At 41.1% G+C, this 144179-nt stretch overlaps 1 protein-coding gene across 10 annotated transcripts; it reads left to right on the forward strand.

Annotated features, from left to right (window-relative positions):
- The first annotated feature begins 4524 nt into the window (after positions 1 to 4524).
- Positions 4525 to 91870, forward strand: EMSY (EMSY transcriptional repressor, BRCA2 interacting). 10 transcript variants are annotated; one of them, XM_040630866.1, is made up of 22 exons: positions 4532 to 4677; positions 6414 to 6522; positions 11753 to 11852; positions 13329 to 13403; positions 14735 to 14776; positions 18242 to 18417; positions 20030 to 20182; positions 22750 to 23009; positions 31290 to 31566; positions 43816 to 44070; positions 56109 to 56258; positions 58972 to 59142; positions 65184 to 65320; positions 67741 to 67914; positions 69594 to 69792; positions 75351 to 75515; positions 77220 to 77375; positions 78413 to 78454; positions 80708 to 80907; positions 82793 to 83356; positions 84340 to 84840; positions 88868 to 91870. In XM_040630866.1, exons 2-22 carry the CDS (start codon positions 6453 to 6455, stop codon positions 89060 to 89062), a joined length of 4062 nt encoding a protein of 1353 aa, XP_040486800.1. In that variant the 5' UTR covers positions 4532 to 4677; positions 6414 to 6452; the 3' UTR covers positions 89063 to 91870. The 10 variants fall into 10 exon arrangements, with proteins under 10 accessions (XP_040486808.1, XP_040486800.1, XP_040486806.1 ...); XM_008707367.2 differs by having other exon boundaries at positions 4533 to 4677; positions 80756 to 80907; XM_040630874.1 differs by lacking the exon at positions 84340 to 84840 and having other exon boundaries at positions 4525 to 4677.
- Positions 91871 to 144179: the final 52309 nt, after the last annotated feature.

Here is a 144179-nt window from a genome sequence, read left to right on the forward strand (position 1 = left end):
ATCACAGGGCCCAGCTTAGAAAGGGAAGAAAGTAAAGCTGGAGGAGGGGAACAAACTTGGAACGGGTAGACTATAAACTACAGATTTCACTGAAGCTGAAGAACAGGTTTGGTGAGGGTAAAGAGTAAAAAAATCTGGAATAAAAGAAGGTCTTGTTTAGAAGGTGGAATCCCTTGGTTACTGATTTCAGAAGTGGAACAGTTCTGGAGAACAAAGTACAGGATATGATCAAAGAAATGGGTGGTTTAAGGGCAGTGCTGGGAAAGCTTGTTTTTTTGTTGTTGTTGTTGTTTTTTTTTTTTTTTTTAAATCTTTCTGGTGAGGACAAGGGCAGAGGGGACAATGGGGCAACATAAACTAATGATAGCAAGCTGTTAAAAAGTTTCTAAGATCCCATCATCCCTAGAGAGATGGAATGAAGATGGAATGGGAGTTTGCATACCTTGATAGTAAACGCCTCAATGCAGGGGTAGCTGGTCTGGAAGTTGTAGTTACAAGGTGAGGAGAATGCCAGCTTTTACTCCTGGTTCAAGATACTAAAGATGGGGACAGAAGAACTCCATTTGAAAGGGCTTTAAGAGAAGCACTTAACTTTAGGACAATATCAGATTTTAGGCAAGATAAAGAAGTGATGGCAGTGTTCTAGGAAAATGTTAGATATGCAAGGAAATTTCTTTGCATTGACATGGGTTTGCCTGTAAAAAAGCTGGAACTTTATTCTGTTGGCAACTGGAAACCACTGGAAAGTTTTATACAGGTGACTGACATGGTGAACTTTGAATTTTAGAAAGCCCACCCTGACAGCAGTGGCAGTATGATAGATGTACTAGGCAAGGAGTGTAGAGAGGTTCTTTTGCAGGAAGACGGTTGGGAAAAAAGGTCCAATCCACACAGGTGATGAGGCCTCATCATCAGCCCACTGAAACAATGGGACCAGCTATTTACGAAGTAGAGACTACAGAATTTAGTGGGCAGTAAGGGAGAGGGGTTAAGGCAGTTGACAGGGCAGGGTTCAGGTCTTTCACCTCGTTTCTGAAGCTGTTTTAGATTGTTCAAAGCATTTGATCTTCCATGAAACCTAGGTATGTAACTGCTGTTCCCCCCCTTTACTTTTCCTTTTTTGTCCCTCAAATCTACTTATCTTGATCTGTATTTTATATTCCACTAATATAATTTATTACTAATTTATTTTTAAATATAATTTATTTTTTTGGTTTTGCTATTCTCATTTTTAGTATACACGTTGGCTATACCATTGTGGTAATAAAGCTTTCCAAAGGTAAGAATCTAAGGGCAGTGTGGTACAGTGGAAAGACAAGCCGCCTGTAAGTCAAAAGGGCTGGTTTCCGGTCCCAGTCCTGCCATGAAGTTCCTGTATGACGCTGGTTAACTCAACTGATGTCTTTGGACCTGTCTTTTCATTTTTGAAAATGAATAAAGTCTTATCCATTGCGACTTGCCTACCTATATAATATAGGGAACACAACAGATATTTTTATGATAATTGTGAATACCTTCTCCAATATAGCACTACAAAATTAGAATAGTGGATGGTAAGCCTCTTGAAGTCTATTTCAAGAAAGCTGCTTAACCTGGTTGGTCAATAGAGAAATAAAGTTTGAGACAAATATTGTACTCCAATACATTTTCCCAGACTAGAGGTAGTTATACTCGTGTCTAGTAGGACAATAAGTCTTGACTTTTCTTTTTTGAAAGTGGAGGACGGCTCTCATTCATCATATACTTCCTAGACCTAAAGTGCCTTAACTTGAAATCATGGCTCTGCTACTTGTACTAGCTTGTCACCTTAGGTAAACTACTTATTCTCTCTGTGCCTCCGTTTCTTCATCCATAAAATGGGAATACTGTATCTCAAAAGGCTATTGTAGAGATTAAACAGGTTAATGTATAAAGCAGCATCTGGAACAGAGAAAACCCTAGATAAACATTAGCTATTATTTTTATGTGCCAGACACTGGAGTGCAAAGACCTTCCCTTGAAGAGCTCATTCTCTAGTCAGGAAGATTTTTTGAACAAACGACCATAACTTAAATGTTCTGAATCCTGTAATAAGATGTGTAGAAACAGAGGAAGGAATGCCGGTCTTATCCTAGAGGCAAAGTCAAGGGCAGGATAAGTTTCTTGAGGGTAAAGTTTGACTTTGACCCGTAAGGAAAAGAATTTAATATTAGGAATATTTAGGAACATGGAGCAATCAGAGGCAGAATGGGGAAGGCAGACTCTAGCCACAAAATACAAATATATATAGTTAGGAGGAAAAGGGAGGATATGTGGTAGATTGAGAGCTTGTTAGAAATATAGAATCTTGGGGCGCCTGGGTGGCACAGCGGTTAAGCGTCTGCCTTCAGCTCAGGGCGTGATCCCGGCGTTCTGGGATCGAGCCCCACATCAGGCTCCTCTGCTATGAGCCTGCTTCTTCCTCTCCCACTCCCCCTGCTTGTGTTCCCTCTCTCGCTGGCTGTCTCGATCTCTGTCGTATAAATAAATAAAATCTTTAAAAAAAAAAAAAAAGAAATATAGAATCTTAGCCCCTACCCAGACATAACTCAATCAAAATTTGCATTTTTAACAAGATCCTCAGGTGGTTCCTACTGAACATGAAAGTTTGAGAACCACTGGTCTTGAGGACACTGGAGTCAAGCTGCTTAGGTTTAAGTCTTGGCTTTACCATTTACTTATAATGCATGACTCTAGGCAAGCTATTTAACCTCCTTCCTTTGCCTAGGTTTTCTCATTTGTAATTAGACATAATAGTTTCTACCTCATAAAATTTTAAGGACTAAATAAATTATATGTGAGATGCTAATAATACTTGGCACCAGGTAAGCACAAGAGTAAGCTACAATTCTTGACTTACATGCTACTTATTATGGTCAGAGTCAGTTTTATAAGCAGCTTGTCTTTCCATTTCTACTCCATTACTGTCACCTTGACATTTGTTGTAGAGGAAGACACTTGGAAGTCAGAAGACCTGGGGTTATAAAGTCCAGCTCCCTTCAATTCCTAGCTTTGTGAAATTGGGTGAGTTCTTCAATTTCTGTGTTTTCCTCATTCATACTGTTTGTGGGGGTGGGGGGAAGATCTAAATTACACCTACCTCACTGAGATGCTGTGCGGCTCAAAGAATAGAGTTAAACTACAAAATCTATTAAGGTTTCTTTTACCATCTTTCCAAAAGTTAAGTAATTGACCTGAAAACAGGTGGGAAATAGATGGAAGAGAATGCACTGTAAGATCAAGGAGGGAGAGAGGGGCCTGGGTATTATCTGTCCCACTTCATGACTTTCTGGAGCAGCAGGCTTGGGTTTCAACAGTAACAATTTTCTGGGCACTCAGAGAGTATTTTTAGCTAATGGGTAAATAGTAATAAGAAACTTAAATGCTGTTTATTTTCTCTTTTTAATCTATAGCTCCATTCAAGAATATGACCAGTCTCACACGTTTGCACAGTGATCCACAACTTACAAATAACTTTTTCTACGTTGTCTATCACAACATCCCCATTGGGTAGGATTAACCCCATTTTACATGAACACTTTGTTAATGTCAGAAAATATATTAAGAACCCCCTTTGACTTGGGCATTTTTACCAGATCCTATGTTTCCAAAAGTACACAATTTAAGAGGAAGGACAATCACAAAACTTGGATTCAATCTTCCACAATACCAAGCACTGGCTTCAATTTCATGGCCGCGAGTAACTACACACTGGACCCCTTTTCTCCTATGTAAAATAGGGGCAACAATACCTTCTTCACACAATTGTTCTGTGATTAAATAAGAACAAAGGCTGAAGGGTGAACCTACCACATCGTAAGGCCTCTAATAAATACCTTCTCCTTCTTCCCTTTGACAGCTAAAGCACGAGATACCACTATCATTCCCACTTCACACGTGGAGGACCCCGAAGTGGAGAACGTTCGGGTCCCCCTTCTCCACTGGCAACTCCGCAACCCCCAGATTGGGTTCGAACAATTGCGACGTCCGTTATGTAGTTTCTTGTAGCGCTGATTCTCTCTCCTTGAATTGCGTCTGGTGGGGGCTGGAGGCCGCTGATAATTGCTCCCATGACTCTGAGGAATCCGATCCCAATGCTCAACGGCGCTTCAGGGACAAAGCTGCTTTCCTACCGTCCCTAACCTCGCCTAGAGTAAAGGTCGCGGCAAAGCCTCAGCTCCAGCTACCGACGCCATTTTGGCCCCTACGTGTGACGCCACACGTAGCAGAGAGCGCAGCCCATTGGTTGGGAGACGGCAGCCAGAGGAGAGGCGCGCGAAGCCGGAGAGGAGGGTATGAAGGAGAAGCCAAGGAAACTACAATCCCGGCCTTCCTTGCGCCTGCGACAGCATACCGAGAGCGAAAGAGAAGGGAGCTTGGGTTCGGACCACAACTCCCGGCACCTCCCGCGATGTCTCCTCTTTCCTTTCAAAACGCGGAGAAAAAGAGGGACTGGGAGAATGGAGGCCTTCTGGAGTCTGTTCTCCGAAAGGCGGGAAAGGCGAACTACACCTCCCGACTGGCAGCGCGCGGCTGCGCCTGCGCCCTGATGCCTGTCGCCATCTTGCCCCTTCTGAGGCACCGCAAACAAACCCAATTCCTGGTGTTCCCTAGTCTTGGCGGAGGAGCCTTTTAGATGAGCCCCGAAAGGCCGGGCAGGTGGGTGACTCTCAGACAGGGTGATGGGAAGAGCTGGCAGGTTAGCCAGGCTGGAGGAGCGCCGGGCCAAGAATTTGGTCCCCGGCTTGGGGCGCCCAGCCCCATCCTCCGTTGTCTCCTAACGGGATCGTGGGGCTCCCCGAGGTGGACTGAGGGGGACTTTGGCAGGCCTGGTGCTGGGATCCTGGGGGTCCAGCTCTGGGAGCCTCCTGGTGAGTCTCGGTCGTCTGCCTGGCTGTCCGCGCGCCTACTCTCTCTCCGTTGTCCTCTCCGCTGAGGAGGGAGCGAGGCGCTGATGCCAGCCGGGGCCCCTGACACCCGCTACTGGTCCTGAAGGGCTTGGCTAGTGGGCTTGACATTGGGGTTGGCGCTGAGCGGCACGGGTGAGGAGGGTGGGCGGGCTGCTCTTGTTGTGGTGCTGCGAGAGAGTGCGTGTTTGGGGAGGGGGCGGGGCGGGCTTGCCTCCTTGACACTTGAGTGGGGGAAGGATTACAGGAGATCCCGGCTCCGGAGCGGGCTCCCGCTACTGCTGCCCAGATTTCCAGTGCGCTGCGGCCCCGCGGTGGGGTGCGCTGGCGGGGACGCGTCGGGATGCCGTGACGTGGTGCTTGATTCGGGCGGTCGCCGGCCGCCTCCAAGATCCTGTCGGGGGGCGGGGACTGGCTTGTGGAGGGAGCGGATTCCTTTGGCTCTGCCCCTTCTTCCTCCTCCCCACCCCTTTTCTTTATGTCATCCTGCCGGCTGGGGCGCGCAGTCCAGTTCTCCTTGCTCTGGGTTGGTTCGTAGCTGAGAGGACTATGGGAAGTCGGAGGAAGGGGGGGATCAACTCCGGGCGCAGAGTTGGAGTTAGCAGCCCCAGTGCCTGGAACGGGATATAGCAGTTATTACAGTTCGGTGCCTGACTCCTCGGCTAGACCTTGAGCTCGCTCATTCACTCACTCACTCACTCACTCACTCACTCATTCATTCATTCATTTTACCCACTCTTCTCTATCTTCATTCATCTACTTAACAAATATTTACAGTGGATCTACCGTGTGCTAAGCAGGTATTGTGCAAGCGCCCAGCGCTGTTGTCTTTTTATCCTCTAGACCAGGCAATTCCCAGTATGAAGTAAGTTCCTGACATCTAAACTTTTGGTAAATGATTGTTTAATGACTACAGGGTGTAAATTCATCCTTCATTGTTAAGACTTGAGAGGAAAGTTTTTTGTTAAGTTCCATTAGCCCATGTAACTTGCTAGGAGGTTTATATATTTTATCTTTTATAACTCAGAAGTGAGAAAGCCGATGCAAATCAGGTAGCCTGCGCAGGGTTACACAGGTAGTAGCCCCTATTGATTGAACAACACGCCAGCCACTATCATAACTTCACATACTGTTCTTTAATCCTTATGACAAATTGGATGATAGTACCTCTGTTTTACAGATGTGGAAAACTTTTGCTCAGATAGTCCGCTTTACCCAGGATCACCCAGTCAGTGAGTTGAAAGCTGGAACTAGAAACTGGAGGTGTCTGACTCTAAAGCCTGTGCTCTTCCCACTGTCCTCTGCGGGAATAATAAGCTGCAGAATGGTTGTTTCGTTCTTCATTTATCAGAAGTTGAAAAGTGTGGTGGTGAAATAGGATTGTGAGATGTTCTTACTGGTTTTACTTCTTAGTGTGTAGATCTCCAGGTAAGTGGCCTTTTGACTTCACTTTGGTGACTTGATTTTTGTTTCATTTTGTTTTGGTAGGGAAGACAAGCTCTTTGGGGCTACCAAAAAGAAGCAGCAATGCCTGTTGTGTGGCCAACCCTTTTGGATCTCAGCAGGGATGAATGCAAAAGGATTCTTAGAAAATTGGGTACGATTTTCATTTTTGATGTTTATGCCTTCTATGATACTTTTCCCTTTCTGTTTTTGTCATGGCTGTTTGCCTGGATGTCATATCTCATGCTGCATTAGAAATTCTTTGGAGGTATACTTTTCATCTTACTCATTGTTATTTCCCCAGTGCCTAGCATAGTGCTTTGTACCTAGTAGGTGCATGGACCATAATAATAAAAATAGTAGCTAAGAGTTCTTGAGGGGTACTGGGCTATTCTGAGTTCTTTACGTTCAATATCTTATTTAATCCTCACTCATTGGGAAAGGTGGGTATTTGTGTGTGTGTGTGTGTGTGTGTGTGTGTGTTTCCATATTACAGATGACAAAACTGAAGCTTAGAACCCAAGGCGGTGCTGATAGTTAAGTCATGGAGTCAGGATTGTAACCCAGGGAATATGATTCCAGTCATGAATGTATGTGTGAATTATAAACTGTTTCTGAATTCTAAGTAAATGTTAGCTATGCTGACTTTCCTAAGTTATGTTTACTATCAGTAATAAAACACGCTTTATGTTTATAATTAATTATTTTGAGCTTCTTTTCCTTTAGAGCAGCCTTTCTCAACTAGCATTTTAGGGAGAGAATTAAGCACTAATGCTAATAAGCCTAATCCATTGTGTGTAATGAACTAACTTCTTTTTATGCATTTGGAATGGTAATAGTTTTGTACTATTCTTGGAAAAATAAGAGACTTACTCAAGTCATTTTTTATATTCTGTGATTCAAATGAGGATCCTTGGTTGAGAACTAATACTTTAGACTCTAAGGTCCAAGAACGACCTTGTTGTTTTCTTTACCACTGCAGTCCCAGACTAGCTCATAGTGGGTGCTCAGTAAATGAAAAAAACATTAAATGTTTTGTAAGTGGATATGAATTAATTGTTTAATCTATGAGTTTGAGGGGGTAAGTGTGGGCCTTGAATTCAGAGGGACCTGGGGTCTTGGTCTTGTCACTAATGACCCACAAGATAAGGACAGTTTATATAATCTCTTTAAATCTGTTGACACTTTTGTAAAAGAAGCATAATAATATCTGCCTCGTAAGTTATGTGGATTAATTGTATATAAAAGGGGCCTACACAGTGCTGACATCTGAGGGTATAGCGTTTTAGAGCAGTTGCTTTCAGACATTAATTTATTTATTTGCAGGTGAATCTTCAAAGGAAATCTTTGTTGGGAATTCTTTTGTGTAAATCTGAATCATAGCTGCCCTGGTCCTGTCTGCTAGTAATATTTACCCTTTCTATTTCCCTTCAGGTCAGGCTACTGGGAGGATTTCTCTTGTTTTATAAACTATTTCTTAGCATTGTATTTTAGCATGTTTAGAGAGCTTTTTTGGGCAGTCATCCCATTATCATTTTTTTCCTTCAACCTTATATCCAAACTTTTAGTACTAATTCAAGGTTGATTTTCTACACACTTGCATGCAATTGCCATAGCTTCTTAGCTACCATTTATAAAATTGGACTGGTGTTTATTTCATAGCTAAAATAATTGCAGATGAACAGATCCCAACTACAGTAGATTGGATTAGAGTTTCTGGGCTTTTGGGGCTTTGAGTCAAGAGATTATGTTTAAATATAAAAATGGTAACCTTTAAGTCTAAATTTATCCTTAACTTTAGCCAGAGCTGTGTGGGTAATGTTGCTGGAGAGCTGTTTCTATACAAAAGAAAACAGCCTTCCTGCAGAGTAATGTCATCTTCAATGACCCTTCACTTTGGGAGGTGAGCCTCGATAGTGATTTGCAGAAAGACTTCCTCCCCACCCGTTGGCTCATTATCATAACAATGAAACTTTTGAATTGCCTTCAAACACTAGCTCTAGGTCCAAAGTTTAGAGAAAGTACTGTATTTAAGAATTAACTTAAAATATTTTAAGAATTAAGTTTGTTCTTTTAAAAATAGTTATAAATAACGTAAAATGCTAAACATTTAAATTTTACTTAAATATAAAAACTCTGGGATCGAGAATTTTTTTAATAATATACTGAACATACCAGTGATAGATAAATGCTTCCCTCCTCTTATCCTGCCTTTCCCTGGCCTTATTTTTAAAAAACCATTCCTGAGTTACAACTCCAACATGGGGCTTCACGGACTATAGTATAATCGAATGGGTGATTTGTTTAAATGGAATGTTGAGGACTTTATCAAGTGGTTTGGCAAATCTTTTTGTTTTCCGTGGTGTTTGCACATATCTCTTACTATATTTATGTGTCATTAGAGTTAGCACTACAGTAGAACGGCACCAAAAATACCAGAAATTCAACTAAGTTTGATATTTGTCAGGATCTGAGGATACCCATCAAAATGGAAATCAAATGTCAAGGAGGTTGGGAAGCTAGTAAAGAGAGGTTCTTTACACTGAGTGAATTTCTGGAGAATGGACGAAGTGCCTCAGATTGTGTGACCCTTAACTGTGGTCTGAGTTCCAGTTTTGTGTGAGGTTACCACCTCGTACATTTGTCCATGACTTTTTAGTTAGACTTGGAATGAGACTTGAAATGTCAAAAACCATTGCCCCATTTCTTTGGTTAATTTCACTCTTTTTGAAGTAGTTTCTTGATCACTATAAATTGCATAGCCAAAAGTGTACTTCTTTTTCTTTTTCCTCATGCCATTTTCTCTCTCTGACCTCTCCATTTCTTTTTATGGTATTGCCCTTCTCCTAAATATCTTGCAAACTACAAAATCTGGTTCCTTTCCTTCTGCTGTTCCTTCCACATTCAATCAACTACTGAGTCCTAGCAAATAAGAACTTTTTAGCCTGGATTAGAGGCTTAGTCTGGCCCCAAACTACTTTTCCATTTTTATCCTTTTCTATTCTTTGTATATGCGTCTCTTCTTGGATTTTAATTACCTTGAGAATAGGGACTTTGTTTTGTTCATATAAATATTCTTCATGGTACCTTGTAGTAGTAATGTGCAATTGCAATTAAGTTTGGTTTGAATTAGTGACTATCCGAGTACAGACATTTTTACTTTCCCTAAAGTAAAACTCTGAAAATAGTCACTGACTGTTACTGGAAGTTCAATATCTATATGAGATATTATTTGCTCTTTTACTGTATTCCTTTTGCATATTTGCATTTTTTTCCCTCCTGCTTGCTTAGAGCACACTTGTCTTTCTGATTAAAACTTACGCTTCTAGGCTGGATGATGTGTTTCTTCTGTATGCTTTTACCACTGTATTATAAACTGTATCATCATTGTCTGATGACTTGTTTCACTGTAGCTTTATTCTAGAGTTAACTACTTGCAGGCAGGATTTAGCATACTATCTGGTATGTATAATAGGACTCAGTACTGATTTATTGAATAAAATATTCCATAAATGAGGCACAAACCTTTAGTATAGTGATTTCTTAGTTGGTTATCCTCAAGGCCTTTCTGAACTCTACTTTGGGTCCTGATAAAAGCTGAAATATATGTTTCTTGGTACTAAGTATTTCCTTTACTATTCAGAGCAGGAAGGCTTTGTCCTTCCAGAGAGACCCATGGAACATCTACATAGTATTCAGCATAGATTGAATATGCAAGATGTTTAAACGTGGGATAATTCAGTTGGGTCAGACCTTTCTTTGGAGCTGGATGGAGGGACAGAGGGAGAGGGGGAAGCAAGACTTCCTTCTGAGCAGGGAGCCTAATGGGATGCAGGGATGCGATGTGGGGCCTCGATCCCAGCACCCTGGGATCACCACCCGAACCAAAGGCAGATGCCCAACTGACTGAGCCACCCGAGCGCCCCTTGGATCAGACATTTCTGTTTAATATATTAGTCAGCTCACTCTTTTTTGACTCTCAGAACTGTGAATAACATGAACTGAATGAGGCTACTAAGTTCAGTATTGGTGTACTACCTAGGATGCAGATATGTATACCTTCATTATTTGTGTGTCAGGCCTTGGGAAATACCAAATTCTAGTAGCAACCTGAATTGACTAAGAAGATAACTGTATCTTGGATACTTATTTCCCATTTTTGCTCAGATATACCTGTCTCATAGTGTTAATGGCTTAAGACAGCTATTTTATTATTTCTTTTGATTCTGTGGTTGCTGGTTTTGCCTGAGCTCTGTCATGTGGCTGTATTCCCCTGGTGGCTTAGCTGCTTTTCTGGGCTCAGCTCAGATGGCTGGGTCTCTCTCCCTGTGGCCTTTGATCTGGGGCTTCTTCACAGCTTGGTTATCTCAAGGTTTCAAGAGAGCAAGGCCCTGCGGGCAAATGGTAGTAAGGTTCTGTTTGCATCATGTATGCTGATGTTCCACTGGCCAAGGCAAGTCACATGCTAAGCCCAAAGTCAGTGTGGGGAGGGACTATATGAAGTAGTACAATTCCCAAGGAGTGCGCTGGGAGGCAGGCATGGTTCATGGGGAGCCAGTGAGGACATTTTGCTTTTATATCTTAAACAGTATTGGAGACTGACAGTTTCATTTCATAATGGTTATTGCTGTGGGATGATAGTGAAATGAAACTGTCTGGTGTTAGGGTTCAATATATTGTATCCTAGTTGCTATAAGAGCAACTCATGCTTCCTAACTGGTCTCAGTCATTTCGATGGTAGATGCAGAGGATCTTAGATCTGGAAGATACCTTTGATGTCTCTTCTAGATAAAGAAATTGAGGTTCAAGGGTGAGAAAGAACTTGCCCATCGTCACACAACTAGTAGTGGGAGTGCTGGAGCCAGAATCTGGTCATTTGACTCTTGTTCTAGGAGTTTTTCTATTGTGCAGTACTCATGCTATTATCAACCCCCGGAGGGAGGTAGAATGTAATTTGAATTCTAGGCAGGGCTAAGGAATTGTATTTCAAGGATTGGTCATTGTAGGTACCTGTCAGTAGAGCTAAAAATTTCTTTTATCAGCCTTGTATCATTTGGAGCCTTTTCCCAATTGTTGGTGGCATCTGAGTTAAATGTTCTTCAGTGATAATGTGTGAGATAAAATATTTACCATAAGATTTTTCTCCCTAAACATTTTGTACACGTGACTTCGGTGAAGCAATAAAAAAAAAAAAAAGATATACAATTATTTAAGCCACATTTTAATCAATGCTCTTCGATAAAATTTTTGAGAGGAACTTTTAAAATTTTGTGTATTGATTTTTTTTATTGATTTCTAGGTTTTTTGCCCTAAGTTTCACTATATGTAGCCACAGTATTAAAATATTGAAGGCCTATCTTGATAAAATAATTTTCTTCTTCTAGAATTGGAGGCATATGCTGGAGTTATCAGTGCACTTCGGGCACAGGGGGATCTCACCAAGGAAAAGAAAGATCTTCTTGGAGAACTCTCAAAAGTTCTTAGGTAAATTATCATAAAAGTTTGTGAGATATGACTCTAGAAATTTCATTTTGAGGGGTTTTAATACTTTTCATTCTCAAGTTGAAGACAGAGGTGTTCAAGTTGTCGGTACTTAGATGTCTCATCCCAGTTGTGTGCTTTGTTACAGTAAGTTATGTAATTTATCATTTATTCTGTAATCAGAAAGGGTATAAGGCAGGTTATTTTAGATTAGGGTCAACTGGGAAGGGGAGGTATTTTTGACATGGATGAAGGAAAGGAGCTGGTAGCAACAAGATCTGAAGACTTGGAGTGGCCCAGTTGCATTTGTTGGGAGGAAAGAAGGAGATACTAGGAAGTTGTTGTCTTAATTTATAGAAATGGGTGGATTTTATATAGTCATAGCCCTGTAGACAGTTTATCCCCTCAGTTTCCTGCTAGAGTGGCACTTGAATCTGTTAAAAAATTCTAATGAATGGAATTCTTTGATACCTTGTCTTGATCCATTCTGACATCTTGAGCTTTCTCAGAAAATGTTGTTTTAACGGAGGTTTCCTTTCAACATTTAAAACCATTTTGTCGTATCCTTTTTTTAAAATGAAAATAGGGAAGAGTCTTTTCCTGTATTTGGTTGACATTAATATTAAGTCAAATCCTTAATCTTATTGTCCTCATATGTAACGACTTATATATTTTTTTTGTTTGCTGTTTCTATTTCCTCGTAAATCTGCTTTCCAGCCCCTTAACTATTTTAGTCTGTGATATAGATTTAGCTTAAGCAGTAAAGATTACAATTTGAAGAGTGGTTATTCATTTTATTGAATATTTACGAATGGAATGGGTGTAGCCTTTTTCCACTTGTTTAGTATTAACTTTACGTATACTTAATCAGGATCAACATAAGCACATTTTTACTGTAAAGGTAACATAGTGTAAGGTAGAAGACATACAGCTGAAGTGTTGAGTAATAAGGGAGTAATGTCCTGGTGTCAAATTTCACAGCATATAGCCACAGGAAACAGATTATCTTGCCACTTTTGTTTCTTTATTATATTCACTGAACATAAAATTATAGACTCTTAAGCTTTAGAAAGGACTTTGGAAGACTTTCTTCTAAGTGCCAAAATCCTCTTAGTAACCACGATTAGGGGTCATACAGTGGCTGCTTGCATATTTAGATAACAGGAACCTCTGCTAATCTTGAACATGGTCTGACATTTCTGAGTTTTGGAAGTAATGACTTGATATGAAGCTGATTTGTCATCCTGTGATTTCTAATTTGCAACTAATTCTTTCTGCAGTTATAGAATCACTATGAACCCTTTTCTGTGATTTTAATTAAAGCATCTGAAGATATATTTTAGGCCCCGTCTATATCTTTTCACAAATCAATCTTGTCCTCCCACTTCCCCAAGCAAAATGTTGACTTAAACATTAATAAAAGTATAGAAAAGAGCTGCCTGCTTGGCAGAGTTCTATAATGGCTATTTTTTTTCATAGCATCTCAACAGAGCGCCACCGTGCTGAAGTTCGGAGAGCAGTAAACGATGAACGGTTAACAACAATTGCACATAAGTAAGCCATTAGTCATACAACCCCTGATTTTTTATGACGTAGTATAACGTAGTTTTGAAACAGTCTTCCTATTGTATAGCAGGTTCCTGAGTCTTTTATCTTAATAGTAATATTTCTATACTCAGGGATCCTGACCATAGAGGTGTTAACTGTTTATTCAGTTGGGTATGTTTTTGCATTTGGTTAGGCAAGCTTTAAGTACTCAGGTCAAATCCCGTTACCGTGTGATCTCTGCATAAAAGGCCACCACAGTTTAGCAGATGATTCACTTACTTAAAGCAAAGTTCAGTAATGAAGTAGTATCTGACAGCCCCTTAGAGGTTCTTTGTAATGGTATTTGGTATATATATTACTTTATAAATAGGCATTATAAATTTTTTTAACTGACTAATATTTCATGTATTTTGAGATTCAGAAAAAAGATAGTAAGAATATATGTTCTGGTTTTAAGAAATATGAATATAACGTATCTTAATTTACTTTAAAAAAGCCAACAAAATAAAATTATAAAGGATTCTTATCAAATTGTTTCCAGATCGTTGTAACTATTTGACAGATGGGGTGGAGGGTGGTGGAGGACTAAGGGCAGGGATCAAACATTAGTAGAGTACTTATGGAGATAGTGCCTCCTAAAGAATAGAAAGGAACAGAAATTATCCTTAAATGTTAATGCAAGATGACAGGCACATTTCATTAAAAATAAGATATACTACAGTATAACTCATTTTTTATTTTTATGTTTTAATGTGAAATAAAACTAAAGGAAAAAATTCAGTGCATTTCCATAATGTGATAGTGTGTTTAAACCAATTGGCAGTATTTGAATTGACCCTGTAGATCCATAGCTTCATGTTGTGCTTCGCTGTTCCTCATTTTACTTAACTTATAAAATGGGGTGCTACCTTTTTCATTGCATAGTTTGAAAGTTGAGGTATCTGGATTTTGAGATTTTTTCAGTGGTGGGTGTGTATGCACTGCAGAAGTTTGGAATTTTTCCACTAGAGATGTTAAGTATATAGTTGTCAGGCCAACATGGTTGAAACATTCAAATATTAATGTGTTCCTTCAATTTGTTTTAAACTTTTGAATTGGGATGCTCTAAAAATAATAACTGAATCTAGATTCTAATTTGAGAAGGTAATAGGAAACTTGTGTGCTAGGTAATAAAGTAGTAAACAATAGCTTACATTCAGAGGCACTTAGAGACAAAGTTAGTGCCTTAAAAGCATTGGAAAAATATTGTGGGGCAATTAGTTGTAAGTTGATGCATCAGTTTCATACTTAAAGGATAACATTTATTTAGTCTCCTTTTCCTTTTTTCCCCTTTAAAGAATGAATTTATCCTTATATTTGGGTGAAAGACCAAGTTACAGGTATGCAAATAGGTTATTATTATTTCAGGCTTTTTCTTGTTATTATTTCAAAATTGAAGCTCTCAATTATTCAGGGGCACGTGTTCCCATTTACGAATTAACAGTGCCCTCTGCTTTTCCTTCTCTTCCCCTCCTCCCCCTCCTAATACTGCCCACCCTTTAGCCATTTTGCTGCTTGGGAGTACCTCTAGTCAGAGGGTGGGAAGGGAGAGGAGGTGAAAATTTTAATTAGTCATTTAACTCCTTGTTAGTTGTCCTGGAAATGGTTTGGTGGATGAATTTACAAGTATTTGCCAAAGTATTTTTGGATATTATGTGGATTTCTTTAATCTGTTTGACCTCTCCCTTTCCCTCCTCTCTCTATTAGCATGGATAATTGAGAGTTGGCTTTTATCTGCCTGTGTTTCCTTTTTTCTCTCCTTTCTGATTTCTTTAATACATGAATTTAATTTTCTGAGAAGTTTACTTCAGCATATAATTTTAAAAGCTTCTTAGGTCTCTCTGTACTCCTGTTTTTAATATTTTATGCTGTGGTTTTAGTTTGAGTAGGTGTCATATTTTACTTGTTGAGCCCAGGGGTTGGTGAGTGTGGAATGGTGAGGAAGGCGTAGATCCCTTATTCTCTACATCTCCTCTGCCCTCTTTTCCTCAGAAGTAGCAACAGAACCTAAGTCCAAAGATTATCTGTAGGATGGCTTCATACTCTGAGCCCGAAAAAAGCAACTGGAGCCAAGGAGGAATGCATCTGAACTGACTACATTCCCTTTCTCCTCTCCCTTCCCTCCCCCACTCAAAATCGCAGCTTAGGCCAGAAGGAATGTGGTTGAAAGGTGAAGAGAAAGCCGGGAAGATTGAGCACAAAGGAGGTGGAGACAAAAGGAGCAGGGTGTCTGGGATCAAAGAAAAGCCTTGCTTATGGCCTGAAGCATAACACGTGTTTATTATTTGGCACCAGACCATTTATTAAGTTTGATACTGGAATTCAGTTTTTTTGAAACATGTCAGAATATTATAATATTAAAGCCTGGAATGTCAAGGGGCTTCGGAGTTTTTAATTGTGCCACTCTTACCAGCATTTTCTCTATCGTTCAAAGAAAGTGGCTATCTGCAATTATTGTTCTCTTGAACTCCTTCCCCATAAGCTAAACATTCATAGGATACTGTGTGAGTTTCTATACGAGGGTAGAGGGTTTTTTTTTGCCAGTGCCTTGCATACCAAAGGATGTGGGGACCCAGGTAGTTTCATTAGTATCCTGTTAGATTTCTCAGGAAAGGGGCTGGAGCAAGGTTTCAACCTCCCTTGCCATCCTTAATTTCAGTAGAGAAGTGATCCTTACATTGAAATTTAGGTACTCCAGGGAAGCCCTGGAGTAAGATGTTTACAAAAATCTGTAAAATTCAGTTTAGATGATTTGTGCAACTAATGCATATTTACACCCTCATTACTAAGCAAATAGGAATTTTTGATCTAATTCTAACATAATTTTTCACTCACTTAAAAAAAGTTTGAGCATGTTTGCATGAGTAGAAATTTGGAAGATTTACAGATCTTTTTTTAAAAGTTGCAGTTGTGTCTTTTGCACTGCAAATTCTCTCTTTTCAATAGCGAATATTCATGTTTCAAATTATTAATCTTCCATAATTTCTGCCACCATTTAAACAATGCACCAGGTAAGTGTAGACAGCACTTTATTTGTGTGTAAACGATCACCTAGCAAATTTACTGGTGATGTTCTAATAAAATGATAGCAAAATAAGAGTAAGCCAAGAAAATTCTAAATAGCTTTTAGAATTTTTTCCTTTGACAATGAGCCATAGCACATTTCTGTTTCTCTTTTCTTGTTTATACCATTCTGTGTTTCAGAACTAGTGTCAATTTGAGATTATATGATAAATTTATGGAATTAATTGGGGTTTTAGGAGCTCTTTTTTCCCTTGTTTTAGGTAGGACTGGTTAAACAGCCTGTTTCTCCTAGTAACCCAACTAGATTCATCAACTCCCAGAAATTCCTTTCTGAAATGAATGTAAATCCTTTTCAAGTTGTAAAGAATTTATTTGTTCCATTCAGGGAAATTTGGTAGTAATTAGACAACAGTGCCCAATTAGTATAAATCAAAGGCAAACGTTAGACATAAAATCCTTTTGAAAAATTTTATGCTTTCTACTTGTGGTGTGGAACAAATGTCAGTAGTATGATGTATGCTTGTTGAAGGAAACATTCAGCGGCTGTGTGACCTTAGGGAAGTTATTTAACCTCTCAGTGACTCAGTTTCTCCATCCACAAAATAGAGATGATAATATTACCAATTTCATAGGATTATTGAGGAAATTCTGACTTAATACATAGAAAATGTTTAGAACAGTGCCTGACATAGAAAAATTGCTTAGTTGCTGTTAACTACCATCATCATCATCATCATTATCATTATTCCATTATCCACTAACAAGGGCTTTTGTGTACGCTATCTAAGTATGAAGAATCAGTGGACATTTTGAGTCTTAAGCCCTAGTTTGGGTTGTAGAATCTTTGGTTTGGAAAAGATGCAGAAATATTTCTGATTTAGTAAAGAGATTGATTAATTGATTCTGGGTAAATTTTAAACCTTGACACTAATCATTAGAAGTGATGAAGCTGCCTTTTGTGGAGCCAGATCAAGAGAAGTGACACAATTGTCTTTTCATATTTCAACCATATTTCAGTTGGATTCCTGGGATAAAATTTACTCAGGTTTAGAGTAGAGAAACAGAATAGTGTCTGCTTAGGAGGGTAGGTCAGTGGCTTCAAATACTTCTTAGAGTGAAGAGTGGTGTATGTAAAATTAACGTAGGGGCAGGTGTCTTCCAGTGACCTCAGGTCCGGTCTGTTTTTTAACAGGAAGGATACTAATATAACACATCATCAGTGACACATGCAGCAGCCCTCTTCTCTCCCTCCATACTTAGTCTCCCTCGTTTACTGCCTCAGTTTCCCTTGTTTGAAAGCCTTAGAACCTCTGGCCATGCAGGCAGTTAGATTATTTTTGCAAAGGTTCAGTGAATTCTGTCCTCAATTATTAAAGAAAATCTAATTTTAAAAATTACAAGTGCTTTTTACCTTTTTAGTTGAATTACAAAATTAAGTTCTAAAAGTTAGTAGGTGTACTAGTTTTCATTAGCAATGCCAGATTAAACTAATGAAAATAATGTCAATATTTAGAAGGCATAGGAGAATTTTTCATAGTTTCAATTGTGTTAATTATAAGATTCGGATTATAGAATAAAATGTGTAAGAACTTAAGTGTGTGTGAAATCCCTTGAATTCTGATAATTACTCATAATTTTGATTTTTGCTTGCTTAAAATAAAGCCTCTCCTATTCACTCAGGATACTTTTTATACTTCAAAAAGTTACATTTGCTTGAGAAAATAGTTGATTCATTTTTAGTGATTGAGAACCCTTGTAGCAGCGTTTTCTTTTTTGTTTAGTATGTCTGGACCTAATAGCTCTTCAGAATGGTCCATTGAGGGTCGTCGCTTGGTTCCACTGATGCCCCGGTTGGTTCCCCAAACCGCCTTCACTGTAACAGCTAACGCTGTTGCCAATGCAGCTGTCCAGCACAATGCGTCTCTTCCAGTGCCTGCAGAAACAGGAAGCAAGGAAGGTGAGTAGAAAACTGTTTCTGTGTGTGGAGATGACTTTTCTCAAATTCTTCAAGAAAAGGTGTCCTGTTTTTCATCTGTTTTTAATCCCAGTGTCTGAAGGTTGCAAAACACAGTGAGCAACTCTTATTCTGAAAGTAGAAACTGTTAAGTTTTTAGTCTCATTCAAAACTAAATCTCCCTTTTGTTAAAAGTGTGAATTCTGTTAATCACAAAATTGCAAAAAGCCTTCTTGAAGTGATTTTTTGGTATCAGTGTATCTTGTTAGAAGTGGATAAAAGGCCTTAATGGGTGACATGGAAAATAAATGGTGGAATGCTGGAGAAAGATGCCTAACTGATTACTTCGACAATAAAACTCTGTTTTTATCTTCTGGAATCAATGGTATATGGTGCTTCTCTGTTCTAGTCAGTGTTCTGAATCCATTAGGGACTGATTACCTGGCAGAGGAGAAAGCTTTCTTATTGTTATTAATCTAGTAATTGACGTGCTTTACAAATTCTTGAATTCTTTTGAGGTCACCAAGAGTAAAATTAAATTTGAGAGCGCATTTTTGGATTGATTCTAGTAGCCGAGTTTGGTGTTGCTTGAAAATAACCCTGAAAATAATGCAGTTGTCAAATTACTTTGGGGAACTGTTGTTTCTTGCTTAGCAGTGGGTTGTGGAGCAGAGCGAGACACTCTTCACGCATGCCAGACTCTGTTTTAGGCTGAAGGAAGTTATATTTGTATTGTAAGAGCCAGGTACCAATGTACAAATTTGGCCTCCACTGAGTTCCTGTTTTCTTTGTTGTAGGAGAGGTATCTTTCTTCTCTTCCCACTTTTACGTTTTCTATCCACCAACTGTCTGGAAGAGTGAAAAGAATACAGGATTTCCAATAGTCAAATCTTGTGTTTGAGTCCTAGTTAGCGATTTCCTAGCTATGTGACCTCCAGCAACCCTTAGCGTCTGTGAACCTTAGGTTCCTCATCTTTAAAATGAGGATGTGGTGTTGTACGAATTAGTGGTAATATATGGAAAGGATTTAGCATAGTGCATGGTACTCAGTAAATGGTACCTTATGAACTATTCTTGCTTCTTGTTGTTATTCAAGAAATTGACATATGATGTCATTACTTTAGTTGAGTTATTGTTGCACTGCTTGGATGGCAAGTGACTAGTAAGTTGTTTTATAATAAAGTAACCTTGCTATGTTGGAAATTGCCATGGTTAGGGAAAAATTATGCATCACTCCATCATTGGTGCTACTATCAGTATTAAAAGGGAATACAAGTACGTGCCTTTTGTCTAACTCCTGCCATGAATGAAAAATTATTTTTATTTTTCTCAGTATAGTTTTAAACTTGATTTCTTTGTAACTTTGCTCTTCTCCATTGGCAGTGTCACCTGCAGACCAGCTATTAAATACTTGAGGAAAACCCAGTGAAGTGATGATTTTCAGGAAGGGTTATTAATACCTTTTAACCTAATGGACCTAATACTTAGTAATGGCCTCTAACTTCTGATCACGTGAAAATGTTAAAATTGGCCTGCAGTAAAAAAATTATTTTTCTGTATATGCGTGGACAGTTTTGGTGAAAGTTAACAGCAAACTTTTTTATCGTTCCTTCAGTAGTGGTTTGCTATTCCTACACAAGTACCACGTCAACCCCAACCTCTACCCCTGTTCCAAGTGGCAGCATAGCAACGGTTAAGTCTCCAAGACCTGCCAGTCCTGCCTCCAATGTAGTTGTCTTGCCAAGTGGAAGTACTGTTTATGTCAAAAGTAAGTGATATTCTCAGTGTTATCAGGGCCATCTTGGCTAAATGCTGCAACATAGGCTCTGATTAGATCTTCCTTCCTGGATTAAATCATCGGTCCACTGGCTATTAGCAGTGGTTAGTTTTTGAAGGTTGTAAATTCCTTTCTTTACACGTGACTGGGTATATATTGCTTTTTAATCAGTTCCGGGGGTTGAAAAATTTACTTCTTTTTTGTTTTCTGTGGGAAATCTGCCTTGAACAGTGCTGTCTTCCAAGTATTCACTTGTTTTGATTGTCATGGAATAGAAATGTGAATGGAAACTGAAGAAATGTGCTTATGTGATTTATTCAGTGTTTACTCCTATAATTGTAATCTTTGTAATTTTTTAAAAAATATTTATTTAGCATATCATCCAACTGTTACATTCAGCGATACATTCTAGAGAGTCCATCTTTTATATTTCTAGTTGACTGTAAGCTTTTGAAATTTATTTGCAGTTTTTAACCCCTTGATTCTATCCTGTGGAACAGTTTAATATCCAGGTCATTTTTTGGTTTTAGTGTCTATATGTCAATACTATTTTGCTTTTGTTATCAGCTGGAGATTATTAATATTTGATTTTCATTTTTCTCAATATAGTTATAAACTTGATTTCTTTGTAAGTTTTAGAGGTAGAGTTTGCTGTTTTAGGAATGATTTTAGGTCATTGTCAGCCTTATTTAAATTAAAGTCTAAAAATTGAAGGTATAAGGAGTTATATTTTATTAACAATTCCATGAGTCATGCTGTATACTTTTTTTTTTGTATGTTGCAAAGTTTTATGTTTCTCACTTGATTTTTAAAAAAAAAAGTCTACAAAAACAGTTGAGGCTTTAGTTCATAAAGAAAAAACTAAGAATCTATAACTATTAAGTTTATATCTGATTTCTGTAGATTTAGCGGAGGGTGATTGTAAGAGATCTATTTTTTTTAATTCTTTTTTTAAAGTTTATTTTTGTTAATCTCTGCACCCAATATGGGGCTTGAACTCACGTACCTGAGATCGAGAGTCATATGCTATTCCGAACCAGTCAGGCATCCCGCAATCTTCTTTTTTTTTTTTTAAACATTTTTTTTTTTAAAGATTTTATTTATATATTCGACAGAGATAGAGACAGCCAGCGAGAGAGGGAACACAAGCAGGGGGAGTGGGAGAGGAAGAAGCAGGCTCCTAGCGGAGGAGCCTGATGTGGGGCTTGATCCCATAATGCCGGGATCACGCCCTGAGCCGAAGGCAGACGCTTAACCTCTGTGCCACCCAGGCGCCCCTTTTTTTTAAACATTTTTTAAAACATTGAAAGTGAATCCCAAACCCGAGGAAACCTTTTCACATAAAATGTAGCTTGAAATAATAGGAAGTTTATTGCTTTATTATTGCAACATTAGTTTGAGATATAATCATTCATTAATCTAGCTTCATATGTGCAAGGCACTGTGCCAGGGAAACAAACCAATAAGTCTTAGTCATGGCCCTCGGGGAGCCCCTTAATAATGGGAGATGTGCAGACCGACAGCCACATTGCCATGGGGTAAGTGATACAGAAGAGAATATACAAAGTGTTTAAGCTCAGAGGAGATGTGGCTTAGTTTTGCTTAGAGGAATAAGGAAGAGCATCACTGAGGAGACGGTTTGCAGGATGATGACGAGTTCACTGTTGGTAGGTAGTATTCCCCAAAGAACAGTAGTGTATAGAGACTCTGGTTGGATAGAATGTGATAAAGTAGCTTTGGGGAATGGTGAGCAGTTCAGTGTACCAGGATTATAGGGGTGCACAGGGTTGGGTGGAATAGGGTATAGTTGACCCTTGAGCAATGTGGGACTTAAGGGTGCTGACTTCCTGTGCAGTCAAAAGTCTGCATATAACTTGACTCCCCAAAAACTTAACTACTAATAGTCTATAGGGACCAGAAGTCTTACTGATAGCATAAACAGTTCAATAACACATATTTCGTATATGTATTATATACTGTATTCTTACCATAAAGTAAGCTAGAGAAAGCGTTACTAAGAAAATCGTAAAGGAGAGGAAAGAAAAACATTTACAGTAATGTACTGTATTTATCGAACAAAATGCACATATTGGTGGACCTGCGCTGTTGGAACCTGTGTTTGATGGTCAGCTGTATTGCGTTCTTGGAAGGCTGTAGAACCTTGAATGATGTAGTAATGATTTAAGTGCCTCGTCTTGTAGGGAGATAAAAACTACTTAAGGATTTAAGGCAAGGCATTGACACAGGTAGATGTGAGATTCTATAACTGGCAGTAGGATGGAGGGTAGAAATGGAGTGATTGAAAGCGTGGACACCTTTTAGGAGGTTGCTAAAATACAGTCAGGAGATAAGAAGGCCTGACATAGCCCCAGGGTTAAAGAAAGGAGGAAAGGCATTCAGAGAAAACTTCTGAGGGAGGATTGATAGGCCTTAGTGTTTGTTTGGGCATGAGGCAAAGGGAGAGGTCAAGGATGACTGATGACACAAAGCTTTAAAATGAAGTATAAAATACAGGGTTAGATAGTGATAAATACAACCAAATTGTCATTGCCTTTTAGGTGTTAGCTGTTCAGATGAAGATGAAAAACCTAGAAAACGAAGGCGAACAAATTCTTCTAGCTCCTCCCCCGTTGTCCTAAAGGAAGTTCCAAAGGCTGTTGTTCCAGTCTCAAAGACGATCACTGTGCCTGTGAGTGGCAGTCCCAAGATGAGCAACATCATGCAGAGCATTGCCAACTCCTTACCGCCCCACATGTCTCCTGTGAAAATAACCTTCACCAAACCATCAACACAGACGACAAACACAACAACACAGAAGGTATGTGCGGGAGGGAGTCTCTGTATGCCAATTGCTGTTTCCATCTCTTTCAGTCAGTATGATTCAGATTTAACGAACATGCACTGAGTGCTTACTATGTGCTTGGCATTATGCTGGGAATGATCAGGTCTCTTACTTTATTTCTGCACAGAAAGCTTTAGGATAGGTATTACTAATTCACTTTTTATAGATGAGGCTCAGAGATGCCAAATGACTTGCCTAATGTCACACAGCCAGCAGATCTCATACTTCTAAGACTTTTGTTCTATTTTATTATTATAATGATATTTGGGAAAAAAATATAAGATTTTTTTTACCTGTATATGGATAACTTTACCTTTAGGAATTCAGTTTTTACTTTGCCAGAGTAACAGAGCTGTCAGAAGTGGGTGTTTTATAGAAGAAAGGAAAGATACGATTAAGTGAATAATTATTGTTGCCTTCTTTTTTTATTCTTTGTATGCTATCTTTAGTTCTTTCCTAAACTCTTCTCAGTATATTCAGATCATCAGTATTCTGTCAGTTGTACGTTATTAGAACCCTCTAACTTTCCATACTAATCTGGATGCTGATGGCATCCTAGGCTTTTTGCACACCTGTATTTCTGGGGTCTCCCTTCACCATCATTCTGATAGTCCTTCTTTGTTTATTACTCATTTGCTGGAACACCCTCTGGTAGCTTCTTGGTGTATGGGTGGATGGAAGGTAAATTTTTTGAGACCTTGTATGGTGGACTGAAAATGTCTTTATTTTACTCTCCCACTTTCTTGATGGTTTAGGTAAAGTATTTTTCAGATTGGAGGTTCTTTTCCCTGTAATTTTGAAGATATTGCTCCATTGGCTGTTGCCTTCAGTATTGCTTTTGAGAAGCCCAATGCCATTTTAATTTCAGCTTTTTCTCTTTGAAAACTCTTGATAACTTTCAGAGTTCTGAAATTTCAAGGTAATTTTTCTTGGTGTGGGTCTTTATTTTATCCATTGGTGCACACTCAGTGGTCCCTTTCACTCTAGACACTCATGTCCTTCAGTTCTGGTGAATTACTTGAATTATTTCCTAGATTTTTCTGTGTTCTCTCTTTTTGGATCAACTATTTAGGATGTCGAACTGCCTGGATTTATCCTTGCTTTCTTTTCTTTTCTCCCATTTTCCATTTGTTTGCTTTTTCTTTCTGCTATAACATAGTGGTTGAAAACCTGGATTTTTGGAACTAGACTTCTGAATTTGAATCTCAGTTTTTGCCACTTACTAGTTTTGTTACTATTGGGAAACTAAATTCTGGAATTAAATTTTCTTATTTGAAAAACAGGGAAAACAATCTATAAGGTTTTGGGGTATAAATAAATGAGATAATGAATATAAAACTGTTAGAATAGAGCCTAGCATATAGTAAATGCTCTGTATTATTTTCTTTATCCTTTAATGTTATCCTTCACTACTTTTCTGTATTTGTCATTTTTGCTATCATACTTTAAATTTCCTTTTTTTTTTTTTTTTTAAAGATTTTATTTATATATTCGACAGAGATAGAGACAGCCAGCGAGAGAGGGAACACAAGCAGGGGGAGTGGGAGAGGAAGAAGCAGGCTCCTAGTGGAGGAGCCTGATGTGGGGCTCGATCCCAGAACGCCGGGATCACGCCCTGAGCCGAAGGCAGACGCTTAACCGCTGTGCCACCCAGGCGCCCCCATACTTTAAATTTCTGATAACTCTTTCTTGATGTCTGAAAATTCCTTTTTTTAAAAAACAGCATCTTGTTCTTTCATAAAATCACTGTATTGTGATAGATACTCATGACTTTTTTTGATATTTTATTCTTTCATGTTTTCTCTCTTACCTGTAAGTTCCTTTTATCTATTTGTTTTGATCTGTTTCATTTTAGAGTTTTCTTAAATGCCAGCTGTCTGTGTGCTTATATATAAATATGGGCAGTAAAAGCTGACAGAAAGCTGTATGTATAGCGTGGGGCATGTTGGCTGGTGACTTTCATTGTAGGTTGACCTAGCTGGGCTGTTTTGTGGAGAAAAACCCACTACCCCTTTACCTCTGTCAGTTATCATTGTCATTAGGGCTTTATCATGGACTGGTCAGATTTCCTCAGAGAAGAATTTTTCAGTCTCCTCCCTAGAATAGTTAGCCAGTCTGCCTGTATTTGGGGAGTAAATGAAGGGAACAGGCTAGATAGTCTCACCGTTCAGTATATAAACTTCACTTAACCCGTCTGTAGCGCAGTACTCAGCCCCCTTGGCCCAGTGTTAGCAAATTCTCTTGGATTCAACCTCTCCCTCAAGAGAATAAATTCCTAGTCTTCCTTTAAGATGGGAGAGGATAGCTGTAGATCTAAATGCTGCTTTACATCGATTTTCAACTAATTTTCCTTTCTCTAGTGCCACTTTTGCTCCCACGTAAGACATATCTCATGCTCGAGTCTTTCTGGGGTTCTCTGGTTTCCACTTTCGAGGTTATGCTTGATTGATTACTACTTATCTGTTTTCTAGTTTACAGAACTTCACAGCTTGGTACCTTCTTTTCATTTTGACTTTAGGGTTTACATGCCTCTTCCCCTTTAAAAAAAATCCCTTCATACCATTTTAGAGGGATTTGGGGGAAGGAATGGAGGTACTTCTTATCTTCAGCAGGTGATCTTTCCCACCTTTGAACCCTCAGATACACAATAACTTTCATTTAAAGAACCTTCTGAGTTTTCTGGAAGATGTCATTATATAATACACGAGAAATTATTTTCTTAGTAAACCATAAGCAATAATGAGCTGATCTGTGGAATATAATTCTATTCTCAGTTTTAGGATGAGGCATTATAGTATAGTGTTAAAATCAAGCAAGAATTTTTGTAGTCAGAGAGGCCTGGGTTGGGTTGGAACCCCTGCTCTTCTAGTATGACCTGAGATAAATTAGTCTTTCTAAATCTGTTTTCTGTGAGATGAGAAAAATGCCAATCTTAAAAAGTTATTGTGAGGATTAAATGAGACTGGGTATTTTAAAGTACAGCAGTAGGTATGTACTCAAAAAAAAATACTGGCTCACTTTCCTTGCTGGTATTTTATGTAAGGCAGTGTTTTATTTATTTGCACTGTTGAGAATGAGCTCTTCCAAAATGAATTCATCAATTAACTGGAGCTTACACTTTTATATGTAGAAATTGACTATTTTTGATGACTTTTTAAATGTTACACTGAACATGATTTTTGCATTTGTATTTGATGACTCCAAGGTAATCCTTCTGAATATCACTTTTTATATAATAATATAATATAGATATTGCTTTCTGGACTAGCCCTATATTAAGGATTATCAGCCTGCTATACTCTATGAGTTTATAAGTCTACTTACTGTAATTTTTTACTTGCCTTTTTTTGCTGGGACTTATGTATCTGTAATTCTTCTATCTTCCTCCTTCTCATCTACTCTTTTAATTTGGTATTTGAGAAATAGTGTCATGAAGTTAGAGCTAAAAGAGCACCCATCTCCCATCCATGTCTTTATGTTCCCTTACTTGTTTTATTTTTATTTATTATACCTATAACCGGTTGACATCATATTATATATTTATTCATTTCCCATTTCTCCCATAGGGTGTATGTTGCTGAGGGTGGATACTTTATCTTATTCATCACTGTATTCCCTAGTATTTAGAATAGTTCATGACACATAGACGGTGTTAATTAATGTTTGTTGAATGAATGAATGAATGAAAAAATGAATAAATAGATCTGACTCTGCCACCTCTCATGAGCCTCAGTTTCCTCATAAAACAAAGATCACAGTATTTACTTCCTAGAGTTATCAGGGTAACTACATGAGATGATTCATGGAGAGTACTTAACATAGTGCATATGATGCATGCTAAGTAAATGTCACCTAACATTATTAACTTTTGAATCTTCTTTGGTAGACATATATAAAAATACTTGTAAAAGAGGGAAGGTTCACCTGTAAGTGAAGTTAACATTTTTTGTTTTGTTTTGATTCAATGACTTTATCTTATTTTTATTTTTGTTTTCTCTTCGGAATTGCCAATTGAGAATGGATAGTCGAGGTTGTCATACATATTGATGCTTATAAGAGGGCATATTTATCTCCAAGGTCATATGAACCATACCAGGAGAGTCCAAGCTCAGAACCTTAGATTTGTCCTACTGTACCTAAAAAATAAACATGTAAAACAAATTAAATTAAAAATAAGACTCATTCATTCCACAAATATTTACTGAGTATCTACTATGTTCCGTAGGCAAAATTATACTTTTTTATTTCATGTGTACCCAGTGCCATTGGTTTTGTTACTTCTTGGACAAGCCGAGTATGGTAGCACTAATAGATATTCTTTGGGATTTTTGTTTGTTTTTTGTTTTCCTTCTGCTGGGTAATTGGACTTCTTTGAAATTTCTGTAAGGCTGTTTTCATTATTGCATTCACCTTGGATTTCTCACAAATCCTGTGTAAGTCAACTTAGGAATTATTTTAGGTAAAATGACTTTTACATTAAGTATAATTCTTTATGAATTTGTGGACTTGATTCAAATTCAAGTAGGTCATATATTTTCAGGGTAGACAAATTTCCACCTATGTTAATGTGGTGCCTTCGTTTTAAGTTTAACATTGGTACAGCACTTATATGAACAAAGCAACAAAATATAGCTTTATGCTTTCACGTGCTTGATTGATATTTTTCATTTTATCCTTAGGGTGCAAGTCCCAGCACTCTTAAGGAGTTTTTGTGAGTGCTAGAAGGTCAGTAATTTGAATTATGGCCTGAATAAACACTGTTTGGTTCACTTGGTTTCAAAATCCCTGTATTTCCCCTGTTGTAATTCGTAACTTTAAAGTACAAGTAAATTTTCTTTAGGGTGGATCTCTAATTTTAGATAACTCCTTTTCAGATCAGAAATCAACATGCAGACTGAAATCTTAAAATATATTTTATCATTTGTATCTGTAGCCTAAAACATGCTCTTAAAGACCTCTAGATTTATTTTGCTGAAATTTTGTCTTAATGTTAGAAGCCTACATGGATACTCTAGTTTTAACATCGGAAATAGTTGACGCAAGTGTGAATGCTTCCCCTTCCCTTGCCCATGACAGACATTGTTAATTGATTGTGGTATACTTTTCTTCCACACCTTGGTGAATCCTTATCTGTGTCGCAGAGTCCTTATAAACGCTGCTCCAGGAAGCTACTACTATGAGTTCAGAATTGGCAAATGTGAAACCTAATTGCCATTACCACTAAAATTGGTTTGACTGTGGTAGTAGCTATGAGTTCTTTAGATTCTCAGGCATATCAGAGTTTGGGAAAAAGATATATAGCATTTTTTAATGAAACAAAAAAAGAATACATAAAATATATTTCCAGATTGACCTATAACACCCTTACTGAATAGTAATAGTAAAATAATAACTACTGTTTGTTGACTGCCAGATATTGACCACCTGCTATGTGCCTAGCACTATGTTAGATGCTTCACATCATTATCTCATTTAATCCTTGTAATGATTTGAAAGGTAGGTATTATTATCCCTATTTTATAGATGAAAATTGGAGTTCAGAGATTTTAACTTGTCCAGGGGCCTGCCATTTGTCAGTGGCTGAAGCACAATTAAGCTCAGGGTATTTGACTCTTAAAATCTGGTCTTTTTACCATATTGGTCTACTACTTCTCGGTTTATATGATGGCTTATGATTGTTTTTGTCGTAATGCTATATAGGTACTTGCTGTTCGAGTCTATCTAGAAGTATGCTGGTCAACTCTATATAGATGTTTGCTGGTCAAGACTCAGATATCTCTCTTGAATCGTCAAATAATTAACAAACTGCTTAAAGTAGTGAATATCTAGTTACATCTTATAATTCTCCATGACACTGCAAATATATGATAATGATGATATAGTCAAAATAATGATGATATAGTCATTTTTGAGATGTTGGCACCGAGTGCAGACATCCTCAGTAAATTTTGACCAACTGATGTAAGATCAGGCCTTCTTTAGGACTAATACGAAAATGAAAGATAATTTCTCCCTTAATTTCTTTGGATTTTTCAAAACAGTTTTCTGCCCTGGATAGTTAGAGGTAATTTCGGTGAAAGAAGAGAAAGAAATTCTGCTCTGTTTTGGGTATCACCATACCACCATTATATAGAATAAAACTGTGATACTATAGGTTTGTAAATGATTTTTGTGTTCTCAACTGTAAAATGGGGATAATAATAGTGTCTGTGTCATAGGATTTTGGGGAGATTTAAATTTAGCCAATGAACATTAGCTCTAGGAGTTCATCTTGATTATGTTATTTTCCTTAGGCCTACCATTTCCCTATATCAACAAGTCCTATTGACTCTACCTCTTCAAAGAATCTGCATGTGATTATGGCTCTTTATTTCTACTACTAACACCCCAGTCCAAGCAGCCGCTGTCATTTCTTGCCTGCTCTACTGCAGTAGTTTCTTTACTAGTCTCACTGCTTCCATTCTTGCCACTCACCACATAGCTAGAATGATCTTTTAAAATATAAATCAAATTTTGTTGTTTCCCCACTTAAAATCCTTCTATGGCTTCCTATTGTACTTAGTATAAAATTTAAATCCTTTACTCTGGCTTATAAATTTGAGCTGGCCTTTCCTTACTTTGCCAACCCCTCCTTGCTCTATATACTTTTTGCTACACCGGGTTTCTTTCTGTTTTAAAATACATCAAGATTCCAGGGGTAGGTTCTTTGCTCCGTCCTGTTCTTTCTCATCTGAAATTCTTTGCCTCCCTATGTCTTCTACACTTTTCTAGCCATACAGGCTGACTTTGAAGTCTCTTTCCTGCTTCTTTTTTCCCTTCCATTCCCTGTATCAAGCTGCGAGCAAATCCTGTTGGTTTACCTTAAAGTATATTCAGAATCTGTTTACTTTTCACCCCTTCTGCTATAAACACTTTAGTCATGATCATCTCTGCTTGCTTTATTCCACGAGCATCCTAATTTGTCTCCCTGTTTCTACTACCTCTGCCCTACTGTACTTTTTAAGTTTACAGAAAAATTGAGATGATAGTACAGAGAATTCTCATATGTCTTACACTCAGTTTCCACTGTTCTTAACATTTTATATTACTATGGTACTTTGTTGTAATTAATGAACTAGTATTGATGCATTAGGATTAACTAAAGTCCGTGGTTATTCAGATTTCTTAACCCATTGTCTTCCTCTGTTCCCAGATACCACATTACAGTTACTTGTCATGCCTTCTTACGTTCCTCTTGGCTGTGAAAGTTTCTCAAGCCTTCTCTTGTGTTTGGCAGTTTTAAAGAACACTGGTCAAATATTTTGTAAGATGCTCCACTATTGGAGTTTGTCTGATGTTTTTCAAATGATTAGACTAGGATTTGCCATTTTTGGAAGGAAGACCACATTGATAAAGTGCCATTTTCATCATATCATATCAAGGGTATATAGCATCAACGTGATCTTCCATCACCTAGTCCCTCATTACTTCCCCGATTCTGTCTCCTAGTACTTCTCTGTGTCCTAAAATCCGATCCCATTCATTAGGTCCTTGAAGTTTAGTGAAGACACCAAGCTTGCTTCTGCCGCAGGTCCTTTTTATTTGCGCTTTCTGTGCCGTTGGATGCAGTTCCTCAAGGTGGCAACATGGTTCACAGCCCCGCTTCTAGTTTCTGCTCAAATGTGACCTTATCAGAGACATTTTCATTGAATACTGTATAAAAAATAGCATGGTACTCCTAATATTCTTTATTTCCTATCCTGCTTTATTGTCTCTTCCATTTATCTCCATATGACATATATTTACTTTTCTAATTTGTTTATTGTTTCCCTCCCCACCTATTAGAATTTAGCTCCATGGAAGTATGAACTTTGTCTGCTTTGTTCATTCCACTGTCCCCAGCATCTAGAACCATGCCTGGCACATAGTAGATGCTCAACAAATATTCATAAATGAATGATTATCCAAATTACTTTCTAGAAAGATTGTGTCCATTATACTCCCTAAGCAGTATATTGAAGTGCTTATTTCACTGTATCTTATACAGCATTGAACATTGTTTTTAAAAATATTTGGTTGGTAAAAATTGTTTCTTTTAAACATATTTTCATGATTACTAGTAAAGGAAAGCTTACACATATTTTTAGTTGCAGATCTCTCTTTGATGAATTGTTTCTTCATATTTCATAAGCTATTTTTGGATTATATATAACTATGAGTCTAGATACATTAGTAGTATAGTGGGTTCATGAAAATAACTTATTTTTCCTTCCTTAGGTTATTATAGTGACCACATCACCAAGTTCAACCTTCGTGCCCAACATTCTCTCCAAATCCCATAACTATGCAGCAGTCACTAAGCTTGTACCAACATCAGTCATTGCTTCCACAACCCAGAAGCCACCAGTGGTTATAACTGCTTCACAGTCCTCCCTGGTCAGTAGTAGCAGCAGTGGCAGCAGCAGTTCTACACCATCACCTATTCCTAATACAGTTGCAGTAACAGCTGTGGTATCTTCCACACCATCTGTGGTCATGTCAACAGTAGCACAAGGTGAGTGGTGATATGCCATGTAATTCTGTACCTGTGATATATGGGAATTTTGAAGAAAACCATCTGGGTGTATTTTTCTGCTTTGGGTATGAAGATCCCTGCTTTTATATCAGAAATTACCACTCCCCTTACCCCAGTCTGAGACTGTCAAGATAGTGGGTTACTCAGTTTTCCTATATTAACATCTTTTCTCCAAGATTTTTTTTCCAAATACATAGTACCTAATCATCTAGGCAATTAATATTTACAAAATGTACATTAATCCTGTCAACAACAAATTTCAAAGGGATATACAAATATCTTGAGTATAAGGATTTATTTATTTATTTATTTTAAAATATTTTTACTATTTTTAAGTAATCTCTACACCCAACATGGGGCTTGAACTTACAGCCCTGAGGTCAGGAGTCACATACTCTACTGACTGAGCCAGCCAGGTCCCCCCCAACGAAATTCTTAAATGAGGAACTTGAAATTACAGTTGACCTTTGAGCAACATAGGGATTAGGAGCACTGACCCCTGGCACAGTTGAAAATCCACATATAACTTTTGACTCCCCCAGAACTTAACTACTAATAGCCTTCTTTGACGGGAAGCCTTACTGGTAACAATCAATAGATTATAACAATCATATTTCATATGTTGTATCCATCATATACTGTATTCTTACAATGAAGTAAGCTAGAGAAGGGAAAATGTTATTAAAATCATAAGGAAGAGAAAATAAATTTCTCATACTGTATTTATTGAAAAAGATCTGTGGATGAGTGGACCCATGCAGTTCAAACCTGTGTTGTTTGAGTCAACCATATTTTACTCAAGGGTCTTCAGGGGAAACATTAAGTATACAGCCTCTTCAGAGTAAGTTACCCAGCGATAAGAAGCAGGAGGAAGAGGATGATTTTAAGGACATGTCATTCACCTTTTCTTCAGTCTCCCTAAGTTTTTCTGTATTGGTGGTGATGGGAGGTATTAAGAAGAACTATGGCTGAACGAAGAACAATTGCTGCTTAGTAATAGCAGAGGAAAGGAAATGTGGAAATCTCAGTTCCATGTTAGCCCAAATAAGTTTAGCTCTCTTCCATGTCCTTGTGTTTCTCCCTATGAAAGGCAGATAGCACCCTGTCAGAAATCTTACTGTTGGTGAGTCTTGAGGTGAGGATGGGAGAGAAGCATGTACTGTACAGAAATCATACCCATGGTTGTAGTCCGTCAAAGGGAGCATAGAGACAATATAGAACACAGCTTAGTTGCCCTTGGATTTTACTTGAACAATACATAGCTAAAGATAGAGTGGAACTTGAAAATATCCTAGTTTATGAACTAGTAGTGAATATAAGCACTAGAATAGGAAAACACAAGTATTTTTCATCCTTGTTTTAGTAATGTTTAGTGTGTTCTGTGGAACCCTCTAGGCAAGGAAGAGGCTACATAGATGCGATGCCGTCAGTATTCCTTTACCCTACAGCCCTAATGCTAGGATGTGAAAGCATCTGTCATTATTTCCTGGCTCTAATACCTATCTAATGTCTCAATCAAGGACAGGAAAATAGGTTAAAAATTTTCTTTTATTTGTTTCTTTAAGTAATTTTTTAAAAAACATTCTAACCTTTCTGTTTGTGCAGCAGTCAACTATAATACAGTATTATTAAAAATAGAAATAATTTTTATACAGAAGGTCTGTTGAAAATGTTGGTTGCAAACATAATCCAAATTCACTCTTAAAATTTGAAAGTAAGAGAAGGAAAGGCCACTTCTCTCCTTACCTGAGTGACCCCTGTGTCAAAATATCATCCACTGATAATTATTTTTCCCTTCTAGTACTCATCACACAGTTTGTTGATGTTTTATTGAACTATTAGAAAGATTTCTGTTCTTCCAAAGGAAGGTGTTATTACTGGAGATAAAAAGGGTCTTTCTCTTGGCTACTAATGAAGTATCTTTCTTTTGTTGTTTTTTAAGATTTTATTTATTTATTTATTTGAGAGAGCATGAGCACTAGCGGGGGAGAGACAGAGGGAGATGCAGACTCTCCGCTGAGCAGGGAGCCTGATGCGGGGCTCCATCCCAGGACCCTGGGATCATGACCTGAGCCAAAGACAGCTGCTTAACGGACTGAGCCACCCATGTGCCCCGCTACTAATGAAATATCTTTAGGCAAAATGAATATTCCATTCTTCTCTTTTTCACACTATTTTTTCCATATCCTCTCAAACTCTTGGGAATTTAGGACTTCCCTTTTTCTCCTTTGCTTCTTAGTATCCTGTATCTTTTTGAGCTTCAGGTAGTTTTAGGAGAACTGAACAAGATATCTCAGATTTCTTGGAAATTCACTGGAATTCAATAGAGCATGGGAGCTGTAAATATAAACTCATGAATGCAGATACTCAGGGAAACTATGATTCTTTTGAGTCTTTGAGATATTTAATTTAGCTATTATTAGTGCTAAAAAAATTAGGGCGATTCCTTCTAAAAAAGATAAATGTTAGTAGAAGTGGTAATATACAGACCAGAGATGTCATTCTGACTGTAGGGCTTCTGTAGCAGCTTTGTGGCTAACTGGGGGACAAGGGCATTCAGTGTCTGCTTCTGTTGGGGACTGGGAGACAGGCTATTTTAGAGCTGATGTATCTGTCTCTGGTTATTCTTGTAGGGGCAGCTGGTAGTAGAGGGGGAAGAGTCTTAATGGCAGTAACCTGGTAGGTGAACCCATGTTTATAAGGGTAGAGATGTTTCTAAAGGTGGCGGGCGGGGGGGTGTAGATATGGTTGGCTCATGCTGTGGGAAGGAAAAGGAATCCCTTAATATTTCGAATATGGGAATTAAAATTCTACCAGTTAGAATGGCTATTCTGAGTTTGTCATCTAAAAGTTTAAAGGATGATTTAGGGGCGCCTGGGTGGCTCAGTCAGTTAAATGGCTGCTTTCGGCTCAGGTTGTGATCTCGGCGTCCTGGATCGAGCCCCATATCAGGCTTCCCGCTCAGTGGGGAATCTGCTTCTCCCTCTCTCTCTGCTGCTCCCCCTGCTTGTGCTCTCACTTGCACTCTGTCTCTCTCAAATGAATAAAATCTTTAAAAAAATAAAAAGTTTACAGGATGATTTAAAACATTTTTTATTATGGAAAATTCCAATCATATGTAAGTAGAGAGACCAGTAAAATGAACCTCCAAGAGCCCATTGCCCAGCTTCAGAGATGGGCAATATAAGGTGAGTCTTGTTTCATCTGTACCTACTATTTCCCTCCACACACTTTTGACCTGGAATGTTTGGAAGCAGATCCCAGATACTATATAATTTCAGCTATAAATACTTCAGTATGTATCCCTAAAAAAAAATTACAACTCACAATGACACTATTACCTAGAATTTTAACAATAATTTCTTGATATAATAAAATATTCAGTTCCTATGCAAGTTTTCTCGATCATGCCATAAAAAATTTTTCTTTAACTGGGATCCAAAGTCCACACATTGATTGATATGGTTATGTCTTTTTTAACTTAATAAGTCTCTCTTCCTTTTCTTTTTTTTTTCCTTTGCAATTTGTTGAAGAAATCCATCATTTTTCATGAGCGTTTCCCATAGTCTAGATTTTACTGATTTTTATCCCCATGTTGTGGTGTACCAAGTTCTCCTGTTTGATGTATTTCCACAAAACTGATAGTTGAATCAAGAAGCTTGATTGGATTTAAGTCTGATTGTTTTTGGAGGTGGGCGATTGAACATTTTTTTAAAGATTTATTTATTTGAGAGAGAGACAGAGCACGAGTGGGGGGAGGGGCAGAGAGAGAGGGATAAACAGACTGCCCCCTGAGTGGGGCTTGATCCCAGGACCCTGAGATCATGACCTGAGCCGAAGTCAGACGCTTAACTGACTGAGCCACCCAGACTCCCCGGGGTTGAACATTTTCTAAGTGGTATTGTGTACTTGCTGTTGTATCTCTTTAGGAGGCACATAGCGTTTGATTTGTCTCTGATGATATTAACATTGATCAGTAGGTACAAGTATTACCAACTGTTTTAATAGCTATTGCTAGTCTTCGCCTACGAGTCATTATTTTATTGATAGTTGCAAAATGAATTTTATCTTATTTTCTTCATTTATTAGATGGAATTCTTAAAGAAGAACTTTCCCTTATTACCACTGGTTACTCTGAGGTGTAGTTCATAAAAGCAATATAAATGCCCAAGTATTTCCCTCTCTTTGTGTTTTTAGATAATGAGTTAGTTCAGTGACCAGTGAAATTTTTATTCTCCATATTATTAAGATTTTTGATGTCTGTTAATCTACTGCAGATCTTCTTTTGGTGCTCACATTTTCCCATACATTCCAGGGGGAGTCTCTTCAAGTTGGCTCATAGATTCTTTTGACACAATGACATTAGCCCTTAATAGTCCTTATTTTGTGATATGACAAGATGTTCTAGGTTCATTTTATATGGTTTCTGCCCCAGATTTGGAGTTAGACATTTTTTCAAGGAGCCCTGGTCTCTTAGTGAGAAATGGCGTTTAGATACCACAGTCTGGGCACTGTGGGAATGGTCATTGCTACTGGATTGGTCATTGTTTCTAAATCTTTTCTGTGGGCAGAACTGGAGTTCCCTTTTTTTCGAGGAGGAAATACATCATCCGTTCATACTAATATTAACAATTCCCATTTAGAATTATGGTTTTTTACTTCTTTGTTTTTCTGTTTGTATAATTGTATCTTTGTTCGCTTTACGCTGAAAATCCTGGTTTCTAACAATTAATAAAGTTATGTATTTGACTTACCCTGTAACATATAATAGTTTCAGAATAACAAAACCAGTGTGATGACTAACAGTATGATTATTGAACAGAATTTAAGATTTTATTATGGTTCTTTTGGTTCTTAGGGTACTTTCACTTTGTGTCATTATGTTTTGTTTTTACTGATTGCAATTTAAACATCTTTTACTTAATTTATAATTGCATAAAAGTTCATTTTCCATAGTCAAATGCACTAAACAAGGTGTGTTCTGAGAAGTCTATCTTTGATTTGCAATTCTTATACCCTTTTTTGTCTTTCCCTGATTGGTAACCTTTTTTGCCTTTAATTAGTTTTTTATTTATCCTTCTGTTTTTTAGATATGTAAGTACATATGTACATATTATATTTTTTCTGTTTGATTAAAGGTAACGTACCCATACACACCGTACACTTTAGTGTTTGGAAGAGATAATTTTTAATTTGGTGGTTGTAAGTCCGGTGCTGGTAATACAAAAAGAAGGTGATAGTTGAAATGTGCTTTATGAGCATAGAAGGAAATAGTTTATTAGGTGACTGCTTCATACTTGATTCCTCCCCTTTTTTCCCATGTAGATTGCATAGCTTTTTTTGTTACCTCTTAAATCTGTGTCACTCTTCTTGTTCTTCGTAAGCCAAATGATAGGCTATTGTTCATTACACAGGTTGATTACTGTGACCTTTCTACTTTTCATTCATCCTATTTCTCGGATAAATCCTGTTGCCATTGTCTTTTCTCATATTTTGGTGAGAGAAATTTTCTTTCATGTCATTCTTCTCCTCATATTCTTTTGTGGACTTCATGAATTATTTACCCAATACTGAGTCTGTTGTCCACTGACCTTTTATTTTCCTTCCTTGACCCCACTTCAACCTGAGTAACATATTGCTTTCAGTTGTATCCACTAAATATTCCTGTTCTCTTCACTATATTGATTTTCTTTAGGCTCTCCCTGAATGCAGTTCCTGTTTTCCGTTTGTTTCATGAAATCCCCCAACCCCGTCAGTTCAAACGTGGTCCTCATTTAGCACCTAAATTTTTTTAAAACCTTAAAATATTAATGGATTAGATAATTTTAGAGAACAAATGCCCATCAGTAATCCTACCACTGTATCACAGTAGCACTTTCCATTTTATGTTTTAATGCCTTTTTACCTGTGTGAATAAATTTTTTTATTTATTTGGAATAAAAACCCATATTCCGTTTAGTATCATACTTTTTTCATAAAACATTCTTCTATTTTTCTGAATTACCCTAATTATTTTCAGTGCTATTTAATATTTCTATTACTATTGCAGTTTATTAAATTATTCTCTCAGTGTTGGATATTTAGAGTATTTCTAGATTTTGATATTGTAGATTTACTTATAGCAGACATCTTTGTGAATTTAATTGAGCCCCCTCTTTTCTTAGAACCAGCTTTCAAGAGCAGGATTACCAAATCAGAGGGTTAGAATTTTTTTATAAGTACTCCCCAAATATATTTTTTTAAGATTTTATTTATTTATTTGACAGAGAAAGAGCACAGAGGAAGAATGAGTGGGAAAAGCAGACTCTCCACTGAGCAGGGAGCCCCATATGGGGCTTGATCCCAGATCTGGGATCATGACCTGAGCCAGAGGCAGACACTTAACCAACTGAGCCACCCAGGCACGAAATTTTTTTGTAGAGGTTGCTAAATATTATATTTTATTTCCCTGAACTATATCATCTTAGAATATTTTACTAGTATGTGTCCACTATTAAGTCTTTGTTCCTTCTGTTTACAAAAATTGGGGGGAGGGAGTATAATTTCCAGGATTAAAAAAATTTTTGAATGGCATGCTGTTTAACCAGCCAGTTGTTTAATACCTGGTTTTTCCCTATAATCTCTATGAGTATAAGATAAAACACAGGTAATATTCTTACAGTTATGTATCTTCTTTGCCCTTCAATTACATGACTGTTTTTTTTTGTGTGTTTTGGGCTTCATTCTTTCCTTGGGGCTCATGTTAAAACTCCAAGTAGTTCATGTTTATTCAGAGTTACTAATGTAGCCTGAACTGTATTTAATTTCTCCAATTATGGCCTGTTATGTTTGCTTCGGTGGTATTCACAGTAGCCTATATTCTTTTGGCATTCATATGTTTGATTGTTATGGAGCCCTGGGTTATTAATGCGTAACTTGAATTGCAAAATTCGATAAGTGATTGAATGACTTTACATAAATCTACTGAGCAATTGGTTTTTAATAAGAAAATTTATTATCTCATAAAACCAAAAGTCCAGAAGCAGAGAAGTTTCAATTAAGTTAAATAGTAGCTCACTGGAGCCATCAAGAAGTTTCTTCTTGGCTTTCCTTGGTGTGTCAGCTTTTTTCTCAGGTAGCTCACATCACGGTCGCAGGATGAGTGCAACAATTTCATGTATCTCATCCAGATATGACAATGGGCACAGGAAGAAGAGACAGTCCCCTTTTGTGAGTCTCTCTGAGGGAAGAGAAAACCTTTCCCAGAAGTTCCCAGGAGAAGGATCTTCTGTCTTGTTGGCCACAACTGTGTCATACGCCCTAGCCTAAATTAGTCCCTGTCAAGAGGAATGGAGCCATCGTAACTGGCTTAGATCAATTAGAAATTTCCCTCTGGGGCTGGCTTGGGGCCCTCCATAAAATAAATGGCAGTACCCAGGAAGGCGGATCCTTTTGAAGGGAGAAAATGGGTTTTTGTTAGAAAGGACAAAAGGCAGAGGAGAAAGAAAATTAACCAGGCAACTAAGAGTATATACTGTATTAGATTATTTAATAGTTTTAGAACAATTGACTTTTTATTTGGTTTTGACATGTCAATGGGTTAAATTGGTTGATAGAATTGTTCAAATACCTTTTTTATTTTTTTATTTTTTATTTTTTTTAAAGATTTTATTTATTTATTTGACAGAGACAGCCAGCGAGAGAGGGAACACAAGCAGGGGGAGTGGGAGAGGAAGAAGCAGGCTCCTAGCGGAGGAGCCCGATGTGGGGCTCGATCCCAGAATGCCGGGATCACGCCCTGAGCCGAAGGCAGACGCTTAACAACTGAGCCACCCACGCGCCCCTCAAATACCTTTTTTAATTTTTTTTTTTGTCTAGTTGTAATATCAGTTACTGAGAGAGGAGTGGAAATATCTCCAGCTATAGTTGTGGCCTTGTGCATAATTTTCAACACTGTCAGTTTTTTTCTCATGTATTTTGATCTCTGTTGTTAGGTGCATGCACATTTAGGATCGTTGTTTTATTTATTTTTTACATTTTTATTAGTGAAGTATAGTTGACTTTTGTTTCTTCTTGATGAAATCACCTCCTTTTTATAAAGCATTGCTTTTTTTTCCTCTGGTAATACTTCTTGTTTTAATGTCTACCTTTTCTGATATTAATGTAGCCATCCAACTTTCTTATATTAGTGTTTGCATGATATATCTTTTTTCATCCTTTTACTTTTAACCCATATCTCCTTTGTGTTTAAAATGCATCTCTTGGGGCGCCTGGCTGGCTAAGTCAGTAGAGCATGTGATTCTTGATCTTGGAGTTGTAAGTTTGAGCCCCACTTTGGGTGTAGAGATTACTTAAAAATAAAATCTTTTAAAAAATTAAATAAATAAAATACATCTCTTAAGAACATTATATAATTAAGGCTTACTTTTTTAAATCCATGACCGTCTCTGCCTTTTAATTGAATTACTGAGTCTGCTTACGTTTAATGTAATTATCAATATGATTGAGTTCAAGTCTGCTATCTTGATAATTGTTTTTTATTCATCTTCTCTATTCTTTGTTTCCTTTTCCCTCTATTCTCATCTTTTGGATTTTTTTTTTTAAAGGGTATCATTTTATCTCTTCCATTGGCTTCGTAGCTGTGTGTGTGTGTGTGTGTAATTTTTTTTTTTTAAATACTTTTTAAATAGTTTTTCTAGAGTTGGGTCTCAGCCTCCACATATGGACATTTTGGGCCAGATAATTCTTTGCTGTGAGGGGCTAACCTGCACATTATAGGATGCTTAATAGCATTTCTTTCTTTTTTTTTTTTTTTTTAAGATTTTATTTATTTATTTGACAGAGAGAGACAGCCAGAGAGAGAGGGAACACAAGCAGGGGGAGTGGGAGAGGAAGAAGCGGGCTCCCAGCAGAGGAGCCTGATGGGCTCGATCCCACAACGCCGGCATCACGCCCTGAGCCGAAGGCAGACGCTTAACCGCTGTGCCACCCAGGCGCCCCCTTAATAGCATTTCTAACCTCTGCCTACTAGATACTGGTAGCCATAGCCCCTGTCATGACAATGAAAAATGTTTCCAGTGATTGCCAACTGTGGAAGTAGGAGGGAGCAAGCTGCCCTTGGTTGAGAACTCAGCCCTAGAATTTACATTATGCATTTTTAATTTATAACATTCTGTCTTGTAATATACCACTTCCCATATTGTGTTAGAATCTTAGAATAGTACACTTCTGTTTTCTCTCTCTCATCCTGTGCTATGGTTGTCCTGCATTTTAGTTCTGTATGTTACAAACCCCATATTGCATTGTTATTATTTTTGGTTCAAACAGTCAATTTTCTGTTAAAGGCATAACAAAAAAGGAGTACAGATCTTTTATATTTACCAAGCTCATCTTGTACTTTTCCTACTCTAGCCCTGGAATCAGCCATTTTTCCAAGGAACCCTGATTCCTTTTAGTGGAAAGTAATAATTAGCTAGAACCTGGATGCTAGATATGCTGCTGGTATGTTATGTGTGCACATTTATACACACACATATTTTTTTTTTAAGATTTTATTTATTTATTTGACAGAGATAGAGACAGCCAGAGAGAGAGGGAACACAAGCAGGGGGAGTGGGAGAGGAAGAAGCAGGCTCATAGCGGAGGAGCCTGATGTGGGGCTCGATCCCATAACGCCGGGATCACGCCCTGAGCCGAAGGCAGACGCTTAACCGCTGTGCCACCCAGGCGCCCCAACACACACATATTTTTATCTGTGTTTATTTCTATATATTGAAAACTGTGGGTTCATACTGATACATCTAATTTCAGTCAAACGACTCTAGTTTTCTCCTTTCCCTTCTTTGATTGTGAAAAACCTGGCTTCCATTATCTTTCGTGTATTTACTTATTTTGTCAGCTCCCCCATATGCAACCAGTCTGTTGTTGTTGCTGTTGCCCCCACCTCCATGCAGATGCTTTCTCACTCCTCTCAGGCTCTGATATCCTGCAGACTCCTGCATCACTGCCCCCCCCCCCCCGTTTCTCCACATCACCCTTTTGCATGGATGCCAGTCTCACCCTTCTCAGCTCTAACACCTATGACAGGCTGCCCTTCCACCCAGAAGGCCTTTTCATTTAGTTTGGATTCTGATACTGCCTTAGCCACCCCTTCCAGTGGACATTCTTCTCAAGCTTTGAGGCTCTGTGTTAGGTGGCTCACACTCATGGAACCCCTCTGTGTCTTACTTGGGCTCTAACTACATGCATGCTGTCCCCTGCATTTCCCCAGCATGGACACCCTCCTCATCTTACTCTGATTCCCATGCTAGCCCAGTTTCTGCAGTGGGCTCTGACATTTCATGCTAAGCCACTCTTCTGTTTAGCTACGTAGTTGTTCATCTTGCTTTGCACCAGCTGACAGCTTTAGTGCTGAATTGTTTGGGAAACAAAGGGCAAAAGGAAGAGGACCTTTCACTTGTTAAAAATTGCCTTCATTACAGTTTGTAGTAATAGATCTGTATAATCATTTGATCGTCTTCTCTTGTAACCTTTCTGAAGGTTAGGACTGTTTCATGGACACAGTATAGTTTTCCAAGGATCTGGCACAAAGTCTGTGCTCAGTAAATTTTTACTGAATGAACAAATACGCAGAGTAAGTACTTCAGTCAGATCACACAGCTGTTAATGTGTTTATGTGTTGAAGGCGCAATTTGGACATAGTTTTCTGATTCTAAAGTTATCCTGACTGCTTTTTACATCACATACTTCTACTATTTAAAAACTATTTGGAGAACAAGAGGGAATTTCCCTTGTGCACACTTTATCTCAATTAATACAAGAGTTCATTATAAATTCAATATAAAGATTAGAGCTTTTAAATAGTTTAAAAATAGTATCTTTAACTTGTATAAAACTTTATACCTATTGAGTCTTAAAATGTTGGTGCTGGATGGGGCTCCAGAGATAATCTAGTTCAGCACAGCTAAACAGTATAACACACACATGTCACCAAAATACTAGTATTTGGGGAGGGATGGGTTTGGATGAGGTGGGAGAATGTGTAGGCCCTCCAGGTGATTCTGATTACACCTCTTGTCTCTCAAAGTAGTCTCAGTCTGATTTTTACCTGATCCACACAGCAACCTTTAGAGACTTGTAGGCCAAGGGAAATTCAAGAGATGGGGGAGCTGAGGCCACGGGAATCAGAATGACTTCTCAAGGTTTCTTTTCCATCTTTATCACTCACCAGAAACATTTTACATAGGAATGTGATATTGTTTAAAATTTTTTCTATAATGCAATATAATTGTCATAATGGGGGGTATGGAAGAAAGTGTGACATAGCCTAAGAATTTGACAATTAAGGTATTAATTTATGAGTTTGATTTCATTTCAGCAGTGCTGAACAAATTGATGAGTTATATTACAGGTTGTTAGGGAAATTAAATCATTTACAGATAATAGTCCTGTTGTGTTGTTGAAGAATTATAAGAAAATTACCGATGGAAAAAAAAAAAAGAAAATTACTGATGATATAGAGAGGGAAGAATCTCTCTCAGACTCATACATCTTTAGTGGAAGTTACTGGTACTCCTTACCTATGCATGCTGCTAATATTAGCATTGCACTGAGAAGCAATGTCTTTAATACCTTATGTCATCAGAATTGTTTCGCTGTGGATGTATTGAGTATGCCCACTTGTCATTTTTCACAGATTACTTAATGACCCACTTAGAGTTCTCAAGAAATGACTTTAATTTATAGATCATCAACAGTGAGGTATAGAAAAACTACTTTGCCATGCTGAATAGGTCAAAAGATGAATGGTTCAGTGTGAAATATTTTCTCTTGCCTTGTTTAAATTGACGTATTGGAACCTGAAAAGAAATATTTTAAAAACGTATTACAAATAAGATTCAGAACTTAGTTTGCTGTGTTGTTGTGTTATTCACATTAAGAACCTGTATATTCCACCAGAAAATTTATTGAGAGACATGTGAGTATCCTTTCTGATATTTTGTCTCTTTCACTCCAAGTGTTCACCAAGGGAAAATCAATATTTTTTGAGTGTGAGAACAATGATACCTTCCTTGAAAAGTTTGAGTACTGTATATCAAATATGTAAACTACCACGTATTATGTATGACATTTAACAGGTGCTTAATCATTATTCCTATTGATTTACCTAGTCTTTATCATCTGCTACAAGATGTAGCTTCAAGTATGCTTTACTATTAAATAAATTCTTTTCCCCCTACTCTTCTACAGGTGTATCTACATCAGCGATCAAAATGGCATCAACCAGACTTCCTTCCCCCAAAAGTTTAGTGGGTGCCCCAACTCAGATTCTTGCACAGTTTCCCAAACAGCATCAGCAGTCTCCTAAGCAGCAGTTGCATCCAGTGCAGCAGCAGACCCAGCAGCAGGTGGCTCAGCCGGCGCCAGTCTCTCATCAGCAACAGCCTCAGCAGTCTCCTTTGCCGCCTGGTATCAAGCCTACCATTCAAATCAAACAGGAGTCAGGTAACTGGAAAATTTTACAAGATGTAAATCTTCCCCAGTCGTGTACATACAGATACATAGTTTCCTCAAGCACCGGAGTTTTAATTCCAAACTATGTTTTGAGAGCCTCCTGTTGGAAATACTTATATAGAAAGAACTGGAGCTTGGGAATAGAAATGAGAAAAAAAGCAGTTTGCTCAGCAGAACAGGTACTTTCAATGAACTCTCCAGGGAGATAAGGAAGCTGAGGAAGCAACCCCAGATTTTAGAATTATACTCTGGATGCATTGGGGATATAGAAAGTAGGCAGTTGAGGGGGCGCCTGGGTGGCACAGCGGTTAGGCGTCTGCCTTCGGCTCAGGGCGTGATCCCGTCTGCCTTCGGCTCAGGGCGTGATCCCGGCGTTATGGGATCGAGCCCCACATCGGGCTCCTCCACTATGAGCCTGCTTCTTCCTCTCCCACTCCCCCTGCTTGTGTTCCCTCTCTCGCTGGCTGTCTCTATCTCTGTTGAATAAATAAATAAAATCTTTAAAAAAAAAAAAAAAAAAAGAAAGAAAGTAGGCAGTTGAAAAATTAGTCTGGAGAGTTTTGTGTTAGAATGCTGTATTATGGGGGCACCTGGGTAGCGCAGTCGTTAGGTGTCTGCCTTCGGCTCAGGGCGTGATCCCGGCGTTCCGGGATCGAGTCCCACATCGGGCTCCTCCGCTGGGAGCCTGCTTCTTCCTCTCCCACTCTCCCTGCTTGTGTTCCCTCTCTCGCTGGCTGTCTATCTCTGTGAAATAAATAAATAAATAATCTTAAAAAAAAAAGATGTATTATGAATTTGGCATAAAATTGTATGAGCAGAGGTGCTAAGATTATAAGACGTTGTGTACAATGAAGAAGTTTGTGGAATAATAATTTAGGAGTTTATTGAAAACATCTCCAGCACAGTGGGAACTAAGAAGTAGGAGTCAGTCAGTGTAAGTTACTGAATCATAAAAGTATTGAATAGAAGAGCAGATAGGATGGGGTTTCAAACACAGGGAAATTAAAAAGACTCTTAATATACTTAATATCTTTAAGAAATGGAAACGGCTTTTTTTCTTCCTCCAGTGAATCTGGACTTTATTTGGTGGTAAAAAAAGCATTTGGAAGATGCTGACATTTTCAGCTTTGTTTTGTTTTTTTGATAGGAACATTTTATTATTAGTTTTTGAGATATGATTGACGTATCTCAAACATTGTGTTATTTATAGGAGTACAACATAATGATTTATGTATATATTTCAAAATGATACAGTAAGTTTAGTTAACATCCATTATCACACATAGTCACATTTTTTTTCTTGTGATGAGAACTTTTAAGATTTATTCTCTAAGCAACTTTCAGATATAGTACAGTCACCATACTGTATGTTACACGCTCAGGATTTACTTATCTTATAACGAAGTTTATACCTTCTGACCACCTTTACCCATTTTGGCTAGCCTTCCACCTCTTGCTTCTGGCAGCCACCAATATTCTTTGTATCTGTGAGTCCTTTGTTTGTTTTTCTAAGATTCTGTATGTAAGTGAGATCATTCAGTATGTGTCTTTCTCTGTCTTATTTCACTGAACATAATGCCCTCAAGGTCCATCCACGTTGTTGCAAATGGCAGGATTTCTTTCTTTCTAGTTTTTATTTTAACTCGTTAGTTAACATAGTGTTAAATTAGTTTCAGATGTACAATATGGTGATTCTACAATTCATATATTACCTGGTGCTCATCACAAGTGCATTCCTTAATCCCTATCACCTATTTAACCCATTCCCCCCCCACCTCCCCTCTGGTAACCATCAGTTTGTTCTCTATAGTTAAAGACCTGTTTCTTAGTTTCTCTCTCTCTTTCCCTTTGATCATTTGTCTTGTTTCTTAAATTCCACATTTCAGTGAAATCTTACAGTATTTGTCTTTCTCCAGCTGACTTACTTTGTTTAGCATATATTCTCTAGCTTGTTGTAAATGGCCAGATTTCATTCTTCTTCTTTATGGCTGAATAATATTCCATTGTGTGTGCGAGCGTGTGCACGTGTGCACACACACACACACACACACATCTTCCTTATCCATTCATCTATCAGTGGACACTTTGGCTGCTTCCATAGTTTAGCTATTGAAAATAATGCTGCAGTAAACATAGAAGGTGCATGTATCCCTTCAAATTAGTGTTTTTATATTCTTTGGGTAAATACCCAGTAGTGCAATTGTTGCATCATAGGGTAGTTCTATTTTTAACTTTTTGAGAAACCTCCATACCGTCTTCCACAGTGGTTGCACCAGTTTGCATTCCCACCAACAATGCAGGAGGGTTCCTTTTTCTTTACATCCTTGCTGACACCTGTTCTTTCTCATGTTTTTGATGTTAGCCATTCTGACAGGTGTGAAGTGATACCTTATTGTTGTTTGGATTTGCATTTCCCTGAGGATAAGTGATGATGAGCATCTTTTCATGTGTCTGTTGGCCATCTGGATGTCTTTTTTGGAGAAGTGTCTGTTCATGTCTTCTGTCCATTTTTTAATTGGATTACTTGTTTTTTGGGTGTTGAGTTTTGTAAGTTCTTTATGTATTTTGGATATTAACCTTTTGTCAGGTATGTCATTTGCAAGTATCTTCTCCCATTCTGGAGGTTTTAGTTTTGTTGATGTTTCCTGTCACTATGCAGAAGCAGCCTATTATTTTGACATAGTTCCCAAGTTTTTTTTTGCTTTCTGTTTGCCTTGCCTCAGGAGACATATCTAGAAAAAAATTGCTACAATCAGTGTCAGAGAAGTTACTACTTGTGTTCTCTTCTAGGATTTTTATGGTTTCAGGTCTCAAATTTAGGTCTGTAATCCATTTGAATTTATTTTTGTGTACGGTGTAAGAAAGTGGTCCAGTTTCTGTTTTTCTTTTCTCTTTTCTTTTCTTTTCTTTTCTTTTCTCTTTTGTTTATTTGAGATAGCGATCGAGAAAGAGAGAGAGTGCACCAGCAGGGAAACAGAGGGAGAAGCAGGCTTCCCACTGAGCAGAGAACTTGATGCAGGGCTCTGTCCCAGGACCCAGGGATCATGACCTGAGCCGAAGTCAGACACTTAACTGACTGAGTTATCCAGGCACCCCAAAAGTGGTCCAGTTTCATTCTTTTGCATGTTACTGCCCAGTTTTCCCAATACCATTTGTTCAAGATACTGTCTTTTTCCCATTGGATATTTTTTCCTGCTTTGTTAGAGATTAATTGATCATATATTTGTGGGTTTATTTCTGGGTTTTCTGTTCTGTTCCATTGATCTGTGTGTCTGATTTTGTGCCAGTACCATACTGTTTTGATAACTACAGCTTTGTAATATAACCTGAAATCTGGAATTGTGATGACTCCAGCTTTGCTTTTCTTTTTCAAGATTGCTTTAGCTATTTAGAGTCTCTTGTGGTTCCATACAAATTTTAGGATTGTTCTAGCTCTGTGAAAAATGCTGGTGGTATTTTGATAGGGATTGCATTAAATGTGTAGATTGTTTTGGGTAGGATAGACATTTTAACAATATTTGGTCTTTCAATCCATGAACGTGGAATGTCTTTCCATTTCTTTGTGTCATCTTCACTTTCTTTCATCAGTGTTTTACGCTTTTCAGAGTACAGCTCTTTTACGTCTTCGGTTAGTTTTATTCCTTAGGTATCTTAATTGTTTTTGGTGTAATTAAAAATGGGATTGTATTCGTAATTTCTTTTTTGCAGCTTCATTATTGGTGTATAGAAATGCAACGTATTCCTGTACATTGATTTTGTGTCCTGTGAATTTACTGACTTCATATATTAGCTCTGGTAGTTTTTTTGGAGTCTTTCATGTTTTCTATGTAGAGTGTTACATCATCTGCCAATAATGAAAGTTTGACTTCTTCCTTACTGATTTAGATGCCTTTTATTTCTTTTTGTTGGCTAACTGCTGTGGCAAGGACTTCCAGTTCTATGTTGAATAAAAGTGGTGAGAGTAGAAAGCTCTCAGTTTTTCCCCATTGAGTATGATGTTTGCTGTGGGTTTTCATATATGGTCTTTATTATGTTGAGGTATGTTCCCTCTACACCTTTTTTTGGCTTTTGCCATGAATGGATGTTATTCTTTGTCAAATGCTTTTTCTGCATCTACTGAAATGATTATATGGTTCTTATCCTTTCTCTTATTGATGTGATGTTGATTGATTTGCAAATACTGAATCACCCTTACAAACCAGGAATATATCCCACTGGATGGTGATGAATGATTTTTTTATGATTTTAATGTATTGTTGGATCCAGTTTGCTAGTATTTTGTTGAGGATTTTTACGTTGTATGTTCATCAGAAATATTGGCCTATAGTTCTCTTTTTTTTTTACCCCCCTGGTGTCTTTATCTGGTTTTGGTATCAGAGTAATGTTTGTCTTATTCCAAGACTGATTTTTTAATCATCTCTTTTGAACAGCAGGGTTAGGAGATACTAAAAAATTTCTAGTGAGCAAGGTATAGTTAATTATACAAAATCTAGTGTGGCTAATAAAAGCTGTATGATATATATTTGTTATGTTGTCTGGATTCTCTTTTACTCCATGTGAAAATGCTTATAAAAGCTTTTCTAGATTGACTCAAAAACCTCAGTCTTCTAACCCTATTTTCCCCATACGTCTTAAGTTCCTCAGTTGTAGTCTTAAGCCATGCCTGCTTTAAGAGTCTAACCATCATAGTTATAGGAGGAATATGTTATTAATAAAATCCCAATAATAGTTCTGGGTTGTTTACTCATACTAGATTTTGATTCAGTCTAGTTTATCAGTTTTTCTTTTATGGATCATGCCTTTGGTATTTTAACATTTTTCTTTTTTTTTCTCTAAAAGTTTTATAGTTGTTTTTTTTTTAATATTTAAGTCATGATCTATTTTGAGTTCATTTTTATTTAAAGTGTGAGGTTTAGGTCAAGGTTAATTTTTTTGCCTGTGGATGTAATTGCTTTTGTGCCCTTTGTTGAAAAGGCTATCAAACTCCATCGAATTGCTTTGGCATCTTTGTCATAAATAAGTTGGGTATATTTGTGTGGGTTTATTGCTAGGTACTCCGTTTGTTCCATTGATCTTTATGTCTATCTCTCTGTTAGTACCGTACTGTCTTGATTACTTACAGCTATATAGTAAGCTCTAATGTAGAGAGAGTGATTTCTTCCACTTTATTTTTATATTTCGGAATTATTTTAGCTATTCTAGTTTTATTGCCTTTCTATATAAATTTAAGATTTTATGTATCTGTGTGTAGTAAAACCTTATTGGGATTTTCCTAGGAATTGCATTAAACTTCTAGATGAGTTTAGGAAGAATTGACATCTTGATGAGTTATCCAGTTCATGAACAGAATGTGGCGCTCCATGTATTTAGGTCTTCATTCACTTCTTTCATCAGTGTTTCACAGTTCTCAGTGTACAAATCCTGTACATGTTTTATTTCATTTATACTTAAGTATTTCATATTCTCTGTGTTGTTTTATTTTCACTTCTTATATTGAGAGTGAGTTTGAACAACTATTTATATGTTTGAGAGCCCTTTGTATTTCATTTTTTGTGTGCAGTCTGTATTCATTCTCCATACTTCTGCTGTGGTATTTTTCTCATCAATTTCTGGGAATTTTATTATATCAGGATAATTAGCAAGCCCTGTGTATGTTTCATGATTTGCAGAGATTTTCCTCCCAGTTTTTTTGTCTGTTGTTGACTTTATTTATGGGGACTTCTGCGTAGATCTTTTTTTGTTTTTATATAGTTGAATTTATCAGTGTAGTGTTTAATGCTTCTAGATTTTTAGTCACAGTTCACATTTTTTACATTTAAATATTTTGCAATTTATCCCAGTGTGAGGAATTATGTATTGTTAGTATTGGGAAATTGTTCTGTAGTTTTCTTTTTGTGTACAGTCTTTGTCAGGCTTTAGTTTAATGTTATGTGTGCTTTCAAGAAAGAATTGTGTAATGTTTTCCTTTTTAAAAATGCTTGGAATTTTTTAAAAAAGCTTTATTGAGATATATTTTATATACCATTCAAATAACCACTCAAAGTATACAGTTCGGTAGTATTTAATATATTCACAGATATGTGTGACCATCACCACAAGTTGATTTTAGAACATTTTCATCACTTCGAAAAGCAACCCTGTAACCTTTAGTTATCATTCTTTACTCCCTATGACAGCCTCTCCAGCCCTAAGCAACCACTAATCTACTTTGTGTCTCTAGATTTTCGTATGAATGGACTCATGTAATACATGGTCTTTCTTGACTGGTTTCTTTCACTTAACAGTGTTTTCAGGGTTCATACATGTATTGGTACTTAATTCTTTTTATGGCCAAATAATATTTCACATTTTGTTTATCCATTTGTCCCTTGATATACATTTGGATTTTTTCCACCTGTTGGCTGTTATGAGTAATTCTGTGGAAAGCATTCATGTGTAAGTTTTTGAGTATTCATTTCTTTTGTGTATATACCTTGGAGTGGAATTGCTCAGTTGTATGGTAACTCTATGTATGTTTGAGAAACTACTAGACTGTTTTCCAAAATGACTGTACGATTTTACATCTCCATTAGTGTATGAGGGTTCCAATTTCTCTACCTCCTTTCCAACACTTGTTATTCTCTAATTTTTTGATTCTAGCCTTCCTAGTTTGTGTGAACTGGTATTTCATTGTGGTTTTGATTTGCATTTCTCTGATGACTAATGATGTCAAACATCTTTTCCTGTGCTTATTTCAGTCCTCCTTGGAGAAATATTTATTTATATCCTTTGTCCACTTTTAAATTGGGTTGTCTTTTTATCACTGAATTGTAAGAAGTTTTTTTTTTAGTTTATATATTTTAGATAATAAACCCTTATTAGGTATATGATTTACAAATATTTCGTGCCATTCTCTTGGTTGTCTTTTCATATTCTTGATGATGTCCTATTACAGAAGTTTTTTATTTTGGTGATGTCCAATTTATTTAATTTTTCCAATGTTGCTTATGCTTTGGTATCATATTTAAGAATCTTTTGCCAAATCCCTGATCATAAAGATTTATGTCTGTCTTTTTCTAAGTGTTTGATACTTTTACCTCTTAAATTTAGGTCTTTGATCAATTTTGAGTTTGAGTTAATTTTGTTATGATGGAAAGTAAGCCTCCCATTTCATTCTTTTGCATATGGCTATCTATTTGTTCCAGTACCATTTACTGAAAAGACTATTCCTCCCCCCGCCCCCACCCACGCTTACTGTTGAATGGTCTTGGCACCTTGTTGAAAATTGACCATATGTGGGTTTGTTTCTGTACTCTCAATTCTATTCCATTAGTTTGGTATATGTATCCATATGCCAGTGCCACATTGTTTTCGTTACCATTGATTTGTAGTACATTTTGAAACCAGGATGTAATTACTATTATCTTGTTCTATTTTTAAGGATTGTTTTGACTATTTGGGTCCATTGCAATTCCATATGAATTTTGGAATCAGCTTATCAATTTCTATAAAGAAGTCAACTGAGATTCCGACAGGGATTGCATTGAATCTATAGGTCAGTTTAGGAGTATTACCATCTTAATAATGTTAAATTTTGTGATCAATGAACACGAGATGTTTTCCCATTTATTTAGATCTTCTTTAATCTATTTCAACAATGTTGTGTGATTTCTAGAGTATAAATTTTACATTTCTTTTGTTAAATTTATTCTTAAGTATTTTTTTGAAGCTACCTTAAATGAAATTGTTAATCTCATTTTTTGGATTGTTCACTGCTAATTTATACAAATGCAACTGATTTTTGTGTTGATTTGATATCCTGTACCTTTGCTGAACTCATTTTTTAGTTCTAATAGTTTTAGGTGAATTTCTCAGGATTTTGTATATAAAAGAGCATGTCATCTACAAATAGAGATGATTTCTGCTGTTACAGTCTGGATACCTTGCATTTCTTTTTCTTGACTAATTTCCCTGATTAGAGTCTCTAGTAAAATGTTGAGTATAACTTTCAAGAGTGGACCTTGTTTCTTCTCTTCATAGAACTTCCTTTAGCGTCTATTGTAAGGCAACACATTGTTACTAGCAACAGATTTTCTCAATTTTTGTTTATCTTGTAAAGTCTTATTTTGCCTGCATTTCTGAATGATAGCTTTGCTGGATATTGGATTCTTGGTTGGCAGTTTTTTTTCTTTGAACACTTGGAATAGTTATCTTAATGCCTGATAAACTCCACAGTTTTGCTGAGAAGTCAGTTATTAACCTTAATGCAGTTCCTTTATAAGTGAAAAGTTGGTTTTTTCTTGTTACGTTCAAGGTTTTTTCTGTTGCTTTTGACTTTTAGCATTTTTAGTATGATGTATCTGTTTGTGGTTCTCTTTGTGTTTATTCTCTTTGGAGTTTGTAGAGCTTCCTGGATGTGTAAGTTATTGCTTTTCAATAAATTTAGGACATTTTCAGCAATTTCTTTAAATATTTTTTCTTCTCTTTTCTTGATGTTCTTTTCTTTTGGTAGTTCTGTTACATGTATGTTTGGGCACTTGTTCTACATTTCTCTGAGGTTCTGTCCATTTCTTTTCATTCTTTTTTCTCTGACATTTTTCAGCTTGCATAATCTCAATTGCTCTATTTTCACATTTGCTTTTTTATTTTTTCCTGCCAGTTCAAATCTACTTTTGAACGCCTCTAGTGAATTTTTTATTTCAGTTATTATACTTTTTAACCCCCAAATTTCCCTTTGGTGTTTTTTTGTAATTTCTATTGCTTTATTAATATTCTCTGTTTGATGCAACTTTGTTGTCATACCCTCTTACTTCTATAATCATGCTTTCCTGTACTTCGTGAACATATTTATAAAGGCTACTTTGAGGTCTTTTGCTGTTCTTAAATCTGACGTGTGTTTGCTCTCATAGGGAATTTCTGTTGCCTGCTTTTTTCCCCCAGTATATGGGTCATATTTTCCTGTTTCTTTGTATGCCTCCTTGTATTTTGTTGGAACTAGACATTTTAGATATTTATATTGATGTTTTACTTAGTTTACGTGATTATTTTTTAAAAAGTAGACTCCATGCCCAACATGGGGCTTGAACTCACAGCCCTGAGATTGACAGTCACATGCTCTACTAACTAAGCCAGCCAGACACTCCTTGATATTTTAGGTATTAGACATTATATATTGTAGCTGGATACTGGTCTTCTTGTACCTTCCCAATCTGTGATTTTTTTGTTGTTGTTATTTACTTGGTTATTTATTGTTTAGTAACTAGATCAATTATTTTAGTGAAGTAAGCTTCTAATGCTGTTGCTCAGGGAGTTATAGCTCTGGGTATGCCCACAGTTGTTCTGAGATGACAGTGGAATCAGTGTGACTCTCTCCCGCTCTTTATCTGACCACACCCAACCATTAAACTACATTTACTGCTCTATTATTTTCAACAGTGTCTTGGACTCTTAAGTTGCTTTACAAACTAGTCTAAATTGTGACTTCTTTGAAGGAATAGTTTCAGAGGTGTATTTATTCTGACCACAGGAGGGTTCCTCTCAGCTTCCTTATACCTAAGTTCTCTCCTGCAAGCTATCTGGCCTATTGTCTTGAATGTTGGGTAGTTTTTTAAGATTTTATTTATTTGAGAGAGAGCAGAACGAGAGAGAGAAGGGAGCATGAGCGGGGTTGAGGGGCAGAGAGAGGGACAAGCAGACTCCCCTCTGAGCAGGGAGCCCGACTCAGGGCTCAGTCCCAGGACCCTGAGATCTGACCTGAGCCAAAGGCAGACGCTTAACCAACTGAGCCTCCCAGGTGCCCCGAATGTTTTTTCTTAAATCCACAAATCTTCCTGTTGCCTTTCATCACATCCTCAACTGTTCTTGAGAACTTGAACTTCTCCATGCTCTATTACAAATGAAGTCAGTTCCTTCGGGAAGAGATTACAAACTATCTGTTATTATCTATTTCTACCCTCAGGCAGCTCTGGAGCTCTGGGGGTAAGGTCAGTGACAGGCTTTCCTCTGAATGACACCCCTGCTCTAGAAGCTGAGCACTCAGTGAAGGCAAGGGTAGGAGTGTGGGCAGCAGCCTGATATCCTCTTGGCTTGCTTCTCTTAGTGGTAGAGCCACCACCTCACTAGCCAGGGCAATGGTGATCAGGACTCTGGTTTCTCAGTAGCGTTGTGCCCAAAGTATAGCCTTTGTTCCATAGTTGAGGGCTTGGCAGAAGAAGGGAATGCCCACTTCTTAATATCACTTGCCTGGGGCTTAGCAATACCTACCTGGGGGCAGGATGGGGTAAACTGAAGTCCTGCTGCTCCTCAGAAGAAAGCCCTGCATCAGGGAGCTGGAATAAGAGGAAACCTTGTGTTCTTGACTACAGCAGTTGGAGAGGAGTCTGCCTCACTCATAGTGGGTAAGGAGGGACAGGTCTTAGTTTAAATACCATAGATCTCTCCTTTCTTACTGAATTTTGCTGCATATTCTTGAATAGATGTTTCTTCATTTGTCCTTGGGACTCTTTCCAGAGCTTTTCATTGGTTATCATTTTACTAGTTCCATTGGGTTACCAGATTAGCAGAGCTCCTCATGCTCTCTTGTCAAAAATTGATCTCTGAACGATTTTTGGTTTTAATTGAGATATAATTGACATATAACATTGTGTTAGTTTTAGGTGTATAACATAATGATTTGATTGATACATGTATATATTATGAAATAATCACCCCAACAGGTTTAGTTAACATTTATCGCCACACAGTTACAATTTTTTTTTTTTCTGATGATGAGAACTTTAAAGAGGAATGGTTTTAAATACATTGTAATTATCTTCTTTTTACAGAACTGTAGAATTGCTCTGTGAAACTATCTGGGCCTGCTATTTATTGATGAAGGGGGAGGAGTTCCTTAAAATTTATTTTAAGGAAATTTGTCTATTTAGATACCTGTCTTTTCTGAAGTCCATTTTGATAACTAATATTTTTCTAGATAATTATCTATTTGATCTGAATTTTCAACTTATTTACAAAGGACTGAACAAAGTAATCTCTTATGATTTCATTAAGTTTTTTCTGTCTAGTTATTGGGAGGGTGTACTTCTTTTTATGTATCTTAAGCATTTATTGTAATTCACTAATGAGATAATGCTAGAAAAAAAGTTTTCCCTTCCACTTCACTGGTTATGATTTCTTATAATCAGTTTCTCTATTATCTCTACAGTAATAATACTTTATTGAATTCTTGCTATGTATGAGGCACTTTACAATTTTGATTTATTTAATCTTTATAACAACCCAAGAATGTATATACTGATAGTATCTTTATTTTATGGATGAGAAAACTGAGTTATAGAGATAATAATTTGCCCAATTATGCCTAGGTGATGATCATAATTTTAACTTCTTGGTTCACCTACAAGACATTTAAGTTTATTTAAGGTTGTTAAATAAATAGATTTATTTGCTTCCTAATGTCTCAACCTAAGTCACTGTCCAAAAGTAATATAATTTTTAGTTGTCTATAACAATATACTCCATCCCATGGATTTTTTTCAGTGAAGTTAGTAGGGGGAAGGTGTTACCAAAAATTTCCTTCCTCAGTTAACAATTATTAGTACTTAAATTTGTAGTTAGCATGAGAAGTTCATTTTATTTTTTTATTTTACTTATTTTTGAGTGATTTCTTTTAAATGGATATTTTATATTTGGAAAGTCAATGTAACAATTACAACATTTAAGTAAAAATTTTGAAAAATGTAAAAAAAAAAAATCCACACCATTACACTAATTTGGTTTGAAAGCTTTTATTTGACATGATCACAGGCAAAAGAAAAAAAAATTTTAAAGAAATTGTTAAGAGTTTCTGTAATATTTTAATTATATTCTTGAATGAGAGAAATTAGAAAAGATAGGAATTTAAGGAATAAAAATTGAGAGTTTCATTATTTTGAAAAAAGCCTCTCTTTAGGCAAGACCTAGGAAATATGTGTAACTACTGCCCTCTTGGGTTGGTATAAGGAACATGTTTTTCAAAATTATCTGTATTGAGATTTCTCTTTCTTCTTTCAAAGGTGTTAAAATCATCACACAACAAGTTCAACCAAGTAAAATCTTACCTAAACCAGTGACAGCAACTCTGCCCACCAGTAGCAATTCCCCTATTATGGTGGTTAGCAGTAATGGTGCAATTATGACAACTAAACTGGTAACCACTCCTACTGGTAAGTTTTCTTGAGCATCAGTCCATTCATTCATCATATATGTTCATTGAGTAATTTCTTTGTCTCAACATAGTGCTTGACACTGGGGATATAGAGATTAATGAGACAATTCTTTAAGAGGCTTTTCCCCCAACTAAAAATAGCTTTCTTTTATTATTGTCATGGTCTTCCGTTCTTTTACTTTATAGCACATACTACAGTTTCTAATTTCTTCTCTACTTGTTTGTTGATTTAATGTAGTTCACCTTATTAGACCATAAACTCCATGATTAGGGACCGTCTTTGTTTTATTCACCATATATATGTAGAGCTGGTCTGGAAGTAGGTGTTTAGTCAGGACTTGTTGAGGGACCGAAAACACCTCTCCCACCCCAGAAGGATTGCACTCTTAGGAGGTCGAAAGTCTGTATTACATTGCAGTGTGGTAAGCATTACTCAGACTGGGAGAGGCACAGAATGCTATTTCCCCAGGTAGGAGAGCAACCAAGCTATGCCCAACGAAGTGACAGTGTAGAACATTTTAGATAGTACCACCCTTTGTGTCCTTGAGCAGATTACCATCGTCTATTTAAGTGGGTTAACAATACCTGTACCATAAGGTTATTGTAAGTATTAGAGGAAATCAGGTATGTAAATTCCCCAGCAGAATGCTCAATAGCTATTACTATTAATTAATGTAAGAAATAGCCATTAGTGTTATTTTAAATTTGTATAAATCTTACCAGATTTTTTGAGAAGAGCCAGTACTTAGATGATGGAATCTAAATAGTATAAAATGATACCCATCTCAAGTTTATAAAGCTCTCATTTATTGGCCAGGATGTAAAGGTCTATACAGACATTATACTTAATCTCCCTTAGGCTTTTTTTTTTTTTTTTTAAGATTTTATTTATTTATCTGACAGAGAGAACACAAGCAGGGACAGCAGCAGACAGAGGGACAAGCAGGTTCCCCACTGAGCAGGTAGTCCGATGTGGGACTCGATCCCAGGACCCCGAGATCATGACCTGAGCGGAAGGCAGATGCTTAACCTTAACCATCTGAGTCACCCAAGCGCCCCTCCCTTTTAGCGGCAAAACAGAGACTGATGTTAAGCAACTTGCTCAAAGTCATGCAGCCAATAAAAGGAAGATCGGGGATTTGAACCCCCATCTATTTGACTCTCTTTTTTTCTTTTTATTTGTGGTAAAATAGAACTTGAAGTTTATCATTTTAAGTGTATAGTTCATTGACATTCAGTGCGTTCATGTTGTTTTATAACCATCATTACCATCAGGCTTCAGAACCTTTTCATCTTCCCAAACTGAAACTCTGCACATTAAACAATAACTGTCCATTACCACCTTCCCCCCACTCTGCCAACCAGCATTCTGCTTGCTGTCTCTGCAAAGCCTGTGCTTTAAAAACACGTTATTCTTGCATTAAATTGATCATACTCCACCCCCCACCCCCCGCCCCGAACTTCTTCCATTTGGTACAAAGATAATAGTGTTATTTATATGATTCTTTACCCTAGGGAAAAGTAGTAAAAAATAATAATGTGTCTGTCTGTGCCTGTGTATCTATGTTAGAAAAGGTGTTTCTATTTTTAAAACAAAAGCTTAAGTGGAAAATTTTTTTAAAAATTCAGCATTATGTCTGTAGCATGTTTACTTTGCACTAGATTTTTTGAGGGGGATTCAGATGTATGTTTGTAACTGATTTAAATTAGTTCTACCTAACGTTCTTCCCCTCTTCCATTTTTTCGGTTGTGATTGTATTTAAAAATAATTTTAAATATCTTGCTAAAAGCATTTTTCAGGGAGGGGGTTGTTGAAAACAGTTATCACAATGACCATTCTAATTATCATAAAAAAATGCTTTCCTGTTAAGGTTTTATCTTAGTCATCTTCATTCTTCCCCAGACTAATAGTTCTTAGTGTGAGAATAGTATTTCTGAGTTACTGGATTTGTAGGAAACTACAACAGACTCATATGGTTAATTTTTAATTCCTGTTTGGGAAAAGAAAAAAGTCCTTGGAATAGTGGGGAAGAGTGCTGCAAAATCCTTTGAGAGATATGAAGAAAAGTCTTCTAACAGGTCAGTTAGAGTTGAGGAAATGTGTAAATAGTGAACTTTTTAGGCTAAAAGAAATATTCCTGGCAACTCTTGGCAGCTTCAACTTCAATCTCTAGTAAAATGATGGAATAATTCTTTAAAAGATGGAAATATATTTAGAGAGTAGCAGAGTACAAAATAGTAAAAGTTTATAAAATTTTAAGCAAACAGTACTGCCTTATTTGCTGAGTGCTGACACTGGGTTTGGCACTGAGACAGCATAAAACAGATGCAGGGACCTTAAAATCTATAACAGAAATTCTAAAATGTTCTGGCAGGAAAGATGATTAAACTTTAGTTTCTTTTGGCATAGAACTAGTAGAAGAAGGGTAGTGGAAGAAAGGAACATAGTTACCCTTTTTCTTGAGGTTAGTAATTTGATGCAACACATCACAAAATTTTATGTGTAAAATTAATTCAAATTGAGTTGGCTATAGTTCTTGCTATGTGTATTGAAAACGGGCTATAAATTGTTACTTAATGTCTTGACACCTTGAAATTCCATTTTCAAGTTAAAGCAATGTAGATTACATTGAATTATAGCTAAACTGTATAAATTATCATTCTTCTGTAAGTAATGACAAGTTTTTCTTTTGGCTTTTCCCTTTTTATAGGCACACAGGCAACCTATACCAGGCCAACAGTGAGCCCGTCCATAGGTCGGATGGCTGCAACCCCTGGAGCTGCAACCTATGTGAAAACTACCAGTGGTAGCATCATTACAGTAGTACCCAAGTCGTTAGCCACCTTGGGGGGCAAGATAATTAGCAGTAATATAGTCTCTGGTAGGTATATCTGAAATATGTTAAAGCTATAAGTAACTAGGAAGAGAAAAAAACATTTCACTGTTGAAGGGTTCTGTTTGATCTGTTTTCTGCTTAGAAATCTGGAGCTTTGTTTTTAGTCCTGATGTTTAGTGATTAAGTCTAGTTTTTTTTTATTTCTAGTATTAAATTTTCACACATTAAGTTTTTGATAGCTTTAAAATAGAACATTTAGTTGTTTTTAATCAGAATGGAAATACTATGATTTACATTTTGTTTTCTTTTTTCCTTCTTTTATGATTTACATTTGTATAGAGATTTTTCATTTACTAAGTATTCTCCCATGTGTCAGTCCTTTCAGGACTGATAAATTTGAATAGTTGGTATCATCCAGTTGACAGGTACAGACAGATTTGAGTTTAGAGAGATGAAATTGACCTATCCAAGACCACACAAGCTAGATAGAGGAAGAAACAATTAGGATTTATTTGTCTAAATATGTTTAGGGACCGTATCTCATAATTTCATTTACTAATGTCACTTTAGCTTATTAAAAATAAAAATATTTGAATATCTTTATTTTCTTTTCACCATTGTATTGATTATTTACTTTTAAGAAATATGTTACTCAGATAGTGAAAGCTAATATTTATTGGTATTTTGGGACTTTACCTGGTTTTTATCAGCTCATTAATTCCTGAAGTATTTGGATTGTGGATTCTGAAGTAGAATGTTAACATAGCATCTGTTTTCATTATTAGTTTTTAATTAAAATTATGTAAATAATCTCTCATCAGGCAAGCCCTATGGACTTTAACTGTCTACCATTTTTGTAGACTAGCCATATTTTGTATGCCCCAGGTGAGTTGTTCTGACATTTTAAAGTGAAGGGATTGAAGTTCCTGGCAATATATGATGTTGCTGATAACTCAGGGAGTGAAAAAACAAACAAACAAACAAAACCAAAAAACAAGGCAGGGCATGGTATTGGCATAAAGCACTATATTTAAAGCTGCTAATACTGGCTCTATTTTTAAGTGTAAGTGAGAAAATCCAGTGTTTGCCAAACTGAGGAGGGTGAAACCAGTAGGGAATCATCATACTCCAGCTTTAAGAGGATTTTTTAAATAGCACAGTGAACACTCAAATTATGATTTATTACCTAACAGTATCTTAATGGTATAGAGCACATTCTCAAACATTTTTCAGAAAGTGATCATTCTTCATTGGTATGTAGCTTTTTATCACCATAATGTTTTTTCTTTACTTACATATGAATTCATAGTAACCTTACAGCTTGAAGGAATGTCTAGATGTCATAAGGCCAGTGTTTTCACACCTTCTTTATGATTTAGCAGCTTTGTACCAGGTTAGAGCAGTACAGTAAGCAAGCATATTTTCCTAGAAGCAGAGATATATACCCTATGCATGTATACGTTTTATTCACCTTTGTATGAAGCAACCATGGTTAGCGGCTATTTCGAGTATAGCGGGTATACGTGAGAAGAGTTCTTCAACTTTTCTAGCACAAGAGGATCTACTTGGCACAAAGTTGAAACAGTGCTATTGGTTGCATGGAGCTTGTTTTGTGTCTACTTCTGCTTCACTGACACTTTTATTTTAAGGAATCTTTCATTTCTGACTGCTCTTTACTGCTCTTCTGACTGATCCTTACGTTACATATCAATACTCTTTATAAAGGCAGTTCTCTTATTTTATAATGTTTTTGTTATTTCGTGATTGTGGGATTATAAGTTAGTTTATGCAGTTTTCAGTCCCTGGTTGTCTATTCACAGTGAACTGGTAAGCCTAGTTGGATGAATTTGGATAACCCATAATTAGATGCTGGATTCTAGAATTTGTGCCTACCCTACCTCCCTACCCCCCGAACAAAAATGAAATGCTTTTCTTAAAAGATACCCAGACATTTAGCTGTAAGAATAGAAGGCTTTAAAAATAAAAATGATACTTTCCCCCTTACTGTGGGTAATTTGGAAAATACAGAAAGATATAAAGAAAATTAAAAACACAATTTTTACCATCCAGAGAAATATGTTAAAATTTAAGTGTATATATTTCTGTTCATTCCTTTTTCTGTTCATTTTTTTGGTTATAAATGTATGTGTGTATGTGTGTGTATTTTAAAAATTACCTTGAGATCTAATACAATCAGCTTTTCCCCTTTTTTCATAGAATAATATTTTCCTATTCTTTTAAATGTATCTCGACACCTCCCCTGCCCCCACTTACTGGTTACACAATGTTTCATTATATAATGCACCATAATTTAGCCATTTTCTCATTGTTGAATGTTCTAGGTTGCTTCCGATTTTTTTGTCATTATAAATAATCCTGTGATAAACATCATTATATATAAATTATTATGTGAAGACTTTACTTCCTTTTCTCTAGAAAGCAAGGTCATGCTTCCAGAGTGCTTTCTAGAAAGGTCAGGTTTTTCTTTTCATTAGAATAAGCAACTAAATGGAAGGCATGACTATTTTTGCAGTTATTTAACTCCTTAGAATCAGATATTTACTTATATGTGTACATATAGAGAGGCCTATCAGATACGTATGTTTTTTTGTGAACTTTGTTGAGGGTTGGTTAAGGAACCATGTCTATTTTATGCAGAAGATTGGATCCTTCAGAGATGAACTCATCATCTTCACTCGAAGGACATTATGAGAACCTGTGACAGTGGCAAGACTTGATTTTGATTTTCTTGATCCTTAGTACGATGTTCAGACAAGGAGATAATGTTAATATATCTTTTCCATTAGTTCATTCATTTGCTCATTCTTTGAGCAAAGCAACATAAAACATTATCCAAGAGACCACATTGTTAGGGTGATGTAAAAAATCTCTGAACAGTAAAATCTGGGCCAATAAATTAGTTTCTTTAAGCCATCCTACCATAATGCTCACATTTTTACAGGAATCTTGTTTTTTAAATAGAAATCCTGGAGTGCATCCAATATCATAGGCCGTGATCCAAACGTGACTTAACAGTTAATTTACACCATTGTGTCTTAACTCTTTATAATTGAAGACCATATATATAGTGGGTTCTCTGATATCCTATGAGCCAGATCTTGGGCTGGGTGCTGTGATACATAGGGATGTACGTGGATGCATTCTCTGCCCTAGAGAATGCTAAACAAATGAACTTTTATACATTCTGTTGTAGCATGTATGTGTGTATGTGTGTATTTTTAAAATCACATTGAGATCTAATATAATCAGCTTTTACACTTTTTTCATAGAATAATATTTTCCTATTCTTTTAAATGTATCTTGACACCTCCTCTGCCCCCACATGCTTTGAGCAAAAAAGACTGACTACTGTGAAAGTGTAGAGGAAGACCTTTATTTTTATTTTTTAAAAGATTCATTTATTTTAGAGAGAGAGAGAATGGGTGTGCACACAAGTGGGCGGAGGGGCAGAAGGAGAGGGAGGGAGAGAGAATCTCTAGCAGCCTCCCCACAGAGTGCAGAGCCCAGTGAGGTGGGGCTCAGCTGGAAGCTTGATCTCACCACCTGAGATCATGATCTAACCAAAACCAATAGTCTGATGCTCAAACAACTGAACCACCTAAGCACCCCTAGAGAAAGATCTTTAAAAAAAATGAGTAACACTTGTTTCATCAATACAACAAAGTTATCAACTGAAAGATAGAAGCATGCTCACTGGAATTTTAGAATTTAATAACTTGATAATTCTAGTCAAAGTCTTCCGTTTTAATATGACACTGTACTTTTCCTTATGTTACACCTTTTTCTGTTTTCTATCTTCTTCCTCTCACCCTTCAATTTGTTGAGCTGGTGAACTTGATCTGCAACTGTTTAATAAGTTGACAGATCCCTGTAATGGAAAGGATTAGACAATGACTTAGATACAAATATAATTCACTTGTTAAGCAAGTGTTTCAAAAAAGTGGTCCTTGTACTTTGGTTAAAGGTTAGTTAACATTTCCTTGAGATAATTTTTAATGCTTACTTTCTAAAAAACACTTTTATTAACCAAATATTTAGTGAGGCTGTATCGTTGAAGGAGTCATTATAATCAATCATGTATGAGGGATTGAAGTAAGAGTTGAAGTTGATACATATGAATAATGGGCAGTGTGGTCTTTGTGGCTCTTAACAGCTTACTATTCAAAAACTACAGATAAAGGGAAAAACATTTGTGAAGCTGGTGTGTGGATAAAAGTGCGTTTTTATGTAACCTGACTGTGTTACCTTGGACTGACAAGACATTAGATGATGGCAAGTATATTATAAAGATATATAAAGTAATAAGTAATAAGATTGCCATAAATTGACTAGAATATTCTTATTCTTAGTGGAACTTTATTTCTAAAACTCTAGTCAGGAATGCTGGTTTTGTAGTAGAAAAGAAGAAAATTTTGTTTAATTTTTCTTCTTGGGAACATATTAATCAATCATGTTTTTAAATGAGTACCTGTTCTGTACTTAGTCATTTGATAAATGATATGCAAGCCTAGAGAAGAAAAGTATGACTTCTCTGTTTTCATGAGAAGAGGAGATCACAGTCATAGAAGTTACATTGAGACTCATACGCTCAAGAACCAGTGTGGAAACCAACAAACTGAAGGAGAGATATGTATTGGCTATTCCTAAAATTAAAGTCTGGCAGAACCTGGAAACCTAAGAGGAATTTGGGCTCTATGTGACAGGTAATAGGAAGCCATAGTGAAGAAATTACTTATTAGACTAGAGTTTGTGGAGTGTTTATGGATTAGGAACAAATAAGATCAAATTGGTAGATTAAGGGTCAGGTCATCTAGGATTGTGAAACCTAAGACAGAAAGTTAGAACTAGATAAAATAGGGATTAGGAAGGGTTTTTTTGTTTTGTTTTGTTTTAGAGTAATCTCTACATCCAGAATAGGGCTCAAATATACAAGCCCAAGAGTCACATGCTCTACCGATTAAGTCAACCAGTTGCCCTGGGAAGGTTTTTGACCAATTTTACGTTCTGTGTTCTAGACATGATCAAACTAGTTTTTTAAGGATGTTTGATATAGTGGGAGCATGACAGCTATTTGTATGATAGAGAAACTTGAAATCAGGAGAAAATATGGGAAGCCAAAAGAGGTGAGGGTCTGTCTGTTGAGTTGACATTTGCTAACATTTTGAAAGAAGACATACATTGGTGACAAATTGAGTTTGTTCACATATTCATCGAACAACGTTTACTGCGTAATTGCCATACAGTATGTGCTAAGCACTCAGGAATTAGGGATGCAAAAAGATGGAGTTTGGAGCTCAAGGGGCTTTCACAAGGCAAGATTTGCACCAGGATCTCTCACTGCAACAATCGGAAGAATATAGGGTACAAGTTTGATAGGTATAAGAGAAGCAGGTTGTGGAAGGATGTGGGGAGGAGAGCACGATAATATGTTTGGATCAGTAGATGTAGATCTCCTGAGTAGATCTTAACTGTTGAAACTAGAAATTGATTTATATAAATATATAAATTAGAGTTTCATCCTCAGTGCTGCAGATTACAAGAGCATGTGTTTAATCTGTGCCTTGGTTTATGAGTTTTTTTTTTTAAACAAATGGCTTATTTTCATAAATTTTCTCATGTCTAATGTTATGTGAATTTTGATAAATATTTACTTCTTTTTAATGTTCTTTTTTGAAGAGTTTTCCCATCACACTAGTCAAATAAATATAATACTGGGTTTGGGGAAACATTTGTTGTGGAATGCAGATTTTTATTTGTTTCAATTAACTAGTCAGGGGAGGAATATTGTTGGGGAAACTGATAGTGATATTTTTAGATTCTGGTTTTGGTGTGCAGTTTTTCATATTCCAAAAAGATGACTGCTGTAAAAGTCAATTCTTAATATTCTCTCATTCTAGGACAACTTCTACTTACTGTTCCAAGCCTTCATTTTCATCCTTATGACAACCTTCATGTCATCTTAGGATGACATTAACCACATGTATTAATTATATACAGCATAAACAGAAATAACCAAATATCACTAGTCCTTAACTCGGGCCTCCTTTTCTCCCCCCTTCTCTAAGGAACGACTACCAAAATCACTACAATCCCAATGACTTCCAAGCCCAATGTGATTGTTGTGCAAAAGACTACAGGAAAAGGAACGACCATTCAAGGCCTCCCGGGCAAAAACGTTGTCACAACATTGCTAAATGCTGGAGTAAGTAAGAGCTTGTCCTGCAGACTCAGCGAATGCCCTGAGGATTTTAAAGACCAGCTATACAAATATTGGCCTAAGGACTTCAGAACCCCACAGTGGCCTGTATGGTTTGATTTACCACTACTGTGATGTCATAACTGTTAAAACACCACCAACTGGTGCCATTTTTCACAGTAATTTCTAAAACATGTTGCTCATAGATAGCTTGCTTAGACCATGATTTAGACGCTTAGTTTAGTCCAGATGGAGGATTCCACCGGCTTAACTACAGGGGGACCTCTGTTAAAGGATGATTTTATTCCTGCCTCTGGCCAGTAGACACGAGCCTAGTATTGGCATAGGCTGGGCAAAGAGAAATATTCGGGATGAAGAAAATTAATTGACAGGGATTTACTTTCATTTTTACCTCTTTCAGCTAGTAAAAAAAAAAAAAAAAGTTAAATAACCACTTCATTTATAGTTGTGAAGGCAGTTGTGCAGAGGTTTGGAGTTAGACAAACCTGGGCTTTGTCTCTTAATATCATAGTTGTTTTACCTTGGCAAATTTACTCAACTTCTGTCATCCTTAATTTCCTCATTTATAGGTTGGGGATGATGATCTTTACCAGTGAGTTTGTTCTGTAACTAGTAGCTATTTTGAAAGTGCTTAGAACAGTGCCTGGCGCATGGGAAGTCCTCAATAGTTTTTCTCTTGCTGTTGTTACTCTTGGTACTTAACTATTTAGGCTTAGTAATGTCCCTACTTTGCTAGAAAAAAATGCTGTACTTCGTTGTAGTAGATCTCTAGTAGCTTCCTAGGCATCGCAGTCTTTATAATGTTGGCATTAGATCTTTTCATCATGTGGGAAAACATAGCCTGAGTTCACATGGTAAGCCAAAATAAAGCCTGGATTAGAATTCCGATTTTCAGAACCCTTTTATAGTCTGGTGTACAGTTTCATAGAATTTGGTATGTAGGAGGGGGTGCCATGTACCCAAAGTCCTGTGGTCACATACATCGAAGAGCTGTATGTGAATCCTAGCTGCTAGGTATATCTAACAGCAGTGGTTTGACACAGGAAATACTAGTAAAACAAACAGATCAGAGCATAAAACTACACATATGTATATGCAACTGTACTCAACAGCTTGCTTACCTGGGCATGTCTACACACATACATCAGAAGAGCTTCTTCAAAAAATAGCTTGCTAGTTGGTTTTGATAGGCTTTGAATGGGCCATTATACTCGGACAGGGCCCATTAAGCTGTTTGATAGATAGGCGTGCCCACTTGCAAACTAGTGGCTCTTGGCAAATGAACTAGAGCTCCTTCCAAAGCTGCTGCTGTGAAGGGTGTGTTTGTATTAAAATAAGTAATAACATGAATGACAGACACTTCATACCTCCCTTAGATAACTATCTCCCTTACAGTAAATAGTTAAACTTGTGATTTTTGTAATCCTATTTAGCTCTAAATTCAGAGTGATTACCTTCTGCCAGCTCACCTGGGTGCTTTGTTTTTACTGGCTGCCGAGTTTAGATGGCCACACATTTAGATGATGATGACTAAAAGTTAAAAACTAATAAGGTGAAAAATTTTCAGTTTTATGGATGTTAACTTTTAAAAATTAATATTTTAGTAAAATCACTGTTTCTGAATTTAAGTAAGCTCAAGTATTGACTCTATGAATGACAGAAGATACTTAAGAATAAAGCAGACGAAAGTATAAAAATGGTGAAAAGTTAATGGGCCCAAGCTATCTAGTTAATAGACTAAAGTGATATTAGTAACATACTAATAGTAAAATGTGGGAAATGCCCTAAGTTTGTTCTTCGTATTTTCCCATATAACCTCAGAACATTTATTAATATCTGCTGATTTCATCTCTTGCCCATGCATTTTCACATAGACGTTGCTGTATGTCCTTATAGTTTTGTATTTGGGGAGTTTCATTTATTTCTATGTATACATTTAGCTATTGGTGTAGTGCAGTTATTTTTTATTACATAAATACCTATTTTGGGTAATTTAGAAAATAAAGGTGATACTGGGGGGAGACCTATAATCCCAACTCTTAGAGATAGTTATTGTTAACATTTTAGTATGTATTCTTTTATAAATTCCAGACTATTTTAATGTATGTATTCTATGAATGTGATGGTGTAGTAAATATTCTTATGTGAGATAATTTTTTAAATTCACTTGTCAGGAAATAATTAATGCTTTCTTGGGGCAGAAAGTTGGGCAGATGACTTTTAGGACTATCTCAACTAAGTCTAGGATTTTTGATCACCTAGAAACATTGTACTTTGCTATTTAGTTTACAGTCCTTTTCCCATCATCCTGGTAAAACCTCTCTGTGGTTTTTCAGTAAAAGGATTTTTCAGTTTTTGGCATTTAAATACATATAAGTCTCATATATTCACTGACTTTAATTTAGGGAGAAAAGACTATTCAGACGGTGCCAACAGGAGCAAAGCCAGCTATTATCACTGCTACAAGACCCATCACCAAAATGATTGTAACTCAGCCAAAAGGAATAGGTTCCACAGTTCAACCAGCAGCTAAAATCATCCCGACAAAAATTGTTTATGGGCAGCAAGGGAAAACACAGGTATGCTATAAGATATGGTGGTTTTTCTTGGCTCTGGTAGATTTCACATTCCTAAAATTCTATGTTAGAAATTTGAACGAGAAGATCAGTAATCTTTAAAAAATCAGATTGTTAAAAGTTATGACCAAATGTGCATAATCATCTGTTTTCAAAACCTGTGTTTCTCTCTTCAATACTTTTTTCTTTTTTTTGATAATATAAATATTTGTGCCATGTCATGAGCAAAGATTGAGGAAATGAACCCCCTTGGAATAAAATTTGCTGAAGGTATATATTGTTATTTGAGAAGTAGGTGCTTGACGGAGAATGGTAGTTATGTGGAATCTCTCAGAAAAAAGTATTTTTTATAAGCTAATATTGCCTTTGAAAGCACTTTATATACGTATAAAATTTGTTTTACTTGAAACTTAAGTGATGGAGAAGCTAGAGATCTGTTCATTTTTCAAGCAATAGAAGATAAGGGAGTTTTTCTGGAAATTTGCCTATAAAATTGAGGCTCAGGATTTAATCTTATGTTGCTAGCCTACTATTTATTTTATGAAGTACCTACTTTAACTGCTTTTTTGAGAATGTCAAAGGAAATAATGTCAGCTTTGGTTGAGAAATGTTCTCCTAGAATTCTTTTAAAAGGTTTTAATTTACCTTTAATAATTTGCCCTGAGAGTCAATTCCCTCAGAATCATAGCGAAATAGTTTACACATCAAAACAAATAAGTTTTATGATTAGAAATAAATCCAAATTGACTTTAAGTTTCAACTGGTAACAGTTCTCATTTGCTCCATCGTCTGCATCATAGTATAACCCGTGTTTTCATTTTTGAATTCTTGAAAATGGGTGACTTAGTAGAGACTGAAAAGGTTTCGAATCTTACATATGGGAAAAATAAAAACTAAATGTGGTCAGTTAATATTTTTATTCTAGGCACCCAAGTGAAGTCAACTCCTAGAGTTCAAATTTTGAAGTGAAATGGTTCAGTTTGAAATCTCTCTCCCATATCACTTATTTAAGTGTCTGCGGTTTTGACCTTTGCCAGGAGTTGATCTATAACATGTTTCGTATTGCTTCTAATAATAGTTGTCTAAGTCAGTGTTTCTCTGGGTATTTTTCAAAGATGACTTGGGTCCCAACCATGTTTACTTTGTGCAGGTGTCTCAGTTAGGAATTTCTTTTGGTTGCTAATGAAAAGAAACCTGAAGAACAGTGGCTTACACAAATTAGGGTTTTGTTTTTATTATGTTAATAATATGTTAATTATTTTATTATGTTAATAAATGTCCAGAGGGAAGAAATTCTGGACTATTCTTGTGGCATTGGGAATCCAGGCTCCTTGTGTCTTTCTGTTCTGCAGTCTGTAGCGTGTGGCTGTCGTTCTACTATATAGACTACAGGTTGTAAAATGACTTCTGAAGTCATTATAGGCAAGAAAAAACAGGGGGAGAGCCTCTTGTCAAAATTATGGCTGTTGCACTCTGGGACGTACCACTTAAAATGTTGTATGTGGCTTGACTCTAATTAGTTCTTAGATAGAATTAGTCTTTGATGAACAATGTTGTGCCCAAAGCATAGTAAATATACAGAATGCAACTTCCCATGTCAGGAAAATATTCATGACTGGAAGTTTACTATTTTAAATAGTGCTCTAAAATTTAAACTGGGTATATTTCTGATTTTCTTCTAGGTTCTTATTAAACCCAAACCAGTGACATTTCAAGCCACAGTTGTTAGTGAACAAACAAGGCAGCTGGTCACAGAAACATTACAGCAAGCATCTAGGGTGGCAGAAGCTGGTAATTTATCTATTCAAGAGGGAAAAGAAGACCCACAGAGTTACACAGATAGTAGTTCCTCTTCTACAGAGTCCTCCCAGAGTTCCCAGGGTAAGACCCATTTTACTTCTGATTTATGTAATTACTTCTGACATAGTGCCCTAGTTCCAAAATAGTTGAATCTAGAGGTTTCAAACAAACATGTATGCTTTGATTTATCGATTCTTTTGATTTTATTTTTCTTTGATATGTAATCAGTGAGCTGAAGTTTTGTTTTTGGTAAGACTTTACCATTCTTTCCTGCATGGCATATGTTCATCAAATAATTGGTAAACTTTAGATGGTGATTTTGGCAGGTAGGTGTTACCAAACTTGAATAGTGCTGTGGTTCTTTTTGTTTCCTTTTGGGTAAGTGGGAGAAGTGGGCAAGAAAGTGAATGTATCTTTTGAATGTTTAGTGTTGAACCTTGAGAAAGAATTAGAGTGGCCAGAGGTGGGCCATACATGGGCTGTAAGTAGAGTGACCATATATTGCAGTTTGTAGAGGACAAGTCCTGGTTTATATCTGTTGTAGCATAATTATGAATAGCATTCCTTTTCACTCTCAGAGGTATCCCAATTTAGATGATATTGTATGGTTGTCCTAATTATAAGGAAGGAGCTATGAAGCCAGACTCCATAGGAGGGAAGCTCTTTATCCTCAGTGCTGTTTTAGTTATGTTGTTCATCTAGGAAGTCTCTTGAAATAAATTCTTGATCGTAAGCTTTGAGACCTACAAATCTAGCACTCGTGTTTATCAGTTACCTAGACAGCCCTTATTGTCAGATGGTAGGTGTATCTGTGCCTGTGCTTGCTTATATGCTCCAGTGCATCTAATAAGCAGAGCTGTTCATCTTTCCCTGATCCTTCCTCACTCACTCCATTCCCTCACCTCACCTCCCCATTATTTTCTCTGGAGGACTTTTTGAGCATCTTCACTTTTCTAATGCAGGTTCTTTTGCACTGTTGTTATTCTAATTGTTTAGCAGGGTCTTTCCAGATCAGTGGGAATTTCAGATTGCTTACATGGTTCAAATTGCTGATTAGTCCATTAATTGAATTTGGCAGTTATTTATTTATACTCTATATTAAGTATTGTGCTAGGCCCTATAAATGTTGAGTAAAATATAGTTCTTGTTAAAAGCTAGAATAGGGGATTTAAAAATACACGTACAACGTCAGTATGAGTAGAATAAGTTTATTAGTAACAAACAAAAATGCCAAAGACGAAAAAGTCACACTCCAGTGAGGAGAGGATAAGAAAGCTTCATGAAGGAGATAACATTTGAATTGGTCTTTGAAAACTCATCAATCAAAAATAAGTAAAAATGTTGATTTTAACAAACAATATGACACTTTGATCTTTATTTCTTAATGATTCGATATGAAAAGATTCCATTCTTACTTCAGCACATCAGCTGCATTTTCCTCTTTTAAAAGTCTCTGGTTCCTTGAATAATACATGCCATTGTTTCCTTTGAGAAATATTTTTGTAGAGGACAGGTAAAATGTTTAGCTTATGAGTTGTGCTAAAAGGGCGACATGAACAGTAGATGTTTTTATATTCATAATCTTGGGTTATCTTTTGAAATTGCTAGTCTTTTCCTAAGGGAGCTGTAAGCCAATCATTACTTCCCAAACATGCCATTTCATTAAGCAGTCTTAAGTTTTCATTCTAAGAATGGGACAAAAGTTTGACTATTTTTGGAAGTGATTGAGTGGAAGGTTTTTCTGCTTTTCAGTCTCTTACTATACATGGCTGCATCTGTTTTTATTTATTTGTCCTGTATCATTACATATTATTTATTTTAAAAATATTCTGTAATACAGAAAAGGTTAACAATTCAGAGTACATATATCTAGATTATAAAGCCAGTTTTTATAATCTGCATCCCCCCATATCTTTGTATAGCTCTGTAGTGCATTCTCACAATGACTGGAGATATATATGCTATGATTTAAAGGGAAAGGGATAAAGATTTTGGTCAGTCTTAGATCATGCTGGCTTTCAAAGTATGTGAGCATCATACCTATTGGGAATGTAAGCACTACATAGCAGTTCATTTTTCCCTTATATTTCTTTTGTAGTTTTTGCCTCTCTCCCACCTTTGGTAACTTTTCCATTTAATGTAATTTCAAGCTTACAAAAAACTTGCAAGAAGAGTTAAAAAGAACTCCTGTGATTTTTTTTTTAAGATTATTTTTAAGTAATCTCTACACCCAATATGGGGCTCAAACTCACAACCCTGAGATCAAGAATCACATGTCCACCAACTGAGCCAGCCAGGCGCCCCCAAGTTTTTTTAAAAAGAGAAATATTAAAGATTTCTTTATTTATATTTTGTTTATTTCCAGTAGGTTTAAGGTAGATTAGGTAGAATATAAGATTATGTGAAGTGAAATGGAAGAGAGCAAGGAGAGAAAACCAATGGTAGGGATTTAAGATGGAACAAGGTATGAGGCAGATACAAAAATGCATCCTGTAAAGACCTTGCTTTAAGGAGGCCACCAGTTGGTTTCTAGGATGATTCTTCCAGAAGCTTTATGATTTTGGTAGATCATGGTGATGGTGGGGAATAAATCCAAGTTAAGCAAAACATACGTACTGCAGAACTTTTCAGAGCTACTATGTGTTAATATATATTGTGAAAGATGAAGAGTAGAGTATATAATGTAAAATGTTCCCCCAACTTTTTTGACCGTAGGACCCTTCTTTTGCAGAACGTGTTGAGGAACTAATGTTCTCTGAGACATTTTGAGTGATGCTATCTAGGCAGTTAAATACCGTGAAGGCCTTGGGCTTTATGACAATACTTCAGAGGGAACGTACATGTTACATCAAAGAAGGGACATAGACATTTTAGGTTTAGTTTAAAAGGGGTGGTTTAGATGGGTAAGGCATCTGGGAATCATTTTATGTGAGAAAAGGTTGGTGGAAACAGGGTATTTTTTATGGAGAAGAGAAAATGAGGATTGCGTTGGGGACATTGGGAGCTGTCAGTTTTCTTGAGGACTGTGACATGGAAGAGGGAATAGAGTTGGTCTTGTGGATACGTGGATGGAAACTAGAACCATTGGGTAGAAGTCACAGGAAGCCCTGTTTCCATTCCATGTAAGAACATTTTCTGATTGTCATAACTGCAGAAATGGAAGGAAACTATCTTAGAAAATAGTGAGTTCTCTGGTGGTGTTGTTCCTGGATTGGTGGGGATATTGTGAAGATTTTAGCATAGGATTCGTGATAGCATTAAATGAACTTTTAGATCCCTGCCAGCTGAGAGGTCTTAACTGTTCTGTGAAAGTGCGATATCGGCCTTTTATGGTAAAGTCACAGGAGACATTCTTCCATAGGGATGCCTGATCTGCCTTTGCATTTAACAGTGCAATGTGTATTTCTGGTACCTAACATGTAGTAGATGTCCAGTAAATATTTGTTAAGTGATGTGTGGGGAAAGATACATGAGGGTTAGCAGGCCACCATCCTCAAGAGAGATAGGGAAGTCTGGAGGGATATACACTTCATAATCAAATGGTACTGTGAGATCAGGCTCCTGATGTCTCAGTCGTTGCATTCTAACCTCGGGATCAGACTTAATAGGCAATAGATTTATCTAGTCTAAGCATAAAAGCCAAAGTAAAGGGGAAAATCACTCAAGGATTGATTTTTACATGTGGGTTCACAGTTTCATTCTTTGTCAGAGCTGTTGGGGTGGCTGCAGTGATACTGTGTGGTGATCGGCTGCTCTCTGAGTATGGGCAGAAAGAGTGAAGGATCTCTATCCTACAGGATAATGTTATTTGGGGTGATGTCTCTAGTAGGTGCTCCCGTGTGGAAATTTGTTTTCTTTTTTTAGTCTCTTTCTACCTTAACTCTCTGCAAATGCAATCCTTGCTTTTTTCTGGATATTAGTGAATATTACAGAATTGGGTTGCAGTCATTCTTTGCTATGGGTCCTCTCACCTACCCAAAGGGGTACTTACATCACCATGAGAATTTCTTAAATGTGAGAACTTAGGTTTTATAAGAAGAATTATTTCCTAATAAAATTAGTTTTCTTAAGTGTAAGTTCTATTTGTCTACTTACAACAAGTAAAGAAAAACTGTAATATGCATCACATGACATTTGGTATTGCAGGATAGTGTCCCACAGTCTTCTAGAATTTGGGGAGAAGTTTAATGCAAATTATACATCCCTGGTGTGGTGTATATTCTACCTGGTGTTTGGGGGGCAGGGGATACAGTTTGTTAATGGTAATTAAGAATTCTAGATCTATTGTATATCGATTTTGTTTTCTTTGGGAAGGCTGGTTTGTTTGTTTGTTTAAGAGTCATTTCACCTCCCCAACCTTTTTGGACAACTTTGTGGTTTTTAAAAATATAAGCTTCAAGGAAGGTTGAACTTATATTGAATTCTTGTTTTTTTGGGGGGGGGGCTACATGAATTCTTCTCATTCTTCTGTAATGCTTTCACTGACTAATCCAATCAAAGCAGTCATTTTCTTTCCATGCATTTGTCTTGTTTCCCCTAGTCGTTTGATTTTACCCAAGAATACAAAGCTATATGTATGTTTATTTTATGTCTCCTCCATTGTAATTTAAACTTGGGAGTGGGGATCCAACATAGTTTTTGTCCTGTGTGGCGTCCTGACAAGGGAGTTTAGGAACTTAACAGTAATCTAGTCCAATCTGCTTATTCTGTAGATGGAAAACTCAAGAATTTGTTGCTTGTTTTGATGCACATTTAGTATTTACACGCCTCCCTTCATAGCATAACTATAATAAGCCTTGAGTTAGGCTGTAATTCATTTTGAAACTAATGAAGAGTCTCAGAATCAAGAACTTTGAGGACATAACAACAGTAACGTTTCTACTGTCCTTCATGGTTTATGGAGCTCTCTTACATATATTATTTCATCATATCCTCAGAAATCCTGTGAGGCAGAGAGGTAATTCTATCATTGTCACTTTAGAAATGATGGCGCTAAAACCCAAAGACTCAACTTACGAATAATTGATACGGCTGGGGCTGTAACCTAAGACTTTGAACTCCAAATGTTAAATGTGTCCTATTATATCATCCTGCTTCTAGATCATCTATCCATTCTTGTTGGTGGACAGGATTTCTTTTCAGTAGTTCAGCCATCCAATAAGTGTTGGCTGGGTGCTCAGGTTGTAATACAGAACACATTTTCAGGTGCATTGGGGAAAATAAGACTCCCACAGCATTTTGTTCTTATACACAAACACGCATCTACTTACACAAATGCACACCTATTCATTATAGCAATTATCACATGGAATTGTAATTTGTCTTTTTACATGTCTGTCTCCCCAACCAGATTGTGTGCTTCTTGAGCGTCCTCTGATTATTCCGTAAGCTCCTCCTTTATATCCTCAGTGCCAATATAGACTCTGCATATAGGTGCCTAGTTTGTTGAATCAGTGTATACGAGTGAATGAGTAAGTGAATACAGACACAGAAGATACTGTGCCCTCTGGGGGCTTACAGTCTTCTTGGGGAGATAAAGCATGAAGTGTGCAGTAAATACAAAGATTAAAAAAAAATTGCTTTTTTTTTAAGAGAAACTTTGTTTATAGGGTTTTTTTTTTTTAACTAATATAAAACAGATTCCCAGCCTGTAGTTCATGTAATTGCTTCCCGGCGTCAGGATTGGTCAGAACATGAGATTGCAATGGAGACTAGCCCCACCATAATTTATCAGGATGTATCCAGTGAATCACAATCAGCTACTTCAACAATCAAAGCTCTATTAGAACTGCAACAGACAACAGGTATGAATTCACATGCTCAATTGAATGAAGCATGTTTTCTCTAGAGATGGGTTGTGCTAAAATACTACCACTGTTATATTTTCTTGTTATTATTTGAGCACATTTCCCCCCTCTGGACTGGTCTGTAATCATTGCTGCAGTCTGTTTACTTGTCAGTTCAGTAAGATGTGCCCAGGAGTACTGAAGGATAGACTAGTCAGGGAAGAAAAAAATGGCAGAACTCTTTCTTTTCTGTCTCCTGCTTAAAAGGGCAATCCTGTAGCCTCTTGTCACGAGAAGGCAGTAGTTTCTGTCATTTCTAAGCACAAGGATAGATGCAGTATAGCTGCTAGTTCTATGTAAGAATAGTAGGAGGCAGATCGAAGGGTCCCTGCCATCCTCCTTGATACTGGTGGGGCAGCTTTCTGGACATAAAACACCATTAATGGCCCTTCCTAGCATTCTAATTTGTTTTGTCTTTATATTTCATTGTATAAGTTAACCACTTGAGCTTCCATGCAAAGCCAGCCTCATTTTACAAGATCCTATCAGTATTTCTGGTTACTTAAATATCTTCAGTAAACTCTAGGCAAAACCTGTGTCAGTTATACTGACTTTCCTGTTATGATAAGTCAAAGATTGTTAGGGTACTTAAGAGACCTTAACAATGACCTCATCCAACCCTTTCATTTTATGCATAAATAAACTGAGATCCAGAGAGGTTACCCAGTTGGCTAGTGGCAGAGTGAAACTCCATGTCTTTTGATTCCTAATTCAGTGTCCTCTCTACTTGTGGGGTGACTGTGGTATTATTTTGATTTTGTTTTGCTTTCTTTGTTTAAATGATTAGCTTGATTTTGTCACATTATACTTCGTGGGAATGATCTGAATGATCATTCAGTGGACTTAATTACTGGTAACTATTTGTTGTAACATCCACTTTACACTAGCCAAAGAATACTAGCATTTAATATCTTTGGTCAGTCTTTCTATTGGTGTTATTTTTGGCCTTAGGCACTTCCTCAGCTCCTTGTCTTTGACATACTCAGCCATTTCCATTAATGTCTTATAGATGGTGGAAACCAAATGAGTAGATTTTATAGAAAAAGTGGTAAGATAGAAAGTAAGTTTATCCATGGAACCCATTCTTGTTTCCAGACCATTCCATAAAACATTTTTGTAGGAACAGGGAGGTTGTTTTTTCCTAACACTGAAAATTTTTATTCTTTAAGAGTCGTTGAAGACTTGGTAAATTTCTTTGAAGATTATCTTGAATTTTTAATAGATCAAATTAAACCGGTCATTGTATTGTGCTTTTCTGGGTAGGTACGCCCTAGAGCAAATCATGGTGTATACTGCTTATTCACCCTTTGTTTTCAGGTTGGTGAACTCAAGAATACCAGGGACTACCTTGAAGAAGGGTAAACGAAATGTTCTAAGAGGAGTGTGTACAAAGGAAACAGATTGTTTGACCTAGTCATAGTAGGGGGGAATTTTAGTCTGAATGCACATGAGTTCTTCTTGCTAGTCTGCTGGGTATGGTTGCACAAGTTGTGCATTCTACAACCATACATAGCAGTCTGCTTTTTTCCTTTCAATTCACTGTCTCCTTAGTCACTGCCAGTGTGGCACCCCAGAGGTCTGGCTCATGATTCCCATGGACAACTCTGGTTTTGATTCTTGTCTGTAATAAAAGTTAACTTTTCCCCTGACTTTTTTATGCAGTAAAGGAAAAATTGGAATCTAAACCAAGACAACCCACTATTGACTTGAGTCAGATGGCAGTGCCTATTCAGATGACCCAGGAAAAGAGACATTCTCCTGAGAGTCCATCCATTGCTGTGGTAGAGTCAGAACTAGTTGCTGAATACATCACTACTGGTAGGTGTCCTTTTAAAAAGTAGTATTAAGGTGGGAGAGCTACCTTTCTGGATTTGACGGGATGGTTGTTTGGGGGAGAATATAGTTTTTATATTTCTAGATCTTTTCCAGTTTGCTCTCAGAGCAAATTCACATTGTCCTTGGGACTTACCCTATCTTTAATGACGAGGGGGAAAAAATCAATTGGTTGTTGCAAACTGCAAATAATAAACAATTGCAAGTTGGCCATAAATGATGTCTGTGAATATAGGGTGACGGTTGTAGAGAGGATAAAATACCTTTCATATAAGAATAAATATTTTGATGTATCTGAGTTTTTTAGTTGTAGGGGAGGGGAGTTGGGTCAAGGGAAAAAGAAGGTATAAAACCCAATACTTTTTTAAAGTAAAGAAAAAAAATGTGGAAAACTTGAAATCCATGTAAATACTTAGGAGTTCTGATGGAAAGCAAATTAGGTATTTGTTTAAAATGTGGTCTGGCAGTAAAACACTAATGAGATTTTTGAATGGCATAGATAGACAAGTGGAGCAGGAGGATAATAGATTCTTTCTCTCATATTCTGGTGAGACCACACCTGAAACACTGCTTTCTGAAGGCTTGGACACTTCATTACCTTGAGATTTGAAATAGTTCAGAGGATAGTAATGTGAATAATTAGGGGTTAGGAGAAATGACTTATAAGGCAGTATGTCAAGAACACTTGTCTTAAGTTTTCTTAAGCAGTGATTAAAAGAGAACATAAAGTTACAGACATTTAAAGGCTGTAAAAAATACCACAGCGGAAAAGGAATTCTTTGGTATCATTTTAAGAGATACTTTTAAAGATTAATGGGTTAAAATTGCCAGAAGGGAAAATCCAGTTAAAGACTATGGAAAGCCATCTAGCTTCTTTCTTTAGAGGTATTTAGCAGAAAGCTAAATAAAGCAGAGGGCAGTATGTTGGGGAAATCAGTATTAACCTCTGGGGATAGACTAAATTATCAAATGGTAAATAGAGGAAAAGACCTATGATTTCTTCCCTTACTTATCCTTTTCAGAACGCACTGATGAGGGGACAGAGGTTGCTTTTCCCCTTCTAGGTAAGTGGTGTGCATCCATTTGTAGTATAACTGAAGGTAAAAGATAATTGTTTTGGGGGGAACCACTTAAATGGATGCGCTCTACTCTGATCTGGTAGAGGAAAGGTAAGCTCCGCTCAGTGAAAAGGAGACTTCCCTTTCGCAGGATAGTGGGATTCTTTCTCAGAAATAAGCAGTTTGACATTGGAAAAAATAAGAGCTGCTTAAAGAAATAAGTGACTGTTTTATGCTGTTGATATAGCCCAGATAAGGTCACTTCAGCTGTTTTCCGAATGTTCACTCTCTGACCTCCTTCCATAATCTCCTCCCCACCATATCCTCAGCCACATTAAGCATTTTCTTTGACTTCAAATCCAGCTTCCTGGCCCTGATCTCTTATATTATCCTACAGTAGGTGTTAGTTTTCTCTGACTTTCCTGCACACTGGGGAATTACTATAAACGGATTTACAGTATCTTGAATGAGGATTATTCTTAAATGATTTTAGTTGATCTTCTATTAAATCCATTTCCTTTCTTAATAAAAAATTTAATGTCATAATTACGAAGATTAGTATGGGCAGTGGAAATGTTCCATATAATCTGGTAATTTCATGAAAAATTATTTGTTTATTTTTCAAATGTCATTCATTTCTGTAAAAAACTTCATTAATTTGTTTGTTTAATTTCAATATTAGTATGATTTGTTTTTTTCTCTGTCACATTATAAATTATTTCAATAGTTGTTTTAATATCAACACTTTTTTTCAGTTTGGTTGAGCACGTATGGAAGATTCTATTAACTCATATAATTTAAAATGTGCATATAAAGCATACTGTGAAATTCAGTAAGATACTGCAGTACATTTATACCAGTGATGCTGCCTATAATCTGTTCTATCCCATGTAGGCATATGTATAAGCAACGATAGAAAAACTGTGTTTGTGAACATAGACAGAATGAGTTATAAAAATAAATAAAGCTTGTTTATATTTCACTGGATAGTTTTAGTTCTGTACTTATAATACCTGGGTGGTACTTTGACATTGATTTCTGTAGTGATCATCTTCTCCTTGGACATTCCACTATGACTTTTCTAAACATGGAACCACTTGAATATGGAACTACTTGAAATTGCAGATGGAGATATTTGAGCATTAGAATCATGGGTTATTTAGAGAATTTTGATACTCTCAAAATCCTTTGCTAATCTTACATATTTGTTTTCCTGTGTTCTTGATTCAAAAAGCTCATTTCCCAGTAACCATAAGCATTTAAAAGGCTCTGTAGAGTAAGAAGTGGTGAATGTTTTACTCTTTAAAACGTTGAAGGTGAGGCTGGTAAGAGACGTATGAATGTAGACGTATCGTTTTACATCTGTTACACTGATATATACATGTCTAGTTTATTCCTTTGGACCTACTTTGTAGTGAGAGAAAAAGAAATGGGGTTGTTTCCCTGTTACACTGTATTCTCACCCATTTATGTCAGACGAGCAAAATTTGTGATTTTTCTATTCTTTTGTTTACTTTATAAGACTTAACAATTTAAGGACCATTTTCAGTCTTTTACTTCATTTGATCCTCTTCTAGGTAGAAAAATTCTTTTACTATCCTATTTTAAAAAACCAAAGATCAAACAAACAAAAATAAAACCTCTAAAGGTTTAGAGACTTACAGAATTTAAATGACCTGTTCAAATTCACATAGCTGGTTGGTGGCAGAGTGGGACAGAATCCAGGTGTGAGTCTTGGTCCAGTTCTCTGTGCAGTATCATCTTGACCTCTTACATCTTTAGAAACTGTAAGGCTGCAAGACAGTGTCACTTCATGTAAAAAAATGCATGCTTTAGGTTTTGTATTGCATTTGGAACTGGGACCAAGAAATTAAAGTATTACCTTAGTATCCTTGAAGATATTAGTCTGGGATTTGATTATAGAAATTTATAATTGTTTTGTTACCTTAATGGGGTGAAGGTTGTTGGAGATATTAAATACAGCTCTCAGGAGGATATAACTTTAAGGGGTGTGTTCCTCCTTTGTGATAATAGTTTTCACGGCGCTTCCACATTTCTCATCTCATCCTTATAATAGCTCTGTTATTCCCATTTTACAGATGAGAACACAGAGTCTCAGAGAAGATAAGTGACTTTCTCAGAGTCACGCAGCTCATAGATGGGCAGACTCTGGTCTTCTGCCTCCTAGTTCACAGTACCACACATTCTCTCTGTGATGCAATCTCACAGACATTTGTTTAAAATGACTACTGGTTACAGATGCTGTGGTGATTTCTGGAGAAATATCATCACCTCCTCTATTTTCAGTCAGCCATCGCTCCCAGCCCCAACAGCCCTCCCAGCCCCAGCGGACCCTGCTCCAGCATGTGGCTCAGTCACAGACCGCAACACAGACTTCAGTGGTGGTGAAGTCCATCCCGGCATCTTCCCCTGGAGCAATCACCCACATTATGCAGCAGGTTGTATCTCTTCTTTCTCTTCTTACCTTCTGTAACTGCCTCCTTCCTGAAATAAGGTTTAGTTTCATCGATTATAACAGAGGAAATAACTGAATTGAAGAGCATTTGTGTAGTTCTTTCATCTGTGAGGACTGAGTAGAGGGAATGAATTGAGAATCTTAACACTGGAAAGTAATTAAGAAACAGTGTTTATGGATCTTCTGTAAAATTGGAACATTTAAAAAGTGTGGAACTATCTAGATGAATCTATGACTTCAGAATTGGTCACTCTTTCATCTACATTGTTATGGAAGCATTTACCACTGAGGTGAGATTTTTAAGTGAAATAAAAGTTGGCTTGTTTAGCTGTTTGTAGGTGTTTCACTTTTAGAATGAATTCTCATAAGAAACATTATTTATAAGTAGGTATAAATATCTGACTTCTTTTACTGTATGTGACCAATTAAGGAGGAAGAGACTCCATGAGGAAGGAGAATGAGTTAATACAAAACAGAAAATCTGGTACCAGGGGTAATGGGGAAAAGAGAAGACTACATTGATAAGTTGATTTTGTGTCAGATACTGTGCTTTGAGCTTTAAATACATTAATTTGTTTAATTCTCACTATGATCCTGCAAGGTTGGTGTATTATCCCTCTTACAAATGAGGAAACTCATGCTTACAGAAGTAACTTATTCTGGGTGGCAGAGCCAGGATTTAAACCCAAAGCATCCTGCCTCTATACAAAGTGATATCAGAGGTGCCAGATTTAAGTGTGACTTAGCATTGGTTGTCACATAAATCACCATCATTTGAGTGGTAGCAGTTGATCCTAATTGTAAGCAGACTAACCTGAATGGCAATAAAGAAATTGTTGCATGAAAAACCTGTATGTGTAAGGTCATTACGAGATAGGGAGGGTTTCGATTGAATCTCAAAGCTTGAAAGTTTAGAATGAAGGAATAGTATGACAAGGAAGTGGGAAGGATGGGGTTGAGGTAGATTTTGTGTCCCTGAGGAAAGCCAGGTGCCCAAAGTTTAGCTAAGTATCAAATCTCAGCCTGGATGCTGGCAGGTCCTGACGTTGAGCTTTCTCAAGACCCCCAGAGAGGTCAAACAGGCTGGCCCTAGCCGTGTCCCTCAAGATCAATGCCTCCTCCCATCACTGTTATAACCGACACAGAGCAATATCCCTTCCACGGACAGGAGTGCTCTCGTCCCCTCCCCAGTCTCCTTCCCTCCTGGCAGCCGAGTCTCTGGGAAACTGTTGCTCGGTGGGCCCAGAATATGACCAAAGGGGCGAGGACGACTAGTGCAGAGCGTTGTTCACACAGGCCTTGGTGAAGCCCGATGAACCATTTCCACTCCGAGCAGAGAGGCCCTTTGTGGGGACCCAGATGGGCATGTCCCTCAGACAGTGACTCCTCCCTTCACGACAGCATTGGACATACACACGGCCAACATGGGCTTCTCTGAACCTTGGCTTTTCTCTGGTCACCTCATTCCTGGGTTGCTGCGCCCTTTTCTTTGGATGAGTCAGTATCTCTGATGACCAGGCAAGAGAGCTGTGTCCTGAGCCAGGGAGCCTTTTCCTTTTCTGTGTTGAGCTGTGCTTGCAGGGAAACCTTATTCCTCCTACCTATACATTCTGGGCCCTCGAGGACTTTTCTTACAGAAGTGGGTGGACCAGTTTTTGCAGTACTTAATGTCTAAGAGTTGAAATTACAAGAGTCTCAATCTAAAGGCCCGTTTAGATTTAGAAAACTTGAGTTTCTTGGTCTTTTAGGCTCTTCCTTCTGAAAATTTTTGAATGAATCTCATAACCAAGTCTTTTCCAGTGTGAGGAAAATGTAGCAATATAGGTGTTTTTCTTATTTCATTCTTACTTTGTGCCTTTTTTACTTAGGCATTAAGCAGTCACACCGCTTTTACCAAACACAGCGAGGAGCTTGGAACTGAGGAGGGCGAGGTTGAAGAGATGGACACTTTAGACCCTCAGACAGGTCTGTTTTACCGATCTGCCCTGACTCAGTCACAGTCAGCTAAGCAGCAGAAACTTAGCCAGCCCCAGCTGGAGCAGACTCAGCTGCAAGTGAAAACTCTGCAGTGCTTCCAGACTAAACAGAAGCAGACCATCCACCTGCAGGCAGACCAGCTCCAGCACAAACTCCCGCAGATGCCCCAGCTTTCCATCAGGCATCAGAAACTCACCCCTCTCCAGCAAGAACAAGCACAGCCCAAGCCAGATGTACAGCACACACAGCATCCTATGGTGGCCAAAGACAGGCAGCTTCCTACCTTAATGGCACAGCCCCCGCAAACTGTAGTACAGGTGCTCGCAGTGAAAACCACGCAGCAGCTCCCTAAACTGCAGCAGGCTCCGAACCAACCAAAAATCTACGTGCAACCCCAAACCCCCCAGAGCCAAATGCCGCTCCCAGCCGCCTCAGAGAAACAGCCGGCAAGCCAGGTAACGGAATATTGGTAGCATGCAAAGTTAAACTTCTCTGTTCACGGAAAAAATGAGACCATCACGACCCTATCGTGATTAGCAGTGCTTTCTCCTGGCAAGAGGAAACTCAAAAGCCTCATTTATGCTGGTATTACTTTACCCCATCAGAAGGTTGACATTAGGGAAGAAATGCACGCATTAATATAGGAAGAAAAAAAAAAACCATAGCACGCAGAACTTGATTTTCCAGGCAGTTTTTAATGAAATCACTTCAGCATTGATCAGCAGTGCATAGAAGCAAGATCCCTAAATTATTTGTATTTTTAAGGTATGCAGTATTTTTTTTCCCATGCTTGTAAGTTCTCATATCTATGGCAGTAATGCTAAGTAAACTACAGTCTTTTAAGGAGCTTCATTGAACATCTTCCTTTGTAGTTTACATCATCATCATCTAGTTAATAAATTTACCTTCTAGATTTATCTTCTAGATTGCAGAGGAATTATCTGGATATTCGAAAGAAAAATTATATTAGGGAAAACCAGTGGCTTTGCAGTGATGTATATGTGTGTATGTGTGTATTATAAATACATATATAGAGAATATATTTGTATAGATGTATTTTGAAGCAAGAAATTGAAAATCCTACTTTTTATTTTTAAAAACTGAAGATGATGCAAATAATTTGGGAACGGGTTGAAGGTACACTGTGTGGGGATATAAATCCCAAAGGAAAACAAGGCTGCTGTGATTTTTTTTTCCTTTACTGCTATGAACCTTGGCTGGCTAGATGAAGGTTCTTTTTACCCCTCCTCTTTCCCTAGGTTTCTTAAAAATAACCAGATACTTTCCCATCGAGCCCTCTTTTAAAACACCAAGCTTCATTCAGAATGTCTTCCTAGTGTACCGCACGAATGTTTCTTTTGCCATATTATCTGGGGTGTTGGATAGGTTTTCTCAAAGAGATGTAGCTATAACACACACAACCCCAATTTGTTTTCAGGTGGAGCAGCCAATTATAACCCAAGGATCCTCTGTTACAAAGATAACTTTTGAGGGGCGCCAGCCTCCCACAGTTACAAAGATAACTGGTGGCAGTTCTGTGCCTAAGCTGACATCACCAGTTACAAGCATATCTCCCATTCAGGCCTCTGAGAAGACAGCAGTGTCAGACATTTTGAAAATGTCTTTGATGGAAGCTCAGATTGATACAAATGTAGAGCATGTGGTAGTGGATCCCCCAAAGAAGGCTCTTGCCACTAGTATGCTCACTGGTGAAGCAGGATCATTACCCTCCACCCACGTGGTGGTGGCAGGCTTGGCGAATTCCACTCCCCAGCAACAGAAATGTAGAGAGTCCTGTTCAAGTCCATCTGCTGCTGGCCCTCCCTTAACGACAAGGAAAATCGATGCACCAGGAGTGCCTACGACAGGCCAGTTCATGCGTATTCAGAATGTAGGCCAAAAGAAAGCTGAAGAGAGCCCAGCAGAAATTATCATCCAGGTAAGAATTGGAAGGAACATGAGAAGTATTGGGCATCTTGGGGGTTGTGGGTTTGGCGTGATTGGGCATGTCTCAGGAAGAGTCAAGCCAAGATGGCAAAAGATATAGCGATTATTTTTGAGATGGCTTTTGAAAAATTTGGTTTAATACCTATTGCAAATATACAAATTTATATTTTCTGGAAGAGAATCCTAGAAAATGGGTGGATGTTAACACACAGCACCCCTTAGAGGCAATCAAGAGCCCCGAGCCCATATGTCAGCTCAATTTATAGATACAGGACATGCTTGCCAGTGTTAACTCAGTAAGTCAACCCAGAAAATCAGCAGCTGGATGGGGTCACACTCCCCGGTCTTTGCTCAAAAACTCCTGGGATATAATTGGATTGCACTTTTACTTCAAGTTAATTTCAGGGACCCTTGCCTTAGAAAAACACAGTTCTTTATCTTGATCTAAATTTATGGTTTTCAGGACAATTAAATCTTAATTAACTGCAGTATCTGGAGAAACATGTTGTAAGAAATGTTTCTACATAATTTAATTTTATATTTAATTTGGGATTAACCATAAAGCTTTGCTTTTTATTTCAATCATTGTTGAAAAATCTTGTTATGGTTACTGTCCTGCCTTGGTAAGTACAGGCTAGTGAACATAATGAATTATTCATTGGCAGTAGATCCTCTATGCCTCACCTTCCCTTCATTCTAAAACTCATCTGTCATCATGCATAATAGATCAAGACCAAAGAATTACTGAGTCCAAACTAGCCTTTAGAAGTTGTGTTTTCTCCTTGCAGTGTTTCAGGTTGTTTTCTTGACACTTGTCATTTTTTTGGCTATGCTGATAGATAGATGGCTTGGAAGGTTATCAGAACAGCACATTTTAGTTAATGGAGAATTTGGATTCATTGAAATGTGGATAATTAGGGTTTACCATAGATTCACTGTTATGTGACTTGGAAGTTTCTGCGGTAAACTTTCCCTTTTCCATGATGCCAGGCTATGAGAGAATGCAAATTGACCAATATTCAGCCAAATATGATATAATAAGTATGGGGAAAATGCTGAAAGGCAAATAGAACTGACCATTGAATTGTTAAATGATTTGTTCCTCTGTAAAAATAATTATTAGCGAATTAAGTAATTCTTAACAGAGGGATTCGTTGGTGTCCCCCGCCAACCCCCCAAAGAGGTGGAAAAGGAATGGTTCCTAGCTTTGCCACTCACTGTGTGACTTTAGGCAGAGCTGTTTAACCTCACTCTGCTTTAGTTTCCTCATCAGTAAAATGGGAATAAGGAATGCCTACTTTACATGATTGATGGGAGGCTTACACAAAATTGAGATGAAGCACCTAGCACAGTACCTGGCTCTTGGTGATTGCCCAGTGAATGGTAGCTGTTAACTAGTTTACTAAAATTTACTGTGGCTCCTGAGAGTTTAAATTGGTATACTCACTAAACTGGAAATAATTTGGGATAGCTTTGAAAATTATTTTCTGCACTTTATGAACAGGGCTGAAAATTACTTTACTTCCTGTATCAAGGATAGTAGCTAATGAGTCGGCTCTCTACAGAACACACAACTAACTTTCCGGTGTATACTATGTGCTAGATGGCCATGTCAGAGGCAAGGACAGTGTGGTGGTTAGGAACTGAGCCTTCAGAGTCAGAAACATCTGGATTTGAGTCTCACCTGTATTCCTCCTTCCCAGCCTTGTGGTTTGGAGCAGCAGAGTTCACCTCTGCACCTCCATTTCATTCCCTGTGAAATGGAGACCATAATGGTTGCCTCACAGGGTTGTTTTGAGGATTTCATGGGAAGCTGTATGGAATATAGCTAGTTAAGTGTCTGACACAGAGGAACACTCAGTAACTGTAGCTCTTGTTACAGTCATCATGAATATATTGTTAGCATATTTTCAGATCTTACTAGTTACACTTAGCTTTGACAGGAAGTACTGATTTTACGGATTCAGTAAAACAGTATGGGGATGAAGGCAAGAAGGTTGCAGAAGTGCTTTGATTCCTTGAAAAATGTTTTAAAAGACTTCAACATGTTTAATAATAAATGCTTTGAATGAAAAGCATTGTTCTTGTAGACAGATAATCTTTATTTCATTCATTTGTTCGTTCATTCATTCATTCATACCACATGTATTATTTAACCTCTGTTCTAGGCGCTGTGCTAGGTGCAGACTAGAAGTGTAAACAAAACAAATATATCTTCTGTTCTGAAGGAGTCTATATATGTGGAACTCATAGAATTTTAGAACCTTGAGGATCTTTAGAGTATATCTTCTCTATCTTATTTTACATGAGATTAAAGCTCAATGAGGTGAAATGACTTGTTCGGAGGTCCACAGCAAGTCTGAGCCAGAGTTGAACTAGAATCCAGGTCTCCTGACCCCTCCTGAGACTTTTTCACAGTGATCAGCTGTATGAAACAGAGTGGGGGAAAACAACAGAGAACTGCACTACTCTAGATTTCAGTGCCGTGGCATCTTGCAATATTTTCTTTATAGTGTTAAAATCATATTTATAGCCCTCTCCCCACCCCCCCCCCCCCACTGGCAGTAGAAGACTGCTTTGGTCAGGTGTATTTGCTAATACTCAATTTTGCCCTAGGACTTTCAATGTTAAAGGTAGGTGAATCCATTTGGCAAGTGTTTATTGAGCATCTAATGCGTGACATGCCCTGTTCAGAGCTCTGGGCATCTAGCAATGAAAAAAGATAATCAAGATCTGTGCTCTGATACTCTCATGGAGCTTACATTCTAAGGGTGAGAAAAAAAATTTCACAAACGTGATAAATGCAGTGAAGAAAAAGTAACAATGTAATAGAGGTAGGGGTGGGACCTACCCAGTGATCTAGTTTCATGGTCATAGAAGGAAGGCTTCTCGAAACATTTTACTCTAAGCATTTGAGCTAAGATGCAGATGACAGGATGGAACCAACCGTGCAGGGATTTGGAGCAAAAGTATTCCAGGCAGAGGGGAAGAACTAGTGCAAAGGTCCAGGGTAACAGTGTGTTTGGCATAAGCCTGGAGCCATGATAAGAAGTTTGATTTTATAATTACTATAGGAAACAGTTGTAGAACTTTAAGCAGGGGTGTGATGTGAATTGATAGACCTTTTAGAGAAGTGTCTGATAAAGATGAGAAAGAAGAACCTGACAAGGCAATATGGCCATAATATGTGTTTGTCTACTCGTATTTTTATTGTTTTTTTTTTATTTTTTAAAGATTTTATTTATTTATTCGACAGAGATAGAGACAGCCAGCGAGAGAGGGAACACAAGCAGGGGGAGTGGGAGAGGAAGAAGCAGGCTCATAGCAGAAGAACCTGATGTGGGGCTCGATCCCAGATCGCCAGGATCACGCCCTGAGCCGAAGGCAGACGCTTAACCGCTGTGCCACCCAGGCGCTCCGTATTTTTATTGTTTTTAAAAACAGTTTTGTCCTCTTAAGAAAGTATCAGTATGTGACCCAAATAAATAACTTCCCCTTTGAACTACCACGGGGTTACTGACGGGTTTAAAATATATTGTGGTGTCAGCAAATTAATCATGTATCTTGCAGATAATAATGATTGAAATCTGACTACATTCACATTTAAAATTTGTTTAATGGTCAAATGAAAATGTCCTTTAAAGTCTCTCTCTTGAATTAGGCACAGACTTCAGCCTCCCTTACTAGAAGAGGTGCCATCAGGAAGTGGAAAGATCACTTTAAGTTGTTAGAAGACTTGAGCTTGAATCCTCGGACTTTAACTTTGACCAGCTGTGTGACCTTGATTAAGTCACTTACCCTCTTAGTTTCCTCATTTGTAAAATGGGAGTAACATTTTTCTCATACTGTTGTTATGGGGATTTAGCAGAATATCATGTGTGAAAGCACCTAGCACAGTGCCTGGCGTGTAGGAGTTGTCCAATGACTGTCAGTTTCCTTGTTTCTTTTCTTAGTGTTGGGGAAATCCTCTTGTTTCTTTTTCTTACCATAAAGCCTCTCTCCTGTGTCTTCTCTTCCAGGCCATTCCCCAGTACGCTATTCCTTGTCACTCCAGTTCCAACGTGGTCGTAGAGCCCAGTGGGCTTCTTGAGCTAAACAACTTCACTAGCCAGCAGTTGGATGATGATGAGACAGCAATGGAGCAAGACATAGACAGTAGCACAGAGGACGGAACCGAGCCTAGCCCCTCTCAGAGTTCTGCCGAACGGTCCTAAGTGTTTTGGAAACAGGAGTGCACTTTAAAACCTACTTGGTTACCAAGTGTCCAGGGAAGCCCTTGATTTTTGATGTCTAAAGAGAGCACTTTGCCCATGCTTAGGCTGTGGACCCCAGAATCGCAGTGTTTCAACAAGAACTGCTGCAGGAGCAGCATTTTAAAACAAGATAAAACTCACAGGGGAATGTACTTTTTTTTTTTAAAAAAAAAAGGAAAAAAAGAAAAAAAAAAAGAAAGAAAGAAAAAAGAAAAAGATGCACATCTGCAGTGACAGAAGACCTGATATTCTTTCTCTGTTGGACCACGGCTGATGGAAAAGTATGTCATGCAGTGGAAAGACTTTTCCTGTGAATGTTCCTCAACTGGTTTCTACTGAGCAAAACACCATCAGAAAAGGAGAATGTGAATAGTTTGTATTTTGAAATGGTGTGTCAGGAGCAGTTTTTTAAAAAACCTTGTATGTTTTTGAAAATCCCTGGAAGTGTTGAATTGGTTAACATTTTACATTTGCTCAGTTTATAGTTTATAAAATAACTAGAAAAATACTGGCATTAAAGAATCCTTGTTAGATGGTGGAAATCAGATCCCTAACCCGTGGGAAGTGCTTTTTGGGTGGCTTGTACATTCTCATCAATTGTATGCTAATTTATTGTGTTGTTGTTCCTTTGTGCTCTAGGCAGCACACTTGCCTTCTATTTATTTAAATGTAAACATTTCAAAGCAGGCCATATTCTTTCTGACAGATTTCCTGTAAACCAGGATTGCCTGCCCTTTCCACCTCCCACCCCTCACCTGCTCCTTTAAGAAAACTTAAGAGAAAATGTTTCTTTGTGAAGGAGAGGAAAAGAAACATTTTCGGGCCCAAAGGAAATGTTCAGCTATGTTCAGGAAAAATTATTCATATAATGCTATCTTAACATTGAAATTGCACATTCATGTTGGACTGAGACTTTGAAGATAACTTTTACATACTTTTGTTTAACCCCCTTTGAAATGTATAGAAATTCATTTACAGTTCTAAATGTAATGTTTTTAGTCATTCTGCCTTTTTAGGACACAGTTTGTTTAAGCAATATGTTTGGGGCTTGTGATCACGACATGTCTGTCACAAGTAGATGAGGGGTAAGAGGGTGGGAGGGTAACGGTCAGTTTTGACAAGTTGTGGCAAAGGAAGCAATTCTTTTCATTTTTAAAAAAATGTAAATAGAAAAGTTTTTAACGGTTTTATATAGATTTCACTATAAATAAGCATTTTAAGACTGACAAATGTTGAACTGTACATACATATATCAGCATAACTGCCCAATTTTTTGGTGCTGAAGTACTGTAAGTAGATTTCATCAACAGTCTCCTAATTTTTGCATCTATATCTAGAAAAAAAACTGTGATACTATAATTAATAAATTCCCACTAGAGTGACACTGAAGATTTAAACACAAGCATTTATGAGATGCACTGACCTCTGTTAGTCGCCATCATTTCTCCTGAGCGATAACGACTTACCCATAGGTGGGGCTGTTGGATTTTATTTTATTGTACAAATTCATGTTTAAAAGACTTTGTGATTGTTTCTGGTTAAGTAACTTTTTAACCTCTCCAGTCATAGGCTTCTTTGAAAATCTGATCACACTATGAACTCTCCCCAAAAAGACACACATGCCAATATACATGTTAGATTTTACAAACAATCTTAGGGGTTTGTGGGCCCCTAAGCCTAACCATGTATTCAAGGTTAAGCCCTCTGTTATGGTCAGTCCATTACTTACAGATGTAAGTTTTTACAAAATAAAAGATCTTTTAAATATTCATGGGTCAGGTAACAAGAGCAAACTTGAATAAAGTTATTATGTTCTATTTCCACATACTCTGACAGCATAGCATACCTGTGTCCCTTTGAGAATTTAGCCTTAATATGTTTTCAGCAACTGGAATGGCAGATGAAACTCCACAAGCTTTACTTTTAAAAATTAGTGTGTATATATTAACAAATTATCAAGTGAGGGATTTAACATTTTTCTTTTCTTTCAAAGGTATTACTTTCAAGGAGAGCATGAATTCTTTTGTTTATTCAACAAATATTATTTAAACATCTTCTACGTGTCAGGTACTGTTCTAAGCACCAGGGATTCCACAGTAAATAAACAGAAAATCCAACCCTTATCAGAGTTTACAAACAGAGCTTCCTGCTGATGGAATGGATGCCAGGGCCGAAGGAAGGAGGAAACATGAGTGAGTGACTCTTAGGTTTCTTGATTAAGTGGATGGATGGTGATGCTGTATATGGATCTCCAGGTATCCTTTTACTGAAAGTCTTAGCATTAGATCTATTTGTATTTCGTATAAGTCCATAAATTAAATGTAATTTTAAGTCAGTCCTTATGAAAGATATTCAGAGATTATGCTGCAAATATTACAGAATTTAAATTAGAGTCCTAACAACTGTTAGAAGCAGTGATAAGGAAAATCCATTTGGTTTAAAGTAAACTTTGATAAAGGCTTTGTATTGCAGAATGCAGTTTATGCTGAACTTAGAGAACTTAAAAAATGTTTATTGAAATTCACATGCCGTACAATTCACCCATTTAAAGTGTACAGTTCAGTGGTTTTCACTATATTTACAGAGTTGGGCAGCCATCACTACAGCCAATTTTAGAACATTTGCATAACCCTAAAAAGAAACCCTGTACCCCTTAGCTGTTACCCTTGAAACTCACCCCACCACCCCATCCCTAGGCAACCACTAAATTGCTTTCTGTCTCTATGGATTTGCCTATTCTGGACATTTCATATAAATGGAATCATACAATATGTGGTCTTCCGTGACTGGCTTCTTTCATTTGGCATAGTATTTTCAAGGTTGTAGCATGTTTCAGTCCTTCAGTCCTTTTTATGGTTCAGTAATATTCCATTGCATGGATATACCGCCTTTTATTTATCCATTCATTGGTTGATGGACATTGGGGTTGTTTCTACATTTGGCTATTATGAATAATGCTGCTGTGAACATTTGTGTACAGTTTTTATATATGTTTTCAGTTCTCTTTGGTATATATCTAGGAGTGTAATTGCTGGGTCCTACAGTTATGTTTAATGATTTGAGAAACTACCAAACTCTTTTCTACAGTGACTGCACATCTTACAGCAGTATAGGACAGTTCCACTCTTTCTGTGTCTTCACCAGTGCTTGTTATTATTTGTTTTTTGTTTTTATTATTTTTAAAAATTATATCCATCTTAGTGTGTGAAGTGGTACCTCATTGTGGTTCTGATTTACATTTCCCTGATGGCTGATGATAAGAATCTTTTCATCTGCTTATTGGCCATTCATAGATCTTTGGAGAAATGTCCTTTACCCATTTTTAAATTGAATGATTTTCTGTTTTATTATTTAAATTGAGAACTTTCAAAGTACAGGCAATAATACCACTCTTAAAAGTAACCTGTTCTCTAGTAATTAAATCATCACCCTTAAAACCTTAATCACGTTTTACTTCTTCCTCTCTAATGTAACAAATTGCTTAACATTCTTAGAACTGTGTAGATCTTTATAATTGAAAACACTTTTAAATACATTTCTTTGTGAGGTTCTCTCAATGACCTGCTAGGATAGAAGACATAGTACAAAGGAGATAGTGGCCAAGTGGTCTGGATTTGAGCCCCAGGCTCCTCTGTTAAAGGATCATATGAACTTGAGCAAGTCCCATTTCTCGTAATACCAAGCGTTTCTGACCCCCATGGGATTATTGTGAAGACTGGATGAGATAGTGCATGTAAAAATGTCAGGCACAAAGTTAGGTGCTGTATTTTTTAAGTCTAGTGTTTATACCACTCCCACTTGATAAGTAGAAAACGAGGGCTCAGAGACCCAATGAAATACCGAAACGCATAGATTATATGCTCATAAGCATCATGCTGATCCCCAAGTTGCTACTTTCTATATAGGAATGTGTGTGTGCCACCAAACACGGGATTGGCCTTTGGAAAGACAGAGGAACTTGATGTTGCCCAATAACATAATGGTCTTTGTTGGTCTTAGGTGCCTTCACACAGAGGTGCTCACACACAAGATTGTTTTTTGAGTTCAATTATGTGTCACGAATCCCAGATAAAAGGAAGTAGAGTGAGAAAGCACCATATAAGCAAGGCCTTTCCAAGAAAAGAGAGTGAGAAAACAGTCTGCGGCCTCTGCTTACAGGTTTATGTCTTTAAGTAAGTGAGGCTTGATGACCTATATATTGAAAAAAGGATTGAAACACCATAGGATCAGATTTGTACTTGTGAGAAGTCTTGCTCTGCTTTCTTACCTCTTCCTTGCTCACACAGACTGTAACTGAAAACATGGCATTTACTTAAGAAAGAAAGAAAAAAAAAGGCTAGGTTTGAATCCTGACAAGCCATGTAGTCTTGGACAAGCTCTTAGAGACTTTGGATAGCGCAAGATGGAATGGTTTGTATTACTATGTTATCTAATTCACACTTTTAAATGTCCTGGCTTTTTCTTTTCCTTCCAACAGATAGGTATTGGGCATTTTCTATGTGCAGTAGTTGGGGATAAACAAGCCCCTGCCCTCATGGAACTTCAGCCTAGAAGGAGATACATGAATCAAAGATCGCAACTAAATATATTCATTGCTAAGTGCTATGATGGAAAAATAAGTAGTGCCATGGTAGTGTATAAGAGGTTGGGGAGTTTTGCTCAGAAAGGAATCCTTAATCTGAAGGAAGATGATTTAACTAGGCGAAAAGGATGGGCGACAGCTGTCCATAGCAGCTATGAAAGCCCTATGGTAGGAGGGGTTTGGGAGAGGGGAATTTGAGTAGACCAGTGTGGCAGCAACAGAGCGAGTGAAGGCAGCAAGCCTGGGAGCAGAAAGTAGAGACAGACCTATATGTGGATCTTGTAGGTTATGATAAAGGTTTGAGGTTTTATTCTTAGAACAACAAGAAGTCACTGAAAAGTTTTAAGCCATTGAACCTGGCAAAATGAATTAATACATATACAAAATAATTTGGAGTTACATTAGTTCATTAGAACAGAAAAATATATTTGACCTTTCTTTTTTTGATGCCAGTCTCATCTCCTTATGTCCTTTTCTCAAAGGTCTTCACTGGTTCCCCAATACTGTAGTATGAGTCTGGCATTCAAGGGTCTTAGCCAAAGCTTCAGTCTACATCTCTAGATTCATAACGCATTTCACTACCCCAACCTACTGCCTGTCTCCCCCATCACACGTGCAGTTCATGCTCTGTATTTGAAAGACTCACTCATTCCTCAAAGCCTAGCTTGAAAACCACATCCTTCACCAACACTGCCCAGATGTGTTCAAGGGGAACTCATCCCACCCTGCTGCTGGGTTCCTCTAGCATTTGGGGAGAAGTACATGTTTACTTAGCACTTACAATGGGTTATCTGCTGTGAATTATTTGCAGTTTCTCACAGTGTGCCTCTGGGAGAGTCCTCGAAATACAGTATTCTAAGGAGTCATTCTAAATTCTTTCAGCCTCAAGTAAGAGGTGCTGAGCTTTCTGGATTTTTTTTCTCTTCCCTTGAATATCAAGGCTTGGTATTTAAGTTTGTTAGAAAGAGTTTAGTGAGATCATTGATAATCTTGATTAAGATTCACCCTCATATTCAAGTCAGTAGCATCCTGTTTGGTTCTCCACAGGATCAACTGCTATTTCCGTGCATGGTAGAGTTCACCAGGGTCTATCATCTGTGCTATAATTTTGACCTCTACCATATATGGATTAATTAATTAAATCATTGAATAAATATTGAGCAGTTATTATGACCCAGGCACTGTTCTAGCCACTAGGGATATAGCAGTGAACAAAATAATGGAAAAATAAAACAACCTGTGCTATGTAGCTTACATTCTAAATGGGCTATAAATATAAATTAAAAATAAATGGTATCTTATGATAATTAGAACAAAAAAGTGGGGAAGGATAATATGAAATTCTAGGATCTGTGGGTATTAAATGTTACATGGAATAGACAGGGAAGTTCTCACTGAGAAGTTGAATTTGAAAAAACCTGCAGGTAGTGAGGGAATCAGCCAGGCTGATGTCTGCAGAAAGAGTGTTCAGTGTGGAGGGGACAGCAAGTACAAAGGCCCTGAGATCTGTGCCTGGCATATTCAAAGAATAGGAAAAAGAAGAAAGAAAAGAAAGAAAAATAGTGAGATAGGGTCAGATGAATGGGGAGGGAGGGCGTGGTAACATTTAAGGTCAGAGAGAGAACTGGAAGCTATTCCTCCTGAGTGTTTTTATTATGAAAGAGTGTTGGATTTTGTGAAATGCTTTTTGTGCATCAATTGAAGTGATTGTGTGGGTTTTTCCCCTTGTTCTATAAAATGTAAATTGATTGACTTTCTTATGTTGAACCACTCTTACATTCCTTTTATAAGTCCCACTTGGTTACAGTATATAATCCTTTTAATGTGACGTTGTATTCAATTTGCTAGTGTTTTGTTAAGGATTCTTGTATCTATGTTCATGAGGAATATTGGTCTGTAATTTTCTGGTAATGTCTTTAGCTGCCTTTGGTATTAGGGTAATGCTTCATAAAATGAGTTAAGAAGTGTTCCCTCTTATTTTTTGGAAGAGATTGAGAAGGATTAGTTTTAATTCTTTAAATGTTTGGTTAGAATTCACTAGTGAAGCCATCTAGTCCTTGACTTTTCTTTGTTGAGAAGTTTTTGATTATTGATTCAATTTCTTTTCTTGTTAATAGATCTGTTGAGATTTTCTATTTTTTCTTAAGTCAGTTTAGGTAACTTGGTTGTTTCTAGGAATTTGTCCATTCCATTTAGGTAATCTTATTTATTTGTTGGTGTACAGTTGTTCATAATATTCTTATAATCCTCTTATTTCTGCAAGGACAGCAATAACGTCCCCATTTTCATTTCCAATTTTAGTTATTTGTGTCTTCTTTTTTCTTTGTCAGTTCCTAAAGTGTTGTCAGTTTGATGATCTTTCCCAAAAACTGGCTTTTGGTTTCATTGATTCTATTATTTTTCTATTCTCTATTTCATTTCTCTCCATTCTGTTCTTCTATTATTTTCTTCCTTTTGCTAGCTTTGGGCTTAGTTTTTTGTTTTGTTTTGTTTTGATTTTTGTTTCTTTTTCCCCTTTCTGTTTTCTGGTTCCTCAAGGTGTAAAGTTATTGATTTGAGGTCTTTCCTTTTTTGATGTAGGCATTTACAGCTGTAAATTTCTCTCTGAGCACTGCTTTTGTTGCATTCTATAAATTTTGGTATGTTGTTGTTTGTTTTTTTCACTGATCTCAAGGTATTTTCTAGTTTCTCTTATGATTTCTTCAATCACTGGTTGTTTAAGAGGTTGTTGTTTAATTTCCACATATTGATGAAATGTCCAGTTTTCCTTCTGTTACTGATTTGTATCTTCATTCCATTGTGGATGTTCTATCTATGATTGAAAGTGGTGTACTAAAGTCCCCAGAAGTCTCCATTATTGTGAGCTGTCTATTTCTCCCTTCAGTTCTATTAATATTTGGCTTATATATTTTGGAGCTCTGTTTGGTATATGTATGTTCATAATTGTTATTTCTTGATGAATCAACGCCTTTATCAGGATATAATCCTTCTGTGTGTCTTGTAACACATAATAGACTTAAAGTCTATTCCATCTGATAATAGTATAGTCACTTCAGCTCTCCTTTGGTTATCATTTGCATGGAATATATTTTTCTCTCCTTTAACTTACAACCTATATATGTCTTTGCATCTAAACCAAGTCTTTTATGGGCAACATATTTGATCATTTTTTAATCTAACCTGCCGGTCTCACCTTTGACTGGAGAATTTAATCCATTTACTTTTAATGTAATTAGTAATAAGGAAGGATTTATTTATGCCATTTGATATTTGTTTGCCAAGTCTAATACTTTTTAAAATTCCTCATTTCGGGGCGCCTGGGTGGCGCAGTCGTTAAGCGTCTGCCTTCGGCTCAGGGCGTGATCCCGGCGTTATGAGATCGAGCCCCACATCAGGCTCCTCCACTATGAGCCTCCTTCTTCCTCTCCCACTGCCCCTGCTTCTGTTCCCTCTCTCGCTGGCTGTCTCTCTCTCTTCAAATAAATTAAAAAAAAAAAAATCTTAAAATTCCTCATTTCCCCCGTTATAGCCTTCTTTTGTGTTTGATTTTTTGTATTGATATGTTCTTCCTTCTCATTCCCTTTGTGTATATTTTTTAGATATTTAGATATTTCCTTTGTGGTTAGAATGGGGATTACATTTAACATCCTAAATTTATACCTAGTTTGAATTGATACCAACTTAATTTCAATAGCATACACAACTTTGCCCCTATATAGCTTCATCCCCCCTTTATGTTGTTGTCATCACAGATTACATCTTTATACATTATGTGTCCAATAACAGATTTATAATTATTTTTATGCATTTGTCTTTTCAGTTATATAGGAAATAAAAAGTGAAGTTACAAAACAAAAATGCAATAATATTGGCTCTTATATTTTCCCATGTAGGTACCTTTACTGGAGGTCTTTATTTCTTCATATGGCTTCAACTTACTGTTGAGTGGCCTTTTGTTTCGATCTGAAGGACTCCTTTTATTTTATTTATTTATTAAACATGGGACTTGAACTCGGGACCCTGAGAGCAAGACCTGAGCTGAGATCAAAAGTCAGACAGACGCTCAATTAACTGAGCCACCCAGGCGCCCCTGAAGGACTCCTTTTAGTATTTCTTCATGGAAAGATCTAATGGTAGTGAACTCCTTGAGCTTTTGTTTATGTGGGAGTGTCTTAATTTTTCCCTCATTTTTGAATGACAGTTTTTCTGGATATTGAATTCTTGGTTGACGGTTTTTTTCCTTTTGGCACTTTATGTCATCTCACTGCCTTCCTAGGCTTCATGGTTTCTGGTGATAAATCAGCTGTTTACCTTATTGAGGGGACCTTGTACCTGAGAAGTTGCTGCCCTCTTGTTTCTTTCCAGATTTTCTTTTTGTCTTTTGACAGTTTGACTATAACGTGTCTTAGTGTAGCTCTGTAAGTTTATGCTACTTGGAGTTCATTGAACTTCTTGAATGTGTAGATTCATGTCTTTCATCAAACTTGGTAACTTTTCAGTTGTTTCTTCAGATATTCTTTCTGCCCCTTTCTCTTTTCCTCCTGGAAAATGTATATATTGAGCGCTTTGATAGTGTCCCACAGGTCCCCTAGGTTCTTTTAATTTTTCTTCCTTTTTTTTTTTTCCTTGCTGTTTCTGGATGATTCTGTAACTGGATAATTTCAGTTGTCCTATCTTCAAGTTCACTCATTCTTTCTTGTGCACGCTCAAATTTTCTGTTGAACCCTTCTGGTAAAGTTTTTTTTTTTTTTTTTTAATTTATTTACCAACATCTCCCCATTTCTCCAGCCCCTGGCAGCCACCATTGTACACTCTTCTGTGAGTTTGACTTTTCAAGATTTCACATATAAGTGAGATCATGCAGTATTTGTCTTCTGTGTCTGACTTATTTCACTTAACATAATGTCCTCCATGTTCATCCATGTTGTTGCAAATGATAAGATTTTCTTCTTTTTTAGGGCTGAATAATATTCCATTATATACACACACACACACATATGTACACACACATCACACACATACACACACACACACACACACACACACCACGTTTCCTTTATCCATTCATCCACTGATGGACATTTAGGTTGTTTCTATATCTTGGCCATTGTGAATAATGCTGTAATGAACATGGGAGTGCAGATAGCTCTTTGAGATACTGATTTCATTTCCTGTGAATGTGTCCAGAAGTGGTATTTTTGGATCATGTGGTAGTTCTTAATTTTTTTGAGGAACCTCTGGAGCTTTCATTTCAGTAATCATACATTTAGTATCCAGAATTTCCATTTGGTTCCTTTTATAATTTCTCTTTATTTATATTCTCATTTTGTTCTCAAATCACTTTCTATATTTCCTTTAATTCTTTGTCCATGTTATCCTTTGGCTTTTTGAACACATATAAGACAGTTATTTTAAAGTCTTTGTGTAGTAAGTCCAATGTCTGGGTTTTCTTGAGAACTGTCGATCAAGTAATTTTGTTCCTTTGAATAGGTCATATTTTTCTGTTTATGTGTATACTTTGTGATTTTTTGTTGTTGTTGTTGAAAAGTGAATATTTGAACATTATGGTGTGGTAAGTAGAAATCAGAGTTTCCCTTTCCCCCAGGGTTTGCTGGGGTTTTTTTCTTTTTTTGATTGTTAAAGGCTATAGTGGTTCATTTGTCTACTGACGTCTTCTAACTATTTGTTTTTTTTTTTTTTCCCCAGAGACTGTATTCTTTTCATGTGTGGTTACTGAAGTCTCTGTTCCTCAGCATGTGTTCAACTAGTGTTTTGACAGAGATTTTCTTGAACCACACACACACACACACATACACACACATGCACACACTCACACTTCTTGCTCTTTACAGGTTGGCCTTGTGCTGTGGTCTTTCTTCAACACTTACCCAGACTTCCACTGAGCCTAGGAACCAGCCTGAGGAGAAAGATTGAGGTCTTCTCAGTTCTTTTCTAAGCATGTATGTGGCTTTCTAAATTCCTCTTTTATATAAAGTGCTTTTGAATGCCCTAATTTCTCAAAGAAACTGTCCTTGTCTTTTCCTCCCAGGCCTTAGGTGGTCTTTCATGTCTCATCCATAATCTTTTGGTGTCTGCAGATTGTTTGTCAGCCTTACCATGTTTTCAAACAATGTATTCTGCATTTCCAGCATGGCTGAGTTAGGTGAAACAGAGATGACTGCCTTGCTTCAGTCCTTCAGATAGCCCTGAGACAGGCTGGAATAAATGTACACAAAAATTTGCAAATAAAGTGTGCTGTGTTCCTTTCAAAAGCAGGGACCAGGGCCTCACCCTGGCAACATGGGCATCCTTAAGATCGTTCCTGAGCCAGGGAGAGGGTAAGGTGAAGGCTAGTAGAAATACCACAGAGTTTTCCTATAGTTTTGTTCTGTCTCATTTTTTTTTATGTGGTAAAATATACATGAGATAAAACTTACCATTTTAACCATTTTTAAGTATAAAGTTCAGTGGTATTGTGTACATTCATATTGTACAACCATCACCACTGTTCATTTCCAGAACTTTTTCATCACCCCAAACTGAAACGCCATAGCCATTATATAATAATTCCCCTTCCCCCCTCCCCCAGCCCCTGTTAACCACCCTACACTTTCAAAGTTGCCTTTTTCTTGATTTAGCATTTGGTGTTGCTATATAAAACTTTGACTATTTTCCAGAGTTCTGACAAAACTGATTTGGTAGTTTCTGCTTGTGTTTCAGTTTCTGCGGGTAGTATAGGAGCTTGGAGCTATCTACTCTGCCATTTTGCTGACATTACTCTCAACACTACGGTTTTGTCCTGAGCAACTTGTTAGAGTAGACTAGCCATTTACTGATAGGAAAGACTGGGAAGATCTACTTTTGAAGGAGAATATCAAAGGCTTAGTTGGGGATAAATTAAATTCAGGACACCTATTAGACATCAGGTGGAGAAGTCAAGTAGGTAGGTAGAAAAGAAAAGAGCTCCAAGGGCTGATCCCTGGGTAGTCCAGCACATAGGGGTCAGGAAGATGACGCAGAACCAGAAAAGAGACTAAGGAGGAGAGACCAGAAGAATGGGAAGTAAAGCTGAAAATTTAGATTCTAGTGTCTTGGAAACATAGATGTTTATCTCGGAAACAGATAAAGCTGCTAAGTCAAGATGTGGACTCATGGAGTGAGCCATGTGAAGTCATAGGTGACATTAGAGCAATTTTGGTGGAAGTTAGGGACAAAAGCTAGAGGAGGATGTGAAGAGGGAATTAGAGACTGAGAATACCGATAATTCAATGAGTTGCTGGAAAGAGCAGTTGCTGGCAAGGCAGATGGGGTCAAGAGGTCTGTTGCTTTTTAATTTAAGGAAATGGGATTCCTATTAAGATTGATCCAGTGGAGAGGAGAAAATGCTTATAATGCGGAAGAGAGGCAAATTGCTGGTGTACTCTTGAGTAGTGGTAGGAGATGGGATTTGTGGAGGTTCTGGGTTCATCTATTATAACAGAAGAGAAAGAAGATACACAGGGACAGAAGTGGGTAGGTGGGTAGCTACATCTGCCTCAATTTTGTAATGAGTCCCAAGTTACTGTCTACAACTGTTTTCTCTTCCCTGGGGCAAAGCCCACTGCCTTGAAACATCTCTGACTGGATTTCCTGCAAGTACTCCAGCTTCAGGTTGTCCCAAATGAAGATCAACTCCCTTCTGATTCATGCTCCCTGCTGTGTTACTACCTGTCCATGGCATCCCAATCCTTGCTGAGAACAGGACAGGTCAGGTTTTGGGCTGGGGTGGAGGCCTCAACAAAAAGGCAACCCCAGAGCTGAGGCTGGAAGAAGGGTGGACTTCTTCAGTGGGCAAGAGAGTAAAATGAACGAGGCAGAGCACTCTAAGATGGGGTGTCTAGTGACTAGATGGCAGTGAACTCAGAGCAGTCACCTGGAGGCTGTTACGTGATTTAAAGAGCTATTTATTTAGAGTTTTTCTTCCTTAGCATTAGATTGTTATCCTGCTAGAAGAACCCTGACAAATCCTTTCATGCTCTGTGCCTTGCACAGGCTGTTCCTGCCTCACACACAATGCACCGACCTCTGATTATTGACCAGACCCCTTCTCTCTGCATCTCCAAGGTCACCAGGGATGCTTCCCCTGACTCTCTCCTTCTTTGCCTTCTCATCTGTATCTCCTTTATGGCTGTTCTACATCTCCTTTATGGCTCCGAATTTTTGTTCCACTGAAGTTTTGCTCTGAGAGTTGGATTCATCTTCATGGCCGTAGGAAAAAGTACTTGGTGTGGAGGAGGCATGGACAAGTGTGTTGATTGGCTGTGTAGAAAACTCCCAGACTGGCCCTGGGGCTCTGCCCACAGGTGCACACATGTTCATTAACTAAAATGCACAAGCAAATCCAGAAATAACATCCCTATTGCAGGTTGTTTTGGGATGAGGATGTTATTGTTGTGAAATGTTTGTGTATCAGCCACCCTGGACCCAGAAGACAGTGCCCATCTCTGTTGTCATTTGTTCTGTCACTTCAAAGTGCAGGAAAACCATGGGTGGTGATGTTAGAATCTTATTCAGAACCCTCAGGGAATGAGTCATTTTGTACTGACGACTTTTCCGGATTGCCACAGTTCAAATAAATTAAGCAACAGGACATTGTTGTTGTTGTTGTTAATTTTAACCATTTTAGATGGTGAACTTCAGAAATGCATTATCATACTTTTCTGAATATGATTCTACCCACTCTTTATTTCTTCAGAATCATTATCATGAACACAGTTATAATTTTCCGTCTCAGCTATAAGAATACAGAGCCTCGCTGAAGGAGTAAGGAGAGGGGTAACTTGGGCTCAGTCTCTCCCTGGAGCAGACCCAGACTAGAATCCAAAATCTAAGGTGAAGGCAGCTGAGCTGCCCCAGAAAGCGGAGGGCTACGTGAAGGAGAAGAAGCAGAGCTTGACCCCCGTGATAACCAGTGAATCTGCCTTAGTGTGCATTTGAACCACCTGAGGAACTTGTTAAAAATGCAGTTTCTCATTCAGTAGATTTGGATTCAGTTCTAGCCTGCGATCTGAATTCTGCATTTTAAACAAGATTTCACGCAACTTCAGTGGTGCTGGACCACAGACCACACTTTCAATATCAAGTCTTTATTTGATCTTCCTGAGATTTTCTTGTGACATAAATTAGTGGGTTTTATTGGGAAACTTATCTTTAGCGACTCTTTGGGGCATCTTACAAGTACCAGGTGCCTCTGGTGGTAATAATTCCTCCATGTGCACAGTGCTCTAAGATTTATACAGTGGTCTCAAGTTCCCTATTTCTCTTCACGTTTTCACAGTAGTCCTGCGAGGTAAGTTGGCACTGTTTTACCAACTGGGAAACCAATTTCTGACATCACACAGCTCAGTAATGGGCAGAACCAAGGCTCATAGCTCCATGTTTAGTGCTATTTTCACTACTTCTTGCTGCCTCCACCACACCTGTGGTGTGTGCCATGCCCAGCCTTGTGGACTCAGCACTGGGGGAATGCTGTGGGGAAAATGGCGCGTGTGCATGCACACATGTGCCAGCGCTAAAAGACTGATCGACAGCTGTAGCGCATGGGACCCAAGCAGTCTTAGGTAGGACACCCAGAGCGAGAGTCACATTTCCTCTCCCCTCAAATCTCCATCTTCACATGATGACTTTGTCTCGTATTGTGTGGACTAAATGCTGGAATCCCAGCGACCTGTAGCACATGCAGAGATGCTGTCAGTGATTTTGAGCCTTTCTATTTCAGGAAAGACTGGCCAACTCCCTCTGCCAGCAATGGGCCTCTGCCTGAGGGCTTTCTCTGGCCACCGGGGCATGCTCTGCCCCATGCAGGCACTGAAGCGCTGGGAAATTCATGTCCCTCTGTCAGCCAAGGATTGGTAGGAGTGGATGTAAAAATAAGCCAACTCTCTTAATTCAGGATACCTCTGAGGCACTTTCCCCACATTAAGCCCCAGTTGCCCATAGTGGTAACTTGCTTGATAATGTTGCCTTTATCAGCTGCCTTCCTCTCCCTGCCTTGCTTCGCCACTCCTATAATAGTGTTTCCTGGGATCCTCTTCCAAGTGACTGGACACCATAATCTCAGGGTCTGGTAGGGGAACCCCAATTAAGACACTTCTTTTGGGGTACCTGGGTGGCTCAGTCAGTTAAGCATCTGCCTTTGGCTCAGGTCATGATCCCAGGGTCCTGGAATTGAGCCCCTCATCAGGCTGCCTGCTCAGCGGGTTGCCTGCTTCTCCCTCTCCCTCTACCACTCCCCCTGTTTGTTCTCTCTCTCTCTCAAATAAATAATATATTTTTTTAAAAAGACACTTCTTTCAACCATTCTTCCTACTGATCTTCTTAGATCAGGACCCACATACCTGATTTTCCTGTAGTAATAATGGAGAAAGTATTCCAGTTCCTTAATAAGGTCACACACCCTCTACCAGGGACCTAGATTACATCCCTCCTGCTTAAGGATTTCTCTCCTGCAATTATTCCTTTTCTCTGCAGCATCATCCCTGTTTCTCTCTTCTAGATCATTCCAACCTGCAAACATGCCTCAATATGACCCCTGAGGCCACGCTCTGATTTCTGGCCAATGTGGAGTAGCAGAAACTAGATTTTCTCTTCTGCCTGAAACAACAATCAAAATATACAAAACAATGGTTTTCAAGACACTGAACATGAAGCATCAAAGGACAGTGATTCTTGAGAGGTGGGAAACAAACACAAGAGAGAGTTTCCAGGCCCCAGCACAGAGAGGAGAACCCAGGCAGAGCCTGATGGACTCCCTGAGTCGAGAAGACTGAACAAATAGCCCAGAGAGACTGAGGTAAATCACATATGCAGGACAAAGTACTGGAAAAGGGAGAGCTTCACAGAGAGAGCACTCCTGAGCTCTGCAGAGGGACTCAAGTATTCACCAGAGTACTGATGAGTATATGCATGTGAAGAAACAATTCAGGAGTAGGGAAAGGACCACCTCGACAGATTAGAGGAAACAGTAGCTGACACTCACAGGGGGCCAGGAATAATATTGACCAGCCAGTCTGAAAAACTTTGTATTTCACAAAGCTTCAGGGAGAACACTCAGAAAAGTCTCACCTCAGTAGGGAGGAATAACAGGCCCTGGACTAAATGCTGCTCTAATCCTGCCCCACACATTTCAAAAGATCAAACTATTTCCAATGAATATAACTGCATCTCAGGACGAAGTTCACGAAATATTTATAGAAATACAAAAATATCCAGCACTCCACAAGGTAATATTCACTATTACTAGCATCAAGTAAAAATGATCAGAGATGCAAAGAAGTAGGAAAATACAACATACGATGAGAAAAAGTAAGCAATCAAAACAGACCCAGGACCACCACAGATGTAAAAATTAGACAAGAACATTTAAAAAGTTGTAACTACATAAATGTGTTCAAATGTTACATGGAGACACAGAAGATATTAAAAAATCCAAATCAAACTTCTAGAGATGAAAATTACAATATCTAACATATCATATATACATATACATAGTGAATGGGATTAATAGATTAGGCATTTCAAAAGAAAGTATACTTAATGACAGTAATAGAAATAATCCAAAATGAAACAGAGAAATAAGAAACATTTTAAAAATGAGCAGAACATGGGGCACCTGGGTGGCACAGCGGTTGGGCGTCTACCTTCGGCTCAGGGCGTGATCCCGGTGTTGTGGGATCGAGCCCCACATCGGGCTCCTCTGCTGGGAGCCTGCTTCTTCCTCTCCCACTCCCCTTGCTTGTGTTCCCTCTCTTGCTGACTGTCTCTATCTCGGTCAAATAAATGGATAAAATCTTTAAAAAAAAAATGAGCAGAACATTATAGTTAACTGTGAGATGACTTCAAGTGGTCTAACATGAATAATTTGGCATCCTGGGAAAATCAAAATAATGACCAGCATTTTCCCAAATTTGATTGAAACTATAAACCCATATATGCAAGAAGCTCAAAAAGCTCCAAGTACAGGAAGCATGACAGAGTATACCAAGACACCTCACAGTCGTTGCTCAAAACCAGTGATAAAGAGAAAACCTTAAAAGCACCAGAGGTGAAAAGAAACATTACAATACAAAGGAACAAAAATAAGGATAGTAACATTTTCTTTTTCTGGAAAAAATTTAAATAAGAGAATGGAACAGCACCTTTAATGTACTGAAAATAACTATCAACCTAGAATTCTGTACCCGCTGAAAATAACTTTTAAAAATGAAGGTGATGATCTTGACAATACACTGTGGTTATGTAGGATGTTGTCCATTAAGGGCAGTTGGGTGAGTGTACATGGGAATAAGGAAAAGATAGATCAAATAGCGAGATGATAGATTTCAACCTAACCAGATAAATAATCACATTAAGTGTAAATGATCTACCCCCAATTAAAAGGTATAGATCATTAGATTAAATATAAAATCAAGACTCAACTATACATTGCCTCCAAGAAACACGCTTTAAAAGTAAAAAATAGGTTTTAAAAAATGGATTGAAAAATATATGCCAAGAAAGAAAAAAAAACAAAAAAATTGGATTGACTATATTAATAAAGTAGATTTCATAGCAAAGAATATTGTCAGAGATAAAGAACACTAGTTCCTAATGAGAAAGGGGTCAATTCATCAAGGGGACATAATCCTAAAAACATAGACACCTAATTAACAGAATTTCTAACTGTATTAGAGAAAACTAATAGAATTGCAAGGAGAAATAGACAAATTCACAATTATGCCCATGGTCTTCAACATTCCTTTCTTATTAATAGAACAAACAACATAAATGAAGAAAAAAGTTTCACACTAAGAAAGCCAAAAAACCCAACCCCAAACAAAAAGAAAACATTGTGCTAAATGAAAGAAGCCAGTCACAAAAGATGTATAATTTCATTTATATGAAATGTCCAGAATAAGCAAATCCATACAGAAAGTAGATTAGTGGTTGCCTAGGGCTTGGGGATGGGGGTGGGAAGGAGTGACTGCTCATGGGTAGGGGGTATTTCTCTCTCTCTCTCTCTCTCTCTCTTTCTCTCGGTATGATGCAAATGTAAAATTGTGGAGGTGATTACCTAATTGTGACTACATATTAAATTGTGAAAATAATTTAATTTTACACTTTACCTAGATGAATTTTGTGGTTTGTGAATTGTATTTCAATTCAGCTGCTACTAAAAAGTAGTTCTAAATTTCGTAAATACCTCTTGGGTTAAGTATCAAACAAACACCTGCTGGCTTCTCATTGCACTTAGCATAACACCCCAATCTTATCCCTGGTGTGATTGACCCTTGCCCACCTCTCCAACCTCATCTTCCTCCATTGTCTTCATTCACCATGTTTCAGCCACGGTGTCCTTCCGTCTACTCCTGGGCATGGCAAGCTGATTCCTGTCTCAGGACCTTTACATTTACTGGCTTTTCTACCAACTCTTAGAAGGCTAGAGGGCTAGGCTAGAAGGCTTTTCTACCTTCAAAAAAACTGTTTCCTTTTCATCAGTTATGTTCCATCTCAAGTACCATCTCAGAGAGGTCTTCCCAGATTATCCTGGAAAAAGCCTACTTCCTACTTCGTATTACCCTATTTTACCTATTCCATTGAACTTAGTACCTGAAACCACCTTTTGTTTATTCATGTATGTGTTTCCTGTACTCAAACGTAGTATAAACTCATTGAGGAAAAGATTTCTTGTCTTACTACCTTCTGTATCCACTGTTCATGGAATAATGGCTGGCACATATTTGTTGACTGAATAAGAGCTATCCAGGCCAGAGAGAATTTCCAGAAGTCTGCACTGGTGGTAGAAATAGTGGCACTAGGAAGCAAGGCATGAAGAGTTGCAAGAGTGGGTGAAGGTTATGCCTAAGTGACACTACATTGCCTCTAGCATTGGTGTAGCTGGAGGGGGACAAGTTGACTGCTTTCTAGAGGTTAGCAGTCTAAAGTGCCTGGAGAGAGGCTAGTGCTATAGGAATAGATATTTCTATACTCTTTAGTAATTTTTAAGTTTAGAAACACATGCAGAAGAGTGTATAAAACATATACATACAGTTTAAAGAATAACTATAAGTCAAATACTCACGTAACCACTCCCCAAGTTAAGAAATAGAATATCACCAGGAACCGCACAAGTCTGTGTGATCTTTCTTGATCACATTCCTCCTCTCTCAAGAGAAAACTGCTCTTGTGATTTTTGTTATAGTCGTAAAACTATATAACCATATATATATATATACACGCACACATGTGTGTGTGTGTTCTGTTTTCTAGAGAACCCTGACTGTTACATGCAGTTTTGTTTATCCATTCACCTTTTGAAAGACCTCTTGGTTGTTTGCTTTTGGGGCAATTATGAATAAAGCTGCTATAAACATTCATGTACACGATTTTGTATTAACTTAAGTTTTCAATTTAACTGAGTAAATACCCAGTAGTGTGATTGCTGGGTTGTGTGCTAAGTCTGTGTTTAACTGTAAGAAGCTATCAGATTGTCTTCCAAAGTAGCTATACCATTTTGCATTCCCACCAGCAATGAATGAGAGTTCATGTTGCTTCACATTTGATATTTTCAGGTTTTTGGATTTTAGCCATTCCAGTAAGTGTGTGGTAGAATCTCATTGTTTTAATTTTTTATTTCCCTAATGACAAATGAGATTGAGTGTAATCACATTTTTAATTTTTATTTTTCTGATTATTAAGCTTGAATTTATTTTCATGTATTTATTGGCCATTTGATTTTTCTCTTTATGAAGTGCCTATTCAAGTTTTTTGCCCACTTCTCTATTTGATTCTTATCTTTTTCTTAATATTTCTTTATATATTCTGGGTATAAGTTCTTTTCTGGAATATAGTGCACATGTTTTCCTTACTCTATGGCTTGCTTTTCACTCTTTATAATGCCTCTTGATGAACAGAAAAACTGTAATTGAGCTTACTAATTGAATTTACTCTATTCATATTTAATTTGAGTGCTGATATGTTAGATTTATATCTATCATTTATTTGTGCCTTCCATTTATTCCGTTCATTTTATTTCCTTTTCTCCCCTTTCTTCCCTTCATTTGGATTATTTGGTGCCATTCCATTTTTCCCTCTACTATCTGAAAGATAGACATCCTGTTTTTATCTTACTAGTGATTTCTTTAGAAGTTAAAAGATCATCGTGAATTTACGAAAATCCAAGGTAGTTCGTATCTCTACCCTCCTCTTTAGACTGTTTGATATCATCTTACAGCTTTTTTTTTTTTTTTAAGATTTTATTTATTTGTCAGAGAGAGCACAAGCAGGGGAACAGCAGGCAGAGCAGGCAGAGAGAAAAGCAGGCTCCCCGTTGAGCAAAGAGCCTGATGTGGGACTCAATCCCAGGACTCCAGGATCATGACCTGAGCCAAAGGCAGATGCTTAACCAGCTGAGCCACCCAGGCATCCCTGTCTCACAGCTCTGAGATTCTCTGGTTTTGTTTGTTGCTTCTTGTTCCCTCTGTGCTTTTAGTTTGGGTAATTTCTATTGGCCTGTCCTCGCTGGTTCATTCCTCATCTTTTTTCAGCCTATTATGAACCACTGAAGAAATTCTTCATCCCTAATACTGTGATTTTTATTTCTAGAATTTTCTTTAGACTCAATCTTATAGTTTCCATCTCTTTGTTGAACCTTCTCCATCTGTTCTTGTGTAGTGTCTGCTTTTCCCACTAGATTCTATAGCATGTTACTTTTACTTATTTTAAAGTTCTCCTTGGATAGTTCTACTGTCTGGATCATCTCTGAGTCTGGTTTTACCGATTGCTTTGTCTCTGGACAATGAGTCATTTGTTTCCTGCTTTTGGGATGTATCTGGTATTTTTTATTGAATGTCAAACATTATTTGTAGAATAGTAGAGACTGAGATAAAAGTCTTTATGGCCTCCTATTATGTCACACTATTAGTGTGTGGAATTGAGTCGATCTGCTAAGGAGTTGAGCTGGGGATGGGTTTTTGTTATAACTGTAGTATCTTCAGTGTATCACAGATTTCAAATTCCCCTAGAATTGCCTCATGTATAGGATTAGAATTAAGGTGCTGGGGGAGTTTTCTCAGTGACCCCCCTCCTCAGACTTCAGCCATCCCTGCACTTCTTCACCACAGAAGGGCTCGCTCTATACTTTTCTCCTTCCCCAATTGTAGACTGATTTGCTTGCTACTTACTCTTACAAGAGGCTCGTTGTGGGCCCAGGGAGGTGTTTTTTTTGTTGTGCCCCTGCTTCTGTCTTATGCTGGCCCTGTGTGCCTGGGCCTCAGAGGTGGGGTTTTCTGAGCATTCTTGCCCCTTCTCCCCCATGAAAGCCACCCATTCTTGCCCCTTCTCCCCCATGAAAGCCACCCTCTGCCTTATATCTGTGGTGAGTCTTGCACTGGATAGGATTTCCTGCCTACTTCCAGCAGTAATAGACTAGTGGTATCAGTTCAGGATTTTGTATGTGGGACAGTTTTCTGCATTCTATTAGTGTGGAGGATTTTTCCTGTATCCTTCTCTCATCGGCAATGGGATATTGCCCACACCCGTGGGAACAAGATTCGCTGACCCTGCCCAAGTAGCTTAAGGGCTTTTTTCCATATGAGAGAAGGGTCTTGGCAGGGGACAGTACTTTCCTCTATACTCCTTCTGCACATCTGCACTCCCAGAGGTGGCTCTGTGCAGTCTCTCAGGCTTCCTCCAATATTTCTTATAAATACCTGGTAGAGGTGCATGGGAAAGAGCCTCAAAAGATGTTAACGCTCCTTGAGCCTGGGGCTCGATACTGTCATGGAGCTAACACTCAGCCATTAGCAGTTATGAAACTTGTAGCTATTTTCTGCTTATCTGCCTGTATGGTGACCATATAATGTCTAGCTCTGTCTCAGGTGAGCCAGTCCCTGGTTTCATCTTTCCCCGGTTTCATCCTCCCTCCAGAGGAGTCTGAGTACTTCGTTGTTCTCTGACCTTAGATCTCTGATGCATTGAAGAAAAGTTCTGATTTGTAGTTTATCTGGTGTGGGGGGGTGCGGGATGGGAGCCAAACTCTTTCTAGCTTCCTACATCTTAGGCAGTAGTGAAATCTCCCCCCTGTATTCTTAGTAAAGTAAACAGGCTTCATTTCTTTTGCCAAGTCCTTCTCCCTCCCTGCTGCCCTCTGATCTGGCTCTTCACTGGCTGCCCTGCAGCTCCATTTCCATTCCCAGAGTAAAAGACCCTATCTGGCATTTCAAGACCCTCTATACAGGGCAAGGATGGGAGGGAACTGGAGGGAAAAGGCAGAGGCTTGTCAGTGGGCAGGGTTTAGGAGCAGCCCTTGATATCCATGTGTCAATCATGTTTGTCCTTTAAATAATAGTAATAATAAATAGTAATTGGGATGGGCTCAGGTCCGTGTGCAAGATCCCCATCCTGCCAAAGGGAGCCCTGCGAGGGACCCTGCAGTTTTCCCCCTTATTTTCCCTATTGCTGGATAAGAGGCCGAGTTGATCCACATAATAAAGTATTGGGGGGGAGGGAGAAGGAAAGGTGGGAAGAGCTAGATAGTTTATTTGGGTTTGAAGTTTTCAGAGCGTTTTGGAGAGATGAGCTGAACCAGGCAGAGGATAGACACGAACAGAAGAGTGGATTCCGAGAGCATTGCACGGACTGTACTTAGATTCCTTTTCTCTTTAAGCGAATCAAGTAAAGAATGACTTATTTTAGATGATTTATTATTACTTAATGTAATTATTTAGATTATTCTAAAGGCTTTATCTGTTTAGGAGCGTTTTGTTTTTTGTTTTTTGTTTTTGTTAACAGAGAGCGAGCTCAAGAGGGCGAGTAGAGACAGAGGGAGAGAGAAAGAGAGAGTCTTAAGCACCCTCCACGCCTAGCCGAGAGCCCATTGCAGGGCTCTCTATCTCTTGACCCTGAGATCATGACCTGAGCCGAAATCGAGAGTCTGCTGCTTAACTGCCTGAGCCCCCCCAGGCGCCCCTAGGAGCGCTTTTTAAATGCAGCGCCACCCTGCGGCTGAGCCATGCGCGCCTCTAGCTTCATAAGCTTCATAAGTCGCACCGCAGGCTCAGTGTGTAAGCACCAGGCTGTGTTGCGGACTTTACAGGTGAGGAAACTGAGGGTCAGAGATGATGAGTGCCATGCTGTCAGTCGCACCGCTAGAAGATTTCAAAGCCTGGACAAGAATCCAGCCACGTCTGGCCTTCTAGCCGGAGGTTTTAAAGTCCTGCTGCTCAGGCAGTTCTCCCCGATCAGCTACTGACCCCGCTCACATTTGCTGCCCTGCATTTGGCAGGGCTAGGCCTTGCCTCGGGGCCGCGCTGAGCTTGCACCCTATCCAGCTCCTGCCATATCAACCTCTAGAGACATCTGTTGCCCTGTCAGTGAGGAGGAGAGAAAGTTCTTTGCTTCCTGACACTCCCCAGACAGCCAGGCCCCAGGGCTTGCAGCCAAGTGGAACCCCTCCGGGTGCCCCTCGCCTGGGCTCTGGGTGTGCTCCCCGTCACAGCCCAGGAATGTGGGCATCCAAGCAGCAGCAGCAGACACGCTGGCTGTCAGCCGAGCCCGGGCCCCTGGTAACTGACAGGAGCTGAAAGAACCATTACAGAGGACGGCCTGGGCGTGGGGCACATTTCGGAGTTGCCTGGGCTGTGCACAACAGTGTAAGGCAGCCAGAGCTGGCAGCCTCAGGGGAGCCACTGGCTATCAGGCCTCAGTTTCCTCATCTGTAGAACAGAAATGAGATTTCTTGTTCTGCCTGCCTCACCAGGCCGCTGTGAGAAAATAAATGTACTACTTGATTGCGTTGCCTACTCCAGCCCGTCTCAGAGAACCACAGAGGAAACTGAGGCCCTACAGCACAGATCATGCCATGAATTGGTGACAGAGCTGGGAGCAGACTCCAGGCCCCCTGCCTCCTTAACCAGATCTCTTCTACTCTAGTTTCGGTCCTTTTCCCTTTGAATGCACCCGGGAAGAGAAGACGGCCTCCTGCATGGGGGACCAAGAGGAGGGGGCGTTAGTCCCCAGACACCGGATGGGACCAGGAGTTAGCACTGTCCCCACTTGCTGTGGGAAACTGGGCGGACGGTTTCTCCTCTCGGGGCCTCTATTTCTTTATTATAAAATAAGGGCATCACCATGAACAGTGCTTCTCAGACTTGCACGTGCTTATGAATCACTGGGATCTTGCCAATAGTCAGATTCTGATTCAGCAGCTCTGGGACAGGGCCTGAGAGTCTGCGTTTCTAACAAGCTTCCATAATCTGTTCACGCTGCTGGTCTTTAAGCACATTTTAAGAGCAAGAGTCTGGAGGAGCCCTAAGGGCTTCCAGGTCTAGCCTTCTATAAGCCAGGGCTCTAAAATGCCCCCCTTTCCCTCATCCCAGCATTCCCAGTCCTCGAGCTGTTCCGAGGTTCCCGCAACTCCTCCTTGGGAGCACTTCCTCCCGTGTCAGGAACTCTCTCCTCCGTCTGCTCCTGCTTCACCTTCAGTCTCAAGAAGTCTCAAGTTTCTTCTTCCTCCTGCTGGGACTGCCTCACGAAGACCACCCCTCCAGCCTTTTGTAGGAGACAGAGCCCCGTCTGCACTGAGGATGCGGGGAGCTTGTTACACTGCTTCCCAGCTCCCCAGCGAAGGCTGGGAAGCATCGCAGAGCAGGCTCCTAGGAGCTTCCCATCCCAGAGGCCTGGCTCCTGCCGCTGTCCTTTCCTGCCCCCATTCCACACCCACCGGCCAGACAGCAGCAGCCGCTGGAGTGAGATTTATGTGGATGCCCTGGGGGTTTTGTAAAGAAAAGAGGGTGTGTGTTCATAAGGAAGGAAGAAAACCAACATTTATTAAGGTCCTATTGTGTGGCGGGCACATTCACAAACAGCACTTCCGCCGACCCCTTGGCCCTGGAAGGTCCATTTGCCTTGAAGGTCATTGTGAGGATGAAATAGGACGAAGCACGTGAGCCTCCTGAGTGACTGGTCAGCAGTCTGAAGAGTGCGCAGAGGCCAGCCTGGCTTCAGAGCACAGGAGGAGGAGGCTGGCGTCCGGCTCGGTTGGGGCCTCCAGACCTCAGATGGAGTTGGACTTCTGTCTGGGAGCAGTGGGAACTGATAGAGGATTAGGCAAGTTTGGGACCCAATCAGGTTGGCTCTCCAGACATACAGCGTGGCCACTGAGTGGAGATGAACAGGAGGGGTACAGCCAGATGTGTGGAGGCCGGCGGGGGTCTGAGGAGCCCCCAATGAAGTCCCTTCCACTTCTGGGATCTTGAGCTGGACCAGCGGTGTGGCAGTCCCATTGCCGGCTTCCACATCCCTACAGCACACTCATAGCCATGAGCTGAGGTTCCCTGTCAAAATCCCCAGGAGGGGGCAGCACAGGCCTCAGTCTCCCCTTTGGGAGACAAGGTCCAGGATCACTGAAGGTTTCCCCAGGCCTACCCTGGGATGAGTCACAAGGCCGGGGTTGGAACCTAGGCTCCCATAGGCTGCGTTGCTGCCAGGGCTCTGGTGGGCCTGGGAGGGAGAGAGGCCGGAAGCCTGGGGCCAGCCCGGGTCAGCCAGCGTCCATCACCAGCAGCATCACCCGGCTGGCCCGGCTTAAAATAGCTCTCCAGACGCAAGGAAATATTTTATCCTACTCTGTTTTCCCACCAAAAATAAATAAATAAATAAATTAAATAAACATTCCCAAATCTCAATGGGGCCAGACTCCAAAGAGGGGGAAAGGGAACAAGAACGTGCCCGGCCGCCTACTGCGAAGTCCAGCATCTGTCCTTTTAGTTCCTTTCTTGAGGGTCAAGGCTTTGCTTCATGACATGAGCGTGGAGACTCCCACGGCTTTCCCAGTGGTGACTGGCTTTTCTCTTGGTGTCAGGCTGTCCTTTCCCAGGGGTCACTCATCTCAGACTTGGTGACGCATGAGGGATCTAAGAAATCTATGACACAACTCTGTCCTCGAGGGGCTTACAAGCTTCAGGGTGGTGGCAGGGCTGGGCTTCCTCTCTCCCTGACGCGCTCTTGGAAACTGGGGGAGTCAGCACTAATATTTAGAGAGAGCCAACCATGTGCTTGGTTATACCAGGCACTTCCACCAAACATCATTCCTTTCGACCCCCACAGTAAGCCTTTGAAGTATATACTATCACTTCCCATTTTACAGATGAAGAAACTGAGGCTCAGAATGGGCATGATCCATTCAAGGTTTCACAACCAGTGTATGGCAGACCTAGGACTGGATTTTATGTTACTTGGCTCTGAGACTGTTTTGCATCATATTGGCTCTCATAGGGCCCGCATGGAGGCTGGTGGGTGGACTGAATGAGATCTGGACTCACTTGTGTGCAGAGTTCCCCTTTCCCATGGGCTGTGGTAGCCCCAGGTCCTGAGACACCAAGACCCGATCAAGGGGCAGAAGGGAGGCTGATATTGAGACATGTTGAAGTCCTTAGTCCCACACCTGTGGATGTGACCTTTATTGGGAAATAAGGTCTTGACTGGTATAATCAAGTTAAGATGAGGCCATTAGGGTGGGAGGTAATGCAAGATGGCTGATACCCTTATAAGATGAGGGAAGACAGCCGTGTGAGGACAAAGGCAGAGACTGGGGCCATGTTGTCATTAACCAAGGAATGCCTGGAGCACCAGAGCCTGGAAGAGGCAAGGAAGGACCCTCCCCTGGAGGCATCAGAGAGAACATGACTACCAACACCCAGATTTTGTGCTTCTAGCCTCCAGAACCACGAGAGAATACATTTCTGTTGTTTTAAGCCATCCAGATGTAGTCCTCTGTTATGGCAGCCCTGGGAAACTCATACAGCTGAGGTTGGACCCCTGGCGTCCTCAGAACACAGAGGGACTGGGACGGGGGCAGAACAGAGCTCGAGTCTCAGCTTCATGAGGGGAAGAACTTTCTCCCGGTCAGAGCAAGTCTTCAGAGGCGGTGTCTGCTTCTGGAGCGTGAGGGCCCCATCACCGGGCATATACATGAGGGAGCAGGTGGCCATTTGATGGGAACATGAGGTGTGTCTTATTGAGTCTGGGAATTCATAAATGTATATATAGATCGAAAAATAGATAGGCCTACTGGATAATAAATTTGTTCTGTATTTTGTGACTACGTTCCCTAGTTTGGAACTCGCATTTTCATATTCTGTATGATGCCTTGTAATGAACAGAGGGTCTTCATTTTAATGTTGTCACAGTTATCCATCTTTTCTCTTTATGCTCCGTGCTTTTGTTGTCTGCTTTAAAAAAACACTTATCTCGGGGTGCCTGGGTGGCTCAGTCAGTTGCGTGTCGGCCTTTGGCTCAGGTCATGATTCCGGGGTCCTGGGATTGAGCCCCCCGTCGTCTTCCTTGCCCAGCAGGGAGCCTGCTTCTCCCTCTCCCTCTCCTGCCTGCCACTCTGCTTGCTTGTGCTCTCTCTGTCAAATAAACAAATAAAATCTTTAAAAAAAACACCACTTTTATTTAAAGGTTATGAGAGGCTCCTATATTTTTCCAAAAATTTAAAATACTTCCTTTCACTTACCTCTTTAATTCATCCGGGATTGATTTGTGTGTAGGGCGTGAGGTAGGGTGCTAGTTTTGTTTTTAAAATATAGATAAGCAAGAGCTCAGCATCAGTCTATATTGCTTGCCCCCTCTGTCTTCTGTCTCTGCACAAACACCTCCCAATATTCCTTGCTAGAATTTTATACTAAGTCTTAATATCTGGTGTAGCAAAACTCCCCCATCCTCATCTTGTTCTGCTGTAATGTCTTTGCTATATTTTTTGTATCTTTTAAAGGTCATTAAAAAATTCTTAGCACTGTTCATTTATATAAAATTTCTCTTAACACAGTATTAGTATGAATGATATAGCTTAAGATTTGTGGAACAGAGAAAGCGAGAGTTTGACAGTTTGGTAGATATTTTTGTAAAATGTTTTCAGTGTCGATACCAACACGCACAATGTACACGTTATGTTTGCATTATGGTAAAATTATTCTTCACGTACTGGTCTGCCATTTGGCTTTTCAAGTAAGAAATATGTCAAATATTATTTTCATGTCAGAAAAATAGAACTGCCCCATTAAAAAAAAATACCTACAGAGTATCCTATTTTAGAGAATATAGGGACTCTGGTACAGTCAACCAATTCCTTATTGAAGTATGTTGGTATTTCCAAAAGACCATTTTCTCAAAATCACTCTACTTCAGTAAACAAATGACTCTCCAAGAAGATTGTAGTGATTTCTGCTCCCACCAGCACTCCAGCACACTGTGGGTCACAGGCACCAACACTGTTTCTAAGGAAATAATTACACCGATACAGGAAAAGTAGAGCAAAGAACATAGTAGGCGCTGTGTATCCACCACTCAGATGTGCCACGTATTTTTTTATAAACATTTATTTATTTTAGAGAGAGAGAGTGTGTGTGCGTGTGAGCTGGGGGAAGAGCAGAGGGAGAGAGACAAGCAGACTCTGTGCACTCAGCTCGATCCCACGACCCTGAGATCATGACCTGAGCGGAAACCAAGAGTCAGATGCTTAACCGACTGAGGCACCCAGGCGCCCCACTGCCACATATTTATTACATTAGCTTTTTCTTGCATTTCTTTGGAAATAAAAAAAATTAAGGAAATGCCACACATACACAAAAGTCGAGTGAATGGTGTAATGAACCACCTCACCCAGCTTCAACAGTGAGGGGTTCATTGCTAACTGTGCTGCATGTAGACTCCCAACTCCAAATTATTTTAAAGACATCATATAGTTTCACCTGTTAATACTTCAGCAAGTCCCTCCAAAAAATAAAGACTTTTACACCCTAAAAATTAATGATTTTCTAATAAAATCAAGCATTCAATGTATCAAATTTCCCTGGTTATCTTTTTACATATATGTATAAGTATGTGTGTATATGTGTGTGTGTGTGTGTGTGTAATGTGTCTGCTTGAATAAGGATCCAAGCTAAGATCCAGATGTTGCTCATTGCTTCTGATTGTGTCTCCAAAAATTTTTTTTTAATTCTGAAGCAGTCACAAACACAGAGAAGTTGCAAGAATGTTACAAAGAACTTCTGTTCCTGTGAACCTTTTGAGAGTGAGTTGTGGACCTGGTTTCCCATCAGCCCTCCCACCCCCCAATCTGTATGCAGTTTTTATAATCAAGGATGGTCTTTTCTATAACTACAGTACAACCATCAAAGCCAGGGGGCTACCATGGAATCCTTGCTCTTGTTTATTCCTTAGACTTCATGCAAGGTGCCAATTGCCCCAATAAGGTCTTTTATAGCCAAGGATCCAGTTCAGGCATTCGGTATTTAGTATTTGGTTTCCTCCAGTCTGGAGAAGTTCTTCAGCTTTTACTTGAGTTAAGACCTTGACAAGTTGAGGGTGCCTGGGTGGCTCAGTCGGTTAAGCTGACTGTTGATTTCAGCTCAGGTCCTGATCTCACGGTCTTGAGATCAAGCGCCATGTCACGCTCCACGCTGGGTGTGGAGCCTGCTTAAGATTCCCTCCCTCCCTCTCCCTCCTTCCCTCCCTACCACCCTCCCCTACTCTAAAAAAAAAACAAAAAACAAAAAAAACCTCGACATTTTGGAAGTTATTTTGTAGATCTCACTCCGTGTGAGTTTGTCTGACGTTTCCTCATGATTATGCATTTTCACACAGTAATCAGGGAAGTGACCCTGTGTTTTCCACATTGCGTCTTCAGGTGGCATGGGATTTTGATCTGTCTTACTGACAGTGGTCAAGGTGATATCTGCCAGTCTTCTCCACAGTGAAGTTACTCTTTTCTCCTTTATGATGTTATAGGAGATACTTTAAAACTATGCAAATATCATTCCTCATCAAACTTTTCATTTATTCATTTGTTTGTATCGTGTGGACTATGGTTTTCTGTTTTATTCAATGGGTTATAATCTGTTACTACCATTATTTATTTTGATGCTCAAATTGTCCCCAATTTGGCTGGTGGGAGTCCCTTCAAGAGGGCTTCTGTATCCTTTTGAAAAATCCCCATCATTCTTTGACTACTTCCTTACTTTCTGGCACAACGAGATGTTCTAGGTGTATCTTGTTTTTTTTCCTGTCCCTATCCCGTAGTCAGGCATTCTCTGAGGAGATGCAAAATGGTGACATTTTATTTTTCTCTTTGTTTATTAGCTAGAATTTTTTTTTTATTACAAAAGCAAAAACTTCCTTTTCCTGAATTACACTGGTTCATTTCCTTGAGATATAGTCAGGATAAATGTTGGAGTCTCTCCCTTTATACTCCAGTGTTCATAACTATAAATTAGTTTTCTAGCATCTTCCAAAGGTGATCAATAAGGGTTTTTAAAAGGTATTATTGTAAACTTTCTAATTTTTATGCATTTCAATCTATTTGTCATTATTGGTATTGTTCATATGATCCCATCCTTGATCAGTGGTAGCCTGTCTTGGACTTTTACTCTTCCGGATGAAACTAATCGTGAGGAAATAGGAGACAAACCCAAGCCAACTTTTCTTCCATTGAAATTTTGGGAATTTTGTTTGGGATTGCATTGAATCTATAGGTCAGTTTGGGAGGAATTGACAGCTTCAAGACAGTGAGCCTTCCTGTTCATGAGTATAGGGTGTATCTCTGTTTAGATCCCTTCTAATATCTTTTAATCTTGCACATCTTTTGTTAGATTTAGTCCAAGACATTGTATATTTTATTGCTGTACAAATTGTATTTTTGAAGCACATTTCTAACCGAAGAAAACCAGAAAAATGGAAACTGATTTTTGTATATTGATTTTACATCAGACAAATTGCTAAACTCTCTTATTAAGTCCTAATCATTTGACCATAGATTAGTTTGCTTTTTTATTTGGAAACTCCTACTAAATCATAACACAAATCACAGCCTCGTTCTGTTTCTTCCTTTTCAGTCCTTATAATTTTCTTTCTTTTTTCTTTTATTGTGTTTTTGGAAGCTTCTAGTTCAATGTAGAATAGAAACGGCAATAGTAGGCAAACTTACCTTAGTCCTGTTTTTAAAGGGAAGGCTTTGAATGCTTCAGCATTTGTCGTGTGTTTTGGTTCTGGTAGATATCAGGTTTAGAAAATTCGGGGCGCCGGGGTGACTCAGTCGTTAAGCATCTGCCTTCGGCTCAGGGCGTGATCCCAGGGTCCTGGGATCGAGCCCCACATCAGGCTCCTCCTCTGGGAGCCTGCTTCTTCCCCTCCCACTCCGCCTGCCTGTGTTCCCTCTCTCGCTGGCTGTCTCTCTCTCTGTGTCAAATAAATAAATGAAATCTTTAAAAAAAAAAAAAGAAAATTTATATTACCACTTCTCCAAGAGTCTTATTTTTTACCATGGATGGATATTGAATGGATGATCTATATAATTATTGAAATAATTTGAATTGTTGCCCTTTAATCTGTTAAGAAAAAGCAATTTATTTATAGATTTTTCTAATGTTGATCCCTGTGGTCAGAGAACATGGATTGTGTGAAACCGATCCTTTGGAATTCGCTGGTGCTTGCTTCGTAGTTCTATCATCAGGATGCAGACGTAGACCTCTATGCTTTGAAATCAGAGTCATTCTCCAGTCATTGGATGTGGGGCTCTGTACGCAGGTATTCAGTTGCTAAGATCTTCCTAATGATTTCTTTTCTCTCTTTTTAGGATCTATCAAACCCTGATAGCTCTCCACTACTTGTCACATGTGTGGGTGCGCGTTCTACTTGAAAGTGATAGAGAACATGTGTGTTTCGAAGCCATGTTATTATGTGTATATGATTCAACAATTCTATATCTTCCTGGGTAATCGAATCTTTGATCCTTTTGTGATGGCCCACTCTACCTCTAGTAATGTTTCTGTCTTCAAGTCTGTTTTATCTGACATGAATATGACTACACCAGATTTCTTTTGGTAATACTTGTTTCATCCTTTGACTTTCGACTTTTCTGTGTTCTTAGAGCTAATTTTTTTTTACTTACTTTCACAATCTGCATCTTGTTATTGTGATTACTGAGGTATTCAATCTTTTTCAACCATACAGCACATAGTAGGTGCTCAGGAAATCAGTCATTGTCAACCCAGGTCTCTTAGAGGGCTGTTGGGGGCAGGGACTAGGAAGGGAAGTAGGGCCTCTTCTCACTTTACCCCTTAGTCTGGGGAGCCTACAGGACATGGTTTTCCTGAGAAAAGCATGGCGTTTCCAGAAAGACTTGGCTGAGAAAACCCCAACCTAGTCTGAGGCCACATAACTGTTTCCTAGAAACAAGATGTGAGTGAAACTCGGCCGGTGCCCGAGGCACAGCATACATTTCCTGTTTTTCATCCACGAGCTAATAAAGTTATTTCCTTCGTAGGCTCTGCTGCTGAGCAGGAAGGCCCCACCGCCTCAAGGCTTGAGGCCGGCAGTCATCCACCACCGGGCTCCAAGCAGAGGGAGGAAGTGGCCTGGGCTCCCCTGGGGGAGGGGCTTCCTCAGCTCTTCTCCCCACACGTGCTCCTTGGTGGCACCAGAACCATCTCTACCCTGATGGTATCCAAGGCTCTGTCCCCGGGCCGAAGCCCTCTGTGGATCACCCGACCCATCTATCTGCTTCCCATTTCTTTGCGAAGTCTCCCTGGATGTCTGGCCAGCATCTCAGATCCCACATGTCCCACACGGGTCTTCTCTGGCATCGCCTGGGTGTTCTTCATGTTCCCCACCTCCGGTGCCATCACCATCCACCCAGCTGCCATCACTGTGCACCCTGCCCAATCCCTTCTGGCCCGTCAGCCAGACATCTTGGTCAGGGCTTCCCAGCCCTGGCCCAGACTCCAATCGCGACAGTGTGGGAAGGGCTCTTGTCTGGCCCAGCTGTCCCCCACTCACTGCGAGTTCTCCAGGGGCAGATTGGATTAATCTCTGTGCCCCAGGGTCCAGCAGAATGGGACATGGGAAGACTCAGGAAACATGTTGAACAAACAAATAAATGAATGTATGAACAAGCCGGCCCTCCTGGAGCTTCTCCAGGATAACACCCTGCCACCCCTCTTCCCCCAACCATCTTCTCTGGTTGTGGTTTCCAGAACCCTCTGCCTCCTGCCCCTTCCTAAGCCTGCTCCAAGCCTCTACTTTCTTCCCCACATGTGCAAACATTGTCCTGGTCACTCCTTTGGAACAGGGTCCTGGCTCTGGCTCTGGCTCTGGAGGTGGCATGCTCCTGCACAGGCAGTGTTGACATCGGTGCCTGGATTATTTCACTGGGTCCCTTACTCTTCATTTACTCAAGCTTTTATAGAGCCCAGAGTATGTGTCATGCCCTGGGGATATAGCATGACAAAGACAGATAAGATCCCTTCCATCTCGAGGCTGACTCAGGAGAGCAGGGAGCAGAGGGCCCAGCAGCATCCAGTCGCCAGTGGTGTCCAAGTGAGCTGGGGCATCGGCAGGGGTATGGTGGGTATAGCCCCACTGTAATGGGACGGGAGGGCCGTGGGAAGCGTGTACACACGACAGCCCAGACAGCAGGCTGAGCTGCCGATCTGAGTCTAGCTGCCAGAATGAAGTGTGGTGGAAGGATGGAGGGCAATAGGCCTCAGCAGCCGGGATCCAGCACAGATGATCCAGACAGATGGTGACCTGGGCATGTCATGACTTGGGAGTCAGGCAGCCCCGACACACGAAAGGGGTCGCTCTCTAAGCCCAGTTTCCTTTTCTGGAGAATGGATGTTAATAATCCCTACCTTAACAAAGGAGAAAATAAACACCCACCTGGGAAGGACCTTGGCGCATTATGAGGGGCTCAAGCTGGGGCCAGGGGAGGTGGGGAGCCCTGAAGCACAAGGGTGGGGCCAGAGCTGCTCAAAGTCCTCCTGTCCTCTTCTTCTCGGGGAGTTCTCGAAGCTAAGACAGGGCCAAGGTGGAAAGGTGGAAGGGCCGGAGGTTAAGAGGATTAGTGCAGGGGTGGGAGATAAGGGGAGATTCAGTTTTAAGTTGGGTAATTCATGTGGATGAACAAAGTCCTCGCAAGTGAAGGGTGGAGCATGTCTCACCCCGAGGAAACTGAGGCTTGGAAAGGATGACCTACGACAGGTGAGTGCGGAGCTGGGCTCAAATTCAGATCCACAAGAGCCCTGTGCTCCTGCCCCTATCTTGCACTGAAGTCGGGGGCTTCCTGGCCCGCACCTCCTTTCTCACAATCGTGCGTTGGGGTCATGAGCGGGTCCTTCCTGCCGTGGAGGTGCGCTGTGGCCTTGGACATCTTCTTCGTCCTTGATCAAGTCATTGTTTTCAGTGCAGCCTGGTGTCCCGCAGGTGCCTATTGGCACCCATCCTGTCCCCCCGCTGGGCTGTCCATGTCCTGCCATGGCCTGTGTGCTGAGCGCCTGGAGGGCTGGGCCCACCCCTTCTCATCCAGAGCTCGGCATGGAACAGGAACCAGGAAAATGTTTGCTGAAGAAGGAAGAGGCAGAGGGTGGCCCAGGATACCAGAATGCCCCGAAACTTCCCCACAGCGTGGAAGAAGGGAAAGAAAATCGACTATCAAGTGTGGTGACTCACAGTCCCAGGTGTGAATCCCACCCTTGGCCATCTTTTTTCAAATTGTGGTAAAAGATAAAATATAAAATGTACCGCTTTAATCCTTTTTGAGTGTGCAGTTCGGTGTTGTGCAACCACAACCACCATCCATCTCTAGCACTTTGTCACCATGCCGAACTCGCGCCCGAGTCTCTGGCGAGTAAGTGCCCTGCCCCTGAATGTGCTCCTTCACACACCAGGGAGCACGCCCGCGCCGTGCTGCTTGTGGGACTGAAGCAGATGGATGTGGCCGTGCTTCCTGGGCCAAGGGGGGGTGCACCCAGGAGCAGCTAGTACTGTTCCCGTGTTAGCACAAGTCGGGCCCTCAAGGACACTCCCTAAAGGGCGAGATTGCACGTAATGATAACGGTAATGGTGGCCCAAGCCTGACGACGAGGCACGGAGGGGAAGACCCCAGCCGGCGGGCAGCTGGGAGACCTGGACCCCAAACCTACCTGGATGCCCACTAGCTGTGCGGCTTTGGCCGAGTGGGCCTCCCCTGGGCGTCTGCTTCCTCCTTGTACAAAGAGCAGGTGTACGGGGGGCACTCTCTCACGTGGTGTCAAGGACCGTTCTGTCCCCTTAGTCCCCAACCTCAGTCCTCATCCGACCCCTGCCAGGGCCAGGAGGCCAGGGGAACAGCTTCTTGTGCACGTGGAAGGGGAGCCAGCACGGACCACGTTTTGTGCTCACCCACTAGGCCACAGGCCCCTCGGGGACGGGGGTCCTGGCTTTGTCTCATTCATACAGTCACTCATTCATTCACTCACATAGGCCCTGTGCTGGGCTGGCTGTAAGGGACCCGGTGCCTGCCCTCCAGGGGCTCCCAGTCTGGCTGGAGGTCAGAACCAGGCACAGAGGATGCCGGGCCTGCAGGGCTCAGATGATATTCCCAGGGTCCTCTGCCCTGAGGAGGGGTGAGGCGAGGCGGGGCCTGTGGCACAGACAGGCTGCAGCAAGGGCTCCTTCGGGCTCTATCTCATCTGCAAAGCAGGGGTGCATAAGGCAGCCGCCCGTCGGGTCTGTGTGAGGAGCGCACGAGGGGGTGCACGTAAAGAGCCGAGCACAGCTGCTCCGGAAACATTCGGGCTCTGTGAACGCCCCACGGGTGGGGTGAACCCCGCGGGGAATTGCTGCATACATGTGTGCGTCCGTCCCTCCGCCAAACCCTTCGCGGCACCTGTTGCAACGAAGCCTTTCTCAGGTGCCGTGTCGCATACATCCCACGAACGGGCGGCTCCGTTCCGTGCGGCGCTTCTCGAGAACCCTTGCAGATGCTTATCTGTACCGAGCTGCTGTTCTGAGAAGGGATCTGCTGCTGGGTGAGCGTAAACCTTGGGTCTAAGGACGCAGAAGCGCGAGACCCAAGCCCCTCCCTCCAGATCCTTGGTCTTGTGGGGAGAAGGCAGGTGTGAAACTTCAAGTGGCCTGCCCTTTGCGGGGTGGAAGTGTGACCCTGAGCCCGGCGCCTCGCTCCCCCTCCGTGCAGGTGGGGGCGGGGTGTTGCGTGCAGGGATTGACTGGACTCATGGTTGGAGGACAGGACCAAAACTGAGGTGAGGGACTGTTTTGGGCCAGTTTTGATATTTCTCCTCCTAATACCACGCCCCCACCCCCACCCCACACATGCACACCATTTAGGTATGAAATCTAGGATTCCCATTTTACAGATGGGGAGCTGAGGCTTAGAAACCTCATCCGCTTGCTGAGGATCCCACTGCTGGCAGTGCCACGGCCGGGAGTGGAATGCGCATGGGTGTGACACCCGAGGCCACTACACCACACTCGGTTGTGTCAAAGAAACTTTCTCTCTCCCTTTGTGAGCACCTGCCCTCCCTCCTTCCCTTCCCACCATCCTATTCTCTGACGTCCTCCAGGTTTCACCTTAAAACCGCAGGGCCAGAAGGCTTCCGCGTCCCCTGTCCCAGACCACCCGGAGGGACTTCTGGGCTGTGTTCCTCAGGAAAGCAGTGGCTTCGCACTCCCAGCTTGCCCACAGCCCCAGCCTGGGGAACCCCCTGGGGACAGCGTCCTGCTCAGGGGCAGCCCCTTACGCAGGCTCCACCCCGGGGCGTGGAGCGAGGACAAGGCCTCTTTGTTCTCTCATCTGCCCCCACAGGGCCCTGCGCCAGCCGCTTGGATGTGGGGGGCTCCGGGTAGCGGTGCCAGCCAAGCACGGGTTTGGCGATGAGGCAGCTGCTGAGTCCGCGAACGCACAGATCTAGCCCGTGGGCTCTCGTCTCCCCCTGCACAGCAGAATCACCCGGGAGCTTACAGAGAATCCCCACGCGCGGCCCTGCCCCAGACCAATGAGACCAGAATCTCTGGGTGGGGCCTGGGCATCGGCATTTTAGCAAAGCTCCTCGGGAGGGTGCAGCCAGGTCCATTGGGGTTGGCCATTATTCGGTCCTAATGGTCCCGGCATTAGGCCCAGCTTGGACAGTAATTTGCATCGATCCTCAGACCTCCCCTGCGACAGATTTTATAGGATCTCACGTTATGGGTTGAATTTTGTCCCCCCAAATTCGTATGAAGTCCTAATTCCTAGTCCCTCAGAATGAGACTTATTTGGAGATCGGGTCTTTACAGAGGTAGTCGAGGTAGATTGAGTCACGGGGGGCCCTTACCCCGGCATGACGGGCATCTCCATATAAAGGGGAACTTTGGAAATAGGCCTGTACGGGGCAAATGCCGTGCGGAGATGAAGGCAGAGACTGGGGCGATGCGTCTAGAAGCCATGGGAGGCCGAACCGCACAAGCCAGGGGAGAGGCTGGGAACAGCCTCTCTCCCACGGCTCTCAGGAGGAACAGCCCTGCTGACACCTTGATCTTGGACTTCCAACCTTCAAAACTGTGAAACCACACGTTTCTTCCTTTAAGCCACTCAGTTCGTGCTGCTTTGCTGCAACAGTCCTAGCAGACCAATCAGCTCCTTTTTACGAAGAGCAAAAGCAAGATTATGAAGTGACTATCCCAAGGTTACCTGGGCACAATGACTGTCTTCAGTGATTGCTTCTCTGCCACTTCTTAAATACAGATCTCCAGCCCTATCCCCCCCCTGCCCCCAACCCCGTGCCCTGGGCTCTCCAGGTGTTCATCCATCCATACACCTTTGAGGGAGACAACGTTCTGAGCGCAGGGGCCCAGCAGAAAAGCAAACAACAGACACAGACCCCCCTCTCCCCACAACGGGGAACAGACAATATGCAAAGTAAGTGAAATCCAGGTCAATAGCATGTTACATGGTCTCAGTGCCCTGGGGGGACATGGGGCAGGGAAGGGGCACGGGAAGTGTGGAGGGGATGGGGTCTTGAACAGGATGGCTGGGAAGGCTAACCCAGAGATGACGCATCTCCAGAGACACACCTCCCAGAGCCTCCCCAGTTCATGCTCGCCTTGGGGCATCTCCCCTGGGACTCACCCCGCCCACCCTGCACTCAGCCTTCCCCTCCACGTGCCCCCCGCCCGGGTCACATCCCAGCAAAGGGCGCCTCCATCCACACTCAACTGCTCATACCAGAGACCTGGAAGCCCCCTAGACCCGCCCCCTTCTTGCCCTTCACCCCATCCCCCATCCGGCCCTGGGTGCCAGAGGTGTTCCCTGCCCAGCTGCTGGAGTTGCTGGCTCAGCTCCCTCTCAGCTTGGGCAGAGGACTCCAACTTGGGAGGGAGGGCTGTTTCTCGTAATGGTGGACCCAACTCCGCTCTAATCACCGGTACGGACCTGCCTGCCGCCGTTGGTGGCTCCAACGTCAGAGGCTGTGGTTGCGCACTGAGGTCGGCAAATCTGCCTCCTCTTCTCTTCTGACCAAAGGCTATACCCCTTCCAGGGGGCCTGCCATGACCTGTCCAATGAGAGCCAGCAGGGGAACCAAGTCCCTACCCTTTCTGGGCCTCAGTCTCCCCATCCGCATAATGGGCACAAATCCCTGCGGGGCTAGCCTCTCAGGTTATCCTGGTTGAGCCCATGGATGTGAATGGCATTGCTCTGAACAGTGGGTACCCGTGGACGGGCTGGGTGAGGGGAGGCTGGGGCGGGAAGCCATATGTGTCGATGTGGACCAGCCGGAAGGGCCAGAGGGATCCAGACTAACCAGTCCTCACAGTGTGCTCTCTCCCACCCTTCGTTTCCCTATGGGCCTCTTTCCTTCTGCTGTGTTCCACGGAAGGGCTCTGGCCCAGGCACCTGCCTCTGGAGGCCACGCTGTGCAGGGGGTGGGATAAGATGCGGTGCGATGGACTGAACTCCGGGCTCTGGGAGTTTTCATGGACTTCCCAGGGGTGCCGGAGGCTTTATGGGGAAGAAAGGGAGACCCAGACCTGTTCCTCGGACTGCAGCATTGGCCTGAGCTTTCTTATTCTCTTGCCTCTGAGAAGCCCGGGGCCAGAGCGGCGCAGGTCCTGGGGGATGGGAGAGGAACGGCAGGCTCTGGCCAGACGACCACATCTGGGTGTCCCGCAGGCCTGGACACAGAGCGGGTGCTCAAGACGGAGACGCTGTGTATCTGAGGTGGGGTGGCCGGGGGACTTTTGACCCTGTGTGACGCTCTTAGCAGGTGACTGCGTTTCTCCATCTGCTGAATGGAGCTTCCTGCTAGTCCCCTATCCAAGTCGAATGGCATCCCCTGCTCTGCTCTGGGTGTGTGCCACACACACACACACACACACACACACACACACGCCTGTGTAGAAAAATGCGGAAGGAAGGAGAGAAGCCACATCCTAGCTGGGCCCATCTGGCACCATCCATACCAGCCTTTGAAGGGGCAAAATGAAGGAGAAAAAGCTGTTGCTGCTACCCCTTCCTGGCTCCCCACTTGCATACGAGGGGAGGGTTACTGAGGAGGCTCCCCGGGTGTGCCTGTCCCTCACTTGCTGGCCCGGGAGATCAGCGAGCTCAGCGATGCTGGGGCAGGGGGTCCTCTTTTGCTCATCTGTGCGCCCAGAGTGGGGTGGGCTGCAACAGCCTGTCAGTGCGCGGGGACGACTAGGCCCGCATCCTGCTGTGTGACCTCGTGTGAGCCACTTGACTTCTCTGGGCTGGCTTCTTCATCGAGCTAACAAGGTACTAATACCTCGTGGGGTTGTTGAGGGGATTAAATGATACATGACCAGTACCTAATCCCTGTGGTCACCTCTGGGCCCCTCGCCCGGCCTGCACCTGGCACTGTGGTTCACCCTCTTCAATCCACTTGGAAAACCAGTGTCCTCAGATCACCCCAGGGCCTCCGTAACCGTGTTCTCCAAGCGAGTAGCCGCTGGCCACATGAGGCCATTCAGCATCTCACATGGTGCCTTGTCTGAACGCAGGTGGGCTGCGTCAATATAAAATACACACCAGAATTCAAAGACTTTATATAAAAAGGGAATTAAAATACGTAATTAATGGGGGCACCTGGGTGGCTCAGTCAGCTGAGCGTCTGCCTTCAGCTCAGGTCATGATCTCAGGGTCCTGGGATCCAGCCCCACATCAGGCTCTCTGCTCAGTGGGGAGTCTTCTTCTCCCTCTGCCCCTCCCCCTGCTAGTGCTTTCTCTCTTTCTCTCAAATAAATAAATAAAATCTTTTTAAAAATGTGATTAATTATTTCAGTATTAATTAGTATTAATTACATGATGAAATGATTAATACTTTTGACATATTGGGTTAGATAGAATATATTAAAATTAAGTTCACCTGTTTCTTTTTACTTTTATAGTGAGGCTACTAGAGAAATTTAATTAAATATATGGCTTGCCTTACATTTTATGGGATAACGCTGCCCTAGAACTTGAAAGGCCATTTGCAGGGCATCTTCCTAGTGGCTCCGAGAAGAAGCAGCCTTTGGAATTCCCACTGAATTCCACTCAACCTCAGCCACTGAGGAATGTCTGCTTTCCAGACGGCCTGTGGCTTCTGGAGCCCACTCTGGGTGGCCTTGCTCACTTCTCTCCGATTCCCCAAGGGTCACGTGGCCTCCCAGGAGGCTGAGACCCAAGCGAGGAACCTGAGCCCCCTGGACAAGTGTGGCCAACAGAGTCCGTAGCCCCCTCCAAACCCCAGCTGTCCAGCTGGTCAGAACCTCGGAGTTGTGTGGGAATCTCCCGGTGTCACTTTCTCCCCCCCGCAGACCCCAAGGATGTGGCTTCCTTGCGCCAGGCTCTGAGTCGGCTCCAAGGAATCTCTCTCCTCTCAAGAGGATAGTGAGGGGGAGAGGCAGACTGTGTGATGCCGGAGAGCGTGGCTCCAGGAGCCAGAGAGAGCCGTGCACCAGCAATGTGGCTGGGACGGGTCCCCTCTTGTCTACACCTCAGCTTTCTTATTTCTGCAGTGGGCATCATCATTGTACCTGCCTCATGGCGCTGTGGGGGGACTCAATGACACCACCGATGACGGCCTCGGGCACAGTGCCTCGTTCACAGCACGCTGTAGTTGTGAGAGGGACAGGAAAGAGTTAGGGAGGTGGCTTTTGGCCACAGCCTCCCTCATCCAACCACAGGAGGAAGGTTCCAGGGGGTGGTGCGGGTTTGGGAAGGAGGCGGTGGACTCTAGTTCCCCTTAGACTTTGGGCTAGATGTAGCCTGACACATAGCCCGGCTGGCCCATTTTCAGAGGAGGAAACTGAGGCTCATCGAGGGAAGTGACTTGCCCCAGGATGGCACTAGGGCTGCTCGTGGGGGCTGCCTGTCTCCAAAACTGTGCCCCCCCCACTCCACTGCACTAAGTCTGAGTGTGGTCTGGAAGAGAAGTGGACGCAAGATGGTTTGAGAAGAAACTTGAGCTAATAGCTTCTTTCCCATTGGTGACACTGAGTCTTTGAAAGAAAGAGACCCCCACTCCTAAGCTGGGTTCCTGCAAAGCAGGCCCTGGGGGCAAGGACTCGGGTGTGGGTTGTTCATTTAGGAGGTAACCCCAGCAAACACAGGAAGGGAAGGAGAAGTGAGACGGGGAGGGAGAGCGCGCGCAGGGCGCCTTGCGAGCTGGTATAGGCTGGAGTGCTTGTCCTGCTTCCACCTCTCAGGATCGTGATCCAGGGTTGCCCCTGGGGGTGTGGAACTTCTAGCACTTCCCCGCATCAGCTGAACGAGGCCCTCTGGTGCTGGAGGAAGCCCTCGGGTAAAGAGAGAGGCTCGGGGAGACTGGCAAAGTCAGGCTGGGACAGGGCGCGGCGTCCAGGGGCTTGGCCGTAGCGCCCCACGCCTGCACATTCCTCTCGAGAAAAACTTTCAAACGATACAATGAGATGCTTGTGACAATTTAAAATATATATATGGTGGTGGATATTTAAAGTAACCTAAATATTCAGCAAGAGGGGATCGGCCTAGTAAGTTATGGTCCATCAGCAAGATAGAGGCTCTCCTGTGGCCGCAGATGAAGACTCTGTCACAACAGGAAAAATACCTGGGGAGGTAGACTAGGTAAACAATGGCGTCCTGTGGATGGTGCACCCCCCCCCCCTCCCCAGGCTCCGTCAGGGAAGCAGAACCAGGAGGGGGGCAGGGCTGGCTCGGTAAGTCTGCAGGACTCACGTCGGGACCACAGCCTGGGCTTTCCTGAGGCCATGGAACCGGCAGATATCCAGCTCCATCAAACTGACACCCCTCTGGCCTGAGGCTAGGTCCTTCCAGAACTCCACCCCCCGCCCCTGCCCCCGTGTACGGTGGCAGGGTGGGATTCCTTTCTCTTCTGTTTCTCAGCCTTGGCCTCAGCGTACATCATCCCTGGGCGCCGTGCCTGGAGTGACAAGGCACAGCCCCCCCCCCCCATCTCCTGGGCCTCTTGGGGCTGTGCCGGGAGGTCTATGGTGGAGGACAAGGCTTAACACACGGATCCCATCAGTGACCTCACTCTGAGAGGCCGTCACTCGCACCGAGTGTGGGATTTGTACACTCCAGCCCCTCAGGATGGACCAAAGCAAAGTCGAGAACGAGTCAGGTTTGGTGGGCTGTGTTACCTTGGGCGAGCCCCTCTCTGGCCACGCCTCACCCTCGCATGGAAAGTGCTGGATACGCCAGTGTTAGCCTCTGTGCATCTCGGGATTGGCGTCCAGCCTCCAGCTGCCCAAAGCAGGGCTGTGTGGATGTGGGGGTTGAGCTGAGTGGCACCAGCTGGGGCCAGCTGGCCTGGGGCAAGGGCATTTATGCCTGGAGTCTGATCTGGCCTGCTGAGCTCACCAGACCCAGGGACCCCATACGATCCACCTCTGAGGCACCGGGGCCCTGCCGGGGGTGGGGGGGGAGGCACAAAGGAGCACTCAGTGAGCAGCGAAGAGAGAGAGAAAGAGGGATGAAGAAGTGGAGGGAGGGGAGAGGGAGTGCAGGAGAGGACTCGCCACTGGTGCGTGTGACTGAGGCGTGCCCTGACCAGCCCCCTGGCTCAGAGGTAGAGCTGGAGGCCAAGGCCAGCCCATTCCCCAGATGAAGAAAGCGAGGTGCAGGGAGGAGAGGGGCGATACGTGGGGTTGCGCTGAACAGAGGCAGGCACAGGACCAAGGTTCACCGTCCCGTGCTCTTCCCAGCTCCCAGCACTGCCCACATCCTTGGAGAAACGGTTTCCTAAAGCCAAGTGGGAAGGCAAAGCGGAGAGGAGGAGACACAGGGGCTCTGAGGCCACTGGGCCCAGAAGGGAGGCGGGACGGAGGGCAGCCTTGGCGGGCGGGGCTCTGAGAGGCCAGCAGCAGGATGTCGCTGTCCCTGCCCAGGGACCGGGCGTCCTGGCAGCACCTCGGCTCTAGGCTACTCTGCAACTTCTGTCGGGAGCAGCCCCAACCCGGCTCCTTCACTTCCTCTCTACTCTCTCTGTTGTGCCTCTCCCTCCTCCCTGAGGGTCTCTCTCTCCATGCCCTTCTTTCCCGGTCCCTCCATCCAACTCTCCCACCCCCCCCTCCACCGTGGTCACTTCAGCCTCAGTCTCCATCTTGCCCTGCTCTGTCTCCGTATCTCTCTCCGTCACCTTCTGTCTCTGATTTGCTCCCTGCCTCTGTCTCACACTCCCTCCTTCCAGCCACCAAAGGCCCTGCTGGCTGCTCGGGATGGCGCCCCACCCCTTCCCCTCTCCCCGCACCCTGTCTTGCCCACCTCTGGTAACAATTACTTCGGGCTGGGATGGAATCCTCCAGCGCCCCAGACAGACTCCCAGGCAGCACATGGGGACCAGATGGTGACAGACTCCTCAAGAAACTAACCACCCTGGGCAGGGGAGCAGGGGCCCCAGGGAAGGCCAAGCCAGCCAAAGAGCAAAGACCCAAGTCGTGTGGCTGCCAAATCCCACCCGGGAGCCCCTCGGCTGCGCTGGCAAGCGGGCCTGGAGGATGGAGGGCAGGGCCAGACGCCCAGGGCACTGGCGCCAGAAGGCAAAGGAGCCAAGGGCAAGGGGGCCGGGCTGCCAGAAATCAAACAGTCCTGACCCTAACTGCACAGGCTGGAAGTCGGAGCACAGACCCCTTCAGTGACCTTCTCAAGGTCACCAGCACCTGGGCAAGAGGCCCCAAACTCTTGAGGAAGAAGGCAGGCTCTGCTCCCAGGAGTGAATTGTTTCCTCTTTGCCAAGTCTCATCCTGGAGCCAGACTGCTGGGGTTCCAGGCCCAGCTCCGCCTCTTCCTGAGCCCCTCGGTGTCGCCTCCTGGAAGTGAGGAAGAGTAGAGTGCCCGCCGCAAAGGGCCACGGCTAGCCAAGTGCTCGCACACGGCTTGGTCAGATCGAGAGTTCGATCGAATGATAAATAAATAATACGATATCAGTATAAATAATAATTATGATTAATCTTCCTAAAGCACAGCTCCACTCAAGCCACTGCCGGCTCAGAAACCTGCCACACCCCCGGTGTCTACGGAATAGAGCCCAAGAGAGCCACAGCCCTGCATCTCTTGTCCACATCTTGCTCAGCTTAGCAGTCCGACGCGGAGATACGCACGTCCCTGGCCCTGGGTCTCTGTGTCCCTGCTGGCAGCTTATTGTCCCTGCCCCGTCTGCGACGCCTGACCACGCCCCCTCTTCACCCCTTTAGTGGCCAGGACCCAGGGCTCTTTCCACGCATGCGCTCCCTCGGCCATCTCAGGCAGGCAGTGGCCCTCGGGGTCATCGGAGAGCAAAGACGCCAACGCTCAAATCGGCAGGCTGGGCCTCTCCCCTGGCTCCTCGGCCGGTCCACACTGGTGTCTCATTGACCTTCACACTTGACTTGTCTAAACCAAAACTTGCGATTTTCTCCCCCCATCCTTTCCCCCCTCTGTCCCTCCACCTTCCCACGACCTCGCGGTCATTCTTGAGTCCCTCTCACACCCCGCATCCCAAACGTCAGCAAATCCCTCGGCTCAGCCTTCAGAAGTACACTCCGAAGCCCCCTGAGCCGTCACCCCACTCCGGGCCACCCCCCCCCCCAACCTGGGCCATTCCAGCAGCCTCTAGCTGGTCAGTCCCTCTGAGGCCGCTTTTGTCCCTTCCAGGCTTGTCTCAACTCCGCAGCTTGTGTGACCCCTTTCAAAAGCAAAACATGAGGTTTCCATGGCTGTACGCATTTGTCAAACCCCACAGAAGTGTACGCTAGAAAGGGTGTATTTTACTGTATGTAAATTACATGTTAACTTTAAAAGAGGAACAAGAAGCAAAACAGACCACATCACTCTTCTGCACAAACCTGTCCAATGGCTTCTAGCTCACTCTTTGCAATGGTCTATAAGGCTCTGCGCCAGTGTTTCTCAAACTGGGTGCCATGACCCTTTAATGGGTCAGGAAATCAATTGAAGGATCATAACCAGCATTATTTTTTAGATTACATACGATAAAATAAACATATAATATGATATAAAATAAAATATATAATATAAAATAAAATATATATGAGGACATACAAAGAGTAAAGTTATGTTTTATGAAATGTTTACTTTGTTTTTTTTTTTTAAAGATTTTATTTATTTATTTGACAGAGACAGAGACAGCCAGCGAGAGAGGGAATACAAGCAGGGGGAGTGGGAGAGAAAGAAGCAGGCTCCCAGTGGAGGAGCCCAATGTGGGTCTCAATCCTAGAACGCCGGGATCACGCTCTGGGCTGACGGCAGACGCTAAACAACTGAGCCACCCAGGTGCCCCACTTCAGTTTTTTTTTTTTAAGATTTGATTTATTTATTTGAGAAAGAGAGAGAGAGAGAGACAGCACACAAGCAGGGGGGAGGGGGAGAGGGAGAAGCAGGCTCCCCACTGAGCAGGGAGCCTGATGCAGGGCTCAATCCCAGGACCCTGGGATCATAACCTGAGCCGAAGGCAGACGCTCAATGACTGAGCCACCGAGGCACCCCTACTTTTGTGTTATTTTTGTATGTGCGTGTTCATACTGGCTTGTAATATAAAGTTTATGTCTTACTATGGGTTGTAATCAACAAAAATTAAAAGACACTGGGGGTGCCTGGGTGGCTTACCCGGTTGAGCGTCGAACTCTTGATTTTGGCTCAGGTCATGACCTCAGGGTCGTGAGACTGAGCCCTGCGTGGGGCCCTGTCAGCTCCATGCTCAGCAGAGTCTGCCCCTCCCCCCACTCACTCGTTCTCTCTCTCTCTCTCTCTCTCTGTCTACAAAATAAGTAAGTCTTTTTTAAAAACTGAAAAAAAAATGAAAAGAGCATGGTCTGCTCCCCAGCCTCTGTTACCCCCATACTTTTCTTCCTTCCCCGCCTCGCCCACTCTGCCGCAGCCTCGCTTTCTGGTCCTGCACCACTCCTGGCGCACTCCGGCCTCAGGGCCTTTACACTGGCTGTTTGGTCTGGAACACTCCTCCTCTAGATAGCCCCTCGGCTCCCTCTCTCACTTTTTCCAGGTGTTGACCCAAATGTCAGCTCCCAGAGGGAGGGTGTCAACCTTCCAGACTGACCCGTTTACAGCAGGCGCCCCTCCCAGCCTTCCTGGAGCGCCCTTGCCTCTCCTCACTTTCCTCGTGAGCACTTACGGCTCCCCGGGATATTATGTATTTATTTGTACACTTCACTCCACTAGAATGTCAGTCCCAGGGCGGCAAGGACTGTGCCAGTCCTACTCACTGCTGTACCCCAGGGCCTAGAACAGGGCTTGGCATACGGTGGACATTTCCTGAATAAATTACCGGTAATAATTAGCGTCCTTGCCCTGATGGAACATAGTCTGGTTGAGATGGTAAAGCTCCTAGAAGCAGCCTCCGACCTCTACTGAAAGGAGAGCGGGCACACCCGAGAATTCGGTGGGTTTCACCGACCTGGAGAGACTTGACTATTCTCTGGAAGCTTTGTTGCCTCGCTGGAGTCCAGCGAGAACTGGCTCCCTCTGCAAGTTCCAGAGCACCTCTGCTGGGATTCTGAGCATCCCGCCGAGGTCCCGGTGGTGCCCTGTGGAAGTAAACAGCATGGAAATGCTGTGGTTGGGATGTCTCATTCCAGTTGACAAGAGCTGTCGTCTGGGCACCCCAGCTGAGAGAGAGAGCCGAGAAACCTGAACCAGACGGCTGGCGAGGGGCCGGCCTCCGCACACAGGAGGCTGTCCCACCGGTTTGGAAGCCGGCCCCGCCACAGCGCCCCGTCCCAGGGGCAGCAGCCAGAGAACCCCCCTTAGGAGCCCGCACCTGCCTCAGGGCCACCTGGCTTTGTGGGGGCAGGACGGGGAAAGGGGGAGGGGACCACAGCTCCAGGAGCTGGGAGCGGGGGCCGAGCGAGTTCTGTCTTCCAGATTGACCTTCTTCTCCCAGACGGTGACTGTCTGGTTTAGACTGCTGGGACGGCCCATCGAGGTCATGGAATACAGCTTCTCCATTTCTCAGGCAGGGAAACCGAGGGCCAGACAGGGGGGCAGCACTCCCAAAACCACGCGGTAAGCTGAGGCTGGAACCTCCATCCTCCAACCATCAGTCTGGGCTCTTCGAGCCAAGCAGAAGCTCTAGGGAGGGCAGGCCCAGGCGACCAGGGACCGAGAGTCCCGAAGCATAGCCGGTTCCCTGGAGCCCACAGAGCAGGAGGGCCTCTGTGGGTCAGGTAGCATTTGAACTGGTGTGCTGCGGACTGGCTGGCTTCCAACAGAGAACCTGGGGTGTGGGTGGGGGGAGGTGGGCAGCTCGTTCAGGACGTAAGCGGAACAGAGGTGGTGGTGTCAGACTGGTATGGGGGGAGCAGTGGGGGACGAGGGGCGCAGCCTTATGCCGGCAGTCAGGAGTCAGCCTTGGCACAGCGGGAGAGTTAGGGACCGAGGACTTCATGCTCGGGAAGGAACACAGGAGTGTGCTGGCCGGGAGGTGTCTTTCCAGGCACCCCCCGCCCCCACTGCCCCAGGCAGCTCTGTCCCTACAGGTGGCCATGTCTCCTTGCCAAGTGCTGATACTATTTTGGGATGCGGAACCTGCCAGTGGAGGGAGGGGCGGGCTTGGGGCCCCACCTCCTGCAGGGATTCTGAGGGTCTGGGAAGCAGGAGCAGGGCCTGGGAAAACAGGCCATCAAAGCTCCTGGGCAATTCCCTCTGGCCACGGGCAGCAGAGGGCCCCAAGGTCACAGCAGAGCGCTAAATATAGGGACACTCGGAGGTGGAAGTGGTTCCTGCTGGCCACAGGGGGCTGTCCAGCTCCTTCTCAGAAGGGCAGGGACGAGGCTCTCGGGAACCGTGTTTGTGGGTCGCAGCTCTGAGAGCCGGGCCCAGTCGTGGGCTCAGATGCCTGGAGGGCCTCAGTCTGGATTTCGCGTCCCATCCTCCTCTACGGCTGGGGTCATGGCGCGGGGTTACCCCTGTATTATTCGTTCATACCAACCTTATCTATTGGCCACCTGATCTGGGCCAGGGCCTGGGTTTGGACTGCACTCAGGGGTCTCTCCTCTTAGGAACAAATGCTTTCCTGGGGAGACAAACTTGTAAATAGCCAGCTACCTGTAGTCTAGGGAACGAGGACGAACCGTAGAATATCGGCCTCTACTCCTCTAGGATGCCAGCTCCCAGACGGATTTTTGTCTGTTTGGTTCTGGCTATAGACCCAGCGGGTTCTAGATCGGTACCTGGCATAGAGTAGAAGCTCAATAAATATTTGTTGAATAGTTGAATAAACGACTCTGGCTGCAGAATCGGACTCTGTGGACGGGGGGCCTGGGGCTGGCTCTTGAAGAAAGGATGGACTTTTGAGCCAGTCCACTGGGAATGGGCATATCAGGCAAAACACCTTGTACTGAAGAGACAAAAATGTGTGATGTACTCAGGGACATGGGATCTAGCTTTGCATGGGAACCAGGATGTGACGAAGACTGACACAGATCCTGAGGGGCTGTGAACACGGCCAAAGACCCTATTGTGCAGCCAGAGGGGTCCAAAATGGGGTGCACAAGGTGATCCATTGATGTAGAAAGAACATTCTAGAACTTTTATGTAAATCTATTTTAAACTTTTTTTTAAAAGAAGGAAAAATTTTAGTTCAACGAAAATTTAATAAATAGCCTGACATCGGTGCCCTCGTATTGTCCACACTGTGGTTGATCACATGGTCCATATCCCAGGTGTCGTGAGGAAAGCGGTGTGGGGTCCACTGTGTGGGCTTGCCTGACAACGGTGCCCCGCAACCCCGATACCCCCACTGCCACTGCCCACAGCATTGCTTCTAGTTAACCTGCCACAGGAGTCAGCCAGCACTTAACTTTATGAAAGCAAAGTCTTTAAATTGTAGAATCTTTGCCAAAATTATTATTGACAAATGCAGGGGTCACGAAAATATTTTGAAACATACAGAGATTTGCTGGCTGTTTCACAGCAAAACACTTCATACCACCTTGAAGATGAGTTGTGCCTTCCTCTTGTACGAAAAGACAAATGACTCAAATGTGCTGGGTCTTTCTGTGACAACAAGCGGATGTTATCCAGCAGTTACTGAAAGAAATACACAGTACCCCAGTAAAGATGCGGGTGTGAGACTAAGAAGGTAACCCCTTTTGGAAAGAAGCATGCTCCGAGCAGCACCCTGCAGACAGGTGTTTTGCCACGATTTTGTTGCTAGCGTGGCCATCAGAGCGCACCTGCCTATCGTACATTCAGAAACAGGGACATAGGATTTTTTTTTTTTATTTAGTTATGTGACAGAGAGACAGCCAGCGAGAGAGGGAACACAGCAGGGGGAGTGGGAGAGGGAGAAGCAGGCTCCCAGCCGAGGAGCCCGATGTGGGACTCGATCCCGGAACGCCAGGATCACGCCCTGAGCCGAAGGCAGACGCTTAACGACTGCGCTACCCAGGCGCCCCAAGGATTTTATAACCTGTTTTAAGATCTTTTAAGTAAAGAGTGTCAGTGGGTTTTGAATGTATTTGTCAAAAAATATTGAAAAAAATAACACCTCTGGATTCGTTTCCAATAACCCACCAATATCAGCTAAACCGAATTTCAGCCGAAAGCTCTGTGCAGAATTGAAAACTCACGTAAGATTCAGGCAGCGCGGCCAGCGACACACTTTCTCCCCGTGGCGCTTCTGCTCTTGTGAGCCGTGCTTGTCACCTACAACAAGGCATGAAACCAAGCGCCAAATGTGGAGTTTAGCACCAGATTCTCAAGAGTGGGCCACATCATTAAACCAAGATTTTAGTTAGAAATGAAACACATTGGGGGCGCCTGGCTGGCTCTGTCAGTGGAGCATGCGACTCTTGATCTTAGGGTGTGAGTTCAAGCCCCATGTGGGGGGTAGAGATTCCTTTAAAAAACAAAATTTTAAAATAAATAAACAAACAAGTAAATAAATAAAATAAAACACTTAATCACAACTTTTGGTAATTACATAGAGCGCAAAGCTTTGCTTAATACCATTAAATACAATGAAAACAAAACATGCAATAATATTTATTTACTCTTCCCTTTTTTTTCAGTTTCTATTTTTTGGCATGTATTTTAATTTATCCACCATATTTGTATGGTGGCATATGTATATAATTTGTAAATAAATAAATGCTTATATTGGTTAGATTGCGTGAACTTTGCTTTTCCTGGTGTGTGTGTGGGGGGGCGTGAGATTCATCTGGGGGCACTAGGGAGGGATTCAGAGGGAGGGACGGGATCCATTCGAGGTCACTGTGGGGTCTGGAGGCCTGGAGTCTGGAGGGAAGGCTGAGCTTTGATCCAGACTGACTCAGGAGGGAGGCTGAGCGGGGCAGAGGCTGAGGGCAGGGAGGAGTGGGGAGGAGAGACCGCCAGAAGTTCTGGACAAGGCAGAAGTGCAGGCTGTCGTGGTGGATGGGATGGTGGGAGAGAGCCTGGGAGGTGGCCGAGCTGCTGCCCGGCACCCTGGTCCACGTGATAAGGTGGCCATGGGGGGGTCCCTCCAGGCTGAGCCGGCCCCAAAGGCCCAGACCCCTCCTCCCCCGGCCTTATTCTCCTGCACAGCCCGGCTGAGCCAAAGAGGGCTGTACTGTAAGTTCTCAGGCCGGCAGCCAGTATGGGGTGGCCAAAGCCCCAGGTCCCAAGCCACTGGGTCTGGAGGTCGCCCTGGCAACAGGCTCTGTTGTGACGCTTCACAGAGCCAGGGGCTTGTTAGTCAGAGCCACACAGGAAGGTCCCCTCTGGCCCTGGCAGGCCAGAGGCCAAATCTAGACACCCCGGGAGTGGTCCAATGACTGACCATTGTCTGGCCTGGCTGCCAGGCCAGAAGAAGGGCAGCCGGTCAGAGGGGAGAGCTGGGGCCAGCAGGGATCGGGGTGCAGACCCCGATGTCCTCCCATTAACAAATTGTGCTCGGCCACAGGCAAGTCAGGCCCCCCATCAGTGCAGGAGGGGGACCCATGTGTGCCAGTGACATGCCTTACCAGGGGTGGCCTGGTGCAGCTGGGACATGCCCTTCCAAGTACATGCCAGCCCTTGAAGCTGTCCCCGTGGGAGGGTGCTGCGCTTGCCGGTGAGGAAGCCGGCGCCTCCATTCAGGGCTCCGCGTGGGGACCGCGTCACAGCCACACGGGGACGGCAACTCGCTTCAGATCTGGGCTGCTGTATTCTAGTCTAACCTGGAATAGACAATCCCCTTCTTCCTGGGCCTCAGCCTCCCCATAGTATGCCCGCAGGTTGCCCAGGAGACCTGCCCCCAGCACCCTCTCGAGCCCACCTCCCTCCTCCGACCCCTACAAGACCCCGCTCCACACTGAGCTTCACCCGGGCCACCTGGGTCACACGTCCACAGCCCTGCACACACTGTTCCAGTTTGCTGTTCCAGCTACGGGGCCTGTGATGAAGGCAATGAGAGACCCTCTGCCCAGCCACCCCTCCCACGACCGGATTAATGTTCCCAGGCTGTGGTGCCTTCCCCACTGTGCCCGAACTCCCCCCTCCGAAACACACACACATGCTTCTGGGGGCACAGGCTCCAAATGGCTGGCCTCGGGGGGGCCACTTCCCTCCCTGAGTCTCAGGTTCCTTCTCTGGAAGGAGGGTAGCGAGAGTGACCTCACAGGAAGGAGTGACACGGCAGAGTTAGCTTCCATGCTTCTGATCACATTTAAGGAATTATTTTTATTATTAACGTGGGCGGCTCTTGTTGGCCTTTTTGGGTTGTTTGATGAGTGATTTGGGCATGGGTCAAACCCCACTTCCCTTGATCCCCCTGTGGGTTGAGGAGCTGCGGGGGTGGCGGGTGGGAGGCCACGCCCTCCAGGAACCTGCCCCTCGACACACGCTGTCAGGAAGCTGTGTCAACAGCAGCGTAGACCTGAGTCACGAGGCCCTCCCCATCCCCTGGGAACTCTGAGAATAGATCCAGGAGCCCTTCCCAGAAGCAGCCCAGAGCACCGGGAAGGCCCACAGGCCCCGTTAGAATCCTGCCTCTGCCGATGACTGCCAGCGGGTCACCTGAGCTCCCCCCCACCACCCCCAGCTGCATCCTCGCCCCTACCTTCTTCCTGGATTCCCCTCCATGAATCTCCCCACCCTAAAGACTTCCATCTCTGCGGGCCCTGTGGTTTCCTGCCGCCATACTCTTTGTCTTTTTCAATTCAATTTATTTAAACAAAAGCGTTCAGGGGCGCCTGGGTGGCTCAGTCGGTTAAGTGGTTAAGCATCTGACTCTTGGTTTCGGCTCAGGTCATGATCTCAGGGTCCTGGGATCGATGCCTGGGCCCGGCTCCTCGCTCAACCCAGAGTCTCCTTGTCCCTGCCCTTCGGTGACCCCACCCACCCCATGCTCTCTCTCGCACACACATGCTAATAAATAAATAAAATCTTATAAAGAAATAAACAAAAAGAGGTCACCCATTTTTACCACCCCTCACCCCCTGCCTCTGGCAGCCAGCAATCTCTTTTCTATATCTATGAGCTTGGGGTTTCTATTATCTTTTTAAGCTTCCACATATGAAAGAGATCCTGCAGTATTTGTCTTTCCCTGTCTTATTTCACTTAGCATCATGCCCTCTAGGCCCAGCCATGTTGTCAGTATAGCAAGATTTCATTCTTTTTTTATGGCTGAGCAATACTGCCTCGTGTAGATAAATGGATTCACCAGCATATATCTGTACAGACCACGTCTTCTTGACGCTTTCATCCCACACTGCGCTTGTTTCCGTAACTTGCCCGTCGGGCATAATGCAGCAGGGAACTTGAGGATGCAGATATCTCGTTCGTTTTCTTTGGGTAAATACCCAGAAGTGGAATTGCTGGATCGTGCCGTGGTTCCATTTTTAACGTTCATTTTTAATTTTTTGAGGGAGCGCCACACTGGTTTCCACCGTGGCTGCCCCAGGTTACATTCCCGCCAACAGCGCCCGAGTTCCCTTTTCTCTCCATCCTCGCCAACACATGGTATTTTTTGTCTTTTTGATTTTGGTCGTTCCGACAGGTGTGAGGCGGTAGCTCATTGCGGTTTCGATTTGCATTTGCCCGACGATCAGTGGTGTCGAGCAGCCCCTCACGTGCCTGGTGGCCATCTGTGTGTCTTCTCTGGAAGAAGTCTCCTCAGATTTGCCCATTTTTCAGTCGAATTGTTTGGGTTTTTTTACGACTGCGTGGCCGGAGTTCTTTATATATTTCGGATGCTGGCCCTTTATCAGATATATGATTTGCAAATATTTTCTCCCTTTCAGTAGGTTTCCCTTTCGTCTTGTGAGTGCAGAAGCTTTTCAGTTGCTTGTAGTCCCACCTTTTTCTGCTTTTGCTTCTTGTGCTGCTGCTGTGCTGTGGCCCAGGCTGTTGCCTCTGTCTTCTCGGTCCTTCCGGGCCCAGGCGCCGCCTCCGAGGTCCTGGGAAGCACCTCATCTGCTACTTTACAGATGAGGAAACTGAGGCTCAGAAGACTTAAACAGCTTGCCCTGGAGAGTTTGCGGCGCTAGGATTCAAAGCAGGCAGACACAGACACCCCCCACCCAGGCTTCTCTCGGCCGCTCCCACCACCCCCATTTCTACGCTCTCCTTGTCTTAACTAGACAATTGAAGATAATGCCCTAATGGAAATCGGAGCTGAACAAAATTAAAAATGAATGCAACCTGATGCTCCAATTAACCAGTGACTCTTCCAAGTTCATTCCTCCAAACTGCTGGCATTATAAACCTCTTTTCTCTGGTAGAAATACCGTTCCTAACACCAAATACCCTCAGCGAACTCAAAGACCTGAGAGAAATCTGGAAGCCAGCTCTCCCCTCCTTATGGGCCTGGATCTGCCCCTCACAGGGACCAGGCAGGTCCCGCAGGGTCCAGCTGACAGGCTGCCCCATGCTAAGGACAGTGTGACAGCTGCGTCCATGCAGGGCTCAGAGGGCTGAGGTCCTTGCTTATGTCACCCTCACGGCCACCCAGCCACGTGGGCACCCTCATGTCATGGGGTGGGCGGAGACTGTGGGGCAGAGGGGTTGGCGGTAACCCCAGCAGCTCTTCCTAGCTCACAGCTCGTGTTCCTAGCCTACCAAGTGGGGACCTTCCCTCCCACTGTGGCCAGGGACCTCTGCCTGGGGGAAGCCTTAGCCCTCTTGGTAGGGTACCTGCCTTGGAGGGGCTTCTGTTGGGGCTCTCCCTTCTCCCAAAGGCCACAGAGCTTGGGTACTCCCCAGCACCTCCTGGTCTGGTCCCGCCCCCGTGGTCACACAGATGGCTGCACCCCATTAGTGCGTTGGAGGAAGCTATCGAAGGGAGAGTCGAACTCAAAGTCAGGAGCCTGGGGTTCGGATCTTGGCCCTGCCACCTATTTGCTGTGCCCTGACCGTGGATGAGTAGCTCTCCTTCCTAGGCCTCCCAGGGATCGTCTCCTGGGTGAAATGAGGGTGTGTAGGTGACTTGGGCAGAAGCATAGCAGCCCTCCCTGGAAGGGAGCTGGGGCTGAGATCAGGGGGGAGGGACAGGCAGGAGAAGGCTCGGCCCAGCCGGCCAGGCCATTTCAGGTCTGGGTCAGGAAGCTGAGGAGGGAGGGAAGAAAAGCAGGAGAGCAAGGATGTGCTTATCGGTGGTGCTCGGGTAACCTCAGGGAGCATCTCTCCCCTCCTGTGGGGAGAAGGAAGAAAGAGCTTTCCCCTTTGGAATGTGGCCGTCCACCTCCCCCATGCCGCAAGACACAGACCTCCAGCATTTGGGCTGAATTAAGAGCCTCAGACATCAGCTGCCTCTGAATCACGGCTGCTCGGAGCCGAGCCTGGGAAGCACGTAGGAGCTTATCCTGGACGGTGATTTTCACAGTGTGTCCTGTGCGCTCTGGGGGACCTCGGGTCTGCAGTTCCCTTGATCTGTGTTATATGTGGGCTTCCTCCTATTTCAAGTGAAGAGAAAGTTTTGCATCCCCACAGAGGAAGGAAGTGAACCACCTGTGTTTCCAGAGGTCTGGTTTAGAGTTCCAGAGAAGTCACACAGCCAGAATGCCCTCTCTGTGCCAGGCATGGTGCGACCATGAAGATTCCGCAGAAGCCACAACAGACAGGATTCCTGCCCTCAAGGAGTCTGAGGTCTAAGGAGATGACGGTGACCCATAAGAGCTCATGCATTCAACCTTATTACTCCCTGCCAGGTGCCTTCAACATATCAGCTCTCACGACAACCTTATGAAATAAGT

Source organism: Ursus maritimus, unplaced genomic scaffold (assembly GCF_017311325.1).
Source record: "Ursus maritimus isolate PB19 unplaced genomic scaffold, ASM1731132v1 scaffold_16, whole genome shotgun sequence".
In the NCBI taxonomy this organism is placed as follows: Eukaryota; Metazoa; Chordata; class Mammalia; order Carnivora; family Ursidae; genus Ursus; species Ursus maritimus.

Bases quoted from the DNA above. Each gene is read 5' to 3' on its own strand.
- EMSY (XM_040630866.1), top strand. From the start codon at position 6,453: ATGCCTGTTGTGTGGCCAACCCTTTTGGATCTCAGCAGGGATGAATGC. The intron at 11,853-13,328 runs GTAAATTATCAT...TTTTTTTCATAG, and splicing joins GAACTCTCAAAAGTTCTTAG to CATCTCAACAGAGCGCCACC. The intron at 78,455-80,707 runs GTAAGTGGTGTG...TACTGGTTACAG, and splicing joins GGTTGCTTTTCCCCTTCTAG to ATGCTGTGGTGATTTCTGGA.